The sequence below is a fragment of the Pelodiscus sinensis genome, chromosome 7 (genome assembly GCF_052426305.1).
Source record: "Pelodiscus sinensis isolate ZL-2025 chromosome 7, ASM5242630v1, whole genome shotgun sequence".
Taxonomy (NCBI): domain Eukaryota; kingdom Metazoa; phylum Chordata; order Testudines; family Trionychidae; genus Pelodiscus; species Pelodiscus sinensis.
This window is the reverse complement of record NC_143058.1, coordinates 1,555,667-1,688,141: the sequence shown is the minus strand read 5'-3', so window position 1 is coordinate 1,688,141 and position 132,475 is coordinate 1,555,667. Positions and strand designations below refer to the sequence as shown.

The 132,475-nt window shown below is 67.3% G+C and overlaps 8 protein-coding genes across 20 annotated transcripts in view; 3 read left to right on the top strand and 5 right to left on the bottom strand.

Annotated features, from left to right (window-relative positions):
• Positions 1 to 23,606, bottom strand: part of ABCB6 (ATP binding cassette subfamily B member 6 (LAN blood group)) — a 33,231-nt gene extending 9,625 nt beyond the window's left edge. Inside the window, exons 1-15 of one of the 6 annotated variants that reach the window (XM_089779595.1) lie at positions 23,127 to 23,606; positions 18,135 to 18,242; positions 16,306 to 16,837; positions 11,715 to 11,852; positions 9,993 to 10,182; positions 9,222 to 9,314; positions 8,080 to 8,272; positions 6,690 to 6,811; positions 6,425 to 6,584; positions 6,154 to 6,219; positions 5,809 to 5,934; positions 5,641 to 5,717; positions 2,079 to 2,142; positions 1,324 to 1,409; positions 956 to 1,013 (exon numbers count right to left, since the gene is read on the bottom strand). In XM_089779595.1, the coding sequence (XP_089635721.1) occupies positions 956 to 1,013; positions 1,324 to 1,409; positions 2,079 to 2,142; positions 5,641 to 5,717; positions 5,809 to 5,934; positions 6,154 to 6,219; positions 6,425 to 6,584; positions 6,690 to 6,811; positions 8,080 to 8,272; positions 9,222 to 9,314; positions 9,993 to 10,182; positions 11,715 to 11,852; positions 16,306 to 16,837; positions 18,135 to 18,242; positions 23,127 to 23,591 (2,478 nt within the window). In that variant the 5' untranslated portion in view covers positions 23,592 to 23,606. Of the gene's footprint in view, positions 1 to 955; positions 1,014 to 1,323; positions 1,410 to 2,078; positions 2,143 to 5,640; positions 5,718 to 5,808; positions 5,935 to 6,153; positions 6,220 to 6,424; positions 6,585 to 6,689; positions 6,812 to 8,079; positions 8,273 to 9,221; positions 9,315 to 9,992; positions 10,183 to 11,714; positions 11,853 to 16,305; positions 16,838 to 18,134; positions 18,301 to 18,761; positions 18,928 to 21,714; positions 21,813 to 23,126 lie in introns of those variants that run through there. The other 5 variants (XM_075932915.2, XM_089779596.1, XM_075932916.2 and 2 more) reach the window with 5 other exon arrangements.
• A 2,654-nt stretch (positions 23,607 to 26,260) lies between these two features.
• Positions 26,261 to 42,185, bottom strand: ATG9A (autophagy related 9A). Of its 2 annotated transcripts, XM_075932907.2 has the most exons (14): positions 42,049 to 42,185; positions 41,751 to 41,794; positions 41,163 to 41,227; positions 40,703 to 40,864; positions 40,180 to 40,321; positions 37,141 to 37,889; positions 36,330 to 36,483; positions 35,782 to 35,961; positions 35,291 to 35,536; positions 34,852 to 35,069; positions 32,744 to 32,861; positions 32,246 to 32,468; positions 31,710 to 31,852; positions 26,261 to 27,917 (listed from the first exon to the last, which is right to left on the bottom strand). In XM_075932907.2, the coding sequence occupies exons 1-14, from the start codon at positions 42,149 to 42,151 to the stop codon at positions 27,912 to 27,914; spliced, it is 2,553 nt and encodes an 850-aa protein (XP_075789022.1). In that variant the 5' UTR covers positions 42,152 to 42,185; the 3' UTR covers positions 26,261 to 27,911. The 2 variants fall into 2 exon arrangements, with proteins under 2 accessions (XP_075789022.1, XP_075789021.1); XM_075932906.2 differs by lacking the exons at positions 41,751 to 41,794; positions 42,049 to 42,185 and having other exon boundaries at positions 41,163 to 41,460.
• A 2,784-nt stretch (positions 42,186 to 44,969) lies between these two features.
• Positions 44,970 to 55,011, top strand: ANKZF1 (ankyrin repeat and zinc finger peptidyl tRNA hydrolase 1). 5 transcript variants are annotated; one of them, XM_075932908.2, is made up of 16 exons: positions 44,970 to 45,119; positions 46,033 to 46,172; positions 47,421 to 47,530; positions 48,103 to 48,205; positions 48,913 to 49,091; positions 49,341 to 49,456; positions 49,690 to 49,843; positions 50,485 to 50,707; positions 50,860 to 50,961; positions 51,161 to 51,316; positions 51,502 to 51,615; positions 53,014 to 53,293; positions 53,979 to 54,090; positions 54,344 to 54,511; positions 54,624 to 54,694; positions 54,825 to 55,011. In XM_075932908.2, exons 2-16 carry the CDS (start codon positions 46,046 to 46,048, stop codon positions 54,943 to 54,945), a joined length of 2,136 nt encoding a protein of 711 aa, XP_075789023.2. In that variant the 5' UTR covers positions 44,970 to 45,119; positions 46,033 to 46,045; the 3' UTR covers positions 54,946 to 55,011. The 5 variants fall into 5 exon arrangements, with proteins under 5 accessions (XP_075789023.2, XP_075789024.2, XP_075789026.2 ...); XM_075932909.2 differs by having other exon boundaries at positions 44,980 to 45,058; XM_089779597.1 differs by lacking the exon at positions 44,970 to 45,119 and having other exon boundaries at positions 45,604 to 46,172.
• A 394-nt stretch (positions 55,012 to 55,405) lies between these two features.
• On the bottom strand, positions 55,406 to 76,726 carry GLB1L (galactosidase beta 1 like). 3 transcript variants are annotated; one of them, XM_089779598.1, is made up of 17 exons: positions 76,632 to 76,726; positions 72,959 to 73,021; positions 71,786 to 71,958; positions 68,281 to 68,478; positions 66,646 to 66,706; positions 66,321 to 66,415; positions 61,379 to 61,559; positions 60,945 to 61,003; positions 60,535 to 60,656; positions 58,607 to 58,647; positions 58,358 to 58,476; positions 57,996 to 58,070; positions 57,833 to 57,922; positions 57,547 to 57,660; positions 57,238 to 57,369; positions 56,722 to 56,937; positions 55,406 to 56,501 (listed from the first exon to the last, which is right to left on the bottom strand). In XM_089779598.1, exons 1-17 carry the CDS (start codon positions 76,675 to 76,677, stop codon positions 56,295 to 56,297), a joined length of 1,992 nt encoding a protein of 663 aa, XP_089635724.1. In that variant the 5' UTR covers positions 76,678 to 76,726; the 3' UTR covers positions 55,406 to 56,294. The 3 variants fall into 3 exon arrangements, with proteins under 3 accessions (XP_089635724.1, XP_089635726.1, XP_089635725.1); XM_089779600.1 differs by lacking the exon at positions 76,632 to 76,726 and having other exon boundaries at positions 68,281 to 68,431; positions 72,959 to 73,003; XM_089779599.1 differs by lacking the exons at positions 72,959 to 73,021; positions 76,632 to 76,726 and having other exon boundaries at positions 68,281 to 68,513; positions 71,786 to 71,879.
• A 2,443-nt stretch (positions 76,727 to 79,169) lies between these two features.
• LOC149524031 (uncharacterized) lies at positions 79,170 to 84,923 on the bottom strand. The gene is made up of 2 exons (XM_089779594.1): positions 84,749 to 84,923; positions 79,170 to 84,120 (listed from the first exon to the last, which is right to left on the bottom strand). The coding sequence occupies exon 2, from the start codon at positions 82,288 to 82,290 to the stop codon at positions 81,061 to 81,063; it is 1,230 nt and encodes a 409-aa protein (XP_089635720.1). The 5' UTR covers positions 82,291 to 84,120; positions 84,749 to 84,923; the 3' UTR covers positions 79,170 to 81,060.
• A 677-nt stretch (positions 84,924 to 85,600) lies between these two features.
• Positions 85,601 to 95,235, top strand: STK16 (serine/threonine kinase 16). The gene is made up of 7 exons (XM_089779593.1): positions 85,601 to 85,761; positions 92,769 to 92,988; positions 93,787 to 93,920; positions 93,987 to 94,107; positions 94,340 to 94,435; positions 94,509 to 94,630; positions 94,723 to 95,235. Exons 1-7 carry the CDS (start codon positions 85,619 to 85,621, stop codon positions 94,859 to 94,861), a joined length of 975 nt encoding a protein of 324 aa, XP_089635719.1. The 5' UTR covers positions 85,601 to 85,618; the 3' UTR covers positions 94,862 to 95,235.
• A 948-nt stretch (positions 95,236 to 96,183) lies between these two features.
• On the bottom strand, positions 96,184 to 101,192 carry LOC142824319 (tubulin alpha-4A chain). Its single transcript, XM_075916111.2, has 4 exons — positions 100,971 to 101,192; positions 98,120 to 98,342; positions 97,542 to 97,690; positions 96,184 to 97,226 (listed from the first exon to the last, which is right to left on the bottom strand). The coding sequence occupies exons 1-4, from the start codon at positions 100,971 to 100,973 to the stop codon at positions 96,252 to 96,254; spliced, it is 1,350 nt and encodes a 449-aa protein (XP_075772226.1). The 5' UTR covers positions 100,974 to 101,192; the 3' UTR covers positions 96,184 to 96,251.
• A 15,308-nt stretch (positions 101,193 to 116,500) lies between these two features.
• Positions 116,501 to 128,203, top strand: LOC102462961 (uncharacterized). The gene is made up of 6 exons (XM_075917684.2): positions 116,501 to 116,655; positions 120,233 to 120,486; positions 121,007 to 121,116; positions 121,808 to 121,861; positions 124,343 to 124,450; positions 126,738 to 128,203. The coding sequence occupies exons 2-6, from the start codon at positions 120,422 to 120,424 to the stop codon at positions 128,150 to 128,152; spliced, it is 1,752 nt and encodes a 583-aa protein (XP_075773799.2). The 5' UTR covers positions 116,501 to 116,655; positions 120,233 to 120,421; the 3' UTR covers positions 128,153 to 128,203.
• The last annotated feature ends 4,272 nt before the right edge of the window (positions 128,204 to 132,475 follow it).

The window sequence follows — 132,475 nt, the reverse complement described above, 5'->3', positions numbered from 1 at the left end:
CATGGGAGGGGGCGGGGCAGGCTCTATACGGACCGGTCCCCAGTATTGCTCTGCAGAGCGGCATGGGAGGGGGCGGGGCAGGCTCTATACGGACCGGTCCCCAGTATTGCTCTGCAGAGCGGCATGGGAGGGGGCGGGGCAGGCTCTATACGGACCGGTCCCCAGTATTGCTCTGCAGAGCGGTATGGGAGGGGGCGGGGCAGGCTCTATACGGACCGGTCCCCAGTATTGCTCTGCAGAGCGGCATGGGAGGGGGCGGGGCAGGCTCTATACGGACCGGTCCCCAGTATTGCTCTGCAGAGCGGCATGGGAGGGGGCGGGGCAGGCTCTATATGGACCGGTCCCCAGTATTGCTCTGCAGAGCGGCATGGGAGGGGGCGGGGCAGGCTCTATACGGACCGGTCCCCAGTATTGCTCTGCAGAGCGGCATGGGAGGGGGCAGGGGCAGGCTCCGTACGGACCGGTCCCCAGTATTGCTCTGCAGAGCGGCATGGGAGGGGGCAGGGGCAGGCTCCGTACGGACCGGTCCCCAGTATTGCTCTGCAGAGCGGCATGGGAGGGGGCGGGGCAGGCTCTATACGGACCGGTCCCCAGTATTGCTCTGCAGAGCGGCATGGGAGGGGGCGGGGGCAGGCTCCGTACGGACCGGTCCCCAGTATTGCTCTGCAGAGCGGCATGGGAGGGGGCAGGGGCAGGCTCCATACGGACCGGTCCCCAGTATTGCTCTGCAGAGCGGCATGGGAGGGGGCAGGGGCAGGCTCCGTACGGACCGGTCCCCAGTATTGCTCTGCAGAGCGGCATGGGAGGGGGCGGGGCAGGCTCTGTACAGACCGGTCCCCAGTATTGCTCTGCAGAGCGGCATGGGAGGGGGCGGGGCAGGCTCTATATGGACCGGTCCCTATAGCCATTGGCCAATCCCGACTGCACAGATCTTGGCGCAGGGGTCCCATCTCACCAGGGCAAGGGTCTGTCCAGGCATCACTGAGAAGGAGACGTCCTGCAGGATTTCCCTCCTGGGGGCAGAGAGGAAGGTCAGTGGCGCCCCCCCCCCCTCCACAGCCTTCAGCAGGGGGCCAGGCCCTCACATGGGGGCTGTAGGGCTGTGCCCCCCCCACGGGCCTGGTATGCAGCCAACACGCCCCCCCCCGTCCTGCTTTGCACCCTCTGGACTCCCCTCATTCCCTGCGCCCCACCCCGTACCTGCCCCATGCTCCAGCCCTACCTCACCCCACGCCCCTCCCTGTACCTGCCCCACCCCCGTGCCTACCCGCCCCCGCCCTGTCCCCACGCATCCCCTGCCCCACGCCGGCCCTGCCCCCGTACCCGTCCACGTAGCTGAAGTGCACGTTCTCAAACTCGATGCGCCCCGAGTGGAAGCGAAGGTCGCCTGCGTTCACCTCGTCCTTCACCTGCCACACGACAGAGACATGGCCCCACCGCCCGGCCCTGCCCACCGGGGCAAACGGACACGCCCGGGGGAGCCAAGGGAGCTGCCTGCCCCAGTGGGGTGACCCCCTCTCCTGTGCAGCTGATCAGCTGGGGCTGCGGCACCCGCCTCCTGGGGCAGGAATCAGGAGCAGGGGGCGTGGCAGGGGCTGGGGTGCTGGGGGCAGGGCAGGGGGATGGCCCCTCTGGGGGCGGAGCTGCGGGCGGGGGCAGGGCAGGGGGATGGCCCCTCTGGGGGCGGAGCTGCGGGCGGGGGCAGGGCAGGGGGATGGCCCCTCTGGGGGCGGAGCTGCGGGCGGGGGCAGGGCAGGGGGATGGCCCCTCTGGAGGCGGAGCTGCGGGCGGGGGCAGGGCAGGGGGATGGCCCCTCTGGGGGCGGAGCTGCGGGCGGGGGCAGGGCAGGGGGATGGCCCCTCTGGGGGCGGAGCTGCGGGCGGGGGCAGGGCAGGGGGATGGCCCCTCTGGGGGCGGAGCTGCGGGCGGGGGCAGGGCAGGGGGATGGCCCCTCTGGGGGCGGAGCTGCGGGCGGGGGCAGGGCGGGGGATGGCCCCTCTGGGGGCGGAGCTGCGGGCGGGGGCAGGGCAGGGGGATGGCCCCTCTGGAGGCGGAGCTGCGGGGGGGGGGGCACCCACCTCTTGTTCCTCATTGAAGAGCTCGAACATGTTTTCCATGTCGATGAAGGAACTCTGGATCATCCTGCAGGCCGGGGGGGGGGGGGAGGTGAAGACGGGGCCACTTGCCCACTCAGCCCAGATGTGTCCCCCCAAATCAGACTCGGAGCACTAGAACTGGGAGGGCCCTCGAGAGGCATCGAGTCCGGTACCCAGCCTCCCGGCAGGGCCAGCCCCGTCCAGCCCATCCCCGGCAGGGGTGTGTCCAGCGGCTCTTCCGTATCCCCAGGGATGGAGACTCCACAGCCCCCAGGCAACTTATCCCAGTGTCACCCCCTGCCAGGCGGGACGTTTTTCCTAATGTCCAACCTCTGCTCCCCTGTCCCCGCGCTGTCTGCTCCTTTCCAGACTCAACAAGCCCAATTCCTTCAGCCTCCCTCCTAGCTCGTGTTCTCTCGACCTTTCATCGTTCTTGTCGCTCGTCTCTGGCCCCTCTCCCATTTCTCCACATCTTTCTTCAAATGTGGTCCCAGAACTGGACACAAGACTCCCACTGAGGCCCAACCAGCGCAGAGCAGAGCGGAGCGGAAGGACGTCTCGTGTCTGGCTCACCACACTCCTGGCCATGCAGCCCGGAGCGATGTTTGCCGTGTCACACAGCCGACTCATATTTAGCTTCTGGTCCACTATGACCCCCAGATCCCACAGTGGCTTCCCGTTGAGAGACACGGATTGTTCTCTCCTACGTGGAGCACTTGGCATTTGTCTTCTTAAACCTCATGCTGTTTTCTCCAGTTTGCCCAGATCACTTTGAATTCTGCCCCCTCCAGAGCACCCGCCACCCCTCCCAGCGCGGGACCAGCTGCAAACGTGATCAGCCGCGCTGGGCCATCCACTAACGCACTGCACAGAGCCAGCCCAGGACTGACCCCAGGGACCCCACACGACTGCGACCCACTGAGAGCTCCACTCTGGGAGCGGTCGTCCAGCCAGCTCTGCCCCCACCAGGCTGCATTTCCCTAGTTTACTGATAGGCCGTGTGAGACCGTATCAAACGCCTCATTAAAGTCTAGGTATCCCACGTGCACCGCTTCTCGCCAGCCACAAGGCTCGGTACCAGCGCAGAGCGAGCCGGCTGCTTTGACGTGACGCGTTCTCTGCACATCCATGCTGGCTGGTACTTTCCAGCTGTTCGCAGGTGGATTCCTGAATGACCTGCTCCCTGATCGGCCCCGGCCCAGACATGAAACCGACGGGTCTGTCGTTTCCTGGGTCGTTCTGATCTCCCGTGTTACAGGCGGGCACTAGACTCGCCCTTCCCCAGTCTTCCCGAATCTCCCGACATCCCTGACTTACGGCAACGGGGTGGGCTGATCTGCCACATGGAGCTACCACGTTGGATGGCTGAAAGACCTGCCTGGTGCAGCGGGGGCGGGGCTACCGGGCTAGCTGGACCAACGGCCCGGCTGGCACATAGGGCGGGGCTACCGGGCTAGCTGGACCAACGGCCCGGCTGGCACACGGGGCGGGGCTACCGGGCTAGCTAGACCAACGGCCCGGCTGGCACATGGGGCGGGGCTACCGGGCTAGCTGGGCCAATGGCCTGGCTGGCACACGGGGTGGGGCTACCGGGCTAGCTGGGCCAACGGCCCGGCTGGCACATAGGGCGGGGCTACCGGGCTAGCTGGACCAACGGCCTGGCTGGCACACGGGGTGGGGCTACCGGGCTAGCTGGACCAATGGCCTGGTTGGCACATGGGGCGGGGCTACCGGGCTAGCTGGACCAATGGCCTGGCTGGCACATGGGGTGGGGCTACCGGGCTAGCTGGACCAACGGCCCGGCTGGCACATAGGGCGGGGCTACCGGGCTAGCTAGACCAACGGCCCGGCTGGCACATGGGGCGGGGCTACCGGGCTAGCTGGGCCAATGGCCTGGCTGGCACACGGGGTGGGGCTACCGGGCTAGCTGGGCCAACGGCCCGGCTGGCACATAGGGCGGGGCTACCGGGCTAGCTGGACCAACGGCCTGGCTGGCACATGGGGCGGGGCTACCGGGCTAGCTGGACCAATGGCCCGGCTGGCACACGGGGCGGGCTACCGGGCTAGCTGGACCAATGGCCCGGCTGGCACATGGGGCGGGGCTACCGGGCTAGCTGGACCAATGGCCTGGCTGGCACACGGGGCGGGGCTACCGGGCTAGCTGGACCAATGGCCTGGCTGGCACACGGGGCAGGGCTACCGGGCTAGCTGGACCAATGGCCTGGCTGGCACACGGGGCGGGGCTACCGGGCTAGCTGGACCAATGGCCTGGCTGGCACACGGGGCAGGGCTACCGGGCTAGCTGGACCAATGGCCTGGCTGGCACACGGGGCGGGGCTACCGGGCTAGCTGGACCAATGGCCTGGCTGGCACACGGGGCGGGGCTACCGGGCTAGCTGGGCCAATGGCCCGGCTGGCACATGGGGGCGGGGCTACCGGGCTAGCTGGACCAACGGCCCGGCTGGCACACGGGGCGGGGCTACCGGGCTAGCTGGACCAATGGCCCGGCTGGCACATGGGGGCGGGGCTACCGGGCTAGCTGGACCAATGGCCCGGCTGGCACACGGGGCGGGGCTACCGGGCTAGCTGGACCAACGGCCCGGCTGGCACACGGGGCGGGGCTACTGGGCTAGATGGACCAATGGCCCGGCTGGCACATGGGGGCGGGGCTACTGGGCTAGATGGACCAATGGCCCGGCTGGCACACGGGGCGGGGCTACCGGGCTAGCTGGACCAACGGCCCGGCTGGCACATGGGGGCGGGGCTACCGGGCTAGCTGGACCAACGGCCCGGCTGGCACACGGGGCGGGGCTACTGGGCTAGATGGACCAATGGCCCGGCTGGCACATGGGGGCGGGGCTACTGGGCTAGATGGACCAATGGCCCGGCTGGCACATGGGGGCGGGGCTACTGGGCTAGATGGACCAATGGCCCGGCTGGCACACGGGGCGGGGCTACCGGGCTAGCTGGACCAACGGCCCGGCTGGCACATGGGGGCGGGGCTACCGGGCTAGCTGGACCAACGGCCCGGCTGGCACACGGGGCGGGGCTACTGGGCTAGATGGACCAATGGCCCGGCTGGCACATGGGGGCGGGGCTACTGGGCTAGATGGACCAATGGCCCGGCTGGCACACGGGGCGGGGCTACCGGGCTAGCTGGACCAATGGCCCGGCTGGCACACGGGGCGGGGCTACCGGGCTAGCTGGACCAATGGCCCGGCTGGCACACGGGGCGGGGCTACCGGGCTAGCTGGACCAATGGCCCGGCTGGCACACGGGGCGGGGCTACCGGGCTAGCTGGACCAATGGCCCGGCTGGCACACGGGGCGGGGCTACCGGGCTAGCTGGACCAATGGCCCGGCTGGCACACGGGGCGGGGCTACCGGGCTAGCTGGACCAATGGCCCGGCTGGCACACGGGGCGGGGCTACCGGGCTAGCTGGACCAATGGCCCGGCTGGCACACGGGGCGGGGCTACCGGGCTAGCTGGACCAATGGCCCGGCTGGCACATGGGGGCGGGGCTACTGGGCTAGCCTGCCCGTACCGGTAGTAGGTGCCGAACCAGTTGAGCGGCGTGTAGAGCTGGATGATGTAGGTGCCGAACAGGACGAAGTCCCCCACCTGGAAGAGAGGGGACGCCGCCCATCAGGGCCGGGCCGGGCCGGGCCGGGCAGGACGGGCCAGGACTGGGGCGTGGGTGGCCCCGGCTCACCTGGAACCTCCTCTCGGTCACCCAGTAGGCGCAGAGCAGGGAGCCCGCCAGCAGCCCCAGGCCGATGATCAGGTTCTGGGTCTGGTTGAGCAGGGCCAGGGAGGCGTTGACCTTCCACTCCGAGACCTGCCGGGGCCGGCGGGAGAGTCAGGGACCCCGAGTCTCCCCAGCATGAGCCCGCCCAATGCCAGCCCATGGCAGCCCTCCCCAGCCCCAGCCGAGTCTGCTGGCCCACAGTGGGGCAGGCTGGGGCCCTGCTGAGCCCCCAGGGCTGCCCCGCAAGGGGCCCTCCTCACGCCCATCGCCCCGCAGGGCAGTAGAGGAGCTAGGCCCCTTCTCCGGCACCTGGTACTTGAGGATGGCGTCATTGAATCGATTCACTTCGTAGCTCTCCGCGTTGTAGTACTTCACCTGCAACACACGGAGCCGGGCTCAGTGCTCAGCCAGGCCCCGCCCCCGGCTCAGGCCCCGCCCCCGGCTCAGGCCCCCCATCCTCTCAGCTCAGCATTAGCACCCACTTCCCACCCACTGCCCCCTGCTGGGCTCACATCCCTGGAGAGCCCAACCCCATCCCCTGGCCGAGAACCGGCCCCCTCCTGCCAGAACCACCCCACACCGAGATCAGCCCCCGGAGATCTCCCCAGGGCCCTGCCCCCAGGCCGGCACCGTCTCGAAGTTGAGCAGCGAGTCCACAGCCCGGGCCTTGGCCTCGTTGTCGCGGGTGTTCATGTCCCGCCGGTACTTGGTTCTCCACTCCGTGATGATGATGGTCAGGGCTGCGGAGAGAGGCAGGTCACATCTCTCCGCCCCGCCCCACCCCACGGCCGCCGCCCGCCCCGCCCCACGGCCGCCGGCCGCCGCCCGCCCCGCCCCGCACGCACTCAGGTAGAGGCTCATGCAGACGAAGATGATGAGGCCGAACCAGAGGTTGAAGGCCGAGCTGAAGTAGACGATGCCGATGACGATATCGGCCACGGTGGGGAAGATGCTGAAGATGATGTAGCTGGGGGAGGGGCAGGACAGGAAGGGTCACGTCAGCCCAGGGTCACCCCCATCCCTACCTTGATCCACCTCCCACCCCTCCTATGGCCTCGCCCACCATATCTCTGCCACCCCGCCCATTCCTCACCTCCACTGCCCCGCCCACTCCTGCCCCACCCTCACCTCCACTGCCCCGCCCACTCCTGCCCCACCCTCACCTCCACTGCCCCGCCCACTCCTGCCCCACCCCTCACCTCCACTGCCCCGCCCACCCCACTCCACCTCTGTTACCCCGCCCATTCCCCACCTCCACTGCCCCGCCCACTCCTGCCCCACCCCTCACCTCCACTGCCCCACCCACCCCACTCCACCTCTGTTACCCCGCCCATTCCTCACCTCCACTGCCCCGCCCACTCCTGCCCCACCCTCACCTCCACTGCCCCGCCCACTCCTGCCCCACCCTCACCTCCACTGCCCCGCCCACTCCTGCCCCACCCCTCACCTCCACTGCCCCGCCCACCCCACTCCACCTCTGTTACCCCGCCCATTCCTCACCTCCACTGCCCCGCCCACTCCTGCCCCACCCCTCACCTCCACTGCCCCGCCCACCCCACTCCACCTCTGTTACCCCGCCCATTCCCCACCTCCACTGCCCCGCCCACTCCTGCCCCACCCCTCACCTCCACTGCCCCGCCCACCCCACTCCACCTCTGTTACCCCGCCCATTCCCCACCTCCACTGCCCCGCCCACTCCTGCCCCACCCCTCACCTCCACTGCCCCGCCCACCCCACTCCACCTGTTACCCCGCCCATTCCCCACCTCCACTGCCCCGCCCACTCCTGCCCCACCCCTCACCTCCACTGCCCCGCCCACCCCACTCCACCTGTTACCCCGCCCATTCCCCACCTCCACTGCCCCGCCCACTCCTGCCCCACCCCTCACCTCCACTGCCCCGCCCACCCCACTCCACCTCTGTTACCCCGCCCATTCCCCACCTCCACTGCCCCGCCCACTCCTGCCCCACCCCTCACCTCCACTGCCCCGCCCACCCCACTCCACCTGTTACCCCGCCCATTCCCCACCTCCACTGCCCCGCCCACTCCTGCCCCACCCCTCACCTCCACTGCCCCGCCCACCCCACCCATTCCCCACCTATCTCAGCTCCCTTGCACCACCCTCCCCACCCCACCCGGGTCTGCCCGGCTCCCCCCTGCCAGGATCTCCCTGGAGGCTCAGCAGAGGACTGGCAACCCCTTGGGGGCCGGGGCCGGCAGGAGCACCCCCGGTACCTCAGCAGGCTGTTGACGCTGCTGGTGCCCCGATCCACGCTGCGCAGCACCTCGCCCGTCCGACGCCCCAGGTGCCAGCGCAGGGACAGGCCGTGCAGGTGGGCGAAGAGACGAACCTGCACCTGCCGGTTGGTGAACTGCTGCACCCGGATCCACAGGAAGGTCCGCAGGTTGCTGACGAAGCCCGTGGAGCCTGAGGGCGGACACGAGATGTATCAACAGAGACCCCGGACCCTCTGCCCCACGCGGGTACGCACGAGGGGCACGGCCAGGGGGGGTACGCACGGGGGGCACGGCCAGGGGGGGTACGCACGGGGGGCACGGCCAGGGGGGGTACGCACGGGGGGCAGGGCCAGGGCGGGCAGGGCCAGGGGGGGTACGCACGGGGGGAACGGCCAGGGGGGGTACGCACGGGGCCCGCGGGCAGGGCCAGGGGGGGTACGCACGGGGGGGCACGGCCAGGGGGGATACGCACGGGGGGGGCAGGGCCAGGGCGGGTACGCACGGGGGGGCAGGGCCAGGGGGGCAGGGCCAGGGCGGGTACGCATGGGGGGCACGGCCAGAGGGGTTATGCACGGGGGGGCACGGCCAGGGCGGGTACGCACGGGGCCCGCGGGCAGGGCCAGGGCGGGTACGCACGGGGGGGCATGGCCAGGGGGGGTACGCACGGGGGGCACGGCCGGGGCGGGTATGCACGGGGGGCACGGCCGGGGGGTATGCACGGGGGGTACGCACGGGGGGGCACGGCCAGGGGGGTATGCACGGGGGGGTACGCATGGGGGGGCACGGCCAGGAGGGGTATGCACGGGGGGGCACGGCCGGGGGGTATGCACGGGGGGTATGCACGGGGGGGTACGCACGGGGGGGCACGGCCGGGGGGGGTACGCACGGGGGGGCACGGCCGGGGCGGGTACGCACGGGGCCCGCGGGCAGGGGGCAGGGCCAGGGCGGGTACGCCTCCATCCTTCTCCACCTCTGTGCCCAGGCCCTGCCCGGCCCCTCCAGGCAAGCCCCGGAGAGATCCCGCTCAGCCCCCTGCTAGGCCCAGAGCCCCCAACCCGCGGCCCAGAGCCCCCCCCCCTGCGAGTCCCCCTGCCCCAAGCCCCCCCCCACCCCCGGCCCAGAGCCCCCCCAGGTCCTACCGGCGCCTCCGCCCTGGAAGAACTTGAGGAGCACGTAGATGCAGATGGTCCAGGCGAGCGTGCGCCAGGCAGCCCCCTCGGTCAGCTCGTTCACTGGGGATGGGAGACCCCAATCAGCATGGGGGGGCAACGGCAGTGCCCTGCGCCCAGGCACCCAACCCCCATGCTGCCCCCCGCGCCCCTGACACTGCCCTGCAGCCCTGGGATCCGCCTGCCCCCCCACAGCGAGCTAACGGCCCCCGAAATGCAGCCTCTTCTGGGCGGGGCAGGACAAAGGGGACCCTGGTGCCCTGGGGAGAGCCCCCTGGGCCGAGCTGGGAACACAAGTGGGGGGCCTGGCAGCTTAGGCTGAGCTCCGGGCAGACGGGGCCTGGCGTGGGTGGGCAAAGCTATTGCGACGGGCAGGGAGGGCACCCAGTGGGGGGCCTGAGGCAGCCAATCATTACAGGGGAGGGACCCGGGCAGGAGAGCCAGCCGCTCCCCCCCGGGTGCTCGCCCCCCGCCCCGAGCCGACCGCTCCCCCCTCAGCTGCTTGCTCCCCCCAGCTGACTGCTCCCCCCCGAGCCAACTGCTCCCCCCCAGCTGACTGCTCCCCCCAGACAAGGGTGCTGGCTCCAGGCGCTCATCATGCTCGGGGCAAGGGGGAGGCTGAGACCCCTGCCAGGGACTCGCCCTCCGCCCGGCGAAGATGGGAGCCACGCAGAGACCCGGGGCAGCACCAGCCTCCTTCATCTGCTTCCTGGAGCCCCCCCCCCCCCCCGCGGGGCTCACCGATGTCCCTGTAGTAGATGGGCACGAAGACGTTGATGACGCGCTCCAGCCCCATCAGCACCATGCAGAACAGCACCAGGCCCTGCAGCGGCCGGCTGCCCCGCGGCCACACGTACTGCGCCAGCAGCCGCAGCTTCCGGCCCAAGCCCTGCCAGGTGGAGCGGGCCGCGCCGTCGCCTGGCAGCAGGGGCTGCGACGCAGAAAGGGGTGAGCCCTGGGGATCTGCCCCCCGCCACAGAGCCAAGCCAGCCCCTCAGGAGATCCCGCCGGGCGAGGGGGGGACCCGGCACCAGGGAGGAACCGGCACCAGGGCGAGGGGGGGACCCGGCACCGGGGGGAGGGGGGGACCCGGCACCGGGGGGAGGGGGGGAGCCCAGCACTGGGGCGGGGGGGGGACCTGTAGCAGGGGTGACCTGGGACCGGGGTGACTGTCCTGTGCTCACACGGGCCCCCGGGGCAGTTGGGAGGCGGCGTCCGTGCACCCCGGGCTCGCGGGAGGGCAGAGACGAGGGACCCACAGGAGCGCGCGCTGGGCAGTGGGACGGGGCCTGGCCCCCGGTGCCGATCCCGATCCCGATCCCGCGGCGCCTGGGGCAGGAAGCCAGAGCCTGGCCACCCTCCGTGCCGCGCCGCAGTGACCCGCAGGCAGCTGGCCGGGCCGCGGGGACCCGGTGCCTGGGGCCTGGCTGCTCACAGCCCCTGCCGCAGGCCAGGGCAGCAGGGCGGGAGTCGGGCTGTGGGGCCAGCAGCTCCATCCGCTGGCGGATCCTCTCCTCGGTGGAGCCCTTGCGCCCTGGCCCGCGGGGGGTGCTGGGCCGCAGAGGGCGAACGCCGGGGAGCTGGGCCCTGCGGTAGCAGGATCGGGGCCCTGGCTGCCTCCCCCCGGCTCTGGCTGCTGCGGTCCCAGGCGTGACAGCGAGGGGGGAGGGAGCCCTTCTCGGCCCAGGCCCCCCGCGAGGCAAGCCCTGGGCCCAGGCGGAACCCCCCTTGGTGCCTGTCCCTACTCAGAGCTGCCCAGGGCCCCGGGGGGCTGGCGCGTGCCCCTGCAGACAGGGCTCTAGGGGCTGCCCGGCAGGGTGTGGGCCTGGGCCGGGTTCTGGCTGCAGAGGGGGTGCTGGGTCGGCCTCCCCTCCGAGCAGTGGGGCGGGCGCCTGTCTGAACCGGCACACCTGATGGGCTGGACTCCCTGGCCCTGGGGCCCCTCCAGGCTGGGCCCCCTAGGCGGGGGGCAGACAGCAATGAGTCCAGGGGCCGGGCCCAGGGACCTGGGCAGAAGAGCAGGGTTACAGCTCTGCTCCCCGGGCCCCCAGCCACACTGCTACCAGGGAGAGCTCGTCAGGGCGGGGTCCCCGGGCTCCCCGATGTGGGAACAGGCCAAAGGCAGGCGCCACCGACACAGAACCCTGCGGCCACCGGGGCTGCCCTCACCTCGTGCTGCACGACAGCTGCGCTGCGGAAACCCCGGCGGCTGCCTCGGTTTCCCTGGGCCTGCACCAATCCGAATGGGATGGGAATTTGGGGTGAGGGAGGCTCTCTGTACGCTGAGCCCGGAGGGGGGGGGTGACCAGGCGAGGAGGGGCCGGGCCAGGCCTGCTGGGGGTGAGTCAGTCTCCCTGGCTCTGGGCCCCTCCCCCCAAGAAGGGCTGTACTGCCCCAGACACTGTCATGGCAATGCCCCTCCCCCTACAGCCCCCCAGACGTGCGTGGGCCGGGGGCACCCACCTGCCGGTTCTCCACATCGCGCTCGTCCTCGTTCACCAGCAGCATGTAGGGCCTGGGGGGCAGCCCCGGCGCCTTCATCCCCAGCACGAAGAGGGCGAAGGTGCCGAGGTAACGCAGCAGCCACAGACTGAACTGCACCTGCCAGGGAGCCTGAGGTCAGCCGCGCCCCGCCGATTCCAGAGCCCCGGCCACAGCCCGGGGTCAGCCGCCGCCCCGCCGATTCCAGAGCCCCGGCCACAGCCCGGGGTCAGCCGCCGCCCCGCCGATTCCAGAGCCCCGGCCACAGCCCGGGGTCAGCCGCCGCCCCGCCGATTCCAGAGCCCCGGCCACAGCCCGGGGTCAGCCGCCGCCCCGCCGATTCCAGAGCCCCGGCCACAGCCCGGGGTCAGCCGCCGCCCCGCCGATTCCAGAGCCCCGGCCACAGCCCGGGGTCAGCCGCCGCCCCGCCGATTCCAGAGCCCCGGCCACAGCCCGGGGTCAGCCGCCGCCCCGCCGATTCCAGAGCCCCGGCCACAGCCCGGGGTCAGCCGCCGCCCCGCCGATTCCAGAGCCCCGGCCACAGCCCGGGGTCAGCCGCCGCCCCGCCGATTCCAGAGCCCCGGCCACAGCCCGGGGTCAGCCGCCGCCCCGCCGATTCCAGAGCCCCGGCCACAGCCCGGGGTCAGCCGCCGCCCCGCCGATTCCAGAGCCCCGGCCACAGCCCGGGGTCAGCCGCCGCCCCGCCAATTCCAGAGCCCCGGCCACAGCCTGGGGTCAGCCGCCGCCCCGCCGATTCCAGAGCCCGGGGTCAGCCGCGCCCCGCCGATTCCAGAGCCTCGGCCACAGCCCGGGGTCAGCCGCGCCCCGCCGATTCCAGAGCCCCGGCCACAGCCCGGGGTCAGCCGCCGCCCCGCCGATTCCAGAGCCTTGGCCACAGCCCGGGGTCAGCCGCCGCCCCGCCGATTCCAGAGCCTTGGCCACAGCCCGGGGTCAGCCGCCGCCCCGCCGATTCCAGAGCCCGGGGTCAGCCGCCGCCCCGCCGATTCCAGAGCCCGGGGTCAGCTGCCGCCCCGCCGATTCCAGAGCCTCGGCCACAGCCTGGGGTCAGCCGCCGCCCCGCCGATTCCAGAGCCTCGGCCACAGCCTGGGGTCAGCCGCCGCCCCGCCGATTCCAGAGCCCGGGGTCAGCCGCCGCCCCGCCGATTCCAGAGCCCGGGGTCAGCCGCGCCCCGCCGATTCCAGAGCCTCGGCCACAGCCCGGGGTCAGCCGCGCCCCGCCGATTCCAGAGCCTCGGCCACAGCCCGGGGTCAGCCGCCGCCCCGCCGATTCCAGAGCCTCGGCCACAGCCCGGGGTCAGCCGCCGCCCCGCCGATTCCAGAGCCCGGGGTCAGCTGCCGCCCCGCCGATTCCAGAGCCCCGGCCACAGCCCGGGGTCAGCCGCGCCCCGCCGATTCCAGAGCCCCGGCCACAGCCCGTGGTCAGCCGCCGCCCCGCCGATTCCAGAGCCCCGGCCACAGCCCGGGGTCAGCCACCGCCCCGCCGATTCCAGAGCCCCGGCCACAGCCCGGGGTCAGCCGCCGCCCCGCCGATTCCAGAGCCCCGGCCACAGCCCGGGGTCAGCCGCCGCCCCGCCGATTCCAGAGCCCCGGCCACAGCCCGGGGTCAGCCGCCGCCCCGCCGATTCCAGAGCCCCGGCCACAGCCCGGGGTCAGCCGCCGCCCCGCCGATTCCAGAGCCCCGGCCACAGCCCGGGGTCAGCCACCGCCCCGCCGATTCCAGAGCCCCGGCCACAGCCCGGGGTCAGCCGCCGCCCCGCCGATTCCAGAGCCCCGGCCACAGCCCGGGGTCAGCCGCCGCCCCGCCGATTCCAGAGCCCCGGCCACAGCCCGGGGTCAGCCGCCGCCCCGCCGATTCCAGAGCCCCGGCCACAGCCCGGGGTCAGCCGCCGCCCCGCCAATTCCAGAGCCCCGGCCACAGCCTGGGGTCAGCCGCCGCCCCGCCGATTCCAGAGCCCGGGGTCAGCCGCGCCCCGCCGATTCCAGAGCCTCGGCCACAGCCCGGGGTCAGCCGCGCCCCGCCGATTCCAGAGCCCCGGCCACAGCCCGGGGTCAGCCGCCACCCCGCCGATTCCAGAGCCTTGGCCACAGCCCGGGGTCAGCCGCCGCCCCGCCGATTCCAGAGCCCGGGGTCAGCCGCCGCCCCGCCGATTCCAGAGCCCGGGGTCAGCTGCCGCCCCGCCGATTCCAGAGCCTCGGCCACAGCCTGGGGTCAGCCGCCGCCCCGCCGATTCCAGAGCCCGGGGTCAGCCGCCGCCCCGCCGATTCCAGAGCCCGGGGTCAGCCGCGCCCCGCCGATTCCAGAGCCTCGGCCACAGCCCGGGGTCAGCCGCGCCCCGCCGATTCCAGAGCCTCGGCCACAGCCCGGGGTCAGCCGCCGCCCCGCCGATTCCAGAGCCTCGGCCACAGCCCGGGGTCAGCCGCCGCCCCGCCGATTCCAGAGCCCGGGGTCAGCTGCCGCCCCGCCGATTCCAGAGCCTCGGCCACAGCCCGGGGTCAGCCGCCGCCTCGCCGATTCCAGAGCCCCGGCCACAGCCCGGGGTCAGCCGCCGCCCCGCCGATTCCAGAGCCCCGGCCACAGCCCGGGGTCAGCCGCCGCCCCGCCGATTCCAGAGCCTCGGCCACAGCCCGGGGTCAGCCGCCGCCCCGCCGATTCCAGAGCCCCGGCCACAGCCCGGGGTCAGCCGCCGCCCCGCCGATTCCAGAGCCCCGGCCACAGCCCGGGGTCAGCCGCCGCCCCGCCGATTCCAGAGCCCCGGCCATAGCCCGGGGTCAGCCGCCGCCCCGCCGATTCCAGAGCCCCGGCCATAGCCCGGGGTCAGCCGCCGCCCCGCCGATTCCAGAGCCCCGGCCACAGCCCAGGGTCAGCCGCCGCCCCGCCGATTCCAGAGCCCGGGGTCAGCCGCCACCCCGCGGATTCCAGAGCCCCGGCCACAGCCTGGGGTCAGCCGCTGCCCCACTAACCCCAGCGCCCCGGCCGCAGCCCTCGGGCCTGGGGTCAGCCGCTGCCCCACCAACCCCAGCCGCAGCCCTCGGGCCCGGGGTCAGCCGCCGCCCCTCCGCCCCCAGCACCCCGGCCGCAGCCCTCGGGCCCGGGGTCAGCCGCCGCCCCCAGCATCCCGGCTGAGCAGGGCCCCACAGATGGAGAGGGCAGGGCGCTTTGTGGGCTGGATGGCACCTGCCTGGCTCCTGGGCTCCAGCCACAGAGGCAGGGCAAAGATCGGGGCAGAGGCTCCCGTCCGAGCCGACTCCGGAGAGGCAGCAGCAGGGCTGGCCGGCGGGAGACGGAGCCCAGACAGACCCTGCTGCTGGCCGGCCGGAGCCCGCTGCCCTGAGCCGACCCCCGGGGAAAGGCCCGGTGCCCGTGCAGCGTGAGCGTCTCCCACCTGGGGTCAGGCCCAGAGGTGAATTGGTACCTGCCCGCTGCCTCCCCGCAGGGCTGCCGGCTCCCAGGCCACCGGATCTGGTGGGGAAGCTGTGGCAGGCCCAGTGGGGCTGGGGGGGCGGGAGCAGCCCCCCGCCCTGCCCCTCTAGTGGGTTAAACGCCGTGGCAGCCCCGCATGAACCAATTCAGGGGGGTTTACACCCCAGTGGGGAAGGGGGGCCGCTCCCCTCCTGCCAGTCTCTCCCCTGTCCGGCGGGCTCTGGGCCACTGGGCAGTCACCTCCCTCCCAGCACTGGGGGTCCCGTGGGGGCAGCGTGGGGCCCCTGGCCTGGCAACCCCACAGCAGGGGCTCCGGGGCTGGCCCCCACGGCTGCTGGGCGAAGGGAGCCGGGTCCCACCCAGAAGGAGCTGTGGGGACGAAGGACCCTGAGTTGACATATCAGGAGCTGGGTCGCAGGGAGGGTCTGGCTGGGGGGGGGGGCTGTGTCTAAAGCTCCCCCCCAGGAGCTCCCCCCATCCGCACAGTGGGGCCTAAGGGGGATGGGACAGACATCCCGACCCACAGCGGGGGGAAGGCCGGGGGGGCAGGGAAGGCCCAGAGCAGGGGAAGGGGGCCCCAGAGCCAGCCCCAGGGACGCAGAGCACAGCCCCCCTCGGCACAGGCCTCTGCCAGTGACTCAGCACAACAAGCCAGCAGGGGCCTGCCCACGTGCCGCCCCACGCGCTGCCAGCTCCGCCCCCCGTGACTCAGCAGGCCGGCAGCGGAGGCCCGAGGGGGGGGCAGAGGTCTGGGGCTGCCTCTCCCCCAGGCACCCGCGCTCGGGGATTCCCCAAGGGAGCACGGCCAGACCAGCCGCCCCGTGGGGAGACGGCTCCCTGGGGAGGGCCGGGGGGCGGGGACCGAGCTAAGGGCCACAGCCCACGGGCACTAGTGCCGCCCCAGCTGGCACGTATGGGCACACTGGCCCGATGCCAACGCACACAGCTCTCGGGGGCCGGTGGGGCCCAGCCCCTGCTCTCCCCGCGGGGCAGGGCCGGTCCCAAGGCAGCTGGCCTGGCAGACCAGGGCTCCTTTGACTCAGCCCCAGCCCCAGCGCTGTGCACGGGGCAGGGGGGCTCTCGCTGGCTAACAGGGCTCCACCCCCCAGCACGACGGCCGGACCCACCTACCTGCTGAGGGGTGTCGGCCAGGGCCCACCACCAGAGCGGGCTGCGCCAGGACACCAGGGCCAGGTTCTCGGCGGCGAAGGCCAGCGCCCAGAAGAGCAGCAGGACGGTGCCGTGGCCCCGGGTGCGGTCCTGGGCCAGCACGCGGGTGCGCTCCAGCTGCAGGAGGCCGAGGGCGCCGGCCCAGGCGGCGGGCGAGAGGCAGCCGTAGAGCAGGACGTACCCGGGCAGCGGCTCCGTGGCCAGCACCTGCCACAGCAGCGCGCCCAGCGGCTCCAGCGCCAGCACCAGCGAGAGCAGCAGCTGCCCGCGGTAGAGGCGGGAGCGGGGCACGTGCTTGGGCTCCATGGCCCGGCCGAAGCGGGCATAGCAGGCCAGCTGCAGGGCGCCCAGCAGCAGGCAGACGCTCAGCAGCACCGTGGGCACCAGCGTGAAGTAGAAGCAGGGGGAGAGGCCCTGCTGCGTCCAGGCCTGGGCCACGGAGCCGTTGCCCTCGCAGTAGCTCCCCAGCGCCCCCATCCTGCCGGGCGAGAGGCTGTGGAGACAACGGCACAGACAGCAGCTCAGCCGGGGCTGGGACCGGCACGTGCCAAGCGCCATGCGCCAGCTCGCCACGCACCAACTCGCCAGCCCTTCAGCCCGCCAGGCACCATCACCCCAGGTGCCAGCCTGCCAGGCGCCGGTCCACACCACCAGCAAACAGAGCCCGCTATCACACGCCAGCCCACCAGGCACCAACACCCCCACCGCCAGGCACCAAGCCAGCCTGACACGCCTGTGCACAGACATGCCTTTGAGTGCCTATGCCCCAAGGTCTGCAAATACACCAACAGCTGTGCACAGACACCTGTGTGATCACCTAGGCACTGAAAACTGCCAACACGCTGGTGGCTGTGCACAGACGCACACGTGAGCACCCCGCAACCAGGTGTGCAAATACACACTGACCCCTGCACAGGCACAGGAGTGTGGGAATACACACCTGCACGGATGGGTGCAAATACACACAATCACAGTTGTGCGCAGACATGAGTGTGAGCTCCTGCACACACAGACCCTCTACCCCACGTTGGGTTCCCTACCACGCTCATCACCCCAGCAACCCAGCCCTGAGGACGACCAGCTCTGCCAGGAGTGGGATGCGAACATGGGCGTGCACAGCACGACGCATTAGCAACCACTCAGCCACCTTGTCTGCCAGCTGTGCGAACGCTCCCACGGACGTGCAAACGCTCCCACGGACGTGCGAACGCTCCCACGGACGTGCAAACGCTCCCACGGACGTGCAAACGCTCCCACGGACGTGCAAACGCTCCCACGGACGTGCAAACGCTCCCACGGACGTGCAAACGCTCCCACGGACGTGCAAACGCTCCCACGGACGTGCAAACACAGACCACATGCCCCCAGGCCAGTCTGCACACACCCTCCCAGGTTCAGCTCCCCAAGGCAGTGCCCCTGCACCCGCCCTGCTTCTGGCAGAGATCCTGGCCTGGGCCCATCTGCGATTCCCAGCACTGGTCTGTGCCTGCCCCCCCGCCGACCCTGCTGGGACAAAAGCGGGGGGGGGGGGGCGGGGCAATTTGGGCGGATGCCTGGCACGGCCACACCAGGGACGAGCCGGGTGCTTCGAGCTCCAGGCCAGGAACTTCTCGGAGGCCGAGGCTGGGCAGTGGCCATCGGTCCAAGGGCCCAGATCACACTTGCCACGCCAGGTAGAGCTGCGTTCTGCCAGCGCAGCCGTGCTGCCCGCTGGGTCCCCAGACCCGGCTCCCTGCCCCGCTCCCCTGGGGCCAGTCCCTTGGAGCGACGCCATGTGGTTTCAAACGCACCCCGGTCCCTCGCTGGGTAGTCGCACAGCCAGGCAGGAGAACGGCCCCGGAAGGATCAGAAGCGCTTTGGGGTGTCTGTCTCCATTCCAAGCCTGCCGATTCCAGTCTCTGCGCAGAGGTCGAAGGGTGCGGTGTCACCTTCTGACTCTGATTGCAAATATCTGCACTGGCGAACAGGATGAATATTTTCAACACCCCCCGCCCCAAGCAGTGCAGGGCAGTTTCCAAAGGGACCCGGGTTTGTTCTGCCACTACTCTCTGAACCCAGCCCACGCAAACCACCAGCACCAACAAGGCCACTCAGTCCTACGCCTTGCTCAGCCAGTGGCCAGGGCAAACATGCTGTTTACATTTCTGGGAGGTAATGCTGCCTGCTACTTCGCAACGGCCTGAGAGCGACGCCGGGGCTGGCGCTTCTGTAGCCGGCACAGCCAGGTGGGCAGCTACACACTCGCATGCCGCTCAGTCCTCCCCCGGCGGACTGCCCCTTCTTGTGTACGTGCCGCCCAGCGCTTGCAATAAGAATGCCACGAAGGGGCCGTGGGCACTGGGGCTGTGTGGTCACTGGAATCAAAACATCTGAAAACGTAGCCCCCCCCCCGCAGTCGGATGGGATCTGTGACTCACGCGCAGGCTGAGCTGGGGGGGCACAGGCTGCAGCAGCTAGTGGGGAGGGCGGCCGGCAGCCACATGCGGAAGGGTGCACCCGCCACCCGGGGACGCGAGCGAGCGCACGCCGGCCTGGCCTGGGGGCAGAGGGAAAGCAGCTTGCCCACATGCGGGGGGCTATGGCCGTGGCCCCTCCCTGCGCACCATGAGGTGCCCTGTGCTCACCGTGCCCCCGAGATGGGTGGGCACCGCGGGGTAGCCCCAGGGCCCGTGGCCAGCCTCAGTGATTGGGGGGTCAGACCCGTGACCTCCAGGGCCCTTGCTCCACCTGCCCCAGTGGGACCCGAGCGGAGGGCCAAGGCTGCATGGCCTGAGCCGGGGGGGGGGGCTCGGACACCCCAGTTCCCCCCCTCACAGCCAGGAGTCCTGGCAACTTCCAGGGGCCAAACTGAGCAGCTGCCACCTGACCCCCGCCCCCGCCCCGCAACCCCCCAGCCCCATGGGGGGAGCAGCCCCCCCAGCCCCGCAACCCCCCCCAGCCCCATGGGGGGAGCAGCCCCCTCGCCCCCCCGCCCCGCAACCCCCCAGCCCCATGGGGGGAGCAGCCCCCCCGCACCGCAACCCCCCCCAGCCCCATGGGGGAGCAGCCCCCTCGCCCCCCCGCCCCGCAACCCCCCAGCCCCATGGGGGAGCAGCCCCCTCGCCCCCCCGCCCCGCAACCCCCCAGCCCCATGGGGGGAGCAGCCCCCCCGCACCGCAACCCCCCCCAGCCCCATGGGGGAGCAGCCCCCTCGCCCCCCCGCCCCGCAACCCCCCAGCCCCATGGGGGAGCAGCCCCCTCGCCCCCCCGCCCCGCAACCCCCCAGCCCCATGGGGGGAGCAGCCCCCTCGCCCCCCCGCCCCGCAACCCCCCAGCCCCATGGGGGGAGCAGCCCCCTCGCCCCCCCGCCCCGCAACCCCCCCCAGCCCCATGGGGGGAGCAGCCCCCTCGCCCCCCCGCCCCTCACCTGCCCGGCTCAGGCTCCGGCCCGGCCCGGGTGCGCGCACCAAGCCGCAGCCCGGCCGCCTCCCGCCGGGTCCTAGTGCCCGCCCGGTACCGCCCGGCGCATGGAGCCCGGGTCCTGCAACCCCCTGCGCCCTGCCCGCTGCTCAGACCCACGGCCCGACCCAGGACAGCGCCCCTCGTCCCAGACCCGCCCACAGCCCCGCACCGCCCCCCGGGACCCCCCCACAGCCCCGCCCCGCCGGACCCCCCCACAGCCCCGCACCGCCCCCCGGGACCCCCCCACAGCCCCGCACCGCCCCCCGGGACCCCCCCACAGCCCCGCCCCCCGGGACCCCCCCACAGCCCCGCCCCGCCGGACCCCCCCACAGCCCCGCACCGCCCCCCGGGACCTCCCCACAGCCCCGCACCGACCCCCGGGACCTGCCCCCAACCCCGCCCCGCCCCCCGGGACCCCCCCCACAGCCCCGCCCCGCCCCCCGGGACCTCCCCACAGCCCCGCCCCGCCCCCCGGGAGCCCCCCACAGCCCCGCACCGCCCCCCGGGACCCGCCCACAGCCCCGCACCGCCCCCCGGGACCCGCCCACAGCCCCGCACCGCCCCCCGGGACCGCCCACAGCCCCCCCGACCAGACACTGGTCCAGCCCCACCCAGACCAGACACTAGCCCAGCCCCCCCCCCCGACCAGACACTAGCCCAGGCCCCCCTGGGACCCAGAGACCTGCCCCAGCCAGACCCCACCCTGGGACCAGGCACCAAACTGTGACCTTGATGGGAAGGACTCATAAGCCTCCCTCCCCCATAATTCCCTGGCACTCAGCCTAGGGAAGGCAGAGGACTGGGGGGCGGCAGCAGGGCCCCCGCAGGGCAGGGAGTTAGGGGGGAGGCAGGGGGCCCCCATAGAGCAGGGGGTGGGGATGGCAGCAGAGGGGCACTCATGCCGGCTCCGAGCCCCCCCTCTGCAGCAGGCCCCTTGCCCGTGGAGCTGCACCCCGTCCCCGACAGGCTGGGGCCGGGTGCGAGGGCAGGAGGGGAGGGGAGGGTCCGGTGGGGACCAAGAGGGCTCTCGGGGTGCTTGGAGCATCGGGATGTCCCCTCACCTGGGCCCAGCTCCCCGGCTGGCTCCCCCTTTGCAGCCTCTGAGATCTCCACGCAGGCCGAGCCCGGCTGGCCCCCAGGCCTGTGGGAGGGAGCTCTGGGCACGGAGCAGCCAGGGCCAGGAGGGACGGAATGGGCCAGGCTGAAACCGTCTTGTCTCTGCTGCCCAGCTGGGCCCAGGGGACGACCACCCGCCTGGCGCCGGCGCTGGCTGCGGGGCCCAGGACGGTACACGTCTCAGCTGGCAAGTCAGTGGCGGAGCCAGGAACAGAACTGTCCCCCCGCCCCCCCCCCCCCCCCCCCCCCCGCGGTGCTGCAATCTTTAGAGACCCCTCCTCTCCCAGAGCTGGGAAGAAAATCCAAGAGTCCTGGCCACAGGCCCACCCCCCAGACCTGCCTCCCTACCTGCTCGGGAGCGAGGTGAGGGAGGGGCTGATCCCCCTTGTGCCCGTTTACACCAAGCTGCCCTCATCCCCCTGGCCAAAGCCTCCCAGCTGTGCTGGCGTGGGACAGGCTGGTGCCCAGGGCCCCGAGGCTGCTGTCACGTTACTGGATCTTGAGGGGAGCAGCCAGGTCACTGCTGCACCCATAGGTGGGGGTTGGCCCCAGAAAATGGTATAAAGGGGGGGCCATGTGGGGTGTTGAATAGAAGCTCACTGTCAGCTAATCCTATGTACGCTGGTCATGTGAGTGTAGAATGTCTGGGTGTGAAGTTATAAGCATGTACGTGTGTGGATACTGAATATTTCCCTGCGTGTGGTTGAGCATTGGGCAGGGCCTGGCCTATGGACATGCTAATTAGCGAGGCCCTGTAGGACAATGGCTCTCGATGGGCCAAGGACACACCTCAAGCATGAAGGTGACTCATACCTAAGGGAACACAGGAAGAAGCCGTGGGCCAGGTGACCTGCTGTAGCCAAGAAGAGGCCAGGGAGGAGGTATAAAGAGGCCATGTGGTTGACTCCATCTTGGGTCTCAGCTCAGCCCTTCATCCCAGAGGCAGCACTGCAGGGATCGAAGAGCCTGGAAAACCTGTGAACCCATCCTGATTGTAGGATGTGCAACAAGAACTCTTAAGCCAGCAGCTGTAACATCTCTGCTAGAGCCTGCATCGAGAACTGGGAGATTCGGTGCATGTAACGTACTATCCTTTAACAACCTCACTCTCATGCTTTTCTTTCTCGTGGTAATAAACCTTTAATTGTTAGATTCTAAAGGATTGGCCCAGCGTGATTTGTGGGTAAGGTCCAGAGGGTAAATTGACCAGGGATCTGTGGCTGTTTCTTGGGACCGGACAGAACTTGTTCGGGGTAGGTGGGATTGGGTGCTAGGACCCCCCACCTGTGTATGAGGCCCGGGGCCATCTGGGGCACGGATATTGCTGGGGTGTCGGAGGGGTTTTGCTCGGGAGGCTTCAGGCAGGCAGCTGAAGCGCTCTGTGGGACTGGTTTGTGGCCTGTTTGGAGAGGTCACCAGTCTGGGGACTGTAAGGAGCCCAGATTCGAGCGATTCGACCTGAGCGGACGCCCTCAGCTGTGCCCAGACACGGCCCGGTCCGTCACAGCTGCCCTGCCCAGAGAGGCCCCGCCAGCTCCCTGCGAGCCAGCCCTGGCGGGAGGCAGCAGCCCTGGGCAGGCACAGCAGGGGACGGGGCAGAGCATGTTGGGAGACTCCTGGCCGCAGCACGGCGGGACGGGGCAGAGGCGGGACATCACCCCAAGCCTCACGGGCAAGCATTTAACAAGGGCCCCGGAGAACCCGGCCACCCCAGCCGCTCTACCCACTAGACACCGCTCCCTGCTCAGCCTGGCTCTTGCCGGATGTGTAGGCAATTTGCCCCTGTTCAGGGGTGGCAAAGCAGGGCCCTTGTGCCAGCGCCCTGTGGGCAGAGCCAGGGCCCAGCAGTGGCAAGGTCAGGCAGTGGCAGGGGCAGGGCCAGAGGGGCCGTGGCAGGGCCAGGGGGGCGGGGGCCGTGGCAGGGCCGGAAGGGGCAGGGTTTGCTGGGTGGCTGCAGAGGAAGGCCAAGGATCGCAGAGCACAAAGCCAGGGCGGGGGCAGGCTCGGAGGACGGGTGAGCAGGGAGCCTCCCAGCCCTGGCCCCTTCCTGTCCTGCCCAGGGCACCAGCAGTCCCCCGGGGAGCTGAACCTGAGCTGGGGAAGGGCTCCGGGGGAAGCAGCCCCCCCCGCTCCGTCCATCACACCCACTCGGGCGCAGCGCTAGCCCCCCCAGCCGGACCCTCCTGGAGAAAGGGCGCCCAGGGCAGGAGCCTCCAGCCACTCACCGGGCTCTGTGCCAGGCCCCGTGTAGCCGCCCGGCACCAGCTGTGTCCTGTTGAGGGACAAGGGAGGCCGGTTGCTAAGCAGGCTCCATGTCCCAGGCGGCCGCGACAGTGACTGGGGAATCTTCCGGCGCCGGGGCGAGTCGATGCAGGTCCTGGCGCCGCCTGGAAGTGAGGGAGACGTCCAGCCGCAGGGCCTGGCGCTCCCCTCCCTGGGAGCAGGGCGCTCAGCCGCGATACGGAGCGTGACCGGCCCTGGCCTGGTCTCCCCCCCCGGACGGCAGGGTCTGCCGGGGACTGGGCCTTGCGGGTGCGCGCTGGCCCCGGGACACCCCACCACAGGGAAGGGACGGTCCCCGTGGCGTCAGGGACTGGCAATGGGCCCTGGAGACGCCCACCCACCCGAGTGGCCTTCCTGGCAGAGCCTGGAGCATGTGGGCCTGGATGGTGACTTGCCCGAGGGCGCATGGGACCGGACCCAGGGCGGGCGTAAGGGGCCCTGGCAGCTCCTCTGGCCTGATGCTGAGGGGCGCGTTTACACAAAGGGGCCGGGGTCCCAGCCGGAGACAAGCCTGGAGCCAGCTGTTTGCTCCGTTGCTGCTGCACACCGGCACCACGGGCTGGGCATCGGGTCCGTTAACCTAACTCCCCCCTCCCCTTCCGGCCGGGCACCAGGGGGAGAGCGGAGATACTGAGCGTGGCGGCTCCGTGGGGACTGGCAGCCCCAGTCGCTGGGGGCCTGGCCGCGGGTGAGAGCGGAGATACTGAGCATGGCGGCTCCGTGGGGACGGGCAGCCCCAGTCGCTGGGGGCCTGGCCGCGGGTGAGAGCGGAGATACTGAGCGTGGCGGCTCCATGGGGAGGGGCAGCCCCAGTCGCTGGGGGCCTGGCCGCGGGTGAGAGCGGGGATACTGAGCATGGCGGCTCCGTGGGGAGGGGCAGCCCCAGTCGCTGGGGGCCTGGCCGTGGGTGAGAGCGGAGATACTGAGCGTGGCGGCTCCGTGGGGAGGGGCAGCCCCAGTCGCTGGGGGCCTGGCCGCGGGTGAGAGCGGAGATACCGAGCGTGGCGGCTCCGTGGGGAGGGGCAGCCCCAGTCGCTGGGGGCCTGGCCGTGGGTGAGAGCGGAGATACTGAGCGTGGCGGCTCCGTGGGGAGGGGCAGCCCCAGTCGCTGGGGGCCTGGCCGTGGGTGAGAGCGGGGATACTGAGCATGGCGGCTCCATGGGGAGGGGCAGCCCCAGTCGCTGGGGGCCTGGCCGTGGGTGAGAGCGGGGATACTGAGCATGGCGGCTCCATGGGGAGGGGCAGCCCCAGTCGCTGGGGGCCTGGCCGTGGGTGAGAGCGGAGATACTGAGCATGGCGGCTCCGTGGGGAGGGGCAGCCTCAGTCGCTGGGGGCCTGGCCGTGGGTGAGAGCGGAGATACTGAGCGTGGCGGCTCCGTGGGGACTGGCAGCCCCAGTCGCTGGGGGCCTGGCCGTGGGTGAGAGCGGAGATACTGAGCGTGGCGGCTCCGTGGGGACGGGCAGCCTCAGTCGCTGGGGGCCTGGCCGTGGGTGAGAGCGGAGATACTGAGCGTGGCGGCTCCGTGGGGAGGGGCAGCCCCAGTCGCTGGGGGCCTGGCCGTGGGTGAGAGAGGAGATACTGAGCGTGGCGGCTCCGTGGGGAGGGGCAGCCTCAGTCGCTGGGGGCCTGGCCGTGGGTGAGAGCGGAGATACTGAGCGTGGCGGCTCCGTGGGGACGGGCAGCCTCAGTCGCTGGGGGCCTGGCCGTGGGTGAGAGAGGAGATACTGAGCGTGGCGGCTCCGCGGGGACGGGCAGCCCCAGTCGCTGGGGGCCTGGCCGCGGGTGAGAGTGGAGATACTGAGCGTGGCGGCTCCGTGGGGAGGGGCAGCCTCAGTCGCTGGGGGCCTGGCCGTGGGTGAGAGCGGAGATACTGAGCGTGGCGGCTCCGTGGGGACGGGCAGCCTCAGTCGCTGGGGGCCTGGCCGTGGGTGAGAGCGGAGATACTGAGCGTGGCGGCTCCGTGGGGAGGGGCAGCCCCAGTCACTGGGGGCCTGGCCGTGGGTGAGAGCGGAGATACTGAGCGTGGCGGCTCTGTGGGGAGGGGCAGCCCCAGTCGCTGGGGGCCTGGCCGTGGGTGAGAGCGGAGATACTGAGCGTGGCGGCTCCGTGGGGACGGGCAGCCCCAGTCGCTGGGGGCCTGGCCGTGGGTGAGAGCGGAGATACTGAGCGTGGCGGCTCCGTGGGGACGGGCAGCCCCAGTCGCTGGGGGCCTGGCCGCGGGTGAGAGCGGAGATACTGAGCGTGGCGGCTCCGTGGGGACGGGCAGCCCCAGTCGCTGGGGGCCTGGCCGTGGGTGAGAGCGGAGATACTGAGCGTGGCGGCTCCGTGGGGACGGGCAGCCCCAGTCGCTGGGGGCGCGGCGGGAGGTCTGGCCGAGAGCGGTGCTCAGGCTGACGGCTGGTGCTGTCTCGGGAGGACTCCAGGCAGGGGCAGGCCTGGCACTCCCAGGCCGGCAGGGAGGGGGCTGCATTGAAATCCCCCAGGTCCAGGGGCGGGTTGGACCCCAGGGACAGGGCTGGGGGCTGCAGGCTGAGAAATGGGCGAGGCTGGGCCAGTGTGCCTAGCTCTTCCGCCTGGGGCACAGGCCAGAGCAGCCCCTGCTCCCTGGCTCTGCTGCTCCGCTGGGTCCCGGCCCCGGGCCCTGCCCTGTAGCCAGGGCACCAGGAAAGCCCTGGCCTCCTTCCAGGCTCCATCTGCGCCCCCCACCCCAAGGAGCGCAGCGCCAGCCCCAGCGCTCTTCCTAAGGGGGCACTCGCCCCGGCCCCTGCTTCCCCCACGCAGCGCATGGCACTGCCAGGGGCCCAGCCCCAGAGGAAGAGGGGCGCCCCCCTGCACTCACTGTGGCGGCTGGAGACCCCCATCACGCAGGAGAGCGGAGCCGGCTGGGGCTCACTCCCTCCCCGCAGCTCCCGCTGGTGACCCCGGCGCCGGGCCCCAAACGGCCTCAGGAAGAGAGGGCTCCAGCCGGCCCCCCGGCACTTCTGGGGCTGTGGGCCCAGGGAGCCAGGGCTCAGCTCAGGGCTTCCAGGCACCCGCGCCAGGGCTGCCCCCTCCCCCCGACACCCAGAGCCGGCGTGAAGGAAACACCCCTTTATTGACTGGCTCAGCGGCCGTACAGCGCGGCGCCCACCCCCGCCAGGGCCACACGCAGAGCGGCGGGGGCAGCTTGCCATGCACACAGGGACAGACACAAGCAGCGCGTGGCAGGGGCTGCCCCCGCCCGTCTCCCCAGGAGCAGGGGCCCAGTGCAAAGTGCCCGCTGGGCCCCACCCGTGCCTGGCCGAGGGAGGGTGCGTGAGCAGGGCCGAGCTGGGTCTGCCCCAGGCCCCAGCCCTGCCTTGGCCTGCTGGAGACCGGCCCTGGTTCAAAGGCCCCTTGTCACCGGCCCCTGCGAAGCACCACCGGCCGAGTAAAGCGCAGGGGCTGCTCCCCGGCCAGGCCGAGGGGATGGGCGGGGTCCAAGGGACCCCTTGTCGGCGCCCTGCCCGGCCTGCAGGATGCCAGGGAGCCCAGCGAGCAAGCCGGGGGCAGAGCTGGGCCGTGGGAAGGTGGGCGAGGGGGCCGGGCACTCGCCCCTCCCTGCAGCAGGGCTGGGGCCACGGCCGATGGCAGGGGGTGCGCAGGGAGACGGGCTTCGCTCCGGCCCCGAGCTGCCGCTGTCACTCAGGCGAGCTGGGCACCGATTGGCTGAAGCCGCTCCCTGACCACGGGGTGACTGGCTGCCCACGCTGATCACGTACCGCAGTGACCTCCCCCGGCTCCCCGGGGCAGTGCCCGCAGCAGGGGTGGCAGCCTGGGAGAGCCCCCAGCGCTGGGCGTGGGTCGGGCAGGGGAGGCTCAGACACCTGAGATCCAAGGCCCGGGGCAGCGGGGAAGGGCGGGTGCCCAGGAGCTGCCCAAGGGGGCAGGCGCTCTGCAGGTGGAGGGGGGCTGGGAGGCGAGCCCCTGCCGCCTGCTTAGCACTGCAATGGGCGCCTGCAGCAGGAGGGGCACCGCCAAGGGGCCGCTCGGGTCCCTAGCTAACCAGCGGGGGGCGGGCGCAAGGCGGCTTTAGGCCCCGGATTCTCTCCGGGCCGTGGGGTTAGTGTTCATGGGGGGCTGGGAGGGGGCTCTGTGTGCTTCTCCAGGGGCCAGGGCTTTGGCACGCGGGAGGGGTCGGCCCTCTGGCTCCAGGATTCACGGACGCTAGCAGCAAGGGATCACGGGGAGCACGTCAGAGCAGTGCCCCCCAACAGAGGACGGCCCCGGGCCAGGGCGCCGCCGGGGGGGCTGAGCCCAGTTCGCTCAGGACCAACCATCTCCAGCCCGGACGCGCTGCTGTCCTGCAGGAGCCCGGCGGCAGCTCCACGTGGCCTGGGGACCAGGCGTCGCCAGTCTGCTCAGGGACCCCACGGCAGCTTCTTTTCCCGCTGCCAGGCGCGGCTCGTGGGCCTCCTGCCGGCTCGGCGGCGCTCCGTGCAGCTCTCAGCCGGCTCCCTCCGCCAGGACAACACATATGCGCACACGGACACACGTATGTACTCACACACGCATTCACCCCACAAGGCTCGGCGTGTCCGCCGCAAGGCGCTGGCGTGGCGGTTCTGTCCCTTGGGCATGAACGCCAGCGCGAGGCACCTCCGCCCGCCCACCCGCCTCTGCGGGTCGGGGAGGGGGCCGGGCCCCCGGGTCATGCTGCCCAGGCTGCTCCCGTCTGGAATCCCCACAGGATCCGCAGCCCCCGGAGCTACACCTGCCGGAGAGAGAACCGGGCGTTACGGGAACGGCCGTGGCGGGTCAGGGGAGGCCTCCGCCCAGACAACGAACGCGACAGGCGGCCGGAGAGCCAGCCCGCCCCAGCCCTTGGCAATAGCCAAGCCTCAGAGCAGGGGCCGGCAGCCCACGGATCGGCCTGGCCTCCACGAACTGGCCTCATTCCTTTTTGGACTCAGAACAGCGAGGGGTCCTGTGGTGCCTGGGAGCCTCCCCTCCCCTCGCCCCCGTGCAGCCGAGTGGCAGAGGCAGGGGCTAGCTCCCACCAGCAGCAGAAAGAGGCTAATGGAGGCAGGGTGGCCGTGGCTGGCAGAGCACCTGATGTGGAAATGTGACTAGTAAGACAGAGGAAAATGCCTTTGAAGTGCATCAGCCGGCTAAGATCCTTCCTCAGCCCCACGCGGGTGGAGTCTGCAAATGACCCCAGGCCATCTCCCTCTGCCTGGCTAGTGCCATCGCTTCGCAGGCCAGCTCCTCTCAGCCCCATTGCGGAGTGCCCAGGCAGGCTCCAGCGGTCCCCTGGGGGTCTGTGTGTCGCCCTTCCTGCTGCCTGATTCGTGCCCATTGGCGCAGCCGGCCCGGTCTGGCCCGTGTCCAGTGTCTGGCCAGCTCCCTCCCACAGGCCTGGGGTCCATGGTGTCTGGGGGCTCTGGCTGCCTCTGAAAGTCTGGCAGGCAGCAACCAAGGCTGGGGCTAAGGCAGGCCTGCGGCCTGGGCTGCCCTGAGTCCTAGCGCCATTGGCCGGACACTGCAACCAATAGGCGCTGTAGGGGCAGCAGCTGTGGGTGCCAGGAGAGCAGGGAACCTCCCTGGCCGCCCATGTGTCTAGGGCCTGCACGGATCCTGCAGCCCAGCCCCACACCTACATTCATGGCTCCACCCTAGAGCCTGCACCCCCAGCCGGAGCCCTCACCCCCTTCCTGCCCAGCTCAGAGCCCCCTTCTGTGCCCAAGCCCCTCATCCATTGCCCTCCCGGAGAGGTTACTAGATTTGGATGTGAACTTGCAAAACATTGTTCCCAACCCGGTTCTGTGTTCGCACCCCATTGAAGGCCGAGGGGCTGTGAGGCAGTGGGGTGTGCTCTGTGCGCTCGGGGGGCCCAGGTCCCCTCTGGCTGGCCAGTCACTGGTTGCCGTATGTGCTGGGGGTGACCCTGACTGGCCTGCAGAGACTCTGGGGGGGTGCGGGTCCCAGCAGGTAATGGTCTCTGAGGGTGGCACGTAGGCACGGCCCAGCCACCTGACACCCAGCTGGGGGTGGAACCTGAACGAAGCGAGGGGCGGGGCCGCCTGGGGGCTGAGGTACCAGTTGCTGGGGATCTGGGTGGGGGAAGCATGAAGGGAGCAGACTAGTCCAGACGGGGGTGTCCAGGGGCCTAGGAACCCCCCCGAGAACTAGGCTCTGCCCTGGCTCCAGTGGCACCGTGGGGCCCGCGCTGCGCCGTGTCTCTGAGAACGATGAACCTTCTACTCCACGGCCCGGCTCAGAGTCCCCTCTGGCTGCGGGCGGGGGGCAGGGTGGGGGGTCCCCGATGCGCCGTCACAGAGGCCACGCGAGATGTCCACGGAAAGCGGCTGCGTTGCTGATTCCGCCTACAGTGCTCGGGCGCCGGGCTCACGCCTGGCTGCGGAGTGAGGAGCGCGGCTCCGGGCGTGTCGTTCACACGCTGCTCCTGGGTGCCAAGGGGCTGGACCAGTCGCGTGCGACAGCGGCCAGGCAAGCGCGCAGCAGCGCCTCCCTGACCTGGGCCATACGTGGGGCTAGGCCACCTTGGAGGGGCTCTGCTGCGACCAGTCAGACCAGCTGGGGGCCAGGGCGGCTGAGGACGGAGTCCGGCCTGGAGGGGGACCTACGCATGTGACACTCCATCTGGGACCGACTGCTTCACCTGGGGATTCCCGACACAGGGTTCGGGACAGAGGGCCCGGGGGATCCTCCCTGTCGTCACTCCAGCTCATCGCCTCAGGAGTGGCTTGGCTGCAGCCGGCCCAGCCTCAGCGGAGGCATCCGCAGCCATGCAAGACAGACGTGCAGGACAGCCGCCTGACCCCTCAGCTGCAGGCCGCCACCACAAACGTTGCAACTGGGGCGGGGGGGCGTCTGATTCCTTTGACAATTTGACTCTCAACCCTTTCTTTGAATACACTGTTCAGAGAGATGCTAAAGGACGGGCCCAACGAGCCTCCTGGGGTAAGAGCGGAGGCGTCAATCGGCCTGGGACTGTGGGATCAGGGGACCCTGTTCAGAGCGGGTGGGATGGGTTTTCATAACCTCTCCCCTGTGTGAGGGGGGCTGGGGGGCACAGGGAGCACTGGGGTGTTTGAGGGGAGGTGGGCGGATGGGTTAGAACCTCTCCCCTGTGTAAGGGAGGGCTGGGGGGGGGCCTCAGGGAGCACTGGGGTGTTTGAGGGGAGGTGGGGGATGGGTTAGAACCTCTCCCCTGTGTAAGGGAGGGCTGGGGGGGGCACAGGGAGCACTGGGGTGTCTGAGGGGAGGTGGGGGATGGGTTATAACCTCTCCCCTGTGTAAGAGGGGCTGGGGGGCACAGGGAGCACTGGGGTGTCTGAGGGGAGGTGGGGGGATGGGTTAGAACCTCTCCCCTGTGTAAGGGGGGTTTGGGGGGGCACAGGGAGCACTGGGGTGTCTGTGGGGAGGTGGGGGGATGGGTTAGAACTTTCTTAAGCTTTTTAAGATGGGGAAGGTTGGGGGGAAGTTATTGAGCAAATAAACACAAAAATAAAAAGGTTGCCTGCCTCTTTAAGGGCAGCCATTTTGAACTCTGTTCACCGCGCCTGTGCAAGGAGCGCGGGGTGCTAAGCTCTGCCGCGGGAGGGTGGCGCTGGCGGGCGCGTCAGAGGGGACGGCGGGTGTGCCAAGCGCAGGGGAGGGCTCCAGAGCCCTGGTTCTGAGCCTTTCGCCCCGATTTCACCCTCTCCGCGTCCAGTCACCTCCCCGATAAGCGGGCGCTGGCTGCCTAGCGCCCCCCCCCGCATGGCAAGGCCCAGGGAAGCCCGCCAAGGCGCTAGCCCGGCCCCGGCTCCGCGGCGCAGGCTGATGAATGGAGACCCGAGAGGAGGGGCCGTGCTAGCGCCTTTGTGGCGTCACCATGCAGAGTGGCGGGGGGGGGGTGTCGCGTGAATCGGCGCGACCAGACTGAGCACCGCAACTGCCGACCCTTGTCGACTGATGGGACAGTCGGCAGAAAATCTGCCGCCTAGTCGATTAAGGAAGTAATGGCATTGACACCCCCACTCCACGGTGCCCCAGCCCCCAAGTCCTCATTCCCAGCCCCACCTCAGAGCTCCCTTCCTGCACCCCAAGCCCCTGCCCCAGCCCAGAGCCCCCTCCTGCACTCCAACCCCTCAGTCCTGGCTCCACCCCAGAGCCTGCACTCCCAGCTGGAGCCCTCACCCCCTCCCTGCCCCCAATCTTCTGCCCCAGCTTGGGGGGAGGTGGGATGGAGTGAGTGGTGGGATCTGAGGCCGTGGTGTTTGGTTTTGTACAATTTGATCTTCATAACATCCCCCGGCAAGGAGTTCCAGGGATTAACGGAGTGCCATGTGAAGAAATACTTCCTTTGTTTGTTTTAACCCTGCACCCTGCTAGTGTCCCTGGTTCTCAGGTTAGGGGAAGGGATACACGCCACTCCCCGATTCGCTATCTTCACCCCGGCCAGGATCTTACAGCTCTATCAGACCCCCCCTTGGGCATCTCTTTTCCAAACTGCAGCAGCCCCATGGGCCTAATCCCGCCTGCTCGGCCCGAGCCGTACCTTGTGTAGCTGAGGTGGAAGCTCATCCTCCGAGCTCTCCTCTGGCACGGGCTCCGGGTGTCGCGCTGCCAGCCCGTCCTCGGCCCAGCCCCCGAGCGGCAGGCGAGAGAAGTGTGACGGGGCTCGGGGCACTGTGCCCGGATCTGTGGCACGGGCAGAGCAGTCAGCGCTCTGGGGCCAGCTCCCAGCAGGGCACCACTCGGGGCTGGAGACCCCCTCTCCATCCCCCCGAGCAAGGGGAGGAGCCTACGAAGCTGCTTCGGCGCAGGGGGAGTGGGAGCGTCACACCCCCTAGGGCCCCGGGGCCTCCCACAGGTGAGACCGCGCCCCGGCCCGTCTGACTCCTGGCAGCCCCCGGGCTTTGAACCATCACCCGCGACCAGCGCTCCCGCTCAGCTTTCCCACCCCGCGCCCAATGTGCCCCCACCCGGAAACGCCAACCTTGTGGTGGGAGCCCTGGAACGGCTCCCCGTGCCGCCCGAGTGCCCAGCGGGCAGGGGGCCTGGCCCCGGACCCCCGGAGAGCCCAGCCGGTACCTGTGATGCCACCATAGCGGCGCTGGAAGCCGGTGGGCAGGGCGGCCGACTCCTCGGCGGGCGGGCGCGGGGAGGAGAAGGGGTAGCTGGCGGAGCGGGGGATGGCGGCGGGGGTGCCCTTCTGGGCGTCCGGCTCCTCGGGGGCGCTCTCCCCGCTCTCGTCGCTCTCGCGCCGGTGCCACACGTGCCGCTCGGGCTCCGCCTGGGTGTGCTGCTTGTGCAGCTGCGCAGCCAAGAGACCGGGCGGGTCAGACCAGCGGGGGGCAGAGCCAGGCCCCCCCCCCCCCCCCGACACACACCCCCAGGGCCCAGGCAAGTGGCTCAGGCCCGGGGCCCTGACTCGCACCCACAGAGCTTCTGGCTCCTCCCCCGCGCTGCCAACGCAGGCCGGCTCTGGGCAGGGGGCGGGAGCCCCGGGCGCGCTGCAGGGCAAGGCCAAGCACAGGCCCCGGGCCAGGCCGGCTGCCCCCCAGTGCTCCGAGCCCCAGCGAGCCTCACCTCGTGCATGTAGAGCGCGTGCAGGCTCATCTCGGTGGAGGCGTATTCCGACAGGATCAGGCTCTGCAACTGGCCCTCCCAGGCGCTGCTGCCCGAGCTGGCCGTCCTGGCGTCTGTGCTGCGGGGGGGGGGACACGGGTTGGGGGAGGGGATCTGCTGCCCGGCCCTTCTCCAGCCCAGGGGGCAGGGGTCTGGGGCCCAGCTGGGCTGTAGGAAGGGCCCCTCTGCACCCTAGATACGTGCAGCCCCTGCCAGGCCCAATGGGATCCACCCGAGCATGGCCCCAAGGGACTGCCAGCCACTGCCCCCCACAGGGGTCAGGACACGGGGTACACTGCTCTGGGCAGGAAGGGCAGCCCCGCCCCGCGCCTGTGGGCGAGAACGGACAGCAGGGCTGCCAGCCGGAGGGGCGCGGCGCGGGGCCGGCCAAGGGGAGCCGCCCCTCTGGCCCAGGGCGGCGCGGGGCCGGCCAAGGGGGGCCGCCCCTCTGGCCCAGGGTGGCGCGGGGCCGGCCAAGGGGAGCCGCCCCTCTGGCCCAGGGTGGCGCGGGGCAGGGGGGCCGGCCAAGGGGAGCCGCCCCTCTGGCCCAGGGCGGCGCGGGGCCGGCCAAGGGGAGCCGCCCCTCTGGCCCAGGGCGGCGCGGGGCCGGCCAAGGGGAGCAGCCCCTCTGGCCCAGGGCGGCGCGGGGCCGGCCAAGGGGAGCCGCCCCTCTGGCCCAGGGCGGCGCGGGGCCGGCCAAGGGGAGCAGCCCCTCTGGCCCAGGGCGGCGCGGGGCCGGCCAAGGGGAGCCGCCCCTCTGGCCCAGGGCGGCGCGGGGCCGGCCAAGGGGAGCAGCCCCTCTGGCCCAGGGCAGCGCGGGGCCGGCCAAGGGGAGCAGCCCCTCTGGCCCAGGGCGGCGCGGGGCAGGCCAAGGGGAGCAGCCCCTCTGGCCCAGGGCGGCGCGGGGCCGGCCAAGGGGAGCAGCCCCTCTGGCCCAGGGCGGCGCGGGGCCGGCCAAGGGGAGCCGCCCCTCTGGCCCAGGGCGGCGCGGGGCCGGCCAAGGGGAGCAGCCCCTCTGGCCCAGGGCGGCGCGGGGCCGGCCAAGGGGAGCCGCCCCTCTGGCCCAGGGCGGCGCGGGGCCGGCCAAGGGGAGCAGCCCCTCTGGCCCAGGGCGGCGCGGGGCCGGCCAAGGGGAGCCGCCCCTCTGGCCCAGGGCGGCGCGGGGCCGGCCAAGGGGAGCCGCCCCTCTGGCCCAGGGCGGCGCGGGGCCGGCCAAGGGGAGCCGCCCCTCTGGCCCAGGGCGGCGCGGGGCCGGCCAAGGGGAGCAGCCCCTCTGGCCCAGGGCGGCGCGGGGCCGGCCAAGGGGAGCCGCCCCTCTGGCCCAGGGCGGCGCGGGGAGGCCAAGGGGAGCAGCCCCTCTGGCCCAGGGTGGCGCGGGGCCGGCCAAGGGGAGCAGCCCCTCTGGCCCAGGGCGGCGCGGGGCCCGCCAAGGGGAGCAGCCCCTCTGGCCCAGGGCGGCGCGGGGCCGGCCAAGGGGAGCCGCCCCTCTGGCCCAGGGCGGCGCGGGGCCGGCCAAGGGGAGCCGCCCCTCTGGCCCAGGGTGGCGCGGGGCCGGCCAAGGGGAGCAGCCCCTCTGGCCCAGGGCGGCGCGGGGCCGGCCAAGGGGAGCAGCCCCTCTGGCCCAGGGCGGCGCGGGGCCGGCCAAGGGGAGCAGCCCCTCTGGCCCAGGGCGGCGCGGGGCCGGCCAAGGGGAGCAGCCCCTCTGGCCCAGGGCGGCGCGGGGCCGGCCAAGGGGAGCCGCCCCTCTGGCCCAGGGCGGCGCGGGGCCGGCCAAGGGGAGCCGCCCCTCTGGCCCAGGGCGGCGCGGGGCAGGCCAAGGGGAGCAGCCCCTCTGGCCCAGGGTGGCGCGGGGCCGGCCAAGGGGAGCCGCCCCTCTGGCCCAGGGCGGCGCGGGGCCGGCCAAGGGGAGCCGCCCCTCTGGCCCAGGGCGGCGTGGGGCCGGCCAAGGGGAGCCGCCCCTCTGGCCCAGGGTGGCGTGGGGTACGCACGGGGCTGCCTGGGCTCCGCACTCCCCGATCCCCGGGAAGGGGGCTGACCGTTCAGCAGCTGCCAAGCGCAGGGGCTCTTACCCAGACGCCGTCATGGTGCTGGGGGCCCGGGGCAGCGCCCCGTCCGCGTGGGGCCCTGCCGCTGGGAAGCTGCTGTGAGGCTGCTGGGCAGACTGGTGCGGGGAGAAGGAGCGCAGGGCGGAGGCCACCCCGGAGAGCTGGCGGGAGCCCTGCAGCTCGTGGCTCGCGAGGCCCAGCGCCGAGGAGCCGGCGATCACGTTGGCAATCAGGCTGTGAGGCTGCAGGGGAAGGGGAGGGGGGAGTCACAGGCCTGGCAGAGCTACAGGAGCCCCTGGGGGGAAGCCAGACCCTGCAGCCCTCCCGCCCTGCACCCCCTTGGAGTGGCCCCGCCTGCCCCGGGCCAGCCCACCGCCCTCCGAGACAAGCCCAGCTCAGCCCCAGCAGACGCGCTGCCCCGGGCCGTGCCGAGCGCAGACCCTGCCGGACCCCCGCCGGGCACCTCGGACTCCGACTGCAGGGACTGGATGGAGGTGAAGAGGGCGTTCTCGGGCAGTGCGGCCTGCTGGGCCAGGGCCACGCTGCTCTCCCGCAGCACGCGCTCCTTGAGGAAGCCGATGAAGGCCGTGCTCTCGCGGGGCGGCTGCCACTTGGGGTTGGTGATGGCGAAGTGCATGAGGGACAGCTCCGTCTTGCCGTCCTCGGCCTGCTGGTAGATGGAGGCCTCCGTCTTCCCCGCCGACAGCCACTGCAAAGCACACAGGTGAGGAGAGGTGGGGGCAGGCCCCAGCCTCCCTCGGAAGCACCCCCGGGCCAGGCTGCACCAAGCCCAGCCCCGCAGTGGGGACCCTGCTGGCCGGAGGAGAGGCGGGCCAGAGCCCAGCGGCCACGGAGGGGCCGGGACCCCAGGGCCCAGCGTGCGGGGCTGCAGCCGGCCGGGCGCGATGCACGCGACAGGCCCGGAGGGGAGGGGAGGGGAGGGGCGCGCCCTACCGCCGGGTGGCCATGCTGGCGCACGTCCATCTGGGCGAAGGAGCAGGTGTCGCCCGCGCCCACCACCTCCACGGTGAAGTTGCGGAAGAAGTCGATGATCTCCAGGGACTTGGGCCGCAGGCAGAAGATGAGGATCAGAGGGGTCACGATGGGGCTCAGCAGCTCCTCCAGGATGAACACCTGGGAAGGGAGAGGCGGGGGCTCAGCCGGCCGAGGGGGCCACAGGCTGCCCCGCAGCAGAGCCCAGGGCACGATCCTGGAGACCGGAGGGAACCGCAGCCCCACGGCAGTAACACCCCACTCACCAGCCACCCACCTCCCCTCTCTGGGGAGCCACGCAGAGCTGCAGAGCGAGGCCCGGGCCTTCCCCCGCCCCGCCCCTCCCCTCCACATGCATCTCTGGCCATCCTGTGCCCAGACAGGGCCCCACGGAGCCGCCAGCCTGGCCCCAGCCCCAGCCCCAGCCCCAGCCCCACGGAGCCGCCAGCCTGGCCCCATGGAGCCCCAGCCCCAGCCCCACGGAGCCGCCAACCTGGCCCCGGGCTCACCGCTTTGTACTGGAAGAGCTGAGCAAACTCGTCCCGGGTCTCGTAGCGGTGGGCGTTGGCCTGCCAGTGGTCGGGCATGTAGTGCACGTGCGCCAGGATCACCCGCAGCAGCTGCTCGGGGCAGAACACCAGGTGCTGGTCGGGGATAAAGGACCTGCAGGGGCAGGACGAGGGCAGGAGAGACGGCGCTTCCCAGAGAGCCTGGCTCGGAGCCTCGCGCCGCGGGAGGGGAATCGCGCCGCGGGAGGGGAATCGCACCTAGGGAGGGGGCAGGAGAGCTTCTCCCCCCCGATCCCAGCTTCTCCCCCGTCCACAGCCCCCCCCAATACCCCATCCCAGCTTCTCCCCCGTCCACAGCCCCCCCGCCCCATCCCAGCTTCTCCCCCGTCCACAGCCCCCCCCGCCGCCCCTTCCCAGCTTCTCCCCCGCCCACAGCCCCCCGCCCCATCCCACTTCTCCCCCGCCCTCCTATGCCCTTCACTCCCCACCCACAGCCCCCCCCACCCTGCTACTCCATCCCAGCCCTCCCCTGTCCTGCCAGTGCCCCTGAGTCCTGACCCACAGCCCCCTGCAATCCCAGTTCCTGGCTCCCCCACTTTGCCAGCGCCCCTCGGTCCTGACACGCACCCACCCCTGCCTCCACCCCACACACTTTGGCCCCAGGCTCTTCCCTGCCCCCTCCCCAAGATTTCTGCCAATGGCCTTGACTGCAGCCGGACACACTGGGTCAGCAGAGCCCCGGGCACTCGAGGCCCAGGCCGGCCGCCGCCGGGGTCAGGGAGCAGAGCCCCGGGCGGGCAGCCCAGCTCACCGGCAGACGGTGACGCCCACGCCCAGCAGGGTGACGGTGGTGAGGACGTGCTCCACGGCCAGCACGTCCTCGTCGTAGATGGTGAGGGCGATGAGCACGGCCAGGATGGAGCCGGCGAAGAAGGCCACGTTCTTGGCCACGATGGTGAGCAGGGGGGAGATGAAGCAGTTCATGTACTTGGAGGCCGGCTTGTAGCCCTTGCTGAGGCGCGAGTGCAGCTCGTGGTCCAGCTCGTTGAAGTGGCGCAGGTAGCAGCGGCCGTAGAGCGACCAGCAGCGGGCGCCCAGGCTGCCCGGCTCCCGCTTGAGGATCTCGGTGTAGCTGAAGAAGGCGTAGAGGATCTGCCAGATGAGGATGAGCGGGCAGAGCAGGAAGTTGGCCACGCCGATCCAGAGGATGCGGGCGCTCAGCTTGTCGGCCAGCTCCAGGCGGTTGCCGCCGCGCTTGTACTCGGCCTTGAGGCTCCACTCGTTCTCGAAGAGCGAGCCGGGCCCCCAGAAGAAGATGAGCTCGAAGTTGTACTTGAGGCCGCGGGTGTAGAAGACGGTGTCGCCCAGGCCGGGCAGGCGGAAGCGGATGGGCAGCAGCGACTTGTTCACCATGGCCACCATGTAGTTCTTGAAGCGCAGGATGCGGTGGTAGATGTCCAGCTCCGTCAGCTCCTTCTTGTGGATGCAGATCTGATGCTCCTTCTGGATCTGCACGATGCGAGCCTGCACCTCCTGCCAGCTGTAGTAGGGCAGGTTGGACTGGCAGGGGGAGGGGGCAGCGTTACAACCTGGGGGAGACCAGCAGCGGGTGCACTGCAAAGCAGCCAGCAGAAACTACAGGTCCCAGCATGCACTGCTCCCACCGGCAGCCAGGGCCATGCTGGGAGTTAGGCTTCACGCCAGTGCTGCACCCTGCTCAGATTGCACCTGCCGGGTGCCGCCCTGGGCAGGGAGGGGGCCTCATGCACCCCGGCCGGGCTGGCAGGAGAGCTAGAGAACGTGCGTGGTTGCCACAGGCAGGCGAAGGCTGGCACACCCGTCTCCCTGCCCGGAGAGCGCCAGCCCTTGCCCACCGGGCACAGCTTCCCCCTCCCACACAGGCCGTGCCCAGCGCCCATGGCAGCCTGCGGGGAGAGCCCAGGCGCTCCGAGTCCCAGGCCTTGCCCTGTGCCGCAGGCTCATGGGCGCGCACAGATCAACGTTACTCGGCTTGTCAACCCTCTCTCCGAGACAGACCCTGGGCTGCGCCTTGGAGTCTGGCAGAGCCGGGGAAGCAGCCCCCCTCCCCCGCGGCGCCGAACCCCACGGTGCCTCAGTTTCCCTACCCGTCAATGGGGATTCCGGCCTTGTCCTGGGGGAGACGGGCCGGTAATCCGAACATGACCCCTGCTCTATGTTCACCTGAAATCTCACGCCAAGGGAGGTGTCTGGGGAACGCTGATGAGTCACTGTTGATGCTACTCACACGCAGGTGTCATGGTTGTACGGGAAGTGAGGAAGCAGAGCAGCAGCCAGCGAGTGGGGAGGGCTGGTCCGGCTGCCGGGCCCACCCAGCAAGAGGCAGTGGAGCTGGGGGGCGCCAGCCGCACTGAACGGACCTTCCTGCAGACCCTCCGTCTGGGGGGCAGCGCCGCGGTGGCCTAGGGAGGCCCGAGCCCTGGGCAGGGGCCGGCCACGGACACGCTCCACCCTGGGACCCACAGTGACAGCCCCATGGCCGGGGGATCCGGGGGCCTGGCAGCCCCGCCACAGGCCCTCAATCCAGCTCCGCACCGCCGGGTCCCTGCCAGGAAGCGGAGCCGGAAGGACGAGGGATGAGACGCCCCCATTGCAGGGGTCCTGGTGCCGGTGGGTGGCCAGGACCCGTGAGCCGTGGCAGCCGGAAAGGACGAGGGCCCATCGTGCCACGCTCCAGAGACGTGACCTAGGCCGGCAGATCGTCCATCTCGGCCGCCCGCCGGCACCAAGACCCCTGCAATTGGGGGGGGGGGGGGGGAGTTCCGATTCCTGTCACCAATTCTAAAGCCCCCTTTTCTCATTAATAAGCCTTGAGATCGTAGATGCTAAAGGACGGGACCAGAGAGCTCTTGGGGTGAGATCTGAGGCATAAATCGCCCTGGGATTGGGAGAACCTGTTGGGAGGTAGGGGGGTGGGTCGTCACCTCCTCCCTGTGTAAGGGGGGCTGGGGGGCACAGGGATCACTGGGGTGTGCGAGGGGAGGTGGGGGTTGGGTTAGAACCTCTCCCCTGTGTAAGATGGGGCTGGGGGGCACAGGGAGCACTGGGGTGTCTGAGGGGAGGTGGGGGATGGGTTATAACCTCTCCCCTGTGTAAGGGGGGGTTGGGGGGGCACAGGGAGCACTGGGGTGTCTGAGGGGAGGTGGGGGATGGGTTATCACCTCTCCCCTGTGTAAGGAGGGGTTGGGGGGGCACAGGGAGCACTGGGGTGTCTGAGGGGAGGTGGGGGGATGGGTTAGAACCTCTCCCCTATGTGAGGTGGGGCTGGGGGGGCACAGGGAGCACTGGGTGTCTGAGGGGAGGTGGGGGAGGGGTTAGAACCTCTCCCCTGTGTAAGGAGCGGGGCTGGGTGGGCACAGGAGAACTGGAGCGTCGCAGGCCATTGCCTGTGCGGTTTCTGGTTAACCAGTGTGGTGAGCAGCAGTGGTTTGGTGCCTTAGAGCGGGGGAAGCCAGTGCTGGGCTGTAAGTAACTCTGTCCATGAACACTTTGCCCTGAACTGAGCCTCTCAGTGATTCCCTGGTTACACCCTGCCTGGGAAAGCTGGACAAGGCAGCTTGGCGCGGGCGAGGCTCTGGCACGGCAGGGCGGGGCCGAGCCGGTCCAAAAGCTCAGCACTGGCTGGAGAGCTGCGCCGCAAGACCCGACACCCCCCACGCGGGCGTTTGCCGAAAACAAGCTGAAAGGAAGCCACGTGATTGCATCACCTCTGACCAGAACCTGTCCGGGCAGTGGGCGGGGCCCCAGACGGAGAAATGAGGCTCGGGCGAGGGGTGGGGTGAACCTCCTCTCCTAGGGCTCAGCCGCTCACCATGGGGATCTTGAGGGCGTTGATGTAGAAGGAATGAATCTCCCAGTAGCAGCAGATGTTGTAGATAAATTTGATGAGTCGATGGACCCAGAACACGCTGGCTATGACCAGGATGGAGATGAGGAAGCCGTTCTGCTGGATTCTGCGAGGGAGAAGAGACGACACCTGCAGCTCGGCAAGCCCACCATGCAGCCGTATCCCGCGGGAGCCCGAGCGGTACTCAGTGCACACACCCACCTCTGGGGTGGATACACCAGCCACGTAACCATGCACAGAATGCCGCCAGCACGCACAACTCACAGGAACACATGACCCAGAACACAAGGCAGCCCGGCCACACAGGTCAAGCCAAACCAGGGACTTGCAGCCTCTGAGAGCAAGGGCTGTGGACTACACGGGGGAGAGAATCCACCACTCCATCGACCTCTTTCCGGGAGAGGCCTGGGATCTCTGGCTCCGAACCTGGCCTGGAAGGGTGACAGGCTGCCAGGGCTGGAGGCGGAGGCGTGGCTGCTGCCCTTACCTTGCGCTGCAGACGCTGGGAGGCAGGAAGGCGTCTGGCAGCGTCACCTTGACGGGCTCGCTGGAGTGCTGGCTGTGATTCACCATCTTGTTGGCAAACAGGATGTCGTAGTCGACGCAGCTGACAAGGAAGGTGGTGAAGGCCACCACGAAAATGAACTGCCTGTGGGCGAGGCAGCGGCCGTGAGGGGAACGCTCCTCCTGCCCCCAACACACCAATAGGCCCCAGGTCCCAATGCCCCTGGCATGACATCAGCAGATTTGGGGAGCAGGGGACCAATTCCTGGGGATGGAGGTGGCCACCAAAGCGGGAGAGGGAGACAGGCCCTGACTGAAAGGGGAGGGCCCTGATCCCAACTCTGGGTGAGTGGAAATGCTGGGGCTCAAAGAAACCAGCCCTTCACCCCAACTGCAGCAAGAGCCCAGAGGAAGCCTGCCCCCGCCCAGCCCCCGAGACGTACATGAGCTCAAAGATCTCGCCAATCAGCATGCAGGTGAAGCCGTTCTTCTGATGCAGGTTATAGACGTGGGCAGCGCAGTCAAGGAGAACAGCCAGGAGACGGGCCCAGACCCCCTCCCATCCCGATCCTCTCACTGGCCACCAGTCAGGTCGGATGGCTGCAGGGCGAGGCAGGCCTGGCCTCCGTGCCCAGCCCAGGCTGAAGGCCAGGTTAGCCTGCCCCAGGAACCCAAAGTCCCGCCCCCCCCGGGGACACCCCATAGCCAGTAGGGTAGGACCTCGGCAGCACGGAGCTAGGAAAAGACGGATCCCGAGCCCAACGTCGTACTGACATAGGAGGTCCGGGCGGCCCATCAACGGTGGAGAAAGTCACTTCTGCCCCATCCCCCCGCCCCCCACAGCTCCTCTCCGCCCTTCTCCTCAGGAAGGGGAACCTCGGCTGCTTGGCTCGTCTGGAGGCCTCCGGGCCGGGAGCAATGCAGCCGCCAAGGAGATGGGACTTGCGCCAGCTGTTCCCACGCTGACCTGCCTAGACAGACTGCGGGCCAAGCTGATGCTGCTCTGACCACCCCCCGTGCAGCAAGGATATGCGAGAGAAGAAGAGGTCCAGGTTCTCTATGTGATGCCAGGGAGCTGCAGGGCAGAGAGAAGGGAAAGGGGGTGATGGCCCATCACGCTGCAGCCTGCCCCCGGGAGGGAGGGGTGGGCGCTCACTGCGGGCTAGTTGTTCTTGTGACACAACGGAGGGCAGCGAGGGGGCCGGGTCTACGCAATCCCCCCAGGCTGGCGGCCGTGGGCCGGAGCGGATCCCTGCCCGCCAAGGAACTGAGCGATTCCTGCCCCTCGCACATGCCTGCCCCCACCCAGCCCCACCAGCCCCCGCTCACATTTACTGCCCTCGGGGACGTGCACCAGCAGGTCCTCCTCCCCCGGCGGCGAGTCGCTGTAGGAGGCCTCCAGCCGCTGGTACTCGGTGTCGAAGTGCGCCATGTCGCCAGCCGGGGGGGCGTGGAGCGCCGGGGCCTGGGCAACAGACCGAGTCAGTGGGGGGGGGACTGAGCGGAAGGGGGATACTTGGTGGGACAGACAGGGGGGAGAGAGCGAGTCGGGGGGGGACAGGCCGAGGGGGGAGAGAGCGAGTCGGGGGGGGGACAGGCCGGGGGGGGGAGGGGGGAACAGGCCGGGGGGGGAGAGCGATTTGGGAGGGGGAACAGGCCGGGGGGGGAGAGCGAGTCGGGGGGGACAGGCCGGGGGGAGAGAGCGATTTGGAGGGGGAACAGGCCGGGGGGGAGAGAGCGAGTCGGGGGGTGGGGACAGGCCGGGGGGAGAGAGCGAGTCGGGGGGTGGGGACAGGCCGGGGGGGGGCCGGGGGGGGAGAGGGGGGGGAGGGGACAGGCCGGGGGGAGAGAGGGGGGGAGGCCGGGGGGGGGGACAGGCGGGAGGGGGGGGGGGGGGGAGAGCGAGTCGGGGGGGGGACAGGCCGGGGGGGGGGGGGAGAGCGAGTCGGGGGGGACAGGCCATGGGGGGGGAGAGCGAGTCGGGGGGGGACAGGCCGGGGGGGAGAGCGAGTCCGGGGGGACAGGCCACGGGGGGGGGAGAGCGAGTCGGGGGGGGACAGGCCGGGGGGGGGGAGAGCGAGTCGGGGGGGACAGGCCGGGGGGGGAGAGCGAGTCGGGGGGGACAGGCCAGGGGGGGGAGAGCGAGGCGGGGGGGGACAGGCGGGGGGGGGGAGAGCGAGGGGGGGGGGCGGGGGGGAGAGCGAGTCGGGGGGGGGACAGGCCGGGGGGGAGAGCGAGTCGGGGGGGACAGGCCGGGGGGGAGAGCGAGTCGGGGGGGGGGGGGGGGGGGACCGGGGGGGGGGGGGAGAGCGAGTCGGGGGGGGACAGGCCGGGGGGGGGAGAGCGAGTCGGGGGGGACAGGCCGGGGGGGGGAGAGCGAGTCGGGGGGGGGGGGGGGAGAGCGAGTCGGGGGGGGACAGGCCGGGGGGGGGGAGAGCGAGTCGGGGGGGGACAGGCCGGGGGGGGGAGAGCGAGTCGGGGGGGGGACAGGCCGGGGAGGGGGGAGAGCGAGTCGGGGGGGACAGGCCGGGGGGGGGAGAGCGAGTCGGGGGGGACAGGCCGGGGGGGGGAGAGCGAGTCGGGGGGACAGGCCGGGGGGAGAGCGAGTCGGGGGGGACAGGCCACGGGGGGGGGAGAGCGAGTCGGGGGGGGACAGGCCACGGGGGGGGAGAGCGAGTCGGGGGGGGACAGGCCACGGGGGGGGAGAGCGAGTCGGGGGGGACAGGCCACGGGGGGGGGGGAGAGCGAGTCGGGGGGGACAGGCCGGGGGGGGGGGAGAGGCCGAGGGGGGGGGGGGAGAGGCCGGGGGGGGGCGGGGGGGGAGGGGGGCCGGGGGGGGGAGAGCGAGTCGGGGGGGACAGGCCGGGGGGGGGGGAGAGCGAGTCGGGGGGGGACCGGCCGGGGGGGGGGAGAGCGAGTCGGGGGGGGACCGGCCGGGGGGGGGGGGGGGGGGGGGGAGAGCGAGTCGGGGGGGGGACAGGCCGGGGGGGGGAGAGCGAGTCGGGGGGGGACAGGCCGGGGGGGGGAGAGCGAGTCGGGGGGGGACAGGCCACGGGGGGGGGGGAGAGCGAGTCGGGGGGGGGACAGGCCGGGGGGGGGGGAGCGAGTCGGGGGGGGGGACAGGCCACGGGGGGGGGGGCGAGTCTGGGGGGGGGACAGGCCGGGGGGGGGGGGAGAGCGAGTCCGGGGGGGACAGGCCACGGGGGGGGGGAGAGCGAGTCGGGGGGGGACAGGCCGGGGGGGGGGGAGAGCGAGTCGGGGGGGGACAGGCCGGGGGGGGAGAGCGAGTCGGGGGGGACAGGCGGGGGGGGGGGAGAGCGAGTCGGGGGGGACAGGCCGGGGGGGGGGGGAGAGCGAGTCGGGGGGGACAGGCGGGGGGGGGGAGAGGGAGGCGGGGGGGGAGAGCGAGTCGGGGGGGACAGGCCGGGGGGGGGGAGAGCGAGTCGGGGGGGACAGGCCGGGGGGGGAGAGCGAGTCGGGGGGGGGGGACCGGCCGGGGGGGGGGAGAGCGAGTCGGGGGGGACCGGCCGGGGGGGGGGAGAGCGAGTCGGGGGGGGGGGGAGCGAGTCGGGGGGGGGGGGGGGGGGGAGAGCGTGTCGGGGGGGGGGGGGGAGCGTGTCGGGGGGAGAGCGAGTCGGGGGGGACAGGCCGGGGGGGGGAGAGCGAGTCGGGGGGGACAGGCCGGGGGGGGGGGGGGGAGAGCGAGTCGGGGGGGGGACAGGCCGGGGGGGGGGAGAGCGAGTCGGGGGGGGGACAGGCCGGGGGGGGGGAGAGCGAGTCGGGGGGAGGGGACAGGCCGGGGGGGGAGAGCGAGTCGGGGGGGGGGGGGGGGGGGGACAGGCCGGGGGGGGGGGGAGAGCGAGTCGGGGGGGGGACAGGCCGGGGGGGGGGGAGAGCGAGTCGGGGGGGGGGACAGGCCGGGGGGGGGGGGGGGGGAGAGCGAGTCGGGGGGGGGACAGGCCGGGGGGGGGGAGAGCGAGTCGGGGGGGACAGGCCGGGGGGGGCCCCGGGCAGCCCCCCCAGGAGAAACTCGCCCCGCCCCCCGCTCGCCGACCCCCCCCTCACCTGCCCGGTCTCCCCGGTAACCGGCCCCAGCCGCTCGCTCCTGCGCCAGGCCGGGCCGCTGCCTGCCTCGTCCCGCCCCTTCAGAACGGGCGGCTCCGGCGGCCAATCGGGGCGTGCGGGAGGGGCCTCGCGGGCCAATCCGAGGGGGTTGCGCAACGGAGGGGCGGGGCTACGGGATTGTCCTCGACGGCGCCCCGTAGAGGGGCGGATGTGACGTCAGGCGCGTGTCGCGGCTCGGGGAGAAGAGCGCTGCCTGCTTCCTGCCCGGGGCCGGGTGAGCGCCGCCCTCGCGGCCGGGGGCCCGCAGCGAGACTCAGCCCGGGGGGCGGGGCCCGGTGAGCTCGCCCCGCCCCTCCGAGCCCCCCGCCCGCGAACACCCCCCCCCCGCGCCAGTTGCCAGGCGTTGCCCGGGGGGCGGGGGGCGGCGTGGCAGGGAATGGGGGGGACCTGGGGGGGGCAGGGAACGGGGGGGCGGGGGGCGGCGTGGCAGGGAATGGGGGGGACCTGGGGGGGCAGGGAATGGAGGGGGCCGGGGGGCGGGGAAGGGAGGGGGCTGGGGGGGCGGCATGGCAGGGAATGGGGGGGACCTGGGGGGGCGGGGAACAGGGGGGCGGGGGGCGGCATGGCAGGGAATGGGGGGTTCCGGGGGGGGCGGGAACGGAGGGGGCCGGGGGGCGGCATGGCAGGGAACGGGGGGCGGGGGGCGGTGGCAGGGAACGGGGGCGGGGGGCGGCGTGGCAGGGAATGGGGGGTTCGGGGGGCGGGGAACGGAGGGGGCCGGGGGGCGGCATGGCAGGGAATGGGGGGGACCTGGGGGGGCGGGGAATGGAGGGAGCCAGGGGGCGGCGTGGCAGGGAATGGGGGGGACCCGGGGGGGCGGGGAACGTGGCGCCCCAGCCCCCCGCCCAGCCTGGCGCCAGAGTCCCGGTCTCCGGGCACAGAGCCCGACTCGCGGCCTGTTGGCAAGAGCAGCGCCGGGCGCCGGGCGGGGGAGGTGGCCGAGGCGCAGCCCGTGGCAGGCTGACCAGGCGCTCGGCCACCCGGCTGCGGGACCGTCCCCTCCAAAGGCAGCGGCCTGGCCCTGCCGGGGGGCCATGAGGGCCTGGTGGCCCCTGCCACTGCCTGCGCGGGAGCAGCTGGCCCCAGGGCGTGATGCCAAGAGCCTTGGCGCTGCTGCCCAGGGCCGTGGGTGCCAAGGCTGAGGGCGCCTGCCCGGGGTTTCTGCTCCTCACTCTCGCTCCTTCACAGCCTGCTGGGAGCAATGCAGCCGCCTGAGGTCCGGTCTGTGTGGGAGGCTGCCCAGGACCCCGCCTTCCTGCATGGACTCGCCCTGGTCAGCGCCTGGTCAGAGGCCGGGCCGTCCACGGGCTCCGATACCGAGACACAAGGTAGTGTCTGAAAGCCAGCCAGCTGCTTGGAGCCAGCCACGGGGCTTCGTGGAGGGCAGGCGGGAGGGCACCCAGAGTCAGTCCCGCCTTAGGAAGTACCCCATCCTTCCGGGCACGGTGGGGACCCCTCCTTCCGATCAGCTCGAGGGGAGGGGCTCTGCTTGGGAGATGCTTTTCCCCAGTCAAGAGCCTTCAGCCCAAGGAGCACAAAACACTTCACACTTCCAACTACGCCTGCCATAAGAACAGGAGAATGGCCGGACTGGGTCAGCCCAAAGGTCCATCTAGCCCAGTCTCCTGTCTGCCCACAGTGGCCAGCACCAGGTGCCCCAGAGGGGGTGGACCGAAGACAATGATCAAGAGATTTGTCTCCTGCCATCCCTCTCCAGCCTCTGACAGACAGAGGCCAAGGACACCAATTTATCCCCTGGCTAATAGCCTTTTATGGACCTAACCTCCATGAAATTATCTAGCTTCTCTTTAAACTCTTAGGGTGTGTCTAGACTACATAGCTCCATCCACGGAGCCATGTAGATTAGACGGATCGGCAAAGGGAAATGAAGCCGCGATTTAAATAATCGCAGCTTCATTTAAATTTACATGGCTGCCACGCTGAGCCGACAAACAGCTGATCAGCTGTTTGTCGGCTCAGCGCGCTAGTCTGGATGCTCCGCGCCGATCTGAAAGCCCTTTATCGACCTCCCCGTTATGCCTCGTAGGATGAGGTTTACTGGGGATGTCGATAAAAGGCTTTCATTTCGACAGGGGAGCGTCCAGACTAGCGCTGAGCCGACAAACAGCTGCTCAGCGCGGCAGCCATGTAAATTTTAATGAAGCCGCGATTATTTAAATCGCTGCTTCATTTCCCTTTGCCAAACAAACAAATCTACGGAGCCATGTAGTTTAGACATACCCTTATAGTCCTAGCCTTCACAGCCTCCTCTGGCAAGGAGTTCCACAGGTTTACTATGCGCTGTGTGAAGGAGAACTTTCGCTTATTGGTTTTAATAAGCTGTCGAGTTGGTCAGTATTGTCCCTGTGTGACAGGTGGGGAAATGGCAGTCCGGAGGTACAGTAACTTCCCCAGGGCCATGCATCAAGGCAGTGGCAAGTCCAGACAGAGTCTAGCGTCCTGACTCCGTCCCCTTTGCAGTAACCATGCGTGGGAGTTACCTGTCTGGCCAGCGGCCCTCTGCCCCTCTCCAAGAGAAGGGGCATACCTTCCCTGAGCTCCGCTCCCTCTTTCAGAGAAGGCTGCTGTGGTCGGGGGGCAGGAGAGAGCCCGAGGCACCCCGGAGATATCGGACCGGATGTGCTGCGCAGCCTGCTCACAGGCGTTTGACAGCAGGGAGGAGCAGGTGGGTGAAGCGTGGCTGAGCTGGGCGCGTGCTGGGCAGGGCAGGGGGATGGCTGGCACGTGGGCCATGGCGCGCTGCGGCCGTGACGGGGATACACAGAGGAGCCCGGAGACGAGCAGGCTCGAGACGCAGGGCTCCACACTGGGCTGAGCCCCGGGCACAAGGCTGAGAGTTGCATGCTGGGCCTTGTAGTCTCCATCAGGATGAGGGAGGCTGCCATGTGTTCTATTTGAAGCCTGTCAAGTGCATTCCTGAGGCTCCAGGGCCCTGCGGTTGGGCAGGTCTGGGTGCTCCAGCATAGCCACGTTACCGGCTGGGCTCGGGGGTCAGGCCGGCTCTCGGAAGCTGGTGCCAGGTCCGTGCGGCCCGGGGCAGGATGGGACCTGGCAGTAGTGGGCACTAGCTCCCCCAGGGACCGTGGGATACAAGGCAGGTTCTGCTGACCCCCAAGTCCCGGCTGGCTGGTATCGCTAAGGGGCCTCTCCTGGCCAGTCCTGGGGCGTGGCCCTTCCTTCCATCCGGGCTGGGGAGAACGTGGCTCTGGGTGCCCCGTCTCATCCCCTCCTTCCCAGACGGAGCATTACCGCCTGGACTGGCACCGCTTCAACCTGAAGCAGCGGTTGCGGGGGCGCCGGGCGCTGGCGGCCGAGGAGTTCGAGGAGAAGACCCGCGCAGGTGAGGGCTGCTGTTGTGGGCGCGCCCCTCGGTGTCAGCAGCCACGTTCTCCAGGGGCCGCCCGCCGGCGCTGTGCTCGGGCTGTGGGGTAAGCTGGAGCGTCCCTTCCTCCCGCCCCGCCTGTGCCCATCACCGCCACTGGAGGCGGCAGCCAGCTGCGTTGGTCTTGCCCGCTGGACGATCAGTTCTCCGGCCGCTGAGCCTGGGGGTGGCCTCCGAAGGGGACCCCTTTGGGTGGAGAGGTGCCGAATTAGCGGAGCTTTCGGCCAGGGCCCCCCTCACAGCAGCCCTTCCTCAGGGCCGAGGGCCGCAGGAGAAGCCTGAGCACCCGTCCCACTGCCCTGCAGCCCAGCAGCTGCCTGTCCCTGGCTGTGGCAAGGCAGGTCCTAGCTGGCTCTGGCCTGGCCTGTGGGACCAGGCTGTGGGGGACACCTCTGTGAGGACCTCACGTCCTGCAGGTGTCTCTCCCCAAACACTCGCGTCTCCCCCCCAGCACCCCGTCATGCGGCACTCTCCCTCCCCAGCCTCTGCCCAGTGGGCTGCACGTGGCCTACGGGCTGGGGGCGAGCGGAGGCGAGGGCTCTTGGGGGATGGCTGGGTCTCCAGCTGGGGTTTGGAGCAGGTGGCTCTGTGACCCTGGTCCCTGCTCGTCCTTCTCGGACGTGTCCTTCCTCGGCGCTGTGGCCTCACCCGGGCCTGGTTTGCAGGTGACGTCTCCAGCATCTCCGGCTCCGATTCCGAGGGCTCCGGTTCCAGCCAGGAGTCTGATCCGCCTCCAGGGAGCAGCCGGCAGAGCCACCCCCTGGGCACCCGCTCGGCTAGGGTCCTGCTGCGCAACTCCCAGGGCCAGCTGCTCTCCGCCTACCGCTGTGTGCTGAGCACCAAGGCAAGCAAGGCGGGGCGGGGCCCCCTGGCCCCGGGCCCCGGGCCTGCCGGGATCTGGCTGTTCCAATAGCCAAGTCGGCTGGGTTTATCCTTGCCCAGGGGCGTGGGGGGCAGGCCCAGCCCAGCGCACGTGGGCAGAACCACCTGATGAGCCCCTGCCACCTGGGTGAGCCCCAGGCTGCCCCTCCCCCCACGATGCCTGTGCCCGTGGTGGGGCGCTGGGCTGCTGACAGGGGTGTCCGTGTGCCAGGGCAGCGGTGAGCAGCAGGCGGAGCTGGTGGCATCGCTGCGGAGCCTGGGCGCGGGCACCTGCTGGGTGATCCTGATGACAGGCGGGGGGCACTTCGCGGGAGCCGTCTTCAGGGGGTGAGTCCGTGGCTGGCTCTGGCGCCTTGGCAAGGCCACGTGGGGATATGGGCCCTTGCCCAGAGCTGGCCCCGACGGCATCGCCCCCTCCCCCAGCTACGTGGCACTCCGGAGCCGTCGCCTGTGCCCCAGCGCTCTGGCTGTTCGTGAGCGGGGCTCCGGGGCCGGGGCCAGAGCCCAGGCCGCTCTCGCCCTGGGTGCCCGTGCCCGCTGCTCAGGGGTCTCTTTCCCAGGCCGGAGGTGCTGGTGCACAAGACCTTCCACCGCTACACAGTGCGTGCCCGGCGGGGCACGGCGCAGGGGCTGCGCGACGCCCAGGGCCAGGCCTCCCTGCCCAGATCCGCCGGCGCCTCGCTGCGGCGCTACAACGAGGCAGCGCTGCTCAAGGTGGGCCCAGGCCGCTGCCTCGCGGGAGTCCTGGGGCGGCAGAGGCTGGGCAGGGTGCGTAGGGGTGGGGAGAGGCGGCGCGCGGGGCCTGGCTGCAGGGCTGGGACGGGGCTTCCCGCCCGTGGGGATGCCGCCAGGTTTCCACAGCCCCCTGCTTGGGGTGGGGCACCCGTGGGGCAGCCCTGTGCTTGGGATGCCCTCTCTCTTCCCCCCCCCCCCGCCCAGACCGGGCCGGGCCTCCCACGCGTGTCCCAGGCTTGTGTGTTCTGGGGGGCGCTGGGCCTGGGGTGCAGGGTCCTGCTGCGGGGCTGGGCTGGACTGCAGAGCCGCGCCCTCCCCCGCCACGGCCAGCCTGCTCTCAACCCTCAGCCGCCCTCTTCCCAGCTCTCTCGCCACAGCTCCCCTCGGAGCCTCTCGTCCCCTGGGCATTGCCCCCTCTGCAGAGAGACCCGGCCGCTGCCCCCCCCAAGCCGGCCTGGAGGCTGACGGCTCTCGCCGCTGGGGCCGGTGCCGGCAGGCAGCCCGGGGCTCTGTGCTTGCACCGCGCTATTCCGGGTGCAGCGAGCGGCCTGCTGCCGGCGTACCCCAGCCCCCCAGCCGCATGGGAGCCAGCGGTGACCCCTCCCCTCCCCTCCCCCCAGGACGTCCAGGACCTGCTGGCCAGCTGGGCGCAGCATCTGCAGGGAGCCCAGCGCATCTTCCTGCGGGCCCCGCGTGGCAGCCGGGCCCTGCTCTTCGGTGGCAGGACCCCCCCTCTGCGCAAGGACGACCCCCGGGTCTGCAACATCCCCTTCAGCACCCGCAGGGCCACCCTCAGGGAGCTGCTGCGAGTGCACGTGGCCCTGGCCACCCTGCAGGTGTTCGGTGAGAGCTGGGGGGGGCTCTGCCTACGTCAGAGTTCCTGGGGGGCAGCGGGTGCCTCCCCCAGGGGCGGTGGTGGCTGTGCGCCCTCTCCTGCCCCCGGCCCCCTGGGCTGGGGTGCGGCAGCCCACGGACACGAGGCTCCTGTCCCACAGGGAAGGACACGGCGCCGGCGGATCTCGCAGGCTCCCCCCGGAAGGGCTGGAGGAAAGAACCACGTGGGCCTGTGGAAGAGCCTCAGCAGGGCACCGGCAGCAGTGAGTGGAGGGGGGGCCACTGGCTGACTTGCCCCCCCATGGGGGTTTCCGTGGACTGCGGGGGATGGGGCCTAGCACTGGGCCCAGTGCCACAGCAGGCGGCAGGGAACAGCCTGCGGGGGCGGGGCAGGGCAGAGAGCACTGGGGCCGACCCATGGCTGCTGTGGGCCCAGCCCAGCTCCCTCCCGTCTCCCTGAAGCCCCGGGGCAGGACGAGGAGGAGGAGGAGGAGGAGAGCCAGGCTGGGGAGCTGGAGACCGTGGAGGTGACGCTGGGGACCCTGCAGCTCCGGGAATTCGAGGTGATGCCCAAGCGAAGCCGCAAGAGGAGGAAGAAGAGAGACAAAGTGGAGAGAGGTGAGACCGGGGGGCGCCCTGGGCCGGGTGCTGCTGGTGGCCCTGCCAGGCCAGCTTGCGGGGAGCCCCGGCTGGGGGGCTAACCGGGCGCCTTTCTCCTCCGGGACAAGGCCTTTGCTGGCAGGGCTGGGGGACGGGTCTGCCCGGGACGGGTTTCTAGCCCTCTTCCTCCCTTCCCGGAGCAGGGGCCCGTGCTGAGGGGCCAGGAGGCCACAGCGAGCCCGAGGGCTCACTGCCACAGCCAGGGGCGGAGCCGGCGGTGGACCCCCAGGAGGGGCCTGTTCCCTGGGTGGCAGGAGGTGAGTGGGGCCGGGCTGTGCTGGGGCTGCTCCTCCCCTGCTGCTGGCGCAAGGGGCGGTTGGGGAGGCCAGCTGCACAGAACGGGCAGGGGGGAGCAGGGACTGTGGGGCCAGCGGGAAGACCCTGGTCTGGCACGCTGCAGGCCTTCCCGGCCTGGTGGGGCTGCGGGTGGTGCCGGGAGGGACGTCAGCGGGTTAAAGGAGGAGCCGGGGGGCAGGGAAGGGCCCTGGAGCCGAGGCCTTCCCGGCCTGGTGGGGCTGCGGGTGGCTCCGGGAGGGACGTCAGCGGGTTAAAGGAGGAGCCGGGGGGCAGGGAAGGGCCCTGGAGCCGAGGCCTTCCCGGCCTGGTGGGGCTGCGGGTGGCGCCGGGAGGGACGTCAGCGGGTTAAAGGAGGAGCCGGGGGGCAGGGAAGGGCCCTGGAGCCGAGGCCTTCCCGGCCCGGAGGGGCTGCGGGTGGCGCCGGGAGGGACGTCAGCGGGTTAAAGGAGGAGCCGGGGGGCAGGGAAGGGCCCTGGAGCCGAGGCCTTCCCGGCCCGGAGGGGCTGCGGGTGGCGCCGGGAGGGACGTCAGCGGGTTAAAGGAGGAGCTGGGGGGCAGGGAAGGGCCCTGGAGCCGAGGCCTTCCCGGCCCGGTGGGGCTGCGGGTGGCTCCGGGAGGGACGTCAGCGGGTTAAAGGAGGAGCCGGGGGGCAGGGAAGGGCCCTGGAGCCGAGGCCTTCCCGGCCTGGTGGGGCTGCGGGTGGCGCCGGGAGGGACGTCAGCGGGTTAAAGGAGGAGCCGGGGGGCAGGGAAGGGCCCTGGAGCCGAGGCCTTCCCGGCCCGGTGGGGCTGCGGGTGGCTCCGGGAGGGACGTCAGCGGGTTAAAGGAGGAGCCGGGGGGCAGGGAAGGGCCCTGGAGCCGAGGCCTTCCCGGCCCGGTGGGGCTGCGGGTGGCTCCGGGAGGGACGTCAGCGGGTTAAAGGAGGAGCCGGGGGGCAGGGAAGGGCCCTGGAGCCGAGGCCTTCCCGGCCCGGTGGGGCTGCGGGTGGCTCCGGGAGGGACGTCAGCGGGTTAAAGGAGGAGCCGGGGGGCAGGGAAGGGCCCTGGAGCCGAGGCCTTCCCGGCCCGGTGGGGCTGCGGGTGGCTCCGGGAGGGACGTCAGCGGGTTAAAGGAGGAGCCGGGGGGCAGGGAAGGGCCCTGGAGCCGAGGCCTTCCCGGCCTGGTGGGGCTGCGGGTGGCTCCGGGAGGGACGTCAGCGGGTTAAAGGAGGAGCCGGGTGGCCACTAATGACCCGAGGGGCAGGCGCTGGCAGGTGCCCCTGTGGCTCGGGGGCATCAGGCTCGTGCTGCGGGGGCGCCCTGGGCAGGGCCGTGGCGCTGCCGGGTTCCCTGCCGAGCTCCGTCCTTCCCTCCCCGCAGCTCCGCGGGACCAGCTCCGGGACGCCCTCTTCACGGCCTGCAGGACGGGGGCCGCGGGGACGCTGCAGCGCCTGCTGGGCACGGTGCAGAGCGGGGCGCCCCCAGCCAGCAGCGAGCCCCACGGCCAGCCGCAGGGGGAGGGGCCGGCCCCATGGCTGCTCTCCCTGCTCCGCGCGCCTGTGGACGGGGAGGGCTCCACACTGCTGCATGTGGCGGCAGCCGCAGGCCAGGGGGCGGCCGTGAGACTGTTGCTGGAGGCCGGGGCCGACCCTGCGCTCAGGTACGCGCCCAGCAGGGCACCGCCGGGGAGGGGGGGACACGCTCAGGTACGCACCCAGCAGGGCACCGCCGGGGGGGGGGAGACGCTCAGGTACGCACCCAGCAGGGCACCGCCGGGGGGGGGGAGACGCTCAGGTACGCACCCAGCAGGGCACCGCCGGGGGGGGGAGACGCTCAGGTACGCGCCCAGCAGGGCACCGCCGGGGGGGGGGACACGCTCAGGTACGCACCCAGCAGGGCACCGCCGGGGGGGGGGAGACGCTCAGGTACGCGCCCAGCAGGGCACCGCCGGGGAGGGGGGGACACGCTCAGGTACGCGCCCAGCAGGGCACCGCCTGGCCCCGGGGGGGAGGGGCGTTCCTGCACTGCTCAGGGCCAGTGCCCTCCCCTCGTGCCCATGGGGCGAGTCTCCTTGGGGCGGGGGAAGCGGCCACCCTGGGCAAGCCCCCAGCTTCCGGTCCACCCCCGCGCCCTGGTCGCACGCCCCACGGCTCCCCGGGCCCTGGTGTTGGGCTGGGCCGGGCCCCACGGGGAGCTGCCTGTTCCTGCATTGCTCCAGTCGCCGAGCGCCCTGCCCCCCGCGGGCCCAGCCCTTGGGAGGGGCCCGAGTCTCCCCAGGACGACGCAGCCCTAGGGGCCCGGCTGTTGTGGGGCAGGGGCTCTGAGCTGCTCTGCTTGGCTCCTAGGGACCGGCGGGAGCGGCCCCCGTACTGCGTCTCCGCCGACAAGCCGACCCGCGCCGCCTTCCGCAAGTACATGGGGGAGCACCCGGCCCAGTACGACTACGGGCGGGCCCAGGTGGGTGCCACCTGCTGCTACCCGCCCCCGGAGCTCTGCCCCGCGCTGCACCCCTGCCCTCCCCCCGTGGGGCCCTGCTCAGCCCTGGGGGGTGCCAGGAAGGGCCCGTGGCCCTGGGGGGAGGCAGGCCGGCGAGCCAGATGGAGCCGCGGTGTTGCTGCCCCGCAGCAGCCACGAGGAACCAGCCCCTGGCCCAGCGCAGCCTGCTGCCGGGGGCGGCTCTGCCCGTGACTCCCGGCCCGCCCCTGCCCAGGTGCCCGGGCCCCTGACGGCGGAGATGGAGGCCAAGCGGCTGGAGAAGCAGCGGGCGCAGAAAGCGCAGCGGAAGCAGCAGGCGCAGGAGCTGAGGGAGCAGCAGCAGCGGCTGGCGGAGGAGCAGGAGGAGAAGCGGCGCTTTGCAGCCCTGCCGGACCGGGAGAAGGTGAGGCCTGGGCGGCCCGTCCCTGGGGGCTGCGAGCCTGGAGCTGCGACTCAGCCGGGCCGGGGGCTGCCTGGCTCTCCCCCGCACTGAGCTCCGTCTCTCTGCTCCCCAGAGGGCCCTGGCTGCCGAGCGGAGACTGGCTGCCCAGCCGCCGGAGGCCAGCGCGATGCTGGCCAACCCCAGGTGAGGGCGCTGGGCGCTGCCCCTGCTGCGGGCGGGAAGGGGGCAAGGCCCAGTCTGCGGGGGAGCAGGGACCTGGGGGGCCAGGCAGGCTCCGCGCCCCAGCCCACGCTGTACCTTGTGCTTTGTGCAGGCGCTGCTGGCAGTGTGGGGAGTCGCTGCTGGGCCGGATCCCCTTCCACTACCTCGACTGCTCCTTCTGCTCCACGGCCTGCCTGCAGGCGCACCGCCGGGGCCGGCCCGGCCCCCCCTAGCACCGCCGCGGCTGAGCCCTGTGCCTCTGGCCGAGGGGAGGGGAGGGGACCATGGCACGGGGAAGGGTGCACCCCAGGCCCTGGGCAGCAGCACCCCAGGGTCACTGCTTCGGCTCCTTGGGGGCCATGGAGCTGGGCCCAGAGGCGGGGAAGCCGGTGCTGCGCCCGAGGGCTCCGACTCCTGTGTGCACCTCCCCATGCCAAACCGGCCCCGGGACAGCAGCCCCCGACTCCTGCCCTGCCTCAGGATGAGCCGCGCCGGTGCCTGCCCTTGCTGCTGTTTCTGGGCTTGGCGGGTTCCTGGTGCCCCTGGGCCCAGCAGGGTGGGAAGGAGCCGGAGATCGCTCCGGGGGCGCAGGGCCCAGGGGCTGTGCCACAGGCTGGGGTTGGGGGTGGGGCGGCTTGGCCCCGTGCGGGTGGGGCTGCGCCCGGCCCACAGAGCACACCAGCCAGGCCAGGGAAGGCACCAGGTTTTCTTTGCTTTAAAGGTAACAAACAGTGTAACAGCAGGGCCCTGCCCGGGGCGGGGGAGCGAGACCCTGCTCCCAGCGCCCTCACCTGGAAATAAAGGCGAGGGGCTGGGCTTAAGCGTGGGGTGTGCACGTCTGTCCGGCGGGCGGGGGGGCGCGGGCGTCTGTCCATCCGGCGGGCGGGGGCGCGGGCGTCTGTCCGTCTGGCGGGTGGGGGGGCGTCGGCATCTGTCCATCCGGGGGGCGCGGGCGTCTGTCCATCTGGCGGGCGGGGGGGCGCGGGCGTCTGTCCATCCGGCGGGCGGGGGCGCGGGCGTCTGTCCGGGGTGCGCGGGCGTCTGTCCGTCCGGCGGGCGGGGGGGGTCTGTCCAGCGGGCGCGGGCGTCTGTCCGGCGGGCGGGGGGGGCGGGGGCGTCGGCATCTGTCCGGCGGGCGGGGGCGCGGGCGTCTGTCCGGGTGCGCGGGCGTCTGTTCGTCCGGCGGGCGGGGGGGCGCGGGCGTCTGTCCATCCGGCGGGCGGGGGCGCGGGCGTCTGTCCATCCGGCGGGCGGGGGCGCGGGCGTCTGTCCGTCTGGCGGGCGGGGGGGGTCTGTCCAGCGGGCGCGGGCGTCTGTCCATCCGGCGGGCGGGGGCGCGGGCATCTGTCCGGGGTGCGCGGGCGTCTGTCCGTCCGGCGGGCGGGGGCGTCTGTCCGGGGGGGCTCAGTCAGCTGCCGACGCCTGCCGGGGCTCTCCGACTCCTCCCTGCCCGCGACAGCCCCGGGCTCTGCCCCCACTGGCCGTGGCAGCTCAAGGCACGGTCGGTTCGCAGCTCCGCAGCCTGGGGGATGCCCCCGAGGGCCGTGCCCGCGGCCCGGCTGAGCTGTGGAGCCGCGGGGGGCTAGGGAGGGGGCAGCGCCCCGGTCTGGTTGAGGATGGGCCGGTCCAGGAAGAGCAGGAGGGGGCGCGGGGGGGGCCGCTCCAGCTCCAGCAGGGTGATGTTGTTGGGGGAGGAGGGGCTCAGCAGCGAGCCGGGCACGAAGAGCGTCTGCTGGGGCCCCCGCGCCCAGTAGCGGCCCAGGTTGAAGCCGTTTACCCAGAGCTGGCCCTGGAGGGGCAGAAAGGGGGGTTAGTGCTGGGGGAGTTCCCAGCCCGGCGCCCTGCCCCCGGTTGGTTACCTCCTGCCCCTGGCGACCTACTTCCTGCCCTTTCCCACCTGCCTGACACCCCTGGGCCCCTGCCTGCAGCTCTCACCCCTCTCCCCTGCCCCACGCTGGAGGCTGCGGTGGGAGCGGGCCCCCTGGCAGCTGCTCCCCCTGCCCTGGTACCTTGCTCCAGCCTGGGAACTTGACGAAGGTGTCCCAGGCGATGCCAGGGGTCTGGAAGGAGCCAGTGTAGAGAGCAGGCCCTGGCCTGGCTCTACTGCCCCCAGCCTGGGGGGTGGGCAGGGGCCAGCCCTGCGCCACGGCCGCGTCCACGTCCAGGGGGTAAATCAGCCAGTCGCTGAGCAGGGCTGAGTCCAGGGTCAGATTCTGGAGCAGGCCCTGTGAACGCAGACGGAAGATGGGCAGATGATGGAGCCAGGACACGGAGCAGCTTCCTGGGGGCTGGCTCAGAAGGGCAGGGCTGGGCCAGCTCGTCTGCCTGGCTCCGTCCTCCCCGCCCGGCCCCTCCCGCCTCCCTGGAGGCTGCAGGCGCAGCCGAGGTGCAGCTGGCTCCCCCCTCCCCGGTCACCCTGCGGTGGGGAACGGAGCGAGCCCGGGGGTGGGGGGGTAACTACACCAGGAGCTCAGGCCCCCGGGCTCTGCCTCCTGGGGACGGGGGACGGTGCCTGCCGCCCTCACCTTGAAGTCGCTGGCGTTGGTGCCGAAGTTGATCCTGCCCATGTTCTCCACCAGCAGGTCCAGCACGGCGCCGGCTTGGCCCGTGAGGTTCAGCGCCGCCTGCCCGTCACGCTCCAGCCGCCCCTGGTACTCCTGGCACGGCATGGGGTCAGCACCAGCAGCCCCTGCCCCCCCCCACACCCAGCCGGGCACCCCCCTTCCCTGGGGCTGGAGAGCCAGCTCCCCCTCCCAGCCGGATCCCCAGGGGAATGGGGAGGGCACAGGCCACAGGGTGAGCGCAGAGCGGGGCCGGGGCCCGGTGGGACTCACCCCGTTGAGCAGGACGTAGGCGCGGTCGCAGACGCCGTTGGGCGGGGAGCTCAGAGGCGCAGGCGTCCACACGTCCCGGGGCAGGCGAGTCCGATACAGGACGAAGCCGTGAGCCTGCGGCGGGCGCCGTGGTCAGAGCCCCCAGAGAACTGCCCGTGGGGAGCTCTGCCAGGGCCCCAGCCGGCTCCTTCCAAGGGTGCCAGTGGGGCCGATCCCAGGCCAGGCGCTGCCGGCACGCCATGCTGGCACCCAGCTGCCAGGCCCCGTGCCCGCCCCACCCCCTCACCTGCTTCACGGCCTCGAAGGTCAAGGGGAAGGGGCTCCGGATGGGCCCGGCGGGGCACAGCACGTCCAGCAGCTCCAGCACCTCGGCCTGCTGCAAGAGAGCAGAGCGGCAGGCTGGGCGGGGCCCACGGGCCGAGGACGCGGCTCCCGGGGCAGCCACTCACCTGCCGCAGGGGCACGGAGCCGTAGGCGAACTTGGGGGTGGCGGGCGGCATCGGGCCCTCAGGCAGCGGCTGGAACTGAACAGCAAAGCCCGTTAGGAGCCGGCAGGCCGGGCCCGGTGCCTCCCAAGGGGGGAAGGGGGGGGCCGGAGCCATGGCAGTCACTGGCCCCGGGCCCTGGCGTTTGCTTGCAAGCAGGTCCCTGCCGGGGGCAGAGCCCCCTCGCCCAGCAGCGAGCGGGGGTCACGGCGCCGGCGCTGAGGGGGCCCGGGGCTGGCAGGACCGAGCCGCCTGCGGGGCACAGGCAGCGCGCCGGTGCTGCTCTCTGCCCGGGGCGCCGCGGGGGCGGGGCCTGGCTCCGGTACCTTGCCGATCACCGTCCGGATGGCAAAGAGCTTCTCCGTGGGGTCGCCGGCCTCCGAGAGCGGCGCGTCGTAGTCGTAGCTGGTGGTGACGGGCTGGTAGCGGCCCTTGTAGTCGGCACCTGGCAGGGCAGGGGAGTGAGCCCGGGGCACCCTGCCTGCTGCCCGCGAGCCCAGGCGAACGGCACCGCGGCGCTGCAGGGACCCGCCGGCCCCGGGCCCCGTGTGGCTCCCCCCGGAGGGGCTACTCACCGCTCCAGTAGCCGAAGTTGGTGCCCCCCTGGAACATGTACCTAGGCGGCAACCCAGAGGGGCTGTCAGAGTCCAGCGCGGCCCCCCCGCTTCCCGAGACCCCAGCGAGGGACCCCCCCCTCCCCGCTTCCTGAGACCCCAGCGCCGGACCCCCCCCTCCCCGCTTCCTGAGACCCCAGCGCGGGACCCCCCCCGCTTCCTGAGACCCCAGCGAGGGACCCCCCCCTCCCCGCTTCCTGAGACCCCAGCGCGGGACCCCCCCCTCCCCGCTTCCTGAGACCCCAGCGCGGGACCCCCCCCCGCTTCCTGAGACCCCAGCGCGGGACCCCCCCCCGCTTCCTGAGACCCCAGCGCGGGACCCCCCCCTCCCCGCTTCCTGAGACCCCAGCGCGGGACCCCCCCCCGCTTCCTGAGACCCCAGCGAGGGACCCCCCCCCGCTTCCTGAGACCCCAGCGCGGGACCCCCCGCCCCGCTTCCTGAGACCCCAGCGAGGGACCCCCCCCCCCCGCTTCCTGAGACCCCAGCGCGGGACCCCCCCCCGCTTCCTGAGACCCCAGCGAGGGACCCCCCCCCGCTTCCTGAGACCCCAGCGCGGGACCCCCCGCCCCGCTTCCTGAGACCCCAGCGCGGGACCCCCCGCCCCGCTTCCTGAGACCCCAGCGCGGGACCCCCCTGCCCCGCTTCCTGAGACCCCAGCGAGGGGCCCCCCCCCTGCCCCGCTTCCTGAGACCCCAGCGAGGGGCCCCCCCTGCCCCGCTTCCTGAGACCCCAGCGCGGGGCCCCCTGCCCTGCTTCCTGAGACCCCAGCGAGGGGCCCCCCCCCTGCCCCGCTTCCTGAGACCCCAGCGAGGGACCCCCCCCCTGCCCCGCTTCCTGAGACCCCAGCGAGGGACCCCCCCCGCTTCCTGAGACCCCAGCGAGGGACCCCCCCCCGCTTCCTGAGACCCCAGCGAGGGACCCCCCCCTCCCCGCTTCCTGAGACCCCAGCGAGGGACCCCCCCCTCCCCGCTTCCTGAGACCCCAGCGAGGGGCCCCCCCCCTGCCCCGCTTCCTGAGACCCCAGCGAGGGACCCCCCCCCCCGCTTCCTGAGACCCCAGCGAGGGACCCCCCCCGCTTCCTGAGACCCCAACGAGGGACCCCCCTGCCCCGCTTCCTGAGACCCCAGCGAGGGGCCCCCCCCCTGCCCCGCTTCCTGAGACCCCAGCGAGGGACCCCCCCCTCCCCGCTTCCTGAGACCCCAGCGAGGGACCCCCCCCGCTTCCTGAGACCCCAGCGAGGGACCCCCCCCGCTTCCTGAGACCCCAGCGAGGGGCCCCCCCCCTGCCCCGCTTCCTGAGACCCCAGCGAGGGACCCCCCCCCCCGCTTCCTGAGACCCCAGCGAGGGACCCCCCGCCCGCTTCCTGAGACCCCAGCGCGGGACCCCCCCCCCCTGCTTCCTGAGACCCCAGCGAGGGACCCCCCCCCCCGCTTCCTGAGACCCCAGCGAGGGACCCCCCTGCCCCGCTTCCTGAGACCCCAGCGAGGGACCCCCCCCTCCCCGCTTCCTGAGACCCCAGCGCGGGACCCCCCACCCCGCTTCCTGAGACCCCAGCACGGGACCCCCCCCCGCTTCCTGAGACCCCAGCGAGGGACCCCCCACCCCGAGCACAGCCGGCCCACGAACCCACCGCGGCATGGGCAGGGAGGGTGCTCAGGCCACATAGACCCACGGCCACACGGGCCACCTGCCTGGAGCAGGGACGGGGAGCCCCTCGGGCCAGCCTGGGGGAGCTCCAGGCCCTGCATGGCTCAGGACACGATCCAGGGAGAGGGGGCCCTGGCCCTCCAGCGCTGGCAGCACCAGCCCCCTGCGCCCGACGCAGCCCGGAGCCGGACCCGGCAGAACCACCCCATGGCCAGGCCCCAGCCCCGCGCCCGACAGTCACATGTTGACGCTGGCTCCCAGCTGCAGCATGTCCTGGAGGCCCCGAGCCACCCGGGCGGGGTCGGTGCCCGCGTGCGCCTCGCCCCAGTAGTCCAGCCAGCCCGTGTAGTACTCCGAGTTCACCTGGGGAGACGGGCCGTTACCCCTGCCCCACGGCAGCCCTCCCCCGCTTGAACCCGCAGGCCCCCCAAGCCTGCTCAGACCCCTGAACCCCCCCAGCCCTACCCGAACCCCAGTGCCCTGCCCAGCCCTCACATCCCAGAGCCCCAGCCCCCCAAACCAGTGACACCCCACACCACCCTGCACCCCCTCAAGCCCCACCCTACACCCCCGGAGCCCCAGCCACGACCCAGAGCGACCTTCCGAGACCTCTTGCCACAACAACCCCCCCACGGCCCAGCCCCCTCTCACCAGGGGTCCCTGGGGCTCATAGAGTCGCTGAGGGGCAAACGCAGCCGTCACGTTGGGGCCTGGAGGACAGAAGGGAGGCAGATCAGCAGGGCCCATGTGCCCATCCTGCCCCGAGCCAGCCCCCCGTTGTACCCCCAGCCTGTCCCTGCCGAGCCTCCCCCTTCGCCCTGCCCTGCCCCCCATCCCCTCCAAGCCTCCCCCTTCGCCCTGCCCCCCATCCCCTCCAAGCCTTCCCCTTCGCCCTGCCCTGCCCCCTATCCCCTCCAAGCCTCCCCCTTTGCCCTGCCCCCCATCCCCTCCAAGCCTCCCCCTTCACCCTGCCCTGCCCCCTATCCCCTCCAAACCTCCCCCTTCGCCCTGCCCTGCCCCCCATCCCGTTGGAGCCAGCCCCCCATTATCCTCCCCCAAGCCTGCCCCCGGCCCGGCCCCAGCACCTGGCCCGAAGTCCACGGTGGCGTAGAGGCCCTGCAGGGTGCCGCAGCGCAGCTCGGCTGGGCTGTTGCCGTCGGTGGTGAAGAGCAGCACGTCGGGGCCCAGCCGGGCGCGGAAGGTGGCCAGCAGGTGCCGCAGGTAGTCGTAGTCGCAGGCGGCGTAGCTGCCGTACTCGTTCTCCACCTGCGGAGCCGGAGGTGCCGGGAGCCAGCCTGGGGTGGGCTCACCCCCCACCCCGCCGCGCTGGGGGAGGGGAGAGGTCGGGGACCCCGCTGGGCCCCTGGAGCCCGACTCCCCATGCCGCTGCTTAGCCAGTCTCAGGACGCCCCACACCCCGCGTGGCCCCTGCTGCACAGCCAGGGGCTATGGGATCAGGGCAGGGGGCTCCCTGACTCCCAGAGCTGGAAGGGACCTCGAGAGTTGTCCAGTCCAGTCCCTGCCCCCATAGCAGGACCGAGCACCGTCCCTGAGGGTCTGTCTACACTACCACCCTATTCCGAACTACCGTGACTCCTCATGGAACAAGGTGTACCTGTAGCTCGGCATAGGAAGCCTAGTCCGAACTACCTAGTCCGTGCCGCGTGTAGCCACGTGTAGCCGCGGGCATGGAGTCTGAACTAGCGGACATTTAAAAATGGCGGCACCCGGCTTTATGCAAATGAAGCCTGGGAAATTCAAATCCCGGGCTTCATTTGCAACTCCGGTTGCCTACATTAACCACCCTAGTTCAAACTAGGGGGCTAGTGTAGACAGACCCTGGGGGTATGTCTACACTACCCCGCTAGTTCGAACTAGCGGGGTAATGTATGCATACCGCACTTGCTAATGAAGCCCGGGATTTGAATTTCCCGGGCTTCATTAGCATAAGCGGGGAGCCGCCATTTTTAAATCCCCGCTGCTTCGAACCCCGTGTAGCGCGGCTACACGGGGCTCGAACTAGGTAGTTCGGACTAGGGTCCTATTCCGAACTACCGGTACTCCTCGTGAAACGAGGTGTACCGGTAGTTCGGAATAGGCACCCTAGTCCGAACTACCTAGTTCGAGCCCCGTGTAGCCGCGCTACACGGGGTTCGAAGCAGCGGGGATTTAAAAATGGCGGCTCCCCGCTTATGCTAATGAAGCCCGGGAAATTCAAATCCCGGGCTTCATTAGCAAGTGCGGTATGCATACATTACCCTCCTAGTTCGAACTAGGAGGGTAGTGTAGACATACCCTGGGAGATTTACCCCACATCCCTGAATGGCCCCTCAAGGATCGAACTCACAACCCTGGGCTTAGCAGGCCAATGCTCAAACCACCGAGATAGCCCATGGAGGGGTTCCGGAGTCAGGGGGGTTCTGGAGTCAGGCGTCTGGGGGGGTTCCGGAGTCAGGTGTCCGGGGGGGTTCCGGAGTCAGGCGTCCAGGGGGGTTCCCGTGGGGGCAGTGCTGAGTCATAAATCTCTAAACTCAGGGGTTGTACCATTTGACTGGAGAATTGCTAATATAGTTCCGATTTTTAAGAAATGGAAAAAAAGCGACCCGGGTAACTATAGGCCTGTTAGTTTGACATCTGTAGTATGTAAGATCCTGGAAAAAAATTTGAAGGAGAAAGTAGAGACATTGAGGCTAATGGCAATTGGGACAAATTACAACATGGTTTTACAAAAGGTAGATCGTGCCAAACCAACCTGATCTCCTTTTTTGAGAAAGTAACAGATTTTTTAGATAAAGGAAATGCAGTGGATCTAATCTACCTCGACTTTAGTAAGGCATTTGATACAGTACCACATGGGGAATTATTGGTTAAATTGGAAAAGATGGGGATTAATATGAAAGTTGAGAGGTGGATAAGCAACTGGTTAAAGGGGAGACTACAGCGGGTCATACTGAAAGGTGAACTGTCAGGCTGGAGGGAGGTTACTAGTGGAGTTCCTCAGGGATCAGTTTTGGGGCCAATTTCATTTAATCTTTTTATTGCTGATCTTGGCACCAAAAGTGGAAGTGTCCTAATAAAATTTGCGGATGACACAAAGTTGGGAGCTATTGCCAATTCAGAAAAGGATTGGAATATCATACAGGAAGATCTGGATGACCTTGTAAATTGGAGTGATAGCAATAGGATGAAATTTCATAGTGAGAAGTGCAAGGTTATGCATTTAGGGATTAATAACAAGAATTTTAGTTATAAGCTGGGGACACATCAGTTGGACGTAACGGAGGAGGAGAAGGACCTCGGAGTCCTGGTAGATCACAGGATGACTATGAGTCGCCATTGTGACATGGCCGTGAAAAAGGCTAATACGATCTTGGGATGTATTAGGCGAGGTATTTCCAGTAGGGATAAGGAGGTGTTAGTGCCATTATACAAGGCATTGGTGAGACCCCATTTGGAATACTGTGTGCAGTTCTGGTCTCCCATGTTTAAGAAGGATGAATTCAAACTGGAACAGGTACAAAGAAGGGCCACTGGGATGATCCGAGGAATGGAAAACCTGTCTTATGAAAGGAGACTCAGGGAGCTTGGCTTGTTTACTTTAACCAAAAGAAGGCTGAGGGGGGACATGATTGCACTTTTTAAATATATTAGAGGGATAAATACCAGCGAGGGAGAGGAATTATTTAAGTTTAATACCAATGTGGACACAAGAACAAATGGATATAAGCTGGCTAGTAGGAAGTTTAGACTTGAGATTAGATGAAGGTTTCTAACCATTAGAGGAGTGAGGTTCTGGAACGGCCTTCCAAGGGAAGTAGTGGGGGCAAAAGATCTATCTGGTTTCAAGATTAAACTAGATGGGTTTATGAAGGGGATGGTTTGATGAGATAACAGGATCTTGGTAACTAATTGACCATTCATTATCAGTGGGAATAGGTCAATGGAGGGATGATAGGAGTTACTAGAGAGAACTTTCTGGGTGTCTGGCTGGTGAGTCTTGCCCACATGCTCAGGGTTTAGCTGATCGCCATATTTGGGGTCGGGAAGGAATTTTCCTCCAGGGTAGATTGGCAGAGGCCCTGGAGGTTTTTCGCCTTCCTCTGTAGCATGGGGCACAGATCACAGCTGGAGGATTCTCTGCATCTTGGGGTCTTCAAAGTATTTGAAGGCTTCAATATCTGAGACATAGGTGAGAGGATTATTCTGGGAGGGGTGGGTGAGATTCTGTGGCCTGCACTGTGCAGGGGGTCAGACTAGATGATCATAATCATCTAGAGATTCCAGAAGACTGGAAAAGGGCAAATATTGTGCCCATCTATAAAAAGGGGAATAAGAACAACCCAGGAAACTACAGACCGGTCAGTTTAACGTCTGTCCCAGGGAAGCTAATGGAGCAGGTAATTAAGGAAATCATATGCAAACACTTGGAAGGTAATAAAGTGATAGGGAATAGCCAGCATGGGTTTGTGAAGAACAAGTCATGCCAAACTAATCTGATAGCTTTCTTTGATAGGATAACGAGCCTTGTGGATAAGGGAGAAGCGGTGGATGTCATATACCTAGACTTTAGTAAGGCATTTGATACGGTCTCGCATGATATTCTTATTGTTAAACTAGGCAAATATAACTTAGATAGGGCCACGATAAGGTGGGTGCATAATTGGCTGGATAACCGTAGTCAGAGAGTGGTTGTTAACGGTTCTAAATCCTGCTGGAAAGGGATAACAAGTGGAGTTCCGCAAGGGTCTGTTTTGGGACCCGTACTGTTCAATATCTTCATCAATGATGCAGATATTGGGATAGAGAGTACGCTTATTAAGTTTGCAGATGATACCAAACTGGGTGGGGTTGCAACTTCTTTGGAGGATAGGGACATAATTCAAAATGACCGTAGCAAGTTAGAGAAATGGTCAGAGGTAAACAGGATGAGGTTTAATAAAGAGAAATGCAAAGTGCTCCACTTAGGAAGGAACAATCAGTTCCATACATACAAGATGGGAAGCGACTGTCTAGGAAGGAGCATGGCGGAAAGGGATCTAGGGGTCATAGTGGACCACAAGTTGAATATGAGTCAACAGTGTGATGCTGTTGCAAAAAAAGCAAATATGATTCTAGGTTGTATCAACAGGTGTGTTGTAAGCAAAACTCGTGAAGTCATTCTGCCGCTCTACTCTGCACTAGTTAGGCCTCAGCTGGAGTACTGTGTCCAGTTCTGGGCGCCACATTTCAAGAAAGATGTGGAGAAATTGGAAAGGGTACAGAGAAGAGCGACAAGAATGATTAAAGGTCTAGAGAACATGACCTATGGAGCCAGGCTTCATGAACTGGGCTTGTTTAGTTTGGAAAAAAGAAGATTAAGGGGGGACATGATAGCGGTTTTCAAATATCTAAAAGGGTGTCACAAGGAGGAAGGAGAAAATTTGTTCCTCTTGGTTTCTGAGGACAGGACAAGGAGTAATGGGCTTAAAGTGCAGCAGGGGAGGTTTAGATTGGACATTAGGAAAAAATTCCTAACTGTCAGGGTGGTCAAATATTGGAATAAATTGCCAAGGGAGGTGGTGGAATCTCCCTCTCTGGAGATATTTAAGAACAGGTTAGATAGACATCTGTCAGGGATGGTGTAGACGGAGCTTGGTCCTGCCTTGAGGGCGGGGGGCTGGACTCGATGACTCTCGAGGTCCCTTCCAGTCCTATGATTCTTGGATTCTATGAATGGTCCCTTCTGACCTTAAAGTCTATGAGTCTATGGGTCGGGGGGGGCAGGGGCCTCCCATGGGGGGTTCCAGAGTCAGGAGTCTGGGGGGGTTCCGGAGTCAGGCATCCGGGGGGGTTCCCGTGGGGGCAGTGCTGAGTCAGGGGTCTGTGGGGGGCAGGGGCCTCCCGTGGGGGGGTTCCGGAGTCAGGGGTCCATGGGGGCGGGTGGCTATGGAGTCAGGGCAGGGGGTTCTGCTGGGGAGCAGTGTTCCCTGGTAGGGGCTGGGGCAGGCTTGGGAGGAAGCCGGGAGGGGCCCTGGGCCCCGCACCCACCTGGACGCTGATAATGTTCCCCCCGTTCTGGTAGAGGTGGGGCCGGACGCGGGGCAGCAGCACGCCCAGCCAGGAGTCCACGGCCCGCAGGTAATCTGGGAGTGGAGACAGCAGCTGGGCTCAGCCCCCCGCCCCCTGCAGGGCAGGCCCCGAGCTGGGCCCAGAGCACCAGCCCCCCCCCCCCCCCCCCCCCCGCATGGTTCCCAGCTCGCCCGGGCGCAGCCGAGGCCTGTCGGGGGGGGGGGCTGCCCTGCCTTTGGGGAGGGGTGAGGAGCCGAATGCCAGAACCCCCACGGCCTGGCCCAGGAGCTGGGGGCTCCCTTACCTGGGTCTGAGGAGCGCAGGACAATGTCTGGTTTCCACAGCAGCCAGGCAGGGAGGCCGCCCTAGAGAAACAGCCCAGAGGGGAAAGACTTGCGGCTCTGGGGCAAGTGGAAGGAGCTGGAAGGTCTGATTGGCCTGTGGCACAGAACTGCCAGTGAAGGGCAGCAGCAGAGCCAAGCGGGGCTGTGGGGCGGGACCGAGGGGCACCGGCAGGGCTGGGGGGGCAGGGGCTGTGGGGCGGGACCGAGGGGCACCGGCAGGGCTGGAGGGGCAGGGGCTGTGGGGTGGGACCGAGGGGCACCGGCAGGGCTGGGGGGGCAGGGGCTGTGGGGCGGGAGTGAGGGGACCGGCAGGGCTGGGGGGGCAGGGGCTGTGGGGCGGGACCGAGGGGCACCGGCAGGGCTGGGGGGGCAGGGGCTGTGGGGTGGGACCGAGGGGCACCGGCAGGGCTGGGGGGGCAGGGGCTGTGGGGCGGGACCGAGGGGCACCGGCAGGGCTGGGGGGGCAGGGGCTGTGTGGGGTGGGACCGAGGGGCACCGGCAGGGCTGGGGGGGCAGGGGCTGTGGGGTGGGACCGAGGGGCACCGGCAGGGCTGGGGGGGCAGGGGCTGTGGGGCGGGACCGAGGGGCACCGGCAGGGCTGGGGGGGCAGGGGCTGTGGGGTGGGAGTGAGGGGACCGGCAGGGCTGGGGGGGCAGGGGCTGTGGGGTGGGAGTGAGGGGCACCGGCAGGGCTGGGGGGGCAGGGGCTGTGGGTGGGACCGAGGGGCACCGGCAGGGCTCGGGGGGCAGGGGCTGTGGGGTGGGAGTGAGGGGCACCGGCAGGGCTGGGGGGGCAGGGGCTGTGGGGTGGGAGTGAGGGGCACCGGCAGGGCTGGGGGGGCAGGGGCTGTGTGGGGTGGGACCGAGGGGCACCGGCAGGGCTGGGGGGGCAGGGGCTGTGGGGTGGGACCGAGGGGCACCGGCAGGGCTGGGGGGGCAGGGGCTGTGGGGCGGGACCGAGGGGCACCGGCAGGGCTGGGGGGGCAGGGGCTGTGGGGTGGGAGTGAGGGGACCGGCAGGGCTGGGGGGGCAGGGGCTGTGGGGTGGGAGTGAGGGGCACCGGCAGGGCTGGGGGGGCAGGGGCTGTGGGTGGGACCGAGGGGCACCGGCAGGGCTCGGGGGGCAGGGGCTGTGGGGTGGGAGTGAGGGGCACCGGCAGGGCTGGGGGGGCAGGGGCTGTGGGGTGGGAGTGAGGGGCACCGGCAGGGCTGGGGGGGCAGGGGCTGTGGGGTGGGAGTGAGGGGCACCGGCAGGGCTGGGGGGGCAGGGGCTGTGGGGCGGGAGTGAGGGGACCGGCAGGGCTGGGGGGCAGGGGCTGTGGGGCGGGACCGAGGGGCACCGGCAGGGCTGGGGGGGCAGGGGCTGTGGGGTGGGAGTGAGGGGCACCGGCAGGGCTGGGGGGGCAGGGGCTGTGGGTGGGACCGAGGGGCACCGGCAGGGCTGGGGGGGCAGGGGCTGTGGGGTGGGAGTGAGGGGCACCGGCAGGGCTGGGGGGCAGGGGCTGTGGGGTGGGAGTGAGGGGCACCGGCAGGGCTGGGGGGCAGGGGCTGTGGGTGGGACTGAGGGGACTGGCAGAACAGCCTGGGACGCTCTCACCATCTCCCACTCAGCGCAGATGTAGGGCCCGGGCCGCAGGATCACCAGCAGGCCCAGCTCCGCCGTCAGCTCCAGGAAGCTCCCCAGGTCCCGGTCCCCAGAGAAGTCGTAGACCCCGGGCAGCGGCTCGTGGTAATTCCAGGGGACGTAGCTGGGAGAGAGGCTCAGTGAAAGGAGCAGCCGCAGGGTCCACACACCCTGCAGGGGTTCACAGGCACCAGGGTCTGCACACCCTGGAGGGGTTCACAGGCGCCAGGGTCTGCACACCCTGGAGGGGTTCACAGGCACCAGGGTCTGCACACCCTGGAGGGGTTCACAGGCACCAGGGTCTGCACACCCTGGAGGGGTACACAGGCACCAGGGTCTGCACGCCCTGGAGGGGTTCACAGGCACCAGGGTCTGCACGCCCTGGAGGGGTTCACAGGCACCAGGGTCTGCACACCCTGGAGGGGTTCACAGGCGCCAGGGTCTGCACACCCTGGAGGGGTTCACAGGCGCCAGGGTCTGCACACCCTGGAGGGGTACACAGGCGCCAGGGTCTGCACGCCCTGGAGGGGTTCACAGGCACCAGGGTCTGCACACCCTGGAGGGGTTCACAGGCACCAGGGTCTGCACACCCTGGAGGGGTTCACAGGCGCCAGGGTCTGCACACCCTGGAGGGGTACACAGGCACCAGGGTCCGCACACCCTGGAGGGGTACACAGGCGCCAGGGTCCGCACGCCCTGGAGGGATACACAGGCACCGGGGTCTGCACGCCCTGGAGGGGTACACAGGCACCGGGGTCCGCACGCCCTGGAGGGGTTCACAGGCACCAGGGTCTGCACACCCTGGAGGGGTTCACTGGCGCTGGGGTCTGCACGCCCTGGAGGGGTACACAGGCCCCAGGGTCTGCATGCCCTGGAGGGGTACACAGGCACCAGGGTCCGCACGCCCTGGAGGGGTACACAGGCACCAGGGTCCGCACGCCCTGGAGGGGTACACAGGCCCCAGGGTCTGCATGCCCTGGAGGGGTACACAGGCACCAGGGTCCGCACGCCCTGGAGGGGTTCACAGGCACCAGGGTCTGCACGCCCTGGAGGGGTACACAGGCACCAGGGTCCGCACGCCCTGGAGGGGTACACAGGCACCAGGGTCCGCACGCCCTGGAGGGGTACACAGGCCCCAGGGTCTGCATGCCCTGGAGGGGTTCACTGGCGCTGGGGTCTGCACGCCCTGGAGGGGTTCACAGGCACCAGGGTCTGCACGATGAGGGCATGTGCTGCCAGACACTGCAGGGACAGGGCTCAGAGCCGACCGCAGCCACTGGGATGGGAGCAGCCCGTCTGAGGCTCTGGGCTCAGGGCAGGCACCGGGGACCCCAGGGCTGAGCTATGTGGGCGAGTGGCCCTAGCAGGCCGCAGCTGGAGCAGGCCATGCCGGGGGCAGTGCACCGGACACAGGCCGCGCTGGGGGCAGTGCACTGGACACAGGCCGCGCTGGGGGCAGTGCACTGGACACAGGCCGCGCTGGGGGCAGTGCACTGGACACAGGCCGCGCTGGGGGCAGTACACCGGACACAGGCCGCGCCGGGGGCAGTGCACCGGACACAGGCCGCGCCGGGGGCAGTGCACCGGACACAGGCCGCGCCGGGGGCAGTGCACCGGACACAGGCTGCACCGGACACAGGCCGCGCTGGGGGCAGTGCACTGGACACAGGCCGCACCGGACACAGGCTGCACCGGACACAGGCCGCGCTGGGGGCAGTGCACCGGACACAGGCCGCACCGGACACAGGCTGCACCGGACACAGGCCGCGCTGGGGGCAGTGCACCGGACACAGGCCGCGCTGGGGGCAGTGCACTGGACACAGGCCGCGCTGGGGGCAGTGCACTGGACACAGGCCGCGCTGGGGGCAGTGCACCGGACACAGGCCGCGCTGGGGGCAGTGCACTGGACACAGGCCGCGCTGGGGGCAGTGCACTGGATACAGGCCGCGCCGGGGGCAGTGCACTGGATACAGGCCGCGCCGGGGGCAGTGCACCGGACACAGGCCGCGCCGGGGGCAGTGCACCGGACACAGGCCGCGCCGGGGGCAGTGCACTGGATACAGGCCGCGCCGGGGGCAGTGCACCGGACACAGGCCGCGCCGGGGACAGTGCACCGGACACAGGCTGCACCGGACACAGGCCGCGCTGGGGGCAGTGCACTGGACACAGGCCGCACCGGACACAGGCTGCACCGGACACAGGCCGCGCTGGGGGCAGTGCACTGGACACAGGCCGCACCGGACACAGGCTGCACCGGACACAGGCCGCGCTGGGGGCAGTGCACTGGACACAGGCCGCACCGGACACAGGCCGCGCTGGGGGCAGTGCACTGGACACAGGCCGCACCGGACACAGGCTGCACCGGACACAGGCCGCGCTGGGGGCAGTGCACTGGACACAGGCCGCACCGGACACAGGCCGCACCGGACACAGGCCGCGCTGGGGGCAGTGCACTGGACACAGGCCGCGCTGGGGGCAGTGCACCGGACACAGGCCGCGCTGGGGGCAGTGCACTGGACACAGGCCGCGCTGGGGGCAGTGCACCGGACACAGGCCGCGCCGGGGGCAGTGCACTGGATACAGGCCGCGCCGGGGGCAGTGCACCGGACACAGGCCGCGCCGGGGGCAGTGCACCGGACACAGGCCGCGCCGGGGGCAGTGCACCGGACACAGGCCGCGCCGGGGGCAGTGCACCGGACACAGGCCGCGCCGGGGGCAGTGCACCGGACACAGGCTGCACCGGACACAGGCCACGCTGGGGGCAGTGCACTGGACACAGGCCGCACCGGACACAGGCCGCGCTGGGGGCAGTGCACTGGACACAGGCCGCACCGGACACAGGCCGCGCTGGGGGCAGTGCACTGGACACAGGCTGCACCGGACACAGGCCGCGCTGGGGGCAGTGCACTGGACACAGGCCGCACCGGACACAGGCCGCGCTGGGGGCAGTGCACCGGGCACAGGCTGCACCGGACACAGGCCGCGCTGGGGGCAGTGCACTGGACACAGGCCGCGCTGGGGGCAGTGCACCGGACACAGGCCGCGCTGGGGGCAGTGCACTGGACACAGGCCGCGCTGGGGGCAGTGCACCGGACACAGGCTGCGCTGGGGGCAGTGCACTGGACACAGGCTGCGCTGGGGGCAGTGCACCGGACACAGGCTGCGCTGGGGGCAGTGCACTGGACACAGGCTGCGCTGGGGGCAGTGCACCGGACACAGGCCGCGCTGGGGGCAGTGCACTGGACACAGGCCGCGCTGGGGGCAGTGCACCGGACACAGGCTGCGCTGGGGGCAGTGCACTGGACACAGGCTGCGCTGGGGGCAGTGCACCGGACACAGGCTGCGCTGGGGGCAGTGCACTGGACACAGGCTGCGCTGGGGGCAGTGCACCGGACACAGGCTGCGCTGGGGGCAGTGCACCGGACACAGGCTGCACTGGACACAGGCCGCGCTGGGCCCGCCCGAGGGGGGCGCTTACACCTGCACGGCGTTGAGGCCGCTCATGTACATCTTGCGGAGCCGGTCCCTCCAGGCCGGGCGCGGGACGCGGGCGTAGTGGATGCTGCCCGAGATGTAGCGGAAGGGGGCCCCGTCCTTCCGGAAGCAGTTGTTGGCATAATCCACCTGAAAGGAGGGGGCGCCGGCACCGGCCTGGCCCCGCCCAGAGCTGTCAGCACCCCGGCCCGGCGGTACCCCGGCTGCGCTGTCCTTGTGGGGGTGGGCAGCCGGCTCGCTGGACCCCGCAGCCCGGCCGAGCGCGGGGGGGGCTGCTCGCTCGCACCCACGCGGCCCGGCGGGTTTCACGTGGACGCACCCAGGTGTGGGCGTAGCCAGGCCACTTGCAGACCCGGCACCAGCTCCCCCGGGGCACTGGGGCTGCGGGTGCCAGGGGAAGCCCAAGGACCAGGCGGGGGAGGGGGAGAAGTGACAGCCCCGGAGCTCGGCATCCTTAGCTGCTCTGCCCAGCCACTGCCCCTCCAGCGCCACCCCAGGGCCGCCCTCCCCGGCCCCCCACCCTGCCCAGCCACTGCCCCTCCAGCGCCACCCCAGGGTCGCCCTCCCCGGCCCCCCGCCCTGCCCGGCCCCGCCCCTCCAGCCCGGCCCCCGCCCCTACCCCATCCCCCGGCCCCCGCTCCCCCCGGCCCCTGCCCCGTCCCCGGGCCCCCCGGACCCTGCCCCATCCCCGGCCCCCCGCCCCGCCCCGCCCGGCCCCTACCCCATCCCCCGGCCCCCCGCTCCCCCGGCCCCTGCCCCTGCCCCGTCCCCGGACCCCCCGGCCCCTGCCCCGTCCCCGGGCCCCCCGCCCCCCCCCCCCCCCGGCCCCCTGCCCCGTCCCCCCCGCCCCACCCGGCCCCTACCCCGTCCCCGGGCCCCCCGGCCCCCCGGCCCCTGCCCCGTCCCCGGGCCCCCCGCCCCACCCGGCCCCTACCCCGTCCCCGGGCCCCCCGGACCCCCCGCCCCCCGGCCCCTGCCCCTGCCCCATCCCCGGGCCCCCCGCCCCCCCGGCCCCTGCCCCGTCCCCGGGCCCCCCGCCCCACCCGGCCCCTACCCCGTCCCCGGGCCCCCCCGGACCCCCCGCCCCCCCGGCCCCTGCCCCTGCCCCACCCCGGGCCCCCGCCCCGCTCCCCGCCGCCCCCCCGGCCGTGCCCACCTCCAGCAGCAGCAGCAGCAGCAGGGCGCGGGGCGCGGGGCTCATGCTCGCGGCTCCCGGCAGCTGGGGAGGCAGGAGCGGTCACATGACGCCGCCTGGCGGCTCCCGGCCCCGGCTCCCCCCGCTCCAGGCTCGGCTCGGCCCTGCCGGGCGGGGGGGGGGGAGCAGCGCGCGGACCCGGGCAACCCTCGCGCGGCGCCAGGCTCAGCCCGGGCAGGGGGACGGGAGCGGGGCTCGGGCCGGCAGCCCGCGGGGAGCGGGAGCAGCGCCCAGTGCAGCCGAGCCCGGGGCAGCGATCTCTGGGGGGTGCGCTGGGTCCCGGGGGGCAGTGATCTCTAGGGGGGTGCGCTGGGACCCAGGGGGCAGTGATCTCTAGGGGGGTGCGCTGGGACCCAGGGGGCAGTGATCTCTAGGGGGGTGCGCTGGGTCCCGGGGGGCAGTGATCTCTAGGGGGGTGCGCTGGGACCCAGGGAGGCAGTGATCTCTAGGGGGGTGCGCTGGGTCCCGGGGGGCAGTGATCTCTAGGGGGGTGCGCTGGGACCAGGGGGCAGTGATCTCTAGGGGGGTGCGCTGGGTCCCGGGGGGCAGTGATCTCTAGGGGGGTGCGCTGGGACCAGGGGGCAGTGATCTCTAGGGGGGTGCGCTGGGACCAGGGGGCAGTGATCTCTAGGGGGTGCGCTGGGTCCCGGGGGGCAGCGATCTCTAGGGGGGTGCGCTGGGTCCCGGGGGGCAGCGATCTCTGGGGGGTGCGCTGGGTCCCGGGGGGCAGCGATCTCTAGGGGGTGCGCTGGGTCCCGGGGGGCAGCGATCTCTGGGGGGTGCGCTGGGTCCCGGGGGGCAGTGATCTCTAGGGGGTGCGCTGGGTCCCGGGGGGCAGCGATCTCTAGGGGGGTGCGCTGGGTCCCGGGGGGCAGTGATCTCTAGGGGGGTGCGCTGGGTCCCGTGGGGCAGTGATCTCTAGGGGGTGCGCTGGGTCCCGGGGGGCAGTGATCTCTAGGGGGTGCGCTGGGTCCCGGGGGGCAGTGATCTCTAGGGGGGTGCGCTGGGTCCCGGGGGGCAGTGATCTCTAGGGGGGGATGCGCTGGGTCCCGGGGGGCAGCGATCTCTAGGGGGGTGCGCTGGATCCCGGGGGGCAGCGATCTCTAGGGGGGTGCGCTGGGTCCCGGGGGGCAGCGATCTCTAGAGGGGTGCGCTGGGACCCGGGGGGCAGCGATCTCTAGAGGGGTGCGCTGGGACCCGGGGGGCAGCGATCTCTAGGGGGGTGCGCTGGGACCCGGGGGGCAGCGATCTCTAGGGGGGTGCGCTGGGTCCCGGGGGGCAGCGATCTCTAGGGGGGTGCGCTGGGTCCCGGGGGGCAGCGATCTCTAGGGGGCGCGCTGGGACCCGGGGGGCAGCGATCTCTAGGGGGCGCGCTGGGTCCCGGGGGGCAGCGATCTCTAGGGGGCGCGCTGGGACCCGGGGGGCAGCGATCTCTAGGGGGGCGCGCTGGGACCCGGGGGGCAGCGATCTCTAGGGGGCGCGCTGGGACCCGGGGGGCAGCGATCTCTAGGGGGGCGCGCTGGGTCCCGGGGGGCAGCGATCTCTAGGGGGCGCGCTGGGTCCCGGGGGGCAGCGATCTCTGGGGGCGCGCTGGGTCCCGGGGGGCAGCGATCTCTGGGGGGGCGCGCTGGGACCCGGGGGGCAGCGATCTCTAGGGGGCGCGCTGGGACCCGGGGAGCAGCGATCTCTAGGGGGCGCGCTGGGTCCCGGGGGGCAGCGATCTCTAGGGGGCGCGCTGGGTCCCGGGGGGCAGCGATCTCTAGGGGGGCGCGCTGGGTCCCGGGGGGCAGCGATCTCTAGGGGGGTGCGCTGGGACCCGGGGGCAGTGATCTCTAGGGGGGTGCGCTGGGTCCCGGGGGGCAGCGATCTCTGGGGGGGGTGCGCTGGGACCCGGGGGGCAGCGATCTCTAGGGGGGTGCGCTGGGACCCAGGGGGGCAGCGATCTCTAGGGGGGTGCGCTGGGTCCCGGGGGGCAGTGATCTCTAGGGGGGCGCGCTGGGACCCGGGGGGCAGCGATCTCTAGGGGGCGCGCTGGGTCCCGGGGGGCAGCGATCTCTAGGGGGCGCGCTGGGACCCGGGGGGCAGCGATCTCTAGGGGGGCGCGCTGGGACCCGGGGGGCAGCGATCTCTAGGGGGGCGCGCTGGGACCCGGGGGGCAGCGATCTCTAGGGGGCGCGCTGGGACCCGGGGGGCAGCGATCTCTAGGGGGCGCGCTGGGTCCCGGGGGGCAGCGATCTCTAGGGGGCGCGCTGGGTCCCGGGGGGCAGCGATCTCTGGGGGGCGCGCTGGGTCCCGGGGGGCAGCGATCTCTGGGGGGGCGCGCTGGGACCCGGGGGGCAGCGATCTCTAGGGGGCGCGCTGGGACCCGGGGAGCAGCGATCTCTAGGGGGGCGCGCTGGGACCCGGGGGGCAGCGATCTCTAGGGGGGCGCGCTGGGTCCCGGGGGGCAGCGATCTCTAGGGGGCGCGCTGGGTCCCGGGGGGCAGCGATCTCTAGGGGGGTGCGCTGGGACCCGGGGGCAGTGATCTCTAGGGGGGTGCGCTGGGTCCCGGGGGGCAGCGATCTCTGGGGGGGGTGCGCTGGGACCCGGGGGGCAGCGATCTCTGGGGGGTGCGCTGGGACCCAGGGGGGCAGTGATCTCTAGGGGGGTGCGCTGGGTCCCGGGGGGCAGTGATCTCTAGGGGGCGCGCTGGGTCCCGGGGGGCAGTGATCTCTAGGGGGGTGCACTGGGACCTAGGGGGCAGTGATCTCTAGGGGGGTGCGCTGGGACCCAGGGGGGCAGTGATTTCTAGGGGTCTGGGCTGGGACCCAGGGGGCAGTGATCTCTAGGGGGGCGCGCGCTGGGACCCAGGGGGCAGTGATCTCTAGGGGGGGGGGTGCGCTGGGACCCAGGGGGGCAGTGATCTCTAGGGGTCTGGGCTGGGACCCAGGGGGCAGCGATCTCTAGGGGGGCGCGCGCTGGGACCCAGGGGGCAGTGATCTCTAGGGGGCGCGCTGGGACCCAGGGGGCAGTGATCTCTAGGGGGGTGCGCTGGGACCAGGGGGCAGTGATCTCTAGGGGGGGATGCGCTGGGTCCCGGGGGGCAGTGATCTCTAGGGGGGTGCGCTGGGTCCCGGGGGGCAGTGATCTCTAGGTGGGTGCGCTGGGACCCAGGGGGCAGTGATCTCTAGGGGGGTGCGCTGGGACCCAGGGGGCAGTGATCTCTAGGTGGGTGCGCTGGGACCCAGGGGGCAGTGATCTCTAGGGGGGTGCGCTGGGACCCGGGGGCAGTGATCTCTAGGGGGCGCGCTGGGACCCAGGGGGCAGTGATCTCTAGGGGTCTGGGCTGGGACCCAGGGGGCAGTGATCTCTAGGGGGGGGGTGCGCTGGGACCCAGGGGGGCAGTGATCTCTAGGGGTCTGGGCTGGGACCCAGGGGGCAGTGATCTCTAGGGGGGTGCGCTGGGGCTCAAGGGGAGGGCGGTTCCTCCGTGGGGATGCCCCAGGACAGGGCCAGGGAGCAGGGCTGGTAGCTGGTGCCAGCTCCAGGCGGTGCCCCGGCCGTGCCCGGGGAAGCCCCCTGCCCCAGTGGAGGGCTCTGTGACCCAGCGGCTGGGGGGCAGCCCCATGGCCAGGCGAGCTGCCCGTTACTCGCCAGGTGGGGGCCGGCTCTCTGGGGAGCGGGAGGCCCATGGCTCCATTGGACGCTGCCGCCGCCTGGGCCCTGGCGCCCCCCAGCGACCGACCTCAGCATGTTCCGTGCAGGTCACAATGGGGCGCAGCCGGCGCGTCCCCTCCCCCGGAGCCCGCTCTCTGTTGCCCCTGCCCCTCCCTCGGCAAGGCGGCCCCTGCTGGGCGCTGCCAGCAGCCACCCCACTGGGCCCACGGCGCCAGCTTTGCCCTCGCCAGGCCGGGCCGCGCTGCCCCAGGACGTGGCTGCTGCCGCGCTGAGCACCGGCGCCCGTCCCCTGCCAGGACCAGCCATCACGTGGCTGCAGGGGCGCGCCGGGGGGGGGTGCCCCGGGGAGGGGTCTGGCCCCTGACCTGTGCGGGAGGGGAGGGGGGCCCTTCTGGAGCAGAGCAGGGGGCTGACTCTTCAGGGAATAGGCAGTAGCCCATCTCCCCGCCCCTCTTGGCGGGCGCCCTGCCCCCGGGGCAGCTCTCCTGGCACCACAGCCACGTGGCTCTCTGCGTCCCCCCCAGCGGCTGCGGCTGCCCCATGGCCCTGCGGGTGCCGGGCCGGGCTGCACGCCTCCCAGCCAATGGCTCCCTGGGAGCTCCCCGGCACTCTTACCACGCAGGGCCTGGCTCAGGCGCTCCTACGGGAAGCTGCTCGCCCAGAGGGGACTGCGGGCGCAGAACCGGAGTTGGCAGCTGCAGGGCGGAGCAGGGCGGCCACTGGACGCATCCCCGGGGGCTGGAGAGCGGAGCCAGCCTGCAAGCCCCCGGCCAGGCCCCGGCTCCGCACTGCCCTGCCCGGCTCTCGGTAACAGGAGGGGAACTCCAGCCAGTCTCCCAAGGGGAGCGTGTCTGAGCTCCAGCCCCCTGGGGCGCTGCCCTAGTTAGAGGCTTCTAGGCTGGGGCCTCCCCTGGCCGGCTGCACTCAGGCACCCAGCCCCCCAGCTCTTCTGGGCAGGACTGACCTGCAGGCAGCCAGCTCGGGCCGGAGCAGGAGTCTGTGGCTGGGTTCCCTGGCTCCTGCTGTCAGGACGGGACAGGGTCTGACAAACACCTTTCCAGCCCTCCTGGGCAGGGACTGCAGCTTGAAACTCCCCCTCCCCCAGGCTGGGAAAGCAGGAGGCAGAAGAGGAAGGCAGGTCCTGGCTTTTGAGCTTTGAGTCACTCTGGGGCTGGGGCCTGGCTGGAGAGGTTTGCGGTGGGGGGGGGGGGGGGCACTGCGCTGGGCTCAGCTCACAGGCTCCTGGAGCTTCCTTTGCAGCCTGCGGAGTTTCTCTTCCCAGCAGAGGGACCGGGGCTGCAAAGCCTGATGACAGGGGAGCTGAGCCCCCCCCCCCGACAGGCCCCTCTGCCCTCCCCTTAACCCTCAGAGCTCGCAGGTACCACAGGCCGTGGCAGGTTCTGACAAACCCCGTCCTGCTCACAGGTCCTGGCCGGGCCCCTTGTGCCCTCGGCCGACCTCCAGCTGTTTTCTGGGGCCAAGGCACCCGCTCGGGGCACTGCCCTGCCCGCTGCCGAGCTCCAGGGGGCTCCGTCTCGTGGGGCTCCGGTGCTGCTGTGCACCATGCTGGGGGTGATACGCTGGAGAGGGGCCAGCGAAGACCACGAGCCCGATGACAGGGCTAGAAAACCTGCCCTACAGTGGGAGCTCACGAGCCCTACAAAGGGCTGGCCTGGTCCCCATCCGTAGGGACCTGTAGGGGACCAGAGGGCTCTTGGGTCTGACACAAGGCACAGGCTGGACAGCCAGAGGAATTAGCCTGCGACAGGCTGCTGCTGCGGCTTGCAGTGCGTTCTTCATGGGCCGCTGTTCAGCCGTGGATGTGAGCAGCTCTACCCTAGTCCAAGCACAGCTGTGGGCCTTGGAGCACTTCTCTGGCCTGGGCTACACAAGGGCCTCGGGTCAGAGGACCACAAGGGTCCCTGGGGCTCAAGTACGACGGGTGACGCGCTCAGGCGAGGCGGTCCTGGCATTGACAGCCCGTTAGCCTGACTTCCGTACCGCACAAACGGGTTGTAACTCCAGTCAAGTACGATGTCACCCCAGAGATGGACACAGCGTGTTGGGAAGAGTCAGCATGGATTCTGCAAAGGGAAACCCTGCCTCACAGATCTACTAGAGTTCTTTGAGGGGGTCAACAAACACGTGGACAAGGGGGATCCGGTGGCTAGATTTCCAGAAAGCCTTTGACAAGGTCCTCGCCACAGGCTCTCACGCAAAGGAAGCTGTCAAGGGGAAGAGGGAAGGTCCTTTCATGGTCTGGTAGCTCCTTAAAAGTCAGGAAACAAAGGGTAAGACTACATGAGGCGTTTTCAGACTGGAGAGAGGTAACTAGTGTCCCGCACTGGCCTGTTCTGGGACCCAATCCTATTCAATGTATTCATAAATGAGCTGGAGAAAATAGGTGGCAAAATGTGCGATGTTACCAAACGGCTCAAGACAGTTAAAATGATGAGGGGTGCGGAACAGCTTCTGTATGAGGAGAGAGGAATCAGCCTGGGACTGTTCAGCTTGAAAAAGAAACAATGAAGAGGGGATATGACAGGTCTCTAAAATCATGGCTGGAGTCGAGAAAGTAGGGAAGGAAGTGCTAGTCACTCCTTTTCATCACACTTCAGCTAGGGGGTCACCAAATGAAATTAATAGGCAGCAAGTTTAAAGTAAACAAAAAGGAGCATTTCTTTATACAACACATGATTAACCCGTGGAACTCCTCGCCAGGGGATGGTGTGACGGTTAGGACTTTAACAGGGCTCAAAAAAGAGCTAGATAGATTCCTGGAGGTTAGGTCCATCAATGGCTATTAGCCATGGGTAGGGATGGTGTCCCTTGCCTCTGTCAGAAGCTGGAAATGGGCGACAGGGAGGGATCACTTATCATAGACACCTAGGGCTGGAGGAGACCTCTTTGGAACCTCCCTGCAGGAAGTTGCAGGCTGCTCTCAAATCCCCCCTCACTCTTCGCTTCTGCCTACTAAATAAGCCCAAAGCCCCAGCCTCTCCCTGTAGGTCCTGTGCTCCAGCCCCCGAATCATTTTGGTCGCCCTCCGCTGGACCCTTTCCCATGCGTCCACATCCTTCCTGCAGTGGGGGGCCCAGAACTGGACACAATAATCCAGCTGTGGCCTCACTAGTGCTGAATAAAGGGGAATAATCACTTCCCTAGATCTGCCAGCAAAGTTCCTACTAATGAACCCCGATATGCCATTAGCCTTCTTGGCTACAAGGGCCCCTGCTGACTCATCTCCAGCTTCTCGTCCACTGTAACCCCCAGGTCCTTTTCTGCAGAACTACTATTTATCCAGTCGGTCCTCAACCTGGAACAATGCTTGGGATTCTTCCATCCCAAGTGCAGGACTCTACACTTGTCCTTGTTGAACCTCATCAGATTTCTTGTGGCCCAATCCTCCAATCTGTCGAGGTCACTCTGGACCCTGCCCCTGCCCTCCAGTGTATCTACCTCTCCTCCAGCTTAGTGTCATCTGTGAACTTGCTGAGGGTGCAATCCATCCCCTCATCCAGGTCATTCATAAAGATATTGAACAAAACCGGTCCTAGAACCGATCCTTGGGGCACTCCGCTAGAAACCGACCGCCACCCTGACATCGAGCCATTGATCACTACCCGCTGGGCCGATAGTCTAGCCAGCTTTCGATCCATCTTACCGTCCATTTATCCAATCCAGACTTCCTTAACTTGCTGGCCAAAATACTGTGGGAGACTGTGACAGTGCGTTGGGGGTCCCCCGTCTCCTGCACCCCGAAATGGCACAAACAGACTGCACCAGCCGGTGGAATAGAGGAAGTTTATTGCCTCTCCAGGATACAGCACAGCACAGATGGAATCTGGTCACAGAGCTGGGCTAGGATGCCTCAGGCCCCCTTGAGATGGGGGGAGACTGGGCCCCTAAACTCCAGCCCCTCTCCCTAGGCTGTCTCCTCCATGCTCTCAGACAGCAACTAACTAACCCCCTTCCAGCGCTGCCCCCCAGCCAGGGCAGCCTCCCCCTTCCTTTGTTCCTCTCCATGGGGGGTGTCTGGCCACTGGTTTGCATAGTGACTCATCCTGTTTTGCTGGGTCGTGGTCCCCACGGCAGCCAGTGGGGGTTACCCCAGAGCCAGCAGCGTAGAAACCAGCCAGGTACCCCCGCTACGTCACAGAGACCATTGTGATGGCGAGTCGGGGTTCCCCCCATCCTGCACCCCGGAGCAGCCAGAACAGTCTCCACCTAGAAAGTCTCAGGTCATGGGACCTGTCCTGGCACCTGGTGCACTGAGCCCTCTTGTGGCCTTTTTGCCGGCAGCGATGGCAAGTTAGTCCCTGCAGGCCCCTTTGGGCCAGCCTCACCTGGGCCCTGGCTGGTTCTCTGGGGCATAGACAGCTGGTCCTTGTCTCTTGGGTTCGCCTCATAGGTGCCTCTCTCCGTCACTCAGCCGAGATCCGGTCTCTGCGCGATTCCCTCTCTCTCCGTCGCTCAGCCGAGATCCGGTCTCTGCGCGATTCCCTTTCTCTCCGTCGCTCAGCCGAGATCCGGTCTCTGCGCGATTCCCTTTCTCTCCATCACTCAGCCGAGATCCGGTCTCTGCGCGATTCCCTCTCTCTCCGTCGCTCAGCCGAGATCCGGTCTCTGCGCGATTCCCTCTCTCTCCGTCGCTCAGCCGAGATCCGGTCTCTGCACGATTCCCTTTCTCTCCATCACTCAGCCGAGATCCGGTCTCTGCGCGATTCCCTTTCTCTCCGTCACTCAGCCGAGATCCGGTCTCTGCGCGATTCCCTTTCTCTCCGTCACTCAGCCGAGATCCGGTCTCTGCGCGATTCCCTTTCTCTCCGTCGCTCAGCCGAGATCCGGTCTCTGCGCGATTCCCTTTCTCTCCGTCGCTCAGCCGAGATCCGGTCTCTGCGCGATTCCCTTTCTCTCCGTCGCTCAGCCGAGATCCGGTCTCTGCGCGATTCCCTTTCTCTCCGTCGCTCAGCCGAGATCCGGTCTCTGCGCGATTCCCTTTCTCTCCATCACTCAGCCGAGATCCGGTCTCTGCGCGATTCCCTTTCTCTCCGTCACTCAGCCGAGATCCGGTCTCTGCGTGATTCCCTTTCTCTCCATCACTCAGCCGAGATCCGGTCTCTGCGTGATTCCCTTTCTCTCCATCACTCAGCCGAGATCCGGTCTCTGCGCGATTCCCTTTCTCTCCATCACTCAGCCGAGATCCGGTCTCTGCGTGATTCCCTTTCTCTCCGTCACTCAGCCGAGATCCGGTCTCTGCGTGATTCCCTTTCTCTCCGTCACTCAGCCGAGATCCGGTCTCTGCGTGATTCCCTTTCTCTCCGTCACTCAGCCGAGATCCGGTCTCTGTGTGATTCCCTTTCTCTCCATCCCTCAGCCGAGATCCGGTCTCTGCGTGATTCCCTTTCTCTCCATCACTCAGCCGAGATCCGGTCTCTGCGCGATTCCCTTTCTCTCCGTCACTCAGCCGAGATCCGGTCTCTGCGCGATTCCCTTTCTCTCCGTCGCTCAGCCGAGATCCGGTCTCTGCGCGATTCCCTCTCTCTCCGTCGCTCAGCCGAGATCCGGTCTCTGTGTGATTCCCTTTCTCTCCGGGACTCCCGTTCACACCCGGACCGGCTCTCTGTGAACTCATCCGCCAGCCTCCCGGCCTCCTAAGGGTTCTCAGGCCTCCTGTCCTTGAGCCACAGCCTCAGGCTGGGTGGACACATTTCATAGAACTGTTCCAGCATCATCAGCTTAAGCAGGTCCTCTGTGGACTGGGCTCCGACCCCAAACACCCACTTGCGGCAGGACTGCGCCAGGCCGGAGGCCAAATTTACATAGGTCTCCCGTGGCCCCTTCTGCACCCCCCGAACTTCCTCCTGTACGTCTCGGGTGTCAGCCTGAACTTGTGCAGCAGGGCCTCTCTGCCCCGTTCATAATCACCCAGCTGCAGATCCTCCAGCATTGAGCCCCCTGCGGCCTCCTGATCCAGCAAGGGGGTGAGGTGTTGCAGTCGGCCCACCGGGGATCTGGTGCAGTTCACAGGCTCACTCAAAGGAGCTGAGAGACCGTCCATGTCCCCCACGTCTTTACATCGGGCCAACACGAGCTTCTCCAAGTGACTGGCCGCCTGGGGCCCTCCCCAATCAGCGCAGCCGGGGCCTCTTGGCTTCTCCACTCCACGATGGCCAGCTCCTGCTGCCGCTGCCTCTCTCAATCTGGGCATTCCCTCTCTCGATCCTGGCACTCCTCCCTACGGCCCTCTAGTTCCTTTAGCCACAGTTTGACCTCCAGCTGCTGCAGCTTTGCCGGGCTGGGCCCTGCCCTGGACGGACTGCGGCTGGCAGAGCTTGGCCTGGTGGGCACCGCATCTCTCTGGAGGGCTCCAGCCCCGCCATCCGGTCTGAGAGCCTGAGATGCTCCCCAGGGGTATCTGGCTGCTCCCTGCTGAGGCAGAATCCAGGCCCCTGGATGGGTCACTCTCTTCCAGCCAGGCAATCAGCTGGGCCTTGGTTGCTTTCCCCATGGGCAGGCCCCTCTCTCTGCACAGCCCCACAAGCTCTGCCTTCAAGAGTCGGGCGTAGGCCATCTCCCCGCTGGTCCCCACGATGCAGACTCACCGGTCTAGTGCTGCAGCGGCCACGATTCTCAGGAACCGCTTCGCTCTGTCTCCAGCACGCCTGGCTCTAAGCCCCTTGCTTCTACTGCGCCTTGTCACTCGCTGCGGGACGCTCCATCCACAGGGTGCAGTGCATCCTGCTCCTGACACCAGTGTGACGGCACGTTGGGGTTCCCCAGTTCCGGCACCCCCGGAGCAGCCAGAACAGCGTCCACCAGCCAGCAGAGCAGAGGGGGGTTTAGTGATTTTCCAGAACAGCCCAGCACAGACAGGAGGTGCCAATAGGAGGGGGCAGGACGCTTGGTCTCCAAGCCCCCCCAGGCGTCTCCATCATGTTTCCAGCCCCAGACTGACCCCTCCTCCCCCCACGTCCTTCCTTTGTTCCAACCTTTTTCCCCACCCCAGTCAGAACCGGTCAGGGCAGTGTCTGGCCCCCCTGCTGGGCCGTGCTCACAGACAAGGCAAGTAGAGAACAGCCCCAGCCTAGCGACCAGCAAGATGCATCACAACCATATCAAAAGCCTTGCTAAAGTCAAGGTCTATCACATCCACTGCCTTCCCCATGTCCACAGAGCCAGTTACCTCATCGTAGAAGCTAATCCAATTGGTCAGGCACGACTTGCCCTTGGTGAATCCCTGCTGACTATTCCTGATCACTTTCCCCTCTTCCAAGGGCTTCCAAATGGATTCCTTGAGGATCCTCCAGGATTTTTCCGGGGTCTGAGATGAGGCTGACTAGTCTGTAGTTCCCTGGATCGTCCTTCTTCCCTTTTTTAAAGATGGGCACTACATTTGCCTTTTTCCAGTCATCCGGGGTTTCTCCCGATCTCCACAAGTTTTCAGAGACAATGGCCAAAGGCTCTGCAATGACATTTGCCAACTCCCTGAGCACCCTCGGGTGCATTAAATCCGGACCCATGCGTGGTGGCGCGTCGGGTACCCCCTGACCCTGCACCCCATCTGCAGCAAGATGAGACTCCCTGAGCACCCTCGGGTGCATTAAATCTGGACCCATGCGTGGTGGCGCGTCGGGTCCCCCCCGACCCTGCACCCCGTCTGCAGCAAGATGAGACTCCACCAACCAGTAGAACAGGGGGGTTTATTGCTTCTGCGAAGTACAGCCCACCCGGGTTCTACGTGGGCATCGAAGTGAGGGGGCAGACAGCCTCAGACCCCTTGGGGTCCGCAGGCCCCTGTACGCCCAGTACTCAGCTCAGTCTCTTCATGTTTTCCCAGCCAAAATCTGCCTCTCCCAAAACTACTGAACACACCTTCCTCGGGTAGCCCCCCCTTTCTTTGTTCACGTGAGAAGCCCCGGCTGGCCATTGTCTAGGTGCTGGAGCTCGGGGTGAGCCCCCACTGGGCAGTACTTACAGACCCAGGCCTGTGGGGCTCACACAGCCCAAGCATAGCAACCAGCGAGTGGGCAGCACCCACTACATCACACCATGGACTTGTGTCTGTCGAGCTTTTCGAAATAGTTCCTCACCTGTTCTTTCTCCACCAAGGGCTGCCCACCTCCTCCCCATACTGCGTTGCCTAGTGCAGGAGTCTGGGAGCCGACCTTGTCTTTGAAAACAGAGGCAAAGAAAGCCTTGAGTACCTCAGCTTTCCCCACCCCTCACAGCCCCGCCCCTTCGCTCCCACCCCTTGGCCACCCTCCCCGCCCCTCACAGCCCCGCCTCTTCGCTCCCACCCCTATGCCACCCTCCCCACCCCTCACAGCCCCGCCCCTTCGCTCCCACCCCTACGCCACCCTCCCCACCCCTCGCAGCCCCGCCCCTTCGCTCCCACCCCTACGCCACCCTCCCCACCCCTCGCAGCCCCGCCCCTTCGCTCCCACCCCTTCAACTCCCTCCCCGCCCCTCGCAGCCCCGCCCCTTCGCTCCCACCCCTTTAACCCCCTCCCCGCCCCTCACAGCCCCGCCCCTTCGCTCCCACCCCTTCAACCCCCTCCCCGCCCCTCACAGCCCCGCCCCTTCGCTCCCACCCCTTCAACCCCCTCCCCGCCCCTCACAGCCCCGCCCCTTCGCTCCCACCCCTTCAACCCCCTCCCCGCCCCTCACAGCCCCGCCCCTTCGCTCCCACCCCTTCACCACCCTCCCCGCCCCTCACAGCCCCGCCCCTTCGCTCCCACCCCTTCAACCCCCTCCCCGCCCCTCACAGCCCCGCCCCTTTTCTCCCGTTTAGACCCAGCCCCGCCCCTCGCTGCGCTCTGGCCAATCAGACCCTGTCTCATGGCCCCGCCCCCCGAGGCTCGCGCTCCCGCCCGACGGTTAGCGGGCAGCCGGCGCAGGCTGATGACGTGTCGGCAGTTCCGGCTGAGGCGCCGGCCGGGAAGGGGCGGGGCCTTCGCGTCATGACCCCCGGGGTGCGGCCCCCCCCCTCCGCCACCAGCGCCGGGCCGGGCCGGGCCATGGGCCACGCGCTGTGCGCCTGCGCGCGGGGCAGCTTCAGCATCGAGGGGCAGCGCTACCTGCTGCTGCAGCGCCTGGGGGAGGGGTGAGGTGCAGGGGGGGGCAGAGCGGTGCGGGGGGGCGGTGAGGTGCAAGGGGGGGGCGGTGCGGGGGGGGCAGAGCGGTGCAGGGGGGGCGGTGAGGTTGGGGGGGTAGAGCGGTGCAGGGGGGGCGGTGAGGTGGGGGGGTAGAGCGGTGCAGGGGGGGCGGTGAGGTTGGGGGGGGGGGTAGAGCGGTGCAGGGGGGCGGTGAGGTGGTGGGTGGCAGAGTGGTGGTGGGGGGGGGTGCGGGGGGGGGCAGAGCGGTGCGGGGGGGGCGGTGAGGTGGTGGGGGGCAGAGCGGTGCAGGGGGGCGGTGAGGTGGGGGGGTAGAGCGGTGCAGGGGGGCGGTGAGGTGGTGGGGGCAGAGCGGTGCAGGGGGGCGGTGAGGTGGGGGGGTAGAGCGGTGCAGGGGGGGCGGTGAGGTGGGGGGGTAGAGCGGTGCAGGGGGGCGGTGAGGTGGTGGGGTAGAGCGGTGCAGGGGGGCCGTGAGGTGGGGGGGTAGAGCGGTGCAGGGGGGCGGTGAGGTGGTGGGTGGCAGAGTGGTGCAAGGGGGGGCGGTGAGGTGGTGGGGGGCAGAGCGGTGCGGGGGGGCGGTGAGGTGGGGGGGTAGAGCGGTGCAGGGGGGGGCGGTGAGGTGGGGGGGCAGAGCGGTGCAGGGGGGCGGTGAGGTGGGGGGGTAGAGCGGTGCAGGGGGGCGGTGAGGTGGTGGGTGGCAGAGTGGTGCAAGGGGGGGCGGTGAGGTGGTGGGGGGCAGAGCGGTGCAGGGGGGCGGTGAGGTGGTGGGGGGTAGAGCGGTGCAGGGGGGGCGGTGAGGTGGGGTGGCAGAGCAGTGCAAGGGGGGGCGGTGAGGTTGGGGGGGCAGAGCGGTGCAGGGGGGCGGTGAGGTGGGGGGGTAGAGCGGTGCAGGGGGGCGGTGAGGTGGTGGGTGGCAGAGTGGTGCAAGGGTGGGCGGTGAGGTGGTGGGGGGCAGAGCGGTGCAGGGGGGCGGTGAGGTGGTGGGGGGTAGAGCGGTGCGGGGGGGGCGGTGAGGTGGTGGGGGGGTAGAGCGGTGCAAGTAGGGAGGGGTGGCTGGGGTGGTGAGGTGACAGCGGACGGGTAACCCCCCAGTCCCGTTTCCCAGCCCCACACCTGCCCCTGGCTGGGCACTCGGGGGGGCGGCTGACGGCTTGGTGGTGCAGAGCTGAGCAGGGCTGCGTGAAGCCTTGGCAGTGAGGCCAGGGAGGCAGCCGGCGAATTGGAGGGGAGGGGGTTGGAGCAGTGGGATTGAGCGGGGGAGGACAGGCTAGGGAGCTGAGCGTGGGGGAGCCGGGGGGCATGCCCCCTTGCTATGCTGCTGGTGGAAGGGGCTGTTGTCTCTGTGCCTGGTTCTCCCTGGTGTGTTGTGCTCTCCCTCAGCAGCCTGGCCCACCCCTGACCACAGGGTCCCTGGAGATGATGGCTCTGGCACCTGCTCTGGAGGTCTTGGGAGCAGAGATGTGAGATAGCAAGGAATTGAATAATCATGGAACCGCCTGACATTTTAGCAGTTACACGACTATTCAACAGGAGGCGGAGCTAGCAACCAGTGCGCTCTTGGCCCCATTCCCAAGGAGCCGCTTGTCACCCATATCTCTGTATCAGAGGCGGCAGCATGGGATGGCAGGCACGAGACTGTCTGCGAGGGGAACCAGTTTAAAAACCAGCTGCTGTCTGCCCTGTGCTGCTGCCTCTGATACAGAGGCAGCAGTGCAGGGAAGGGGGGGGAGCAGAGGAGGGTACCATGAAGCAGCCCGTCTGCAGGGGTCTGAGCTCCCCCGCCCCCTGGACAGAGGCTGCTCCAGCATCTCATAGAGCAGCCTTGGTCTGCAAGGAAGTTCAGACTCCCCCGTGGACAGAGGCTGCTTCATGGTAGCCCCCTCTGCTCCTCCTTGCCCCCCCTACTGATGGTTCTGAGAGAGGCAGCAGTGTGAGGAGGGGGGGTTGCTGATTTTTAAGCCAGCTTCTCATGGGCAACAGCTCCTGCTCTGTTACAGCGGTAGCGGGTGGGAGGGGGGAATGTGAGTAGTCGACAAGATTAGCCAATAAGCCCAGGCTTAGTGGTTAATCATAGAATAGAATGTAGCACTGGAAGGGACCTTGAGAGGTCATCAAGTCCAGTCCCCTGCCCTCACAGCAGGACCAAGCACCATCTAGATCATCCCTGACAGGTGTGTGTCTAACCTGCTCTTAAATATCTTCAGTGATGAAGATTCCACAACCTCCCTAGGCAATTTATTCCAGTATTTAACCACCTGACAGGTAGGAAGTTCCTTACTACCCTGGCTGCAATTTCAGCCCATTGCTGCTTGTCCTATCTTCAGAGGCCAAGGAGAACAATTTTCCTCCCTCCTCCTTGTAACACCCTTTTAGATACTTGAAAACTGCTCTCATCCCCTCTGTCTGCTCTTTTCTAAACTAAACAAGCTCAGTTCTTTCAGTCTTTCCTCCTAGCTCATGTTCTCTAGACCTTTCATCATTCTTGTTGCTCTTCTGCAACCCACAAGGGGAGAGGGTATTCTTGACTTAGTGCTAAATGGAGCACAGGATCTGGCTCAAGAGGTAAATATAACTGGACCGCTTGGAAATAGTGACCATAATGTAATAAAATGTAACATCCCTGTGGTGGGAAAAACACCTCAGCAACCCAACACTGTGGCATTTCATTTCAGAAAGGGGAACTACACAAAAATGACGTTAGTTAAACAGAAATGAAAAGGTCCAGTGACAAAAGTAAAATCCCTGCAAACTGCATGGAAACTGTTCAGAGACACCATAATAGAGGCTCAACTTAAATGTATACCCCAAATTAAAAATCACAGTAAGAGAACCAAAAAAGTGCCACCGTGGCTTGGCTTAACCATGTAAAATAAGAAGTGACAGATAAAAAGATATCTTCTAAAAAGTGAAAGTCAAATCCTAGTGAAGAAAATAGAAAGGAGCATAAACGTTGACAAATTAAGCTTAAAAATATAATAAGAAAAGCCCAAAAGGAATTTGAAGAGCAGCTAGCCAAAACGTAATAGCAAAATGTTTAATTACATCAGAAGCAGGAAGCTGGCTAAACAACCAGTGGAGCTCTTGGATGATCAAGATGTTAAAGGAGCACTCAAAGATGGTAGTCATTGCAGAGAAGCTAAATTAACTCTTTGCTTCAGTCTTCGCTGCTGAGGATATCGGGGAGATTCCCAAACCTGAGCCATTCTTTTTAGGTGACAGATCTGAGGAATTGTCCCAAATTGAGGTGTCATTAGAGGAGGTTGTGGAACAAATCGATAAACTTAACAAGAAGGCTGTGTCTGCATTGGCAAGATTTTGCGCAAAAGCACTTGCTTTTGCGCAAAATCTTGCCACCTGTCTACACTGGCCACAAGTATTTGCGCAAGAACACTGACTTTAATGTACAAAATCAGTGGTTCTTGCGTAAATACTCTGATGCTCCCGCTCAGGGATAAGTCCTCTTGCGCAAGTATTCTTGCGCAAGAAGGCCAGTGTAGACAGGCATATTACATCTTTTGCATAAAGGCACATGCCAGTATAGACGCTCTCTCACACAAATACTTTTAACGGAAAAACGTTTCCGTTAAAAGTATTTGCACAAAATCATGTCAGTGTAGACACAGCCTAACAAGTCACTGGGATCAGATGGCATTCACCCAAGAGTTCTGAAAGAACTCCAATGGGAAATTGCTGAACGATTATCTGTGGTTTGTAACCTATCCTTTAAATCAGCTTCCATACCTAATGACTGGAAGGTAGCCAACGTGACGCCAATATTTAAAAAGGGCTCTAGAGGTGATCCTGGCAATTACAGACCGGTAAGTCTAACATCAGTACCGGACAAATTAGTTGAAACCACAGTAAAGAATAAAATTGTCAGACACACAAATGAAAAATTTGTTGGGGGAAGTCAACATGGTGTCTGTAAAGGGAAATCCTGCCTTACTAATCTGCTGGAGTTCTTTGAGGGGGTCAAAAACATGTGGACAAGGGAGAGCCAGTGGCTATAGTGCGCTTAGATTTCCTGAAAGCATTCGACAAGGTCCCTCACCACAGGCTCTTAAGCAAAGTAAGTTGTCAGGGGATAAGAGGGAAATAAAGGGTAGAAATAAATGGTCAGTATTCCGAGTGGAGAGAGGTAACTAGTGGGGTCCTCCAGCTGTCTGTCCTGGGACCAATCCTATTCAACTTTATACATGATCTGGAGAAAGGGATAAACAGGTGGCAAAATTTGCAGATGATCCCAAACTGCTCAAGACGGTTAAGACCAAAGCAGACTGTGATGAGCTTCAAAAGGATCTCACCAAACTGTGATTGGGCAACAAACTGGCAAATGAAATGTAATGCTGATAAATGTAAAGTAACGCACGTTGGAAAGAATCATCCCAACTAGACATGCAATATGATGGGGACTAATTTAGCTACGACTACTCAAGCGAGAGCTCTTGGAGTCATTGTGGAGAGTCCTCTGCAAACATCCACTCCGTGTGCAGCAGCCGTCAAAACAGCAAATAGAACGTTACAAATAATGAAAAAAGAGATTGAGAATAAGACAGAAAATATCTTAGTGCCTCTATATAAAACCATAGTACGCCCACATCTTGAATGCTGCGTAAAGATGTCGCCTCATCTCAAAAAAAGATCTCTTGGCATTGGAAAAGGTTCAGAGAAGAGCAACAAAAATGATGAGGGGTTTGGAATCGGTCCCATATGAAGAAAGATTAAAAAGACAGACTTTTCAGCTTAGAAAAGAGGAGACTAGGGGGGAATTGATAGAGATCTATAAAATCATGATTGGTGTGGAAAAAGTGAATAAGGGAAAGTTATCTACATATTCCCACAATCTAAGAACTAGGGTCCACCCAATGAAATTAATGGGCAGCAGGCTTAAAACAAACCAAAGGAAGTTTTTCTTCACTCAGTGCACAGTCAACCTGCGGAACTCCTCGCCAGAGGATGCGGTGAAGGCTAAGACTTTCAGAGTTCAAAAAAGAACTAGATAGATTCATGGAGGTTAGGTCCATCAGTGGCTGTTAGCCGGAATGGGGAGGAATGGTACCCATAGCCTCTGTTTCTATGGAAATGGGTGACGGGAGGGATCACGTGAGGATTCCCTGTTGTGTCCCCTCCCTCTGGGGCACCTGATATTGGCCACTGTCGGCCGACAGGACCCTGGGCTGGATGGACCTTTGGTTTGACCCAGTCTAGCTGTTTTTATGTTCTGTGGATCGTCTCCAATTTCTCCAGGTCTTTCTTGAAATGTGGTGCCCAGAACTGGACACAAGACTCCAGTTGAGGCCCAACCAGCTCAGAGTAGAGCAGAGGAATGACTTCTCCTATCTGGCTCACAGCATGCCTGTTCATGCAGCCCAGAATCTTGTTTGCTTGTTTTGCAAGAGAGACACACTATTGACTCATATGTAGCCTGTGGTCCAGTATGACCCCTAGATCCCTTTCTGCAGGACTCCTTCCTAGACAGTCGCTTCCCGTTCTGTGTGAGAGACACGGATTGTTCCTTTTTAAGTTGAGCACTTTGCATTTGTCCATATTAAACTTCATCCTATTGACCTCAGACCCTTTCTCCAGATCATTTTGAATTATGTCTCTGTCCTCCAAAGCACCCGCCACCCCTCCCAGCTTGGGATCAGCTGCAAACTTAAGAAGTGTCCTCTCTATGCCAGTATGTAAATAGTTGATGAAGATATTGAACAGAGCCAGTCCCAAAACAGACCCCTGCGGAACCCCACTTGTGATACCTTTCCAGCATGACTGTGAACTGTTAAAAACTACTCTGAGTACGGTTATCCAGCCAGTTAGGCACCCACCTTATAGTGGCCCCAGCTACATTGTATTTGCCTAGTTCATTGATGAGATCATGTAAGACCATATCAAATGCCTTACTAAAGTCTAGGTATACCACGTCCACCTGGGTTGATCTTATTTCCCTTTTTATAGATGAGCACTAGATTTGTCCTTTTCTAGTCCTCTGGAATCTCTCCCAACTTCCATGGCCTTTCAAAGGTGATAGAGGAGGTATCCGAGCCTTTAGCTATCAGCTCCTTGAATATTCCAACTCCTTGAATAGCCCTGCTGACTTGCAGACATCTAATTTTTATTTTACCTTCTAAACCTACCCCCTTCCCACTAGCATTCACTGGTAGGCATTCCCCCAGACTTCTTGGTGAAAACCAAAACAAAGAAGTCATTAAGCACCTCTGCCACTTCCAAGTTTCCCTCCTCACTGAGCAGTGGGCCTACCCTCTCCTTGGTCTTCCTCGTGCTTCTAATATGTTTATAGAAAAGTCGTCTAGGTAACAAGTTCATTTTGTGCCTTTGCCTTGCTAATCTTGCACCTGCACACCTGTGGTGTTCGCCTATATTCATCCAGGCTACATCTAGACTGGCATGATTTTCCGCAAATGCTTTTAACGGAAAAGTTTTCCGTTAAAGCATTTTCAGAACAGAATGTCTAGATTGGAGGACGCTTTTGCACAAAAGCACTTTTTTGTGGAAAAGCGTCCGTGCCAATCTAGACGCGCTTTTCCACAAAAAAGCCCCGATGGCCATTTTCGTGATCGGGGCTTTTTTGTGGAAAACAAATCTGAGCTGTCTACACTGGCCCTTTTGCGCAGAAGTCTTTCGGAAAAAGACTTTTGCCTGAACGGGAGCAGCACAGTATTTCCGCAAAAGCACTGACAATCTTCCATGAGATCCTCAGTGCTTTTGCGGAAATTCAAGCAGCCAGTGTAGACAGCTGGCAAGTTTTTCTGGAAAAGCGGCTGATTTTCCTGAAAAAGTAGCCAGTCCAGACACAGCCCCTTTGTCATAGTTTTCACTCTTTATAGGACTCCATTTTGATTGAGAGCAGGGAAGGTCTCCTGGTTAAGCCAAGGGGGTCTGTTGCCAGACTCTCTCCTAAGCCATGGAATGGTGGTCTATTCTGTTGCCAGCCCTAGCTGGGAGCTGTTCCTGCCCCTCACCCCCTCTCTGCCTGTAGGGGCTTCAGCTACGTGGACTTGGTGGAGGGGCTGCAGGACGGCCGGTTCTATGCCCTGAAGCGCATCCTGTGCCATGACAAGGAGGACCGCCAGGGAGCTCTGCACGAGGTGGAGATGCACCAGCTCTTCGACCACCCCAACATCCTGCAGCTGGAGGCCCACTGCATGGTGGAGAAGGGGCCCAAACACGAGGCCTGGCTGCTGCTGCCCTTCCTCAGGGTAAGGCCACCCTGTCTCCCGGGCAGGGCTGAGACAAGGCCCGGCTCCATTTGTAGCCAAGGGGGCACTTTGCTGCTGGGGACGCAAGCGGGTAAGCAGGGATTCCCGGTTCTGCTCTGCCTGGGGCTGCCAGGAGCCCCCTTACACAATGGGTCAGTTTGGTACCATTTTTACAGCCCTGATTGCTGCTGGCCTGGGAGCCCAACGCAGCAATGCATGCTGGGAGCTGTAGCCTTTGGAGGCCCGCTCTCTAGGCCAATCACAAAGGAGTGTGAGATGTGCCCCCAGGTCTCTCCTGCTGGGAGAGGGGTCACTGTCTCCCAGCAGCCCTGCCCTGCCCACCTGGCCTCCTCATTGCACCTGGGTCAGCGCCAGCAGGGTGAGGGCATGCAGGGGGCCCCACGCAGCCATCCCGCATGCGGGCCAGAAGCAGGAACGGCCTGGCTGGCTCAGCACCTGGCTGGGCCTGGTGTCTTGGGTCAGGCACATAGCTTTTAGAAAGGGGCATCCGCTCTATCAGGAGACCAGCACTGTCTGGCCTCTCTGGTCACTTACGGCAGGGAGTTCCCCAGGTTTGAGTCTGTGCAGCATTGCTGCCCTGGCCTGTCAGCAGGGACAATTAGAGCAGCTGCTTGCTGGGCCACGGCTGCACTTCATCCCTCTCCTGAGCTGCCCCCGAGACCTGTTAGCAGCAGGCTCTTAGGGCCTGGTGCATCCCTGCTGCAGCTGGAGGAGGGAAGGGGCTGTGGCCCTGCCGGGAGTGGCTGCTCATTAAGCACCTGCCTGTCTGCTCACCAGAGGGGGACCCTGTGGAGCGAGGTGGAAGCTCTGCGAGACAAAGGCTCCTTCCTGCCTGAGGAGCGGATCCTCCCCCTTCTCCAGGGCATCTGCCAGGGGCTGCAGGCCATTCACGCCAAGGGCTACGCCCACAGGTGAGCCCCCCGGGCCTGCGGGGGCGGGGCCTGCCCCTCTGGGGAACTCACTCTCTGTCCCCACAGGGACCTGAAGCCCACCAACGTGCTGCTGGATGACGCGGAGCAGCCAGTGCTGATGGACCTGGGCTCCATGAACCGGGCCCGCATTGAGGTCAAGGGCTCCCGCCAGGCCATGGCTGTGCAGGTAGGAGGCACCCGGCTCTGTGGCCCCTCCCTATGGGAAGATCAGCTGCTTGGGCTGAGACCTCTCCCCAGCAGGGGCTCTCCAGCCCTGCTCCTGGAGTAGGGGCCCCATCTAGCCCCCCCCACCATGCCAGTCACAGGCCTCCTGCCCCCCTCCCCCTGCTAAGAGCTCTGAGCAGTCACTGGGGACAGCCCTCCCCAGTGTGGGCTCATGCTGTGCCCTCCCCTCCCAGGACTGGGCGGCTCAGCGCTGCACCATCTCGTACCGGGCCCTGGAGCTCTTCACAGTGGAGAGTGACTGCGTCATCGACGAGCGCACCGACATCTGGGTAAGGCCCCGCGGCAGGGCCGCTGCTCCCCTCCCGGGCGGTGCCTGGGCCGGGCTGACCCTGTCCCCTTCAGTCCCTAGGCTGCGTGCTGTACTGCATGATGTTCGGGGAGGGCCCCTTCGACATGGTCTTCCAGAAGGGCGACAGCGTGGCGCTGGCTGTACAGAACCAGCTCCGCGTGCCCCCCACTGGCAGGTGAGGAGCGGGCCTGGCTGCCCCCACCCAGGGCCGGTAGCTGTGCGCTCACCCCTCTGGGGGGCCCTGCCTCATGCATGTGCCTCCTGCAGGTACTCGGCCAGCCTGGAGCACCTGCTCTCCTCCATGATGGTGGTGAACCCTCAGGAGCGGCCTCATGTCTCCCAGATACTGGACCAGCTGGAGGGGCTGCAGCCAGCCTTGAGGGGCCAGGCCACCACCCGGATCTGAGCCTGGGGCCAGGCCAGCACTGCGTGTGGAGGCTGAACTGCTTGTAAGACTGAGCAGGAGGTTAAAAGCAAGACCAGGCCTGCGGGGTGGAGCCCTGCCAGCGCCTGCCGTTTCAGGACCACCTCAGGCACCCACTCTGCTGCTGGGGCCTCAGCAAGGGGTGGCCAGGCATGTGCTGAGCCCCAAGCTCTGGGGCTGTCTGGAGAGGTGAGCCCTTCCGCTGCCCCCAGCAGTTAGTGGCCTTCTGCCCCTCAGCCAGAGCTGGGGGCAGCCCCTGGGTCTGCTGCCCATCTCCTGCGGGAAGGGGGGTGGGGTCAGGCCATGGCAGCCCCAGGGCCTGGCTGGGTTTGGTCCAATAAAGCGTGTGGAGACTGGCCTGGCTCTGAGATTCTGTGACCCCCCCCCCCCCCCCCCCCCCACACACACAGCTGGGGAGGGGGCAAGTGGGAGCTGCGGGGCTGGTGCCGAGTGGAGCCCCCCTGGGCTTCCCCTAGCTTGGGTCAAAGCTGGGCTGCAGGAGGCAGCTGTTGGCAGGGGAGGACCCCAAGGCGGCCTGGGCAAGATCCCTGCAGGGGGCACATGTGTCTTCCCCAGGCCCTGCAGCTGCCATGACAGGCACAGAGGAGCCCCCAGCCCTGAGCACCTTCCAGTTCCCTAGAGCCATGTTCCTGTACCCCAGCCCCCCACTGGCCTGCACCAGAGGTGGGGGTCACCCCCCATTGTTCCAGAGCAGAAGAGGGGGCCTGGGCCAGGTGTTGGCAGAGCCATGGCCCCAGGCTGTGCTCACAGCTGGGAGCAGACCAGCTATTGTTAACCCCCCTCCCTCCCGTGGGCTGTGGGGAGAGCAGGGGCCCCAGTGCCACCCACCACCCCACAGGCAGAGCAATGCTCGGGACAGGCAGGTGGCCCAGCCAGCAGCCAACTCCCACCTGCACCCAGGACTGGACTTTGGGCCCCCAGCTGCTGGGCCAACAGCCAGGGCCCTGCCCAGCCAGCAGTGGGGGAGGGGCAACCCCTGCAGTCCCAGGCTCCTGCAGCCCCACCCCTGGCACCAGGCCCCATGGTCCTCGGCTGCCCACCAGCACGGGCAGGCAGTGCAGAGCTCCCCCCATGGCCGCACGCCCAGCGTGATGCACCAGGGAACTGGCCGGACACGCTGTGCGCAGAACCGTGCCGCCCAGCAGGGCCCTTCCCTTCCAGGCAGAGAGCAGGGGGATAGCCCCTTCCCCACCCCCGCAGGCCTGGCCAGCCCCCGCCCTCAGCTGTAGGGGTGGGCCTTCAGCCCCCGCCCCTCCCCCAGCAAGAACAGCCACAGCTTGGGGTGGGTTTGCAACCAAGGAGACTTTATTTTCCTAGAGGGATTTTGCAGTTAACAGAGCAGGGCCCAGCCTCAGTACTCCTCCCCCTCCTCTTCGTCCTCGTAAGAGTCAATCCCCACCTCCTCGTAATCCTTCTCCAGCGCAGCCATGTCCTCCCGGGCCTCGGAGAACTCCCCCTCCTCCATGCCCTCGCCCACGTACCAGTGCACGAAGGCCCGCTTGGCGTACATCAGGTCGAACTTGTGGTCCAGCCGGGCCCAGGCCTCCGCGATGGCCGTGGTGTTGCTCAGCATGCAGACGGCCCGCTGCACCTTGGCCAGGTCGCCCCCGGGCACCACTGTCGGGGGCTGGTAGTTGATGCCCACCTTGAAGCCGGTGGGGCACCAGTCCACAAACTGGATGGAGCGCTTGGTTTTGATGGCAGCGATGGCAGCATTGACGTCCTTGGGCACCACGTCCCCACGGTACAGCAGGCAGCAGGCCATGTATTTCCCGTGGCGGGGGTCGCACTTCACCATCTGGTTGGCAGGCTCGAAGCAGGAGTTGGTGATCTCGGCCACGGAGAGCTGCTCGTGGTAGGCCTTCTCGGCCGAGATGACCGGGGCGTAAGTGGCCAGCGGGAAGTGGATGCGGGGGTAGGGCACCAGGTTGGTCTGGAACTCTGTCAGATCTACGTTGAGGGCTCCATCGAATCGCAGGGAGGCGGTGATGGAGGACACGATCTGGCTGATCAGGCGGTTCAGGTTGGTGTAGGTGGGGCGCTCGATGTCCAGGTTGCGGCGGCAGATGTCGTAGATGGCCTCGTTGTCCACCATGAAGGCGCAGTCCGAGTGCTCCAGGGTGGTGTGGGTGGTCAGGATGGAGTTGTAGGGCTCCACCACCGCCGTGGAGACCTGGGGCGCAGGGTAGATGGCGAACTCCAGCTTGGACTTCTTGCCGTAGTCCACGGAGAGACGCTCCATGAGCAGGGAGGTGAACCCCGAGCCGGTGCCCCCGCCGAAGCTGTGGAAGACCAGGAAGCCCTGCAGCCCCGTGCACTGGTCGGACTGCCAGGAGAAGGATGTCAGAGCTCACCACACCAACTAGCAGCCAGTCCAGGCTGGAGCAGACATGGCCCAGCCGGACCAGGTGACTTCCACCAGCTCCCCCACCACGGGAAGAACAAGCCCGAGTCACCCAGGTCCCCGAGCAGGGAGCCCCACAGCCCCACGTCCAAGCCTGGCCAAGGGCCCCAGCCAGGAGCATGTCTAACCAGGTTACGACTCCCAACCAGAAGCTGGAGCCTCACTACCCCCATGGCGGGGCGGGGCCAGGACAAAGGACACCCCCCCCCTCCCCCCCCATGCACACAGGTCGCTCACCAGCTTGCGGATCCGGTCCAGCACCTGGTCGATGATCTCCTTGCCAATGGTGTAGTGCCCACGAGCGTAGTTATTGGCAGCGTCTTCCTTGCCTGTGATGAGCTGCTCAGGGTGGAAGAGCTGGCGGTAGATGCCCGTCCGAATCTCATCTAGGAGAGGCAAAGGGAGGGGTGTGGGACGGGGCTCCAGGCCAGCAGTGTGATGCCCCCCATTACTGCACGGATAAGACTCCTTGGCAGCGCAACACGGGGCTGGCACCAGCTTCCTGGCAACGCCACTCCCCCCCCCCCCACCTGGGCAGGTGCGCATGGCCGGAAGGGAGGTGTCTGCCCCCCAGGAGGAGGGCAGAGGGCACCGCCTGCGAGAGGCACTTGCAAGGGCCTGGCGTTTCTGGAACCCTGAGCTGTCCAGGCCTGTTCGAGGAGCAGCCCGGCCGGCTGGGCCGGTTTCTCTGGGCACCGACAGAGCCAGCCTGGCATGCACCATGCTGCCCCTGCCAGCTGGGGAGGGCCTGGCACTGCTGGAGCAGGGTAGCCCAGCAGGCTGGGCGCAGCGAGCGGGGCCCCTCCCCTGCTCACCAATCACGGTGGGCTCCAGGTCCACGAAGATGGCCCTGGGCACGTGCTTCCCAGCGCCCGTCTCACAGAAGAAGGTGGTGAAGGAGTCGTCCCCTCCCCCGATGGTCTTCTCACTGGGCATCTGCCCGTCGGGCTGGATCCCATGTTCCAGGCAGTACAGCTCCCAGCAGGTGTTGCCCATCTGGACGCCGGCCTGGCCGACATGGACTGAGATACACTCACGCTGCAGGGAGAGGGAGAGACAGGCTAGTGAGGTGCCTCCCGGCCACCAGGCCCAGCAGCCCCCGGCCAGCGAGGGGGGGCTCCCCCGGCCACCAGGCCCAGCAGCCCCCGGCCAGCGAGGGGGGGCTCCCCCGGCCACCAGGCCCAGCAGCCCCCGGCCAGCGAGGGGGGGCTCCCCCGCCACCAGGCCCAGCCGCCCCCAGCCAGCGAGGGGGGGCTCCCCCGGCCACCAGGCCCCGGCCAGCGAGGGGGGGGCTCCCCCGCCACCAGGCCCAGCAGCCCCCGGCCAGCGAGGGGGGGCTCCCCCGGCCACCAGGCCCCGGCCAGCGAGGGGGGGGCTCCCCCGCCACCAGGCCCAGCAGCCCCCGGCCAGCGAGGGGGGGCTCCCCCGGCCACCAGGCCCAGCAGCCCCCGGCCAGCGAGGGGGGGCTCCCCCGGCCACCAGGCCCAGCAGCCCCCGGCCAGCGAGGGGGGGCTCCCCCGGCCACCAGGCCCAGCAGCCCCCGACAGCATCAACAGGTCCCCAGAGGGCTGGTCCCTCCCAGCTGCCCCGCCCACAGCAGAGGGCTCCTGGGATTCCATGCCCATATTCCAGCCACATGGAGATGCTGCTCCCCGCAGGGGCCCGCTGGTGGGTGTAGCCCCAAGAAGCCACCCAGGGAAATCTGGCAGCTCCGAATGGCTGCCACGCTGCGTGCCCGCCCCCGCTGCAGCTAGCACAGACTGCAGGAGTGGGGGAGGAGCAGAGCCGTGCTCCCCGCCCCCACAAGCGGCGCACACAGGGCACGTATGGGCAGCCAGGATCCAGAGCCGATTGCCTGCCATGCTCCTGGGCAGGCTGGCCACAGCCCTGACCTCTTGCCTGTGCCCCCCCAGCTCAGCTGCAGTACATGGCGCCCCTGAGCTCCCAGGGCATGGAGCAGGTGTGGGGAGGAAGCGAGGCCCAGCGAGGGGGGGCAGGCCCACTCGGCCATGCCCCTCCTTGTGCCCAGCCCAGAGCCTCCCAGGGCAGGGGTGAGGCTCCCACCAAGCAGGGAGCAGCCCAGGGCTCAGCCCAGGGCTCCACTGCAGCAGCCTGGGAGGAGCCAGCCCTGCAGCCGTTCAGTGCTCGGGCAGGTGCTGGGCTGGCAGCACATACCTAAGGTGTGAGCTGCAGTCCCACCCACGCAGCCTGACTCAGCCAGCCTGCCGCAGGGCCCAGGAGAGGCTGGCTCCCAGTCCCACGGGAGCCTCCCTGCCAGTGCTGTCCTGGGCAAAGGCCCTTCCGCCAGCCACGCGGACCTGCACCCTAGAGCGGGGGTGGAGGAGACACGGGGGGGGGGCAGGCAGGGGGGACTGGAGCCGCATCCAGGCCAGGCAGCAGCTGTGTGCAAGGAGCTGCCTGTGCTGGGGGGGGGGGGGGGTTGCTGCTGGCAGGGTCACAGCCCAGACGCTGCCTTTGCTCCCGAAGAAGAGGGACCCAGACCCCCCCCCCCCCCCCCCCCGCGCCAGGGTCCCTGCAGCAGCCAGAGACCCCCCAGGCGAGGCCCCTCCGCTCAACCCGGCCTCAGCCACAAGCTCAAAGCTGATGGGGAAGCCACAAGGAGGAAGTGCCCCGATCCGTGGGGCTGACCCCCCCAGCGCTCCAGCCCCCCACTGAGGCCTTACAAGGGGCATCCGCGGCCCTGCCCCGGCCGGGGGCTCCCCAGGCGGAGCTGCGCAGGGCCCGGCCGGGCAGTGCGGAGCTGGCGGCTGGAGCCGCGCCCCGCCCGGGCGCAGCGGAGGTTTGAATGCACCCGACCGACCAACCAGGAAGGGTTTGAAAGCGCGCGCCCCACCCCCGCCAGGCCCCTTCCCGCCGCCGCACGCACCCTGGGGCGCTGGCAGGAAACCCCCCGAGCCAGGCGCGCGGGGCTGAGCCAAGGCCGCTCACGGCAGCGCCCGCAGCCTGCCCGGGAAGGGGCCACGCTCCAGCCGAGACCCCCGGCCGGGCACCGGCGCGAGGCCCCGTCCCCAGGGCAGCCGGGGGCCGCTGGCCCTTTAAAGCCCCCCGCCCCCGCCTTGGCCAGGAGCCCGGCCCGCCACCCGCCTATTAATAACCCGCGCCCCGCCGCAGCCCCCCCGCCGCTGCGCAGCTGGCCCTGCCCGTCGGCCGCGAGGCGCGCAGGAAGCGCTCAGGCAGCGCGGCCCTGCTGCGTGGCGCGCCCGGCCCGGCCCGGCCCGCGGGGAGCGCCCGGACTCCGCCCTGCGCCAGCCCGGAGCGGCACCTGCTGCGATGCCCCCCCGCGCAGAGACTCGTCCCCCCCCCCGCGGGAACCCAGGCGTCCGAGCCCGGGGACCTTCCGCTTCGCGCGCCCTGCGTCATGGGGAGCCCAGGCCGCGCAGGAAACCGGCCCCCCCGCCCAGCCCCCCAGCCCTCCCCCGCCCCCCCCGCCCCCCCAGCTCCCCCCCGCCCGGGCCCCCCGCTCCCCCCGCCCCCGCTCCCCCCCCGGGCTCCCCCCCCCGCCCGGCCTCCAGCTCCCCCCGGCTCGGTTCCAGCGCCCCCCCCCGGCCCCCCCCCCCCGCCTCCAGCTCCCCCCGGCTCGGTTCCAGCGCCCCCCCGCCCGGCCTCCAGCTCCCCCGGCCCGGTTCCAGCTCCCCCGGCGCTCACCATGGCGCAGCAGCGAGGGGCTCTCACGCCGAGTCTGAGCGACGAGGTCTCGGCGAGAAGCTTCGTCTGCTGCAGTGTCTCGCGCACCTGCCTTATATAGCCCGGCTGGGACCCGCCCAGGGGCGGGGCGACGGGACTAACCGCGCCCCATTCCGTATGCAGAGGGGGGCGTGGTCAGTTTGGATGGGGGAGGTGGTAATATGTAAGGGCCACCGTAAGATTCCCCCCTAGCCCCTGGCATTACCTCCCCCTCCCTGGCCCATGGCATTACCCCCTGGCCTCCCGGATACCCCTTGTCCCCTTGTGATGTAGTGTGGGGGGGGGGCTGTCTGCTCTGTAACCCGGTGTCCCCACCTGGCTGAGGTGTGAGTCAACCTGTGGAACTCCTTGCCAGAGGAGGCTGTGAAGGCTAGGACTAGAACAGACTTTAAAGAGAAGCTAGATAATTTCATGGAGGTTAGGTCCATAAAAGGCTATTAGCCAGGGGATAAAATGGTGTCCTTGGCCTCTGTTTGTCAGAGGCTGGAGAGGGATGGCAGGAGACAAATCGCTTGATCATTGTCTTCAGTCCACCCTCTCTGGGGCACCTGGTGCTGGCCACTGTGGCCAGACAGGATACTGGACTAGATGGACCTTTGGTCTGACCCAGTACGGCCGTTCTTATTCCCACTGACTCACCCCCACGTGCCCCGGCCCAGACACCTAGTCCCAGCCTGAGCAATTAACAAGGCTCTTCCTAGGGGAGAGACAAAGGGAGGGAGGCAGAGACACTGGCCGGGGGGTCAGGGGGAGTGTGGAGGAAGGAGACTAAAACCAGTACAGGGTGTTCAGGGGCCTGTGAGTCCCTCCCCCCAAGGGAACTAGGGCTGTCAACCTATCCGATCCCTACATCAAACCTGAGCTGGGCTGTATCTTGGAGAAGCAATAGACCCATTTTTTCTCTACTGGCTGGTGGAGTCACATCTGGCTGCAGATGGGGGAGCAGGGTTGGGGCTCCCCAATGTGCTGTCACCCCCCCAGTCCATGGGATTATGCCAGCACAGAAGGAACAAGGTGGATTTACAATTATACATTTTTTAAGTTAATGGAGATGCCTGTTTCCTAGAACTGGAAGGGAGCCAGGTCATCGAGTCCAGTCCCCTGCCTTCACAGCAGGACCAAGTACCATCCCTGACAAATTTTTGCCCCAAATCCCTAACTGGCCTCTGCAAGGATTGAACTCACAACCCTGGATTTAGCAGGCCAATGCTCAAACCACTGAGCTATCCCCCCTGTAGCAACCCCCTGGAAAAGCGTGGCCAGTGAATTCAGACCCCCGGGGTGCTGACAGCCCAGCGCTGGCCCCGGATCTAGGGTCATGCATTGCCAGGCCAAGAGGGGCATGGGGGGGGCTGAGCAGGGCTGCAGCAGTGGGGTGTTTTCCAGCAACGTCGCCATTCAGCCTGACACAAAGACAGCGACTGGCACAGGGCAGGTCGCTGGCCTGCAGACGCCACCCACCCGTGTGAACAACAATGGAGCCCATAAGCCACTAAGTCCCTCAGCACAACAGCTATTCTCCGCCCGTCACGCCCCCCCCAGCCAGCCCCCACGGCCCGGCGCAGCCTGCCCCACGCTGGCCTCAGGCACCCGGGTTTGTCAGCACGGCCCCAGGGCCAGGCGCCCGCTTGTGGATAAATCGCGGTAACATTTCCATATAACCATGTATCATTCTCATGTAACTTTGTATTAAGAGATTTTCTAGATACATATCTTGTGCTTCTAGCTGGAGCTTCCAGTTAACCCTTCTTAGCCAACCTTGTCTAAGAGGAACCTTGTATCCATCTTCGCCACAGACACTTGGGATCAAACTCTTTCTGCTAGAGGTCCTAGGAATAGCTGAGGCAGCGTCCCCAGCCTTTTTGGGTGGCGGGCGCCGCGCGGGGCTGCCGGGCCGCCTGGGGGCGGGGCCGCGCATGTGCCACGCTCCCGGGGGCAGCGCTAGGCGGGCGCACGTAAATGCCCCGGCGGGCGCCATGGCACCTGTGGGCACCGCGCTGGGGACCCCTGAGTTAAGGTAAAGAAAAGTGTCTTTTGCTCGGAGTAGAATGGATCTCCCCCTTTCCCCGACTGCCCTGTGGGGGTGAACGGGGGTGAATGGAGACCGGAAGGGGAGCCCCTCCCGCAGCAGGTGCCAGGGTGGAGAGGGGCTGGGAGCCAGACCCAAGCCAGTCCCTGTGCAGTGAGCTCATTGGAAAGAAGACTGGACAGACAGACGCCTGGGAGTGGAGCAGCAAGCGCCTGCCCTTGGAAGGACCCTCTCTGGAGCAGCATTAGAAGAGACGGGGTGATGGCTAATTGGCTGCACGAGAGGGAGAAATAGGAGGCGTCTTGCAGAGGGACCCCGGGTTTTGTCTTGTCAACATGGGAGCATCGATCCGGATCGGCAGAAGCCCGACTCCACCCCTCCCCCATCTAACACACACACACGCACACGCACATGCACACGCACACGCACGCACACGCACACGCACACGCACACGCACACTCCATCTTCTTGTTCCCAATAGTTGCTCCCCCAACTGGAGGCTCTGGTGAGACTGGGGAAAGGAAGCGGGAGAGGGGAGGAGAGAGGGGAGGGGGAAACCTGGGAGGATGGAGGTGGAAGGGGGAAGCCAGGGGCAGAAGGGGGAGGGGAAGCTCAGGGCTCGGGGTCGGGGGTCTCACCGGACCAACTTGATTTTCATGCAAACCTGCTCCTGGGTTCGCATGTGGCCTTTGGTGGCCAGGCTGGCAGCTCTCCTGCCCTAGACGGCCGCATTCCTGTGTCTAGTGCGTAGGTCGTGGATGTTGGGGGCATCCCCCCCAAACCTGAATAAGGGCCATGATCCCCGTCCTGGACCAGGAAGGCCCCTGCCTTCTCCAGCCCCTGGCAGACTCCTGGGAGCTGGCAGGCTGCTCCTGGGGAGTGGTGGAGGGCTGGCTGCCAGTGGCTGGCTGGCTCATGTTTTGGGGCCGCTGGGTCGGGGCAGTGACTGCTGGCTCTGGGCTGGCAGGCTTGGAGCTGGCACAGGCACTGTGGCCAGAGTCAGCCCCTTTAAGGGCTCTGGGGGGGGGGCGGGAGGGAGAGGAGTGTTCTTGGTTGAGGCTGCAGTGGCCACCAGGGCACCCTGGGAAGGGCTGGAGGCCCCCGATTTCGATATACGTGTCTACACAGCACTTATTTCGAAATAGCTATTTTGAATTTGGCGTTATTCCTCGTGGAATGCGGTTTACCAAATTCAAAACAAGCGCTCTGCTACTTCGAATTCATTTCAAAATAGCGGTTTGACTGTAGATGCTAGAAAAGTTATTTCGAAATAACTTTGCTGTGTAGACATAACAGAGTGTGATCTGAGGAAGTGGGTCTGGCCCATGAAAGATCATCTAATAAACCATCTTGTTTGTCTCTAAGGGTCTGTCTACACTACAAATGAATTCGAACTAACAGTCGTTAGTTCGAATTAACTTTGATAGGCGCTACACATGCAAACCGCTAGTTCGAACTTAATTCAAACTAGCGGAGCGCTTAATTGGAACTAGGTAAACCTCATTCCTCGAGGACTAAGCCTAGTTCGAATTAAGTAGTTCCAAGTAAGGGCTGTGTAGCCACTTAATTCGCACTAGCTGGAGGCTAGCCCTCCCCAGCTTGCCCTGGTGGCCACTTTGAGCCAAACCAGGGAAACTTTTCTGCCCCCTCCCGACCCCGGAGCCCTTAAAGGGGCACGGTCTGGCTACGGTGCTTGTGCCAGTTGAAAGCCTGCCAGCACCCAGCCAGCAAACCCTGCACCTGGCACAGCATGAGCCCGCCACCAGCTGCCACCCAGCCCTCCGCCTCTTCCTGGGACCAGGCTGGCAGCTCCCAGGAGCCTGCCCGGGGTCACAAGAGGTGGGCGCCCGCCTGGTCTAGTGCGGAGATCGTGGACCTCATCGAGGTTTGGGGGGAGGCCTCCAACATCCATGACCTACGCACTAGGCACAGGAATGCGGCCGTCTAGGGCAGGAGAGCTGCCAGCCTGGCCACCAAAGGCCACATGCGAACCTAGGAGCAGGTTTGCATGAAAATCAAGTTGGTCCAGTGAGACCCCCGACCCTGAGCCCTGAGCTTAGAACATAAGAACATAAGAACGGCCGCACTGGGTCAGACCAAAGGTCCATCTAGCCCAGTAGCCTGTCTGCTGACAGTGGCCAGCACCAGGTACCACGGAGGGGATGGACCGAAGACAATGACCAAGCGATTTGTCTTGTGCCATCCATCTCCAGCCTTCCACAAACAGAGGCCAGGGACGCCATTCCTACCCCCTGGCTAATAGCACTCCAGGGACCCACCCTCCATGAATTTATCTAACTTCTCTTTAAACTCTGTTCTAGTTCTAGCCTTCATAGCCTCCTGCAGCAAGGAGTTCCACAGGTTGACTATGCGCTGTGTGAAGAAGAACTTTCGCTTATTAGTTTTAAACCTGCTGTCCGTTCATTTCATTTGGTGTCCTCTAGTCCTTCTATTATGGGAACTAATGACGAACTCTTCTTTATGCACCCTCTCCACACCACTCATGATTTTATAGACCTCTATCATATCCCCCCTCAGTCTCCTCTTTTCTAAGCTTAAAAGTCCCAGTCGCTTTAGCCTCTCTTCATATGGGACCCGTTCCAAACCCCTAATCATTTTAGTTGCCCTTTTCTGAACCCTTTCCAAGGCCAAAATATCTTTTTTGAGGTGAGGAGACCACATCTGTACACAGTACTGAAGATATGGAGTACCATAGTTTTATACTTCCCCTCCTCCTCCTTCCCCTGGCTTCCCCCTTCCAGCTCCCTCCTCCCAGGTTTCCACCTCCCCTCTCCCACCCTCTCTCTTCCCCTTTCCCACCTCCTTTTCCCAGTCTCCCCAGAGGTTAATTCCCCCCCCCCCCACTAGTTTTGTTAAATAAAGAGAGTTTCTATTTTTGAACACATGAGGAAGGGGGGCTAGGGAGGGGTAAGTGGAAGGAGGTGAGGGAGGAATGGGGCACGAGCCCCCGATGGGGAGGACTGGGCTGGCTCTGTGGGCTCCTCGGGGTGGAAGCTCTCCTGCAGGGCCTCCTGGATCCTGACAGCCCCCCAATTGACCCCCCGGATGGCAGCCTGCAGCAAGTGCAGCCGGGCTGATGGCCGAGTGCTGTGATGTGCTGAGTGTGGGCACTCAGGGCACTCCAAGCCAGGACTGCTTTGCTGTCCCTCATCGAGTTAGACAAGCGAGCGGGGAACCCTGAGAACTGTCTGTCCGGGGTGGGGGTCGGGTCCCTTTAAGCACAGCCCTCGTCTAGCCTGAGGCAGCATCTCCACGCTCTAAGTCCTAACCTGATGCCCTGCCGGCACTGCTTCCGGCCATCCTTAACCCCGCTTCAGGGTCCTCTCAGTGTGGACGTGCTAGTTCGAATTAGCAAAACGCTAATTTGAATGAGTTTTTAGGTCTAGATGCACTAGTTCGAATTAGCGCTGTCGTGTAGACAGACCCTAAAGCGCTACAGAGATTTTCCTTTTGTTTTAGCGAGATCAGCCTAACACGGCTACCGCTCTATCGCTAAGGAAACGTGCATTGTGTCTGGAGGCTGAATTGAATTAGCAGCATCCGCGAACCCTGGAGACAGGCAGAGACAAGGACTGGAACCCTGACAATTCCCATCACAGGACACAGATTCACACCTCCTGAGGGCGGATGACTGCAGCATGACACTGCACAACCCACAGGCCCCAGTGGGAACTGACCTGGATAAGAAGGGAAGCTCTGGCCACAGGACTCTGGGTTCAGTCCTGCGAGCTGAGCCTCGGAGGAGTCTCAGGGAACCCGACTCCTCGCTCGGGCAGCCTGGCCTGGCCAGTGAGACTGACGTGAGCCACCATGGACTGGTCACTATGCACCATCTGCAGAGCCTGTGTGTGTGTGTGTGTGTCTGTGTGTGTGTGTGTGTGTGTCACTCTCTGTCTGTGTGTGTCACTCTCTGTCTGTGTGTATGTGTCACTCTGTCACTCTGTGTGTGTGTGTGTGTGTGTCACTCTGTGTGTGTGTGTCACTCTGTGTGTGTGTGTGTGTGTGTGTGACTCTGTCTGTCTGTGTGTGTGTTTTTATAAGGCAGATGCTAACTGCTTCTCTGCTGGATTCCCAATAAACAGCGTGTGGCTTTTGCCCCTGAAAAAGTTCCTGTGAGCTTCTTATCAGCGTAAGCCTTCTAGTCCCCTGGCAACATCCCCTCCATCTCAGAGCTGAGCACCCTTAGCCAGAGCAGGGAACAGGCCCCGCCATAGCCTGGGATGTGCAGCGAGCCCCTGTCCACCCGCCCGGGCAGCCCCCACGGCCCCCCCACCTGCCCGGGCAGCCCGCACGGCCCCCGCCCACCCGCCTGGGGAACCCCTCCCGGGAAACCCCACCCGGCTCCCACCCACCTGCCTGGGCAGCCCCTCTGGCCCCCCACCTGCCTGGGCAGCCCGCACGGCCCCCCACCTGCCTGGGCAGCCCGCACAGCCCCCCCACCTGCCCGGGCAGCCCCCACGGCCCCCCCACCTGCCCGGGCAGCCCGCACGGCCCCCGCCCACCCGCCTGGGGAACCCCTCCCGGGAAACCCCACCCGGCTCCCACCCACCTGCCTGGGCAGCCCGCACGGCCCCCCACCTTTCTGGGCAGCCCGCATGGCCCCCCCACCTGCCTGGGCAGCCCCCCGGCCCTCCACCTGCCCGGGAAGCCCCCACAGCCCCCCACCTGCCCGGGAAGCCCGCATGGCCCCTGCCCACCCGCCCAGGGAACCCCACCCAGTTCCCGCCCACCCACCTGGGCAGCCCACCCGGCCCCTGCCCAGAAACACAGGCCCACAGTAGTAGCGGCTACGAGGGCCTGTCTCCGAGGGCCTGCGTGGACAGAGCCTCCTACCCCACCCTGAGGAGGCCGCGGGGACACTTGCTCAGTAGCTGCACAGCACAGGGCCCTGCAGCCCAATTCCTGGTCCCCTGGGACCTCGGAGCCCCGCTGGACGTCCCATAGCAAAGCTGGGGAAAGGGGCAGCTAGAGGAGCCGGGTGCCCTCCGGCCGGCAGGGCCTGGCGCCGCCCCTCCCAGGGGACTCCAGGAACTCGCTGAAGCCGCCTGGGACCCCTCGGCGATGACTCCAGGGGCTGCTGGAGGACGGGCGAGGTCCCAGAGGGCCGGAGAAGGGCAGACAGAGCCCCCGTCTTTGAGAGGGGGAACAAGTAGGACCTGGGGGTTACAGACCCGGCAGCCTCACTTTGACCCCTGGGGAGATACTGGAGCCAGCGATGAAACAATCCGCTTGTGGGGACTGAGAGCAGCCGAGCGGCCAGGCGGGGTCAGGCCAACAGCCCGTCCAGCCCAGGGTCCCGGCGGCCCACAGTGGCCGGTGCCCGGGGCTCCAGAGGGAGGGAACAGAACAAGGATCCTCCCCTGGTCCCTCCGCTGTCGCCCACTCCCAGCCCCTTGGAGTGTAACAGGGCTGTGCAGCCTGTCGAGAGCCAACCTGCTGCCCTCCTTCCCCTGGTGCCCGGCCCAGGGCGGGGGGCGCTGCCCGTCAGCCTTGTCCCACAGCCCCTGGCCACTCACCCGCCACGCAGGGCACTGTGGCCTCGGGGCAGGGTCTGGTGGTGCCCTGGCTGGCGGGCTGTGGGCACAGAGCAGTTCGCCGGCTTTGCTGGCACCTGGGCGTGCACAAGAGCTGCTAAGCGGTGCCCTTCGAGAGACGCTGCCCATCGCCCGCGCTCAGTGGGCTCGCATGGAGCCCCGTGAGCAGAGATTCCTCCCTCAGCAGCGCCCGGGGGTGAGCGGGAGCAGCCCGGCTGCATCAGGGATCAGGAGAGACGCTGTCCCCAGCCCCTGCGGGTCCCTCATGCCGGCCCCTCCGCTGCAGGAGGCTGAGTGGAACGGGCGTGAGCCCCACAGAATCCCAGAACTGGCAGGGACCTCGTGAGGCCACTAGGGCCAGTGCCCCACCCTCCCAGCAGGGCCCGGCACCGTCTAGACCAGTGGTCCCCAACCTTTTGGGGCTGCCAGGCGCCTGGGGCTCAGAGCACATTAATGGGTTGCACTTGTCCTGGTCACTAGGCGGGCGCACATAAAAGCTCCGGTGGGCGCCATGGCACCCGTGGGCACCGCGTTGGTGACCACTGGTCTAGACCATCCCTGATGGGAGTCTGAACAACCTGCTCTTCAAGGGTCTGTTTACACTAGCCCCCTAGTTCGAACTAGGGTGGTTAATGTAGGCAAGCGGAGTTGCAAATGAAACCCAGGATTTGAGTTTCCCGGGCTTCATTTGCATAAAGCCGGGCGCCGCCATTTTTAAATCCCTGTTAGTGCGGACTCCATGCCCGCGGCTACACGCGGCTACACGCGGCACGGAGTAGGGAGTTCGAATTAGGGTCTCCAATCCACCGTTACTTCTCGTGGAACGAGGTGTACCGGTAGTTCGGATTGGAGAGCCTAATTCGAACTACCTACTCTGTGCCGTGTGTAGCTGCGGGCATGGAGTCTGCACTAACAGGGATTTAAAAATGGCGGCGCCCGGGAAGATGCAAATGAAGCCTGGGATATTTAAATCCCGGGCTTCATTTGCAACTTCGAATGCCTACATTACCCTCCTAGTTCGAACTAGGGTGGCTGTATAGACAGACCCAAATATCTCCAGAGATTCCCCAACCGCCCCCGGCAATTTATTCCAGGGTTTAACCACCCTGACAGGCAGGAAGTTTTTCCAAATGTCCAACCTAAACCTCCCTTGCTATAGTTCAAGCCCATTGCTCCTTGTCCTATCCTCAGAGGCCAAGGGGAACAAGTTTTCTCCCTCCTCCTTGTAACACCCTTTTAGATACTTGAAAACTGCTCTCATGACCCCTCAGTCTGCTCTTTTCTAAACTAAACAAGCCCAATTCCTTCCGCCTTCCCTCCTCGCTCCTGGTCTCTCGACCTTTCATCATTCTTGTTGCTCTTCTCTGGACCTTCTCCAAATCTTTCTTGAAATGTGGTGCCCAGAACTGGACACAAGACTCCAGCCGAGGCCTGACCAGCGCAGAGCAGAGTGGAGCGGAGGAATGGCGTCTCGTGTCTTGCTCACCACACTCCTGTTCATGCAGACCAGAACCCTGTTGGCTTGTTTTGCAACAGCGTGACACTGGTGACTCATACTTAGCCTGTGGTCACTCTGACCCCTCGATCCCCTTCTGCAGGACTCCTGCCTAGACGGTCGCTTCCCGTTCACACCAGTCCTGGGATAGCGTGGGAACTGCTTCGAGTCCCTGCCCGGGAGCATCCCAGGAGCTGTGAAGTCAGAGGCAGGGGCGGCGAGTTCTAGGGGCTTGTGGTGCCCATGCTCCAGCAATATTCAGAGCCGGGGCCCTGCTCCACCAATATTTGGAGCTGGGTCTCTCCCCCGGCCCTGCCTGGAGCAGGCCCCAGCCCCCACCTGCTGGCCCCCCGTGTGTCCTCCCACCCCAGCCCCAGAGCATCCCCCCCCAGCCCCAGCCCATCCCTGCCATGCGCAGCTTTCAGCCTGGTGCGCACTGCCGGCTGCTGCTGCATGCGGGTGTTTACAGGTGAGCAGGAGACACCCAGGTGTGACGTGACATCACGTCCGGGACTTTAAAACTGCTCGGCGTGGCATTGCACCACACGGCCTAGCTCCAGGTTCAGAGTCCGGGGACTTCTGGGGCCTGAGCACAGACTCCAGCCCTGCAAAGTGGAAGGCAGAAGGGAGGGGAGGGGAAGGGGGAAAACAAGGGGGAAGGGGTGGGAGGAGGAGGGGGAAGAAGGGGGAAGAGAGGGGAAGGCACCAAGGGACAGCATGGGGGAGAGAGAAATGCCAGGGGGCCAAGTGCAGACAATGAGGAAAAGGGCAGGAGGGAGGTGTCAGTGGGAGGGGGACAGGGTGATGCTGGGAGAGGAGAGGGGAAGGGCATTGGGGGCTTGAGGGGGGAGGGGGAGGTGCTGGGAGAAGGCTTGAAAGGAGGGGTGGGCGTGAGAAATGTGGGGATGGAGCAAGTCATGTGAGGGCACAGAGGGGCAGGAGGGGAATGGGGGCAGAGGGTGGTGAGGGGGGGCATCAGGGAAAAAGAGGGCAAAGTGGGCAGGGGCAGTGAGGGAAGGGGGGAACACCAGGAGGGTGCAGGGCTAAGGGAAGGTGCAGGTGCCAGGGGATTCTGGGGTGAAGCAGAAGGGCAGAGACCTGCAGGGGAGGGACCAGCACCAGAGGAGAGAGGCAGGGCAGGTGTAGAGGGAGCTGTTAGGAGAGGGGATGAGGAGGGACTACTGGAGGAGTGGGCACAGGGGGGAGAGAAGGGCTGGTGGAGGGGGGTAGGTCACAGGAGGGCTGAGGACAGTGAGAAGGGCAGGAGTCAGGACAGCAGAGGGTGAGGGGTTGGGGGGCAGCAGGCACCAGGGAAGTTGATGGAGCAAGGGGAGGAGACATGGCAGCAGAGAGAAAAGTTCGAGGTTTATAAGATATTTATTAATAACTTGGGTGCCACAGTGGCACATCCAAACAAGCCACATGAACTCAGGACTGGTGCACAACACAAATCCATTCTGCTCAGGGGAGGAAACTCTCAGGCTATGTCTACACTGGTGGCTTCTTGTGCAAGAACATCGTGTGCAAGGGTTCTTGTGCAAGAACACGTCCACTCTGCCATGTGCAAGCTGTGCTTTTGCACAAGAGCATCCATGGCAGTGTGGACGCTCTCTTGCACAAGAAAGCGCCGATGGCCATTTTAGCCAGAGGGGTTTCTTGTGCAAGAAATCCCTGCCGAGCCGCCACACTGCCCTCTTGTGCAAGAGAGCTCACACCTGTTAGAAAAGAGCGTAGCTCTTGTGCAAGACGCCCTCTCATACCACGCCGGACTGTACATTTCCTTGTACAAGAGCAGGCCGGCAGTGTGGCTGCTCTGTGGGTTCTTGCACAAGAATGACTGTACTTGCGCAAGAAGCCGCGAGTGTAGACAGAGCCTTAGAGGGAACCCTTCCCCCAGCTCTCCGCCCCCGAGTTACTGTCACACACGTTGGGTTAATGCAATTGCAGGACAGTTGCATGAGGGGGGTTTGGTAGGGGCCAAACGAATCCCTGTTGGTAGGAGGATGGTGGGAAAAGTCCTTCGAGAGGGGTCACATGACACCTTTTACTTCTGGTCATGTGTCCATCTTGCCCCGAGTGTGTTACCTCCAGAGGCCTGGTTAACGGGGCACCACCAGAAATTATACAAACCTGCCGTCCTTGGGAGGTGAGACCAGGGTGTCTGTCTGGACTGCCTGGCCCTGCCCCTTGCATCCTGGGCGTGTAGGGCTGGAAAGGCCCTTGCTTGGTCGGCGAGTCCAGTCCCTGCTGAGTGCTCTCTAGGCCCGTGGTGCCCAGCGCGCCTGGCACTAGCCACATGCAGCGATTGGCGGCTGAGAGTGGCTGGCTGGCTTGACTGCTGTGGCTAGTTTGCTAGACCGCCCTGCCAGGCGTGTGCCGAGCCAGCCCCTCACACGCTCTGCAACCTCCCGGCACTTTGCTCCAGGGCGTCACAGCCCCGAACATCAGGAAGTGTCTGCTCACAGCCAAGTCTCCTCTGTCGCAGTGAAGCCCGTTGCTTCACATCCTGCCCTCGGCGGCACGAGCAATTTATTGTCCTCCTTCCGGAGAGCCCGTTGCAAGACGGAGAGTCTTCTCAAGCCAGGCCAGGCATGTCTGGGGGGGCGCTTTGGCCCTCTTCGCACCCCGGGCCTGGCGCACACTGCGACGCTGTGCAGACAGCGCATGGCGCTATTGTTCCCCGGCTACCCCGTTTCCATAACTCTGGCGCAAAGTGTCCGTCTCAGCTGCCAGCAGAAACACTCTCGCGCAGGCGCGGTCCGGGTGCCATGTATCAGCCAGGCAGCAGGAGTTCGGGAGCACCAGCGACACGCGGGCCGGCAGCACCACACTATTGCAAACAACGCAAACAGCATTCTGGGCGAAAGCCCTGCAGCACCGCGGAGACTGACACATCCAGAGAGTGTCGCGCGCTGGCCTGGCCAACGGAAGTGGCCTTTGCCCACCGGAGCTCACGACGCTGCCTGTGTGTTTTCGAGAGCTTGCAGCAGCAGGCGCCAGCCTTTAACCACAAGATCACGTGTTCGATGGAAGTGCAGTGCAAGATCCACCTCCCACCCAAACAGCCTGGCCCCACTTCCTTCCCGTCCCTTCTCAGGGGCCTCCCCCTGCTCGCTCCATCCCCCGTCCTCACTCACTCTCACCAGGCTGGGGTAGGGGTTGGGGTGCAGGCTCTGGTCTTGGGCCAAGGGGTTTGGAGTGTGGGAGGGGCTCCAGGCTTAGCCCAGGGCGGGGGATTGGGGTCCGGGAAGGGGTTTGGGTGCAGGGGGGCTCATGTCTGGGGCAGGAGGTTGGGTGCAGAAGGAGGTTCAGGGCTGGGACAGGGGTTCAGGCACCGTTTAACTGAGACGGCTTCCGGGTGGTGGAGCAGCGGGGTTAAGGCGGCTCAGTCCTGCCCTGGCCCTGCACCGCTCCTGAAAGCAGCTGGCATGGACAGCAACGGCTCCATGTGCTGCCCCCCATCCACAGGCACTGAGCCCACAGCTCTACTGGCCACGGTCCCCCACTACTGGTCAATGGGAGCTGCAGGAGCGGTGTCTGCAGGCCAGGGCAGCGTGTGGGGAACCCCTGCTCTGCCCGTCTCCGGGGCTGCAGGGACATGCCAGCCACATCCAGGGGCAGCAGTGGCCATGGGGATAATTGCTCGTCACGCTAGGTTTGGCGTTTTAGAACTCACCACTCAGAGTGAAATGTGAGTGTGAGAGAGAAATGACAATGATGAAATGCACGGACCAGTCCAACACCAAACACAACCCACTGTGCAGGCAGTAACAGAAGTAACAACAACCCCCCACGAACGTGTTGTGTGGGGAGATGAGAGTGAAGGACCGTGTGTGTGAGAGAGAGAGAATGACAGAGACACACACAGGCTGTGTCTAGACTACATGCCTCTGTTGTCAGAGGCATGTAGATTAGACACATAGGCAAAGGCAAATGAAGCGGCGATTTAAATGATCACGGCTTCATTTAAATTTACATGGCTGCTGCGCTGAGTGGACAAACAGCTGATCAGCGCGCTAGTCTGGACGCTCCCCTGCCGACATCAAAGCCCTTTGTCGGCAGCCCCGTTATTCCTCCTGGAATGAGGTTTACTGGGTGGTTGACAAATGCCTTTGATGTCGACACCTGCGCGTCCAGACTACCGCGCTGAGCAGACAAACAGCTGATTGGCTCAGCGCGGCAGCCTTGTAAATTTAAATGAAGCGGCGATTATTTAAATCGCCGCTTCATTTTCCTATGCCTGGTAGCCTAATCTACATGCCTCTGGCGACAGAGGCATGTAGTCTAGACGTAGCCTGAAATTAGCCCCCCAGGGTAAGCAATGCATCCACACTACCAAGCCCGTTATTCCGGAGTAATATTCCGGGCCGTGGAATTTTAACTCTGCACTCTGCGTTTCATAAGGAATAACACAATTCCCAGACTTGTATGTCCAAAATAATGTTGGTGCGGATGCTCCGGTGCCGCTAATTCCAACTAATTGACCCCCGGGAGGTGTCCCGCAGCTCCCCAGAACACTTCCCAGGGCTCTGAGTCCGAGGTAGCGCGCCCATGTTAATGCAGCCGGCCTCGGGCTGCCTTCGATGCTCCCCTGCAGTGAGGACACGGAACTCTGGGTTCGTCAAATCAGGTGCCCAGAAGTCAAACTTGGTCAATTCAAAATAATTCAAAATAATCACCTAGGGTCTGTCTACACTAGCCCCCTAGTTCGAACTAAGGAGGGTAATGTAGGCATATGGCACTTGCAAATGAAGCCCGGGATTTGAATTTCCCGCGCTTCATTTGCCTCAGCGGGGAGCCGCCATTTTTAAAACCCCGCTGGTTGGAACCCCGTGCCGCGCGGCTACACGCGGCACGGGCTAGATTGTTCCAACTAGCAAGCCATTCCGAACTATCTGTACGCCTCGTGGAACCAGTCACAGCCCCTTTAATTCCCGGGACCAGGGTAAAAAAAAAAAGATGCCGGAACTCCAGGGGAAAAGTTGTTGACCCCCCCCCAAAAAGTTGCTCTTTTTAAAAGCAGAACAGGCACTGCCCTTTAAGGAGGCCATTTTGAAGTCTGCCGGGACGCTCCATCCTCCCCCCACCCCATCCAGCCTGAGCTGCGCATGTTCTGGCGGACGCCCCAGCCAGGAAGAACAGAAAATACCGGACATTTCACATGGTCGTTTCTGAAAATTTTTTTTACCGGACAGACAGGCTCTTTCTTGGGAGGGGATTGATGGGGGGAGGGGGCTGGGTCGTCTCATGCCCCCCCTAGAATTTCTTCACGCCCCCCCGTTTGGGAACCCAAGGTCTAGAGAACACGAGCTAGGAGGGGAGAGGGAAAGAACTGGGCTTGTTGAGTTTGGAAAGGAGCAGACTGAGGGGACACGAGAGCAGTTTTCAGGTATCTAAAAGGGGGTTCAAGGCCTCTGGCACCGCAGCGCTCTGGCCTCTGGTGCTACAAGCAGGGGGAGGCTCTGCCTTGCTCACAGATCCCCTCAGAGACCGGCCTGGGCCGGGGAGGCCTCCCTCCCGTGGGCAGCGCTGCAGGCCGGCGCTGTGCTCCCCGGCCCCGCAGCCCAGCACTCCAGGGGGGGTGCCAGGAGACGAGGCGACCCGGCCCCCCGGCGCCGTGCGAGGGACGCAGACAGGCAGGGCTCGGTGGGTGGCTGGGCTGGGCTGCAGGTAGAGACCCGCCGGGGGCCGACCCGTGCTCAGGACCCCGCTGTCGCTGCAGCCCACAGGCCCGGCCCGGGAGCAGGAGCTGGGCCGGAGAGAGCAGCGCAGCCTACAGACCGGGCAGGGCTCAAGTCCCCTGACTTAGGGACGCCCTCCGGGTGCCCAAGCTCGCCCCGACACCCCTGGGCCCTGGCGCCTTGCGCTGGGCTGCAGCGCCCTCCGGTGGCGGAGAGGAGCGGCCGGTTCAGACTTGGCTGAGCACAGCGGGGGAGCTGCCGTCTGCCGGTTACGACTGAACCCCTGAACGTGAGGACGCTCTGGCTCCGAGGGCCGGGGCGACCCGCTCCGGGACTGTCAGGTGGGAGTTTGCCTGGGCGGTGCACCCGTCAGACCCTACCGCAGGCGTCCCACGGCCAGAGCTCACGCCGACTCGATTTCCAGTATGAATACAGTGGGGCCCGCGAGCTGATGCCAGACAGGGCGCAGTGAGGAACCCGGCCCGGACGAACAGGCGCCCATCAGCCCGGGCTCTGAGCAGCGGGGGCTTCTCCAGCTCCTGTTGCCTCCGCACGCAGCCTGGTGCCGTCGGGCAGGTGCTTTGAGCAGACGAGTCCGGGCCGTGGGCGACGGGGTGAAACACGGGCCCAGCACCAGGGAGGCGGCCCAAGCTCCCGCCTGGCCTTCCGCTCTGCCCCCTGCACGCGGCACATCCCGAGGTTCTCACCTCTGCGTGCACAGCCCTGACATCACAATCAGCCGGAGCTTCCCATAGGCCGCAGCAGCTGTCAGTCAACAAGGGAGGCGCGTGATGGGCTACGGGTGAGCTCCCGCCCTGCTCCCACGTGTCCCAGGGAGGGCCCCTCGGGTGGGGCAGCGGCTGAGACCCTCTCCTCGTGCAGTAAGGTACGGCCGGGGCAGGGCTGGGGGCGCCCGGCGGGCACGCGCCCTGGGAGCGGGAGGAGACGTGGGGCACGACCGGTGGTGACTGGGCAGCGTAGGGACCACTGGTGCAGAGCGGGGATGTAGGGAGAAGCCCCAGGGTCAGACAAGGGCTGGCCCCAGGCATGGGCTGATAACCCCAGAGAAGAGGGAGCCGGGCCCTAGCGCTGCCACAGGCGGGGCCATCAACCTCAGCCACCCAGGGACTCATCAGCATCCCCAGCCCCGCCAGGACCAGCCAAGGACCCGCTGCGGCCGCCCGGCACCTCTCAGAACCATAGCGGGGGGGGGGGGGGGCGGGGGGGGGGGCTGGCCAAACCACACCCACAGGGCCAGCACCACGTCTATGGCCCATTGGCTCAAAGGGCACAAGCCGCTGCTGAACTCTCTGGGATGGACGGTGTCCGCGACAGCACGGGCCCGTTTCAGGACAAAGCGGGAAGTGTCAGTAATGATCAATAAATGCTCTGGGTTGTACCTCGACACACACTAACCGATGAGCCACAGGATACAAAATGATCAGTCGCTGCCTTCCCCATCTGTAATGAAGTCGGACGTCAAACAGCACCTACGAAATCTGAGCATTTTAAAATCAGGCGACCCAGAGAACTTACACCCAAGAGTCTCAAAAGAGCTGGCTCAGGGAGCCCCCGCTTAAGGGCACTGATTGTGTGGCTGCTCCAGGGGGCTGAAAGAAAGCAACAGTTGTGTAACTATTTTAAAAGGATAAACCAGATGACCCAGGTCACTGTAGGTCAGTTAGTCTGACATGGGGGGCCCCGGGCACCCCCTAGTCCTGGCTGTAGCCCAGGCCCAGCACTTGCCCCTCTCTGCTTGTCCAGGCTGCCCATTGATCTCTACAAGGCTTGCAGGGGCGAGGAGGAGCTGGCCCCCTATCCCGCCTGTTCCCTCTTCCTCCAACTTTCTGAAGCCACCCCGGTGCCCCCGGCTAAGCCCCAGGCCTGATGTCACTCCCGGGGACAGGGCGGAATGGCTGATGCGAGACCATCCATGCCTGTCCCCAGTGGCCCGGCAGTTCAACAAGCTTGGCTCTGCTCTTGGACAAGACACTAGTGGGCTGAGGGCGGCATGGGGCTGCCCCTCCACCCCGCCACAGCCCTGGGCAGTCCCAGGCCGCTTGTGAATGTGCTGGACAGGCCTGGCCCGACGGGCGCGGGGCAGCGGCTTCGTGCTCCCAAGAGCCCTCCAGTGACTGCAAAGCCCAGCCCTTTGCTGCCCTCTCCCCGGCCCCCCCGGTTCCAAGCGAGCGCCCTGCCCGCAGGCAAGGCTGGGAGCAGAGAAGCCCCCGCCGGGGCCTGGGCGTGTGGAGTGCAGGGTTCCAGCGTTGGGGGTGTGGCCCCCGTCAGCCCCTCGCATGGCGCCCTGGTGTGCGACCTCTGGCAGACAGGCCCCTGGGCGTACCGCCGGGGCGCACCGAGGGGCTAGGATGGCTCCTCCCCGGGCACTCGCGCCCCTTGGCCCCAGCAGTGGGTGAGGATCCAGGGCAGCAGGCTTGGCTCTGTGGGAGCAGCACGCGAAGCCCGTGGGGCCCAGGCTCACTCCCAAAGACACCCACAGGCCCCTGGGGGAGCACAGCGGGAGCAGCCGGCAGCCCCCGGCCAGGCACCCCCTCACTCGCTGCCAAAGGCCCTTCGGCTTCCCGGGAGGGCCAAGCTCCTGCCCCCAGCCCCCCCGAAGAGGCACGTTGGTGGGGCGGGCCCAGGGCTGGGGGGGGACGGACGTCGCTGTGGGGAGAGCGGGGGAGGGCTCTGTGCCGCGGGAGGACTAAGGGGGAGCGATGAACCGTGCAGCCCCGCGACGCGGAGGGAGGCTGGCGGTCACAGCGGGGGAGGGCTCTGTGCCATGGGAGGACTAAGGGGGAGCGATGAACCGCGCAGCCCCGCGACGCGGAGGGAGGCTGGCGGTCACAGCGGGGGAGGGCTCTGTGCCGCGGGAGGACTAAGGGGGAGCGATGAACCGCGCAGCCCCGCGACGCGGAGGGAGGCTGGCGGTCACAGCGGGGGAGGGCTCTGTGCCACGGGAGGACTAAGGGGGAGCGATGAACCGTGCAGCCCCGCGACGCGGAGGGAGGCTGGCGGTCACAGCGGGGGAGGGCTCTGTGCCGCGGGAGGACTAAGGGGGAGCGATGAACCGCGCAGCCCCGCGACGCGGAGGGAGGCTGGCGGTCACAGCGGGGGAGGGCTCTGTGCCGCGGGAGGACTAAGGGGGAGCGATGAACCGCGCAGCCCCGCGACGCGGAGGGAGGCTGGCGGTCACAGCGGGGGAGGGCTCTGTGCCGCGGGAGGACTAAGGGGGAGCGATGAACCGCGCAGCCCCGCGACGCGGAGGGAGGCTGGCGGTCACAGCGGGGGAGGGCTCTGTGCCGCAGGAGGACTAAGGGGGAGCGATGAACCGTGCAGCCCCGCGACGCGGAGGGAGGCTGGCGGTCACAGCGGGGGAGGGCTCTGTGCCGCGGGAGGACTAAGGGGGAGCGATGAACCGTGCAGCCCCGCGACGCGGAGGGAGGCTGGCGGTCACAGCGGGGGAGGGCTCTGTGCCGCGGGAGGACTAAGGGGGAGCGATGAACCGTGCAGCCCCGCGACGCGGAGGGAGGCTGGCGGTCACAGCGGGGGAGGGCTCTGTGCTGCGGGAGGACTAAGGGGGAGCGATGAACCGTGCAGCCCCGCGACGCGGAGGGAGGCTGGCGGTCACAGCGGGGGAGGGCTCTGTGCCGCGGGAGGACTAAGGGGGAGCGATGAACCGTGCAGCCCCGCGACGCGGAGGGAGGCTGGTGGTCACAGCGGGGGAGGGCTCTGTGCCGCAGGAGGACTAAGGGGGAGCGATGAACCGCGCAGCCCCGCGACGCGGAGGGAGGCTGGCGGTCACAGCGGGGGAGGGCTCTGTGCCGCGGGAGGACTAAGGGGGAGCGATGAACCGTGCAGCCCCGCGACGCGGAGGGAGGCTGGCGGTCACAGCGGGGGAGGGCTCTGTGCCACGGGAGGACTAAGGGGGAGCGATGAACCGTGCAGCCCCGCGACGCGGAGGGAGGCTGGCGGTCACAGCGGGGGAGGGCTCTGTGCTGCGGGAGGACTAAGGGGGAGCGATGAACCGCGCAGCCCCGCGACGCGGAGGGAGGCTGGCGGTCACAGCGGGGGAGGGCTCTGTGCCGCGGGAGGACTAAGGGGGAGCGATGAACCGCGCAGCCCCGCGACGCGGAGGGAGGCTGGCGGTCACAGCGGGGGAGGGCTCTGTGCCGCGGGAGGACTAAGGGGGAGCGATGAACCGCGCAGCCCCGCGACGCGGAGGGAGGCTGGCGGTCACAGCGGGGGAGGGCTCTGTGCCGCGGGAGGACTAAGGGGGAGCGATGAACCGTGCAGCCCCGTGACGCGGAGGGAGGCTGGCGGTCACAGCGGGGGAGGGCTCTGTGCCGCGGGAGGACTAAGGGGGAGCGATGAACCGTGCAGCCCCGCGACGCGGAGGGAGGCTGGCGGTCACAGCGGGGGGCTCTGGGACTGAGGTGGTTCTTCCCCGCGTGCCATAGGGCCAGCGACGACAGCATGCCCCGGCTGCCATTCTGCACCGAGCTGGCCCGCCCCGGGCGTGGCCATGAGCACGACTAGCCACAGGCCTGCCGACTTGGGCTGCATCCGCAGAGACAGGCCCCGGCCCCCGGCTGCTTCTGGCCCCCGACCAGGCCCCCGACCAGGCCCGAGGTGCAACGCCCGTCGCCATGGGGGAGTACTACAAACTGCTGGAGCTGCCCCAGGACGCCTCTGAGGAGGACATCAGGAGGGCGTAAGTCCCCTTGTGGCGGCCCCGCCCCCTTGGGGTGGGGTCCCCAGGCCCCTGAACCCCCCCCACTATGTCACCCCCCTGCCTTGGAGCGCCCCCGGCCCCACGCTCCCCATGGGCAAGGCTCTGTAGCCTCCCCGCCCTGGGCCCTGCCCTGAGGGCACCTCACAGGCTCTAGGGCTCCGGGCTGGACTCCAGCTTATGACCCTCCGGCCCTCCCGGGGCAGGGCCTTGGGACGCCCTGGGAAAGGGGAGCTCAGCGGGAGGCTGGAAGTGGCCAACTCCTGGGAGCTGGGAGACGCCGTTGCTGGGTGGTGGGACCCAGCCGGTGTGCGGGGGCTGCCAAAAGCACCCTGAGGCTAAGTGCGGGGGGGGGCGAGGGGCAGCCAGCTGTGCGGGAAAGACCCTTCCCCGGAGCCAGGCTGGGGCGGGAGAGCGCTCAGCAGGGAGCGTCCCAGAGCCGGGGCAGCGGGAGGGAACTCCGCATGGCGGGGCTCCGACAGCCTCTCTGGGCCCGGCGCAGGTACAGGCGGGCAGCAATGAGGTGGCACCCGGATAAGAACCCGGAGGTGGAACAATACGCCGAGCGGAAGTTCAAAGAAATCACGGAGGCCTACGACGTGCTGTCAGACAGTAAGGGCCCCCGCCCCCCGGGCCAGTCCTCGCGGCTGCACTTGGGGTCTGTCTACCTGCTCCTGCTGCGGCTGCCGCATCAGACCCAGGGCGGGAGAGAGGTGGGCTGGGGGGGGACTGGGGGGCTGTTATTGGACCCACTTCTGTGGGGGAGAGACAAGCTTAGAGCTGCACTGGGCTCTGCCTCCAGCCCCATAGATATTCTCTCGCCCACCTTGTCACTCTGCCTCCTCGGCCCCCTGGCTCTGCTCGGCCCCCCGGGCCTGGGGCACCGCCCGGGTGGGGAGCGGCCGCCTTCTCCAGCCCCAGCGTTCCCGGCTCTCCCTTCCGCTCTAGCGCAGGCCCCGGGGGAGGTCCTGGGCCGCTGAGCACCGAGGCAATCCCTGCCGGGGTTAGGTGTGGACGCCCAGGCCCCGGTGCAGGAGCCAGAGATGGGAGCCGTGTGTGATAGCGCCTCTGCGCTAGGGCAGCCTGGCTCCATGCGCCCAGCGTCCCGCGACGGATTGCAGGGCATCTCGCGCAGCAGCACCGCGCCTCCCCGCGGTGGGCAGGGCCTGCGGCTGCCGCATCAGTGTCCCTCCAGCTGCATCCCCTCTGCAGTGGGGGCGGAGGGCCGGGTGGGCGGCAAGGCGGCTGTGGCCGGGCTCAGCGGGAGACGGGCTGGCTGACCTCCGGCTCCTTCTCCCGGCAGAGAGCAAGCGGGAGATCTACGACCGCTACGGCAAGGAGGGGCTCGCAGGGGCAGGTGAGTGACCCCCCCCATCCTCCTGTGTGCCCAACCCCCGCCTCCCAGGGCTGGGCTTTGTCCCTGTGGCGGGCGCTTTGCCCCCCACACAGCTGCGTTGCCCACCCCAGCGTCAACGTGGGCTCACGCACCCGGGCTGGGCTGGCTCTGCAGCCCTAGCAGGCACCCCAGGCAGAAACACCTGCCCCTGCCCCGCGAACATGCACAGGGAGCCCGTCGGCCGGGGCCACGTTCCCAGTCAGCATCGCACCGAGCGCCTCACCTCCTGCCGCCCGGCTGACAACCGGAGTGTGAGTGAGACACGAGGAGTCGTGCTCCCGCTCCGCTCCGCGCCGACCAAGCCTCAGCTGGAGTCTTGGGTCCAGTTCCGGGCGCCGCGTTGCAGGCACAATGTGGGGAAATTGGAGACGGTCCAAAGAAGAGCAACAGGAATGACGGAGGGTCTAGAGAACAGGAAGGCTGAAGGAATTGGGCGAGTTTAGTCTGGAGAAGAGCAGACCGAGGGCGACATGAGAGCGGGTTTCCAGTCCCTACAAGGGGGTCACAAGGAGGAGGGAGAAAAATTGTTCTCCTTGGCCTCTGAGGACAGGACAAGCAGCAAGGGGCTTAAACTGCAGCAGGGGAGGTTTAGGTTGGACATTAGGGAAAACTTCCTACCTGTCAGGGTGGATAAACACTGGAATGCATTGCCTAGGGCAGGGGTGGGCAATAATTTTGGGTGGGGGGACTCTCCAAGACTTTGCAAAGTGGTCGAGGGCCGCACTTTTCCGTGGAGGGAGTGTGGGGTCTAAGATGGAGGCTGGGTGCAGAAGGGCGCACAGGGTAAGGGATTGGGGTGCAGGAGACGGTGTGGGGTCTGAGAGGGTGTTTGGGTGGAGGAGGGGGTTGTGACCTGGGGCAGGGGATTGGGGTGTAGGGTTAGAGAGGGGGTGTGGGTGCAGGAGAGGGTTCTGGCCTGGGGGAGGGGTGCAGGTCTGGGAGGGAGTTGGGGTGCAGGAGAGGGTTCTGGCCTGGGGGAGGGGGGGCTGGGGGTGCAGCGGGTTGGGGTGCAGGGAGGGGGTGGGGGAGGGGTGCAGGTCTGGGAGGGAGTTGGGGGCAGGGGGGAGCTTGGGGTGCAGGAGAAGATTCTGGCCTGGGGGAGGGGTGCAGGCCTGGGAGGGAGCTGCCCCCCCCCCCGGGCTGGGGGAGGGGGCAGGGGGTGCAGAGGGTTTGGACGGTGATCTGGGGGCGGGAGTTGGGGTGCAGGAGAGGGTTCTGGCCTGGGGGAGGGGTGCAGGCCTGGGAGGGAGTTGCCCCCGGGGCAGGGGGTGCAGCGGGTTTGGAGGGTGATCGGGGGTGGGAGTTGGGGTGCAGGAGAGGGTTCTGGCCTGGGGGAGGGGTGCAGGCCTGGGAGGGAGTTGCCCCTGGGGCAGGGGGTGCAGCGGGTTTGGAGGGTGATCGGGGGCGGGAGTTGGGGTGCAGGGGGGCGGGGTGCCAGAGGCAGGCGCTGGCTGGGAGGCGTGTCCCTGAGTGTCCCCTGGCCAGCAGGCTGCAGCGCCCCCAGGCTGGCAGGGGCCGCGCTCCCTGCCTGCTGCACCCCGGCCTGCTTCCCGCCGCAGGCTGCTCCCTCCAGGGGGCGCTCAGCTCCGGGCGGGGAAGGGGCTCGCGCCGCCCCAGGCGCTCAGGCCAATCTCTCTGCACCGATTGGCTGGCTGTTTCCATCCAATAGGAGCTGAGAGATTGGCTAAGGTCCGTTCTTATTGGCCGGTTGTTTCTGGCCAATAGGAGCTGAGCATTGGGCTGGGGGTGGGGAGATTGCACGAAGCCCCGCCCCCGCAGAGCAGAGAACCCAGGGAGCTCCCTTTAAACCGCAGCAGCTGCGTGCGCCCGAGGGGGGGTCCCGGGGCGTGGCGGCTGGGCTGGCTCCTGGGCCCGATTCTGACTCGGGGGTCGTGGAGTCTCCATCCCTGGAGATGCTGAAGAGCCGGCTGGTCCGACGGGGCTGGGCCCTGCTGGGGGGACGGGACCCGATGCCTCCCGAGGGCCCCTCCAGCCCTACGATTCTAGGATTCCCCCCGGCTCTGCCCTGGTTGCTGGTGTGACCCTCACCCCTAGCGTGGTTACCAAGCAGTGCGAGTGGCGCCTAGACCACAGCAACAGCTCAGCCCAGGAGCCCCCCCAGCCGGGGCTGGGAGCCAGCTGGCTTTTAGCTCGGAGCTCCTGAACTTGGCTCCCGAGGGCCCAGGATCAAATCCGCCTGGTGGCGGCTACGCACGCATCTGGTGTAGGGCTGTGTCCCGTGTGGCAGCACTTAGCCCACGGACAGCCAGGGAGCAGGACACGGGCCAGCTGGCTTTCTCGCTCAAGCTGTGGCGACTCTTTTGCCAAGCTCTCAAAGCGCCAGGTTCAAATTCACTTGCAGGTGGTTCCACCTGCTCTTGTCCCTGGGGAGGGGTCATGTGAGGGCCAGGTGCCATTTCCTTTCTCTGCTTTGCCCCGCAGAGCCGGGGGAGCCGAGGGCTGAAGAGGGGGGCCCTGGATTTACTTTCAACTTTGCCAGCCTCCGGGAGATCTTCAGAGAGTTCTTCAGGGGACGAGAGCCCTTCTACGGTGAGTGGAGCCCGGCTCGGGGGAGCTGCGGGCAGTTTGTGCTGGGAAAGTTTCCCTGAGGAAAAATGAGATTTTTGTCCAGAAAAGGCCAATTTCTTACATCCCCCTTTGCTTTGTTTCACATAAACCGAGCTAGGTTTCATCTCGAGGGGTTGTTTCTTTCCCAGTCCCCCCAGAGTGAAAGCGGAGGGAGTCTCAGGAGAGGTTTCGCCCACGTTTTCCAGTGCTGGAAACATTCAGAACAGTTACGGAGAGGCAAAGGAGAACCAGCATAGCTGTCAGGAAAGCCATTGCCTGGACTCACTGTGTGACCTGGTTGCAAAAAGGGATAATGGGGAAAACGGGCGGGAGGGGGAGATAAAACATTAAAAATAACCCCCCTGAACATTTTCTGAAGAAACCAAAAGCTCGCGCCCTCTAGAGTGTCAGCCCCCGGGATAGTTACAAGGGTCTAGTCTGAAAATCTCCCCCCACGTTCCCTGTCAAGCCCTAACTCCCTGCATGGACCACAGCCTGTTATCGACACAATGTCCCGCTACCGCTTACCGATGGAAACCCCACCCGGCCCCAGGCGCTCCTGCGAAGGGTTAATTCCCCCATTGAGTGTCCCGTGCTCAGGGCCCGGCCCCGGGTCCCCTTCTGCCTTTCCTGCCAGCTGGACCCCCTGGGACCAAGTCCTCCCTTACCCGTCTTGTCACGACTCTTCGGCCCCCCTTGGCTGGGGCCCATGGCCAAAGGGAGCTGCAGAATCGGTGCTCAGGGTGGGGGCAGGGCACAGACCCATGGCTGCCCCTGCGCCTTGGGGCCAGACGTGCTGCCTGCTTGCAGGAGCCATGCGGAGCCAGGGGGACTGTGGGCTCCGTGTAAGTTCCGAGAGGGCTCTCGATGGCCACGGGGAGACTGAGGCTGATTCCAGGAGGCCAACGCGAGAGTGCTGAAAGCTCCCTAGAAGTGCGGAGTCAGGGGCACTCTGCCCCCAAGGCCCTGCGCCCAGAGGTGCCTACGTACCCCTCCCGGCGGCTGCTCAGCCCCTCGCCCTGCCCCGCCCCACCTCTTCCTCTAGGTGCGACCTGTCCCGGCTCCTCCCCTCCCTCCTGGAGCCTCCTGAAGGGGCGATCCGCTGTCCACGGCACTCGGGAAGCACTGGCAGGCGGGGCGAGGCAGGGCCATCCCTGGGGTTTATGGGCAGGACTATGAAACGGTGCCCTGTGCCCGATGGCGGCGGGGGAGGGGGGATTGTTTAGAGCCGCAGTTTTGTAACCTGCTGCCACACACCAGCGAGAGAGTTTCAATCTCGTTTTCCTGAGGCCTCTCGGCTCCCACAGGCAGCTCAGGAGCTGGCAGTAGGTACCTGGGGCTGGCAAGGCCTGGTGAATGGCTTTTCGCAGGGTCCGTGCCGGGGGGCAGGCGTTTCCCCTGTGAGCCAGCTCCTTGCTGGAGGAATAACGGTAGTTCGAATTAGGAGCTTTAATTCGAACCACTTAGCTGCCGCATATAGCCGTGGGCAGGGAGTTCGAACTATGGGCATTTAAAAATGGCGGAGCCCAGGAACATGCAAATGAAGCCCGGGATATTTAAATCCTGGGCTTCATTTGCAAGTTCGAATGCCTACGTTAGCCACCCTCGTTCCAACTAGACAGTGTAGACGTCCCCTGTCTGGGGAAGGGCGGCCCTGGGAGACGTGGTCAGCAGGGCCACCAGCTGTCGAGAGGCGCAGGGCTCAGGGCTGCCGCTCTGTGGCAGGAGAGGTGCCCGAGTGTCTCGCCTGTGAATGCGGAGGAGGTCTGCTGGTGAGACAAGCAGCGGAGCGGCCGCAGGGAGCGAATCTCCCGAGGCCTGGGCCGCGTGAGGGGCGCTCTGGGGGGTGGCCAGGTGTCCGGTACTGACCCGGATAGTCTGGTATTTTTGCCTCCTGTCCAGTAAAAACATTCAGAGAATACCGGACTCCTAAAATGGCCGGTACTTTTTGATATTTTCCCAGCCAGGAGGTGAAAATCCTGGGTGCTTACTGGTTCCACAGGGGAGCTGACTGGCCCGGAGCAGGGAGACCAGATGACGGGTGGCTGCCGACAGCCTGTTAGGGCCAAAAAGCCTTAAAAGCATTTCTTAAAGGAGCGATGCTGGTTTTTTTTTTTTTTTTTTTTGCTTAACAACCCTTGGGGTCCTTTTTCTTTTCTCAACAGAATTTTTTCCACGTTTTTTCTGGGGGGTGGGAGGTGTTTAGTATTTTTAGTTAAACCATCTGGCAACCCTACGCTCTGGACGTAACACGTGTGATTTCTTGCAGGCATGCCCGGTGATGGGAGGAGAGCCACAGACACAGCCCGCACGGAATCCTGCCCTGGCTACGAGTCACCCGAGATCTATGAGATTTATGGCGGGTGGAAGGAGTCACACAAGGGGTATGAGCCACAAGGTGCATGGAATGAGTCTCAGTACGAGTCAGCCCCCGGATACGAGCTGAACCAGGCGTACGCGGCCCACAACAGACCAGGGACGCCCCCCGGATACGAGCTGAACCAGGCGTACGCGGCCTACGACAGAGCGGGCTCGGCCCCCGGATACGAGATGAACGAGGCGTACGTGGCCTACGACAGAACGGGGACGCCCCCCGCATACGAGATGAACGAGGCGTACGCGGCCTACGACAGAGCGGGGACGCCCCCCGCATACGAGATGAACGAGGCGTACGTGTCGTACGACGGGTGGAACGTGGCACCAGGCAGAGCGGAGACGCCCTCCGTGTACGAGCTGAATGAGGCGTACGTGTCGTACGACGGGTGGAACGTGGGACCGAGCAGAGCAGGGACACCCTCCGTGTACACCTCACACGACGGGTGGAGTGGGCTGCAAGACCGAGAGAAGTCAGCTCTCGTGTACGAGCTGCTGAGCGCATGGGGCAGGGGCCGGGCCAGGCCGGAGGCAGCCCCTGGAGACAGGTCCCACGAGGCACGTGCATCGTGTGAGGACTGGCGTGGGACACGAGCCCGGCCCGAGCCAGCCCCGGGTCCTCAGATGTGTGCCGGGTGGAACAGGCTGCAAGCGGGCTGCAAGGAAGGGGTGTCCAAGGAGCTGGCCGTGGGCTCCGACCCAGCTCTCAGACCCATGTCCCCTCACGCGTGGCAACGAGCAGGGGCTGTCCGGAGCCAGGAGCTGGCTGGCGGGCGGAACAAGCCGACGGCTGATGAGGAGAGTCGACCCCCAAGTGGAAAGGGGGAGCTGCCTGGGGGCAGGAGGCTGCCGGACAGGGCAAGGAGGCCGTCGGATGGGATGGAGAGGTTCCTGGGCGGGGTGAAGAGGCTGCTGGATGGAACCAAGAAGCTGCTGTGTCGGCGGAGTGAGCTCCAGGGGGGAGCCAGCCCCGTCCCGGGGGAGCCACCGGGCTTCTCCAGGGAGTCCGAGGGAGCCGGGTGGCTCCCGGATATCGCCCGCTGGCCGCAGGCGGAGCTGCCTCCGGCGCGGGGCAGAACCAGCCAGCTCCCGGGCACGGCCACTGGGCACCGGAGCGCCAGCAGCAGCCCACCCCACGGGACAAACCCGCTGGGTCGGCCCCCGGGGGGCACGAGCCGGCTCCCGGACATCACCAGCCACCTCCTAGGCCAGACGCGCCAGCTCCCAGGCAGGAGCCACCTGGGGGAGCAGCCGTGGGGGCCCAGCTGTGCCCAGCACTTCTTGCTCGCCAGGCTGGGGCGGATGCTGTGAGCCCAGGCGCCGGGGGAGGCCACGGGCAGAGCAGTAAACCCTGGGCCCACAGCTCTTAGGTCTGTGCCTGGATTATTCCCGGAGAGGCCAGCCCGACGGGGGAGGGGAACACTGCCATGTCTCTTGCTCAGTCCCCTCCCCGCCCCAGATTCCTTGGGGACATGGCAGTCCTGCCTCGGTTTCCCTCATTCCGTGTCTCCCCCCCCCCTTTCTCTCCCCAGCAAGGAAGCGGCAAGGAATCGAGGTCCCATTCAGATTTTATCCCTCTCTCTCACTGGCTCCCCTGGCCCGTGGCCAGCACCTTTGCTAGCTCCCTGAGTTAACCCCTTAGCTCCCCGCCCATCACAGCCCCCCTCTGTACCACGCAGCGAGGACCCATTGCCACGCCGTCTAGGTCGGCTCGTCGAGCTCGGGCCAGGCCCCTGAGCTAGTGGTGTGCTCTGTAGGCCGAACAGACGGGAGCTCCGGTCTCACCGTCCCCTTGGGCTGCCCAGCCACCCATGCCAACGGGGCTGTGCAGTGACGGGCTCTGACACCACAAATCGCCCCACTCCGGTGACTGCCCCTTCCAAAAGGCCAGCCCAGCCCCTCGGGCGCTCACCCCGCAGAGCTCGCTGACAGGCCGCGCCCTGGCGGGAACCGCAGGCTTACGACCAGCAGCGGTCCCGGGCACCGTGGAGACGACACAACTAGATGAACAGGCGCGTGCGCTCTCGCCGCTTCGGCAGCGGAAGAGGCGGGTCGGGAGCCCACTTCCGTGTGTGGTTAGCGGCCACGGGGCCACTGCTGTCTGGCGAGTGGCTTTGGTCCCACACTAACGTGGCTGCCCCCCGAGATGTTTCACGACAGATCGATTCGCTCAGGCAAAGAGGAGGCGGCGGTGAGAGCAGGCGGATGCTCGCCTGGGAATGCTCTGCCTTCGGGGCAGGGAGCGTGTTTATAACCAGCGGGCGGCTGGGCCATGACGGTAGCAAAAGGCCCTTCATTTGGGTGCCGGAAGGAGCGCTCGTGTGTCCCTGGGCTCTCCATGTACAAGGCAGGAACTAAGGGGAGATGCTGGGACCAGGCTGGTTCAGCGGGTTCATAAATGGTCCGGGAACGGGCCCCGCTGGGGGAGGGGGAGCATTTGCAGACGATACACGATGGCTCCGAACAGCTGAGTGCAGAGGCTGGGAAGAGCTACAAAGGGGTCCCCCGGGACTGGGGGACGGGCACCGCGAGGCCAGGGGAACTCGGTGGCCACAAATGCAAAGTGAGGCGCACGGGCAGGCGCCGTCCCAGCCGTGGGCACCAACGGTGGGGCCCGAATCGGCCGTCCCCCCTCCGGAGAGACCCTGGGATCCCTGTGGGCGGTTCCCCGGAGGGGGCAGTGCACAGAGCTAAGGGGCGCCCGGCAGCCGGCAGGAGAGGAACAGAGAGCAGGACACACAACGCCTGGTGGCGCTGCATAAAGCCATGCGGTCCCACGGCGTGAGTGCGGCGTGCAGGTCTGGTGGCCCCGTCTGAGAGAGGCCGGCGGCTTGGGAACAGGTGCAGAGACGGGCCCAGGAGCGAGGGGGGCGGGAGGAGAGATTGACAAGGCCGGGGCTCTTCCGCATGGAAAAGACGAGATGGGGGGATGTGCGAGGGGTCTCGCAAGAAGCGAATGGTGCAGAAAAACCGAACAAGCTCACGCAGGGAGCTCGCCCCGTGGAATGTGCAGGCGGCAGATTTCAGACAAGGCAAGATCCGGTGTCACCCGTGGAACTCGACGGGGATGGCGGAAAGGCCAGGACACTAGCAGGGGTTGCAAAGCAGCTTAGATCAGTCCATGGAGGGCAGGTCCATCAAGGCCGGGAGCCAGGCTAGCAGGGAGGGGTCTCTGGCCTCTGTGTGTCGGGCTGGGCTGGGCGACGGGGCGGGATCACGTGAGGATTCCCTGCTGTGATCCCTCCCTCCGGGCACCCGGCGCTGGCTGAGGAGCTAGCGGCGAGGCGCCTGCCAGCCGAGCGCTCCGTTGTCTGTCAGAAAACGAGCATTTCCCGGGGAGCCCGCAGAGAGGTGACGGGGGAAGGAAACAGGATTTTCCCCTCCCCCCATTTGCTGCTTGGCTTGTGTGACGGCGCGTCGGGGACCCCCCACCCTGCCCCCCGCCCGCAGCCAGAGGGGACTCTGAGCCGGGCCGTGGAGTAGAAGGTTCATCGTTCTCAGAGACACGGCGCAGCGCGGGCCCCACGTTGCCACCGGAGCCAGGGCAGAGCCTCGTCCTCTGGGGGGGGCTTCACCCCCTTCCTTAGTCTAAAAACATCCCCCCTTCCCCCAGCCTGACCCAGCTCCCAGCCACTGGTCCCTCACCCCCAGGTGGCCCTGCCTCTGGCTTTGTTCACATTCCTCCACCTAGCCCGGGGGTCAGGCGGCTGGGCCGTGCCTACGTACCCCCCTCAGGGACCACCCCCCGCTGGGCCCTGCACACACGCGCGTGCGCACACGCACACAGTCTCTGCAGAGCAGCACAGGCCAGTAGGGGTCGCCCCCAGCCAGACGGGACTCGGGGCCACAAGAGTGGATAGCCCCCCACTGCATCACGGCTGGTATTGAGCATGCTCAGTAACCCTGCAGAACCGCTGTCCTTCCCCCCCCCCCGCCCTCACTCTGCCCCCCCCCACACGCATGGGTTGCCCCCGTCGCCCTGAGAGAGTGAAAGCACAATCCCGTGCGCCCAGGGGCTGGCAGGGTCCCCGCGCTGCGCGCCGGAGGGAACGCGGCAGAGCCCCTCACCGTGCCGGCGTCAGCGTGGGTGGGGGCCCGGATTTCCCCAAAGAGCTCACACGCTCAGCTCTAGGGCTGGGCCCCCGCCCGCTGCTGCGTGTCCCGGGAACTCGACCTCATGTGACTCACGCGTCTGCAGCCCGCCAAGCCAAGGGAGACGGCGCTCCGGCGGCGAGGAGGGACCGCAGTGGCGGCTGGCCGGCAGCACCCTGCAGAGGGCCCCACGCGGCGCGGCTGCAGGAGACACCGGGACCGGCCCCACGGGGATCCATGCACAGCGCGCTCGTTGGAACCCCCGTGAGCAAGCAGTCCCAGGGCCAAGGCAAGTGCGCCCATGGAGGCCCAAGGAACGTAGGCCATGCCCGCGGGGGAGGGGGCCTTTCTCCGGGGAAGCAGGGCCCCAGAGAAAGCCAGGGGCTGTGATGGGGAATGAGCGGAGCCCGTGCTCCCGGCCCGGTGCTGTGGCTAAAAGAGCCACTGCCAGCCTGGGGCAGAAAGGGGACCCGCGCGGGAGGGGAGCTTTTACGTCTGTTTCACACTAGTGCAAACACGGCTGCAGTTCTGGAGAGCGCAAGGCAAGAAGGATGTTGCTAAATTGTAGAGGCTTCCGAGAAGACCCGTGGGAAGGGCGAACGGCTGAGAGCTGCCTCGCCGCGCCAGGCTCCACGCGCTCCCCTGTAGCCGAACGGAGAGAAAGTGACGGGTGACTTGGTGTGCCGTAGTGCGGGTACCTTGCTGGTTGCTGGCTCGGGCTGTGGGTGACCCCCACTGGCTGCTGCCTGGACCACGGCCCAGCCGAGTAGCTGATGGGACAGGGAGGTGACCTGTTTGACCAGTTACCCCCCAGGGAGAGGAACAAAGGGAGGCAGGCGGAGGGCGGCCCCTCGCTGGGGGCAGGGCTGGAAGTTGGGCAGTTTGTCTGTATCATGGAGGCCACAGCCTAAGCAAGGGGCTGGGCTTTAGGGGCCCAGGCTCCCCCATCTCAAGGGGGCTGAGGCACCCTAGGCCCTGGAACCAGATTCCATCTGTGCTGGGCTGTGTCCTGGAGAAGCCATAAACTCCCCTGTTCTACTGGCTGGGGGAGTCTGTTCGTGCCACGACGGGGGTGCAGGAGGCGGGAACCCCAACACGCCGTCACACTTGGTCACGTCTGTAAGCACCTGTGTGGGCTGAATGTTTCACGATGGGCTTGTCAGTCTAGCAGAGACAGGCCGCGCGCCAGCACAGGCGGGGAGCTGAAGTCAGCAGGTTCAGGCTGGAAAATGAGGTGCAATTGTGAATGGTGAGAGCCATTAACCGGCGGCCTTTGCCAAGGGAGGTGCTGGACCAGGCAGGGGAAGGAGGCTGGTGCCCCGGGGCCCCGCAATGCAAGAGGCCCGGGTGCTGCTGGAGCACCATGTGGGAGGTCTGGGCAGCTCGGCTGCTCCCCTTCTGGGAGTGTGGATCCTGCCCCCCACGCCCAGGGGCAGCAGGGCAGACGGTGGGGCAGAGGGGAGCAGGCTGCCAGGCCACTCCGGTGCCCACGGCCTGCGCGGTGATGGGGTGGGGGGGGCGCTGCTGTCCTGCGCCAGGCCC

Bases quoted from the DNA above. Each gene is read 5' to 3' on its own strand.
- ATG9A (XM_075932906.2), bottom strand. From the start codon at position 41,422: ATGGGGTGTCCCCGGGGGGGGCGGGACTTTGGGTTCCTGGGGCAGGCT. The intron at 35,962-36,329 runs GTGAGCCCGGGG...CTCCCTTCCCAG, and splicing joins AGCTCTTCCAGTACAAAGCG to GTGTTCATCCTGGAGGAGCT. The intron at 35,537-35,781 runs GTAGGGCGCGCC...TGTGCTTTGCAG, and splicing joins GCCAGCATGGCCACCCGGCG to TGGCTGTCGGCGGGGAAGAC.
- ANKZF1 (XM_075932908.2), top strand. From the start codon at position 46,046: ATGCAGCCGCCTGAGGTCCGGTCTGTGTGGGAGGCTGCCCAGGACCCC. The intron at 48,206-48,912 runs GTGAGGGCTGCT...CCTGGTTTGCAG, and splicing joins CGAGGAGAAGACCCGCGCAG to GTGACGTCTCCAGCATCTCC. The intron at 50,962-51,160 runs GTGAGTGGAGGG...GTCTCCCTGAAG, and splicing joins TCAGCAGGGCACCGGCAGCA to CCCCGGGGCAGGACGAGGAG.
- GLB1L (XM_089779598.1), bottom strand. From the start codon at position 76,677: ATGGAGCCATGGGCCTCCCGCTCCCCAGAGAGCCGGCCCCCACCTG. The intron at 61,004-61,378 runs GTGCTGGGGCCG...TCTGTCCTCCAG, and splicing joins CACCGTGGACTTCGGGCCAG to GCCCCAACGTGACGGCTGCG. The intron at 57,370-57,546 runs GTGAGTCCCACC...ATGCCGTGCCAG, and splicing joins CCTACGTCCTGCTCAACGGG to GAGTACCAGGGGCGGCTGGA.
- LOC149524031 (XM_089779594.1), bottom strand. From the start codon at position 82,290: ATGAGTTCACAGAGAGCCGGTCCGGGTGTGAACGGGAGTCCCGGAGAG.
- STK16 (XM_089779593.1), top strand. From the start codon at position 85,619: ATGACCCCCGGGGTGCGGCCCCCCCCCTCCGCCACCAGCGCCGGGCCG. The intron at 92,989-93,786 runs GTAAGGCCACCC...TCTGCTCACCAG, and splicing joins TGCTGCTGCCCTTCCTCAGG to AGGGGGACCCTGTGGAGCGA. The intron at 94,436-94,508 runs GTAAGGCCCCGC...TGTCCCCTTCAG, and splicing joins ACGAGCGCACCGACATCTGG to TCCCTAGGCTGCGTGCTGTA.
- LOC142824319 (XM_075916111.2), bottom strand. The intron at 97,691-98,119 runs GTGAGCAGGGGA...TGCCTCTCCTAG, and splicing joins CCTGGAGCCCACCGTGATTG to ATGAGATTCGGACGGGCATC. The intron at 97,227-97,541 runs GTGAGCGACCTG...TTCTCCTGGCAG, and splicing joins TGGACCGGATCCGCAAGCTG to TCCGACCAGTGCACGGGGCT.
- LOC102462961 (XM_075917684.2), top strand. From the start codon at position 120,422: ATGGGGGAGTACTACAAACTGCTGGAGCTGCCCCAGGACGCCTCTGAG. The intron at 120,487-121,006 runs GTAAGTCCCCTT...GGCCCGGCGCAG, and splicing joins GAGGAGGACATCAGGAGGGC to GTACAGGCGGGCAGCAATGA. The intron at 124,451-126,737 runs GTGAGTGGAGCC...GATTTCTTGCAG, and splicing joins GGGACGAGAGCCCTTCTACG to GCATGCCCGGTGATGGGAGG.